The sequence below is a fragment of the Streptopelia decaocto genome, assembly GCF_964273445.1.
Source record: "Streptopelia decaocto genome assembly, chromosome: 1".
NCBI classification, from domain to species: Eukaryota; Metazoa; Chordata; class Aves; order Columbiformes; family Columbidae; genus Streptopelia; species Streptopelia decaocto.
In genome coordinates this window covers 21,751,540-21,879,244 of record NC_138663.1, presented here as the reverse complement: position 1 = coordinate 21,879,244, position 127,705 = coordinate 21,751,540, and the positions used below count along the sequence as shown (strand labels likewise).

At 42.9% G+C, this 127,705-nt stretch overlaps 3 protein-coding genes across 4 annotated transcripts; 1 reads left to right on the top strand and 2 right to left on the bottom strand.

The window, feature by feature from the left end:
- Positions 1-13,043: 13,043 nt before the first annotated feature.
- On the bottom strand, positions 13,044-48,138 carry TRABD (TraB domain containing). Of its 2 annotated transcripts, XM_082063737.1 has the most exons (10): positions 48,026-48,138; positions 36,945-37,007; positions 34,702-34,780; positions 31,918-32,084; positions 30,855-30,995; positions 25,929-26,039; positions 24,379-24,518; positions 21,915-22,087; positions 19,164-19,275; positions 13,044-16,273 (listed from the first exon to the last, which is right to left on the bottom strand). In XM_082063737.1, the coding sequence occupies exons 2-10, from the start codon at positions 36,966-36,968 to the stop codon at positions 16,096-16,098; spliced, it is 1,125 nt and encodes a 374-aa protein (XP_081919863.1). In that variant the 5' UTR covers positions 36,969-37,007; positions 48,026-48,138; the 3' UTR covers positions 13,044-16,095. The 2 variants fall into 2 exon arrangements, with proteins under 2 accessions (XP_081919863.1, XP_081919864.1); XM_082063738.1 differs by lacking the exon at positions 25,929-26,039.
- Positions 48,139-64,985: 16,847 nt separating this feature from the next.
- Positions 64,986-65,702, top strand: LOC309452895 (tetraspanin-7-like; the record flags this gene model as incomplete). The annotated part of the gene is made up of 1 exon (XM_082076043.1): positions 64,986-65,702. The coding sequence occupies one exon, from the start codon at positions 64,986-64,988 to the stop codon at positions 65,700-65,702; it is 717 nt and encodes a 238-aa protein (XP_081932169.1).
- Positions 65,703-92,612: 26,910 nt separating this feature from the next.
- On the bottom strand, positions 92,613-117,016 carry PANX2 (pannexin 2). Its single transcript, XM_082066390.1, has 4 exons — positions 116,529-117,016; positions 115,739-116,057; positions 96,222-97,673; positions 92,613-94,333 (listed from the first exon to the last, which is right to left on the bottom strand). Exons 2-4 carry the CDS (start codon positions 115,962-115,964, stop codon positions 93,972-93,974), a joined length of 2,040 nt encoding a protein of 679 aa, XP_081922516.1. The 5' UTR covers positions 115,965-116,057; positions 116,529-117,016; the 3' UTR covers positions 92,613-93,971.
- Between the last annotated feature and the right edge of the window lie 10,689 nt (positions 117,017-127,705).

Here is a 127,705-nt window from a genome sequence, read left to right as displayed (position 1 = left end):
CAACATTATTAGATTATCAGAGTCACTCCCGTATATTGGGAGTGGGAAGGGGAAAAGCAGTAGGAATGCAGTTGTGGCCAGGGGAAGATAAACTGGATGGGTGGATAATTCTGGTAAAAGGGTGGTGCAAACGTTTTGGGAATGAATTTTGCATCTCTGTTCAAGGTAGATCTGTCCAAGGGAGAACTTGTGCTGCTGCCTCAAAGTGAAGTGAGCACAGGAGTCCCCAAGTGAGTAAAGTGCTGGTCTAGAAGTAAAACAGAAACTAGGTAGTAAACTAAGAGTATGAGGTAGTTCTAGCCACAGGCCTCCTCTTCCCAGTACCCATACGCTACCAAAGCACAGAAGGGTCACAAGGAGGCTCAGGGGGTGCAACAAAAGCTTAATAGATTGGGATTTAAAATCCCTGTTTTCACAGTTTCTGTAGAAGTCCAGGGGTGTGGAGTATGTGGATGGTGGAAGCCCCTTGCAACCCTAGGGGATGGACTAGATGATCTTTAAAGGCCCCTTCCAACCCAAACCATTCTGTGAATTGTAAATTCATGTTGGGTTATGCCTTTGACCCCTGGGAGTGGGCACTGCTTGAGCAGTGGCAAATTGATTATGTGGGACCCTTCAAGAGGTTGAACAAGGTTTGTAGGTGCTTGTATTAACTGACTTCACCTGTAAGAGAACATGAACTAGACAAAAAGATGGAACTAATAAAATGGATATTCAGCTTGTATGCCAATATGGGTCAGCCACAGAAGTTGCATGGGGTACAAATGGTATCTTTGCAACCAGTGCAATAATAGGGGGACACAGCTCTATTGCCTGATGTGCTTTTATTTGTCGGGATGGTGCAGATTTAGCTTTGGCCATGGAGAATATCCAAAACTGAAATCACACCATCCACAAACCCTGTAGAACTATATCCATGTTAATCCTGTAAAATGGGAAGTTTCTATACGAGGCATCAACTATTCTAGAATACGTCCAGAGTGCGACCAGTATGTATGTGGGTTGTGCCTCTCTAATGACTGGAAGGTCTCTATCCTTGGAGATACTCAAAAGCTGTCTGGAGACAGCCCTGGACAACTGTGTCTAGGTGACCCTGCTTGAGCAGGGGTTGGACCAGGTGATTTCACTCTAGAGGTCACTTCCAACCTCAACAATTCTGTGATTCACTGTGTGAAAATTGCATCAATTTTTAATTGTATACAAGGTAAATGGGTAACAAACTTCAGGCTGTTGTTTGCAACAGCAATGGTAACTACCTGGGATAACCAAATGTGGTAGCATGTGGTAAAAGCAACTGCCAAGTTAAAAAACACAAATATAAGGGAATAAATTCAATAGCATCTTGAGCTCAATTGTTAGCTCTTAAAACAGTTTTTTCAGTTGGATTGGCTCTGTTCTCATGGATGGTACAACAAAAAGATCCCAAGGGAAGTTTCACCAACTGCTGTTGCAAATGGACAACTGAATGGAACTGGTTCTGTACAGTCAATTGTGGACCCCAGGAGGATATTGTCACACATTGGTGGAGCAAGTCACTGTGGGAACATGGGTGGTGTTTGGTAACAGTGCAGGCTTTGTATATGTCACCTCACCTGGAATGGGAGAGTGGGAGGACAACGTGACCTCTGTGACTCCAGGAGAAGACTCAAGATGTGGCATTATGTGGCTGGTGGTGAACGTTCATTTGCCTGTTCTCAAAAGCAGAATTTGTTCCAGACTGAGTGACTAATGATGTCTGTCTGGGAGCTGAGAGGCCTCGCTGGGATGAGGTGTCTGGGCAGTGTGACAGCACACAGAGGGGAGATGAGAAACCAGGGAGCAGACAAGTTGCAAGCCTGAGGACAGCCTTGGCAAGTAAGGAGCTGTCAGAACTGGGGACACAATCTATGACCTGTACATCATTGGTATGACATATCCATGGGTTGTTTTCCAAAAGCTACTGCAATGCAGCACTTAATCCTGCACTTGTTATTAGTTATGACAGAAGTTGTTGTTCTTTACCCTTCTATATAAGCTTCGCTTGTTTAAAAAGGAAAGAACGTGCTCATGTGCCCAGATGGACATCTTAGATATATTGTTAGCCTCACAGTTGTGGTGGTTTCCAGCTGGAAGGGATTGAGTTTACAAGCACCCAGGGAGGTCCTGCTGGAGCACACAGCCCCACAGAGCTGAGGCCCCAGCAGTGCTGGCGGATGGTGACAAACAAGTGCGTCTGCTGCTGCTCTGCAGTATGTAAACTGCCAGATAAGGTGCAGGGATCAAGGCTGATGTGGAACAGCTGTGCCTAAGTAATTGCAGGAGGTAAACTGAACCTGACAGGACAACCATGGGGGGGGGTCATGGGGAGCCAGGCTGCCAGTAACAGTGTGAGGCTGTGACTGCCTGGATAATGGCATCAGAAGTACCACAGCTGGGTAGGGCTGTAACAAAACCAGGACCAATGCAGGGGAAGTAATCAGGGACAGGCTATTTATTTGTGAGGAACTGGGGTGGAGAGGAGATGGCAAAAAGGTGGGCCCTGATGCTGAAGAATGAAGGGTGAGGTGTGAAGCCCACCAAAGAAGACCAGAGAGGTCCTGCTGATGGTAGGAATGTGGATGCCTGCAGCTGGTAGTAACACTGACCTGTGGATTCAGGCCCTGGGAGGCTGGAAGGCATCGCCTGGGATAACCCCTGGACTTGCTCCACCATGTCTCTGGCTGTATGGTGTGGTGTGCAGGGATGAACCTGCATCTTGGGACTTACAAAACTGTCACTGCGGGTTGGCCATGTGTGAGACTCATTAGGTCTGAGATGGAGAGCTCATAACTTCATAGCTGTGCCTTACAGTTTGCATAAATGTAACTCGATCACTGGTGTGGTACTTAGTTTATTGATTATTTTCCTGTTTTGCTAGTTTCCTCATAGCATGTTGACCAGTCAATAAACACTGTCCCTCAGTTATGTCGTGGGTAACTGGTCTGGGTCACACCTCAGCACAGTCACAGAGCTGTGCTCCACGCTGTGGGAGTGCTGCCTGTCACAAGCCTTCTCCTAAAGGGCCTGGGCATCCCAGAGAGCACATGCAGGACAAGGTCTGTCCGCCACATGCTCAGGATGCTGTTCCTGGTCTGCCCGTACACAGAGAGGCTCTCAGTGTACAAACCATCATGAAAGTCATCCTATAGATTTGGTCAGCCTGGAGAAGAGAAGGCTGACAGAGGATATTATTTATGTTGATAAATATCTCAATGGTGGTTGTCAAAAGGAGAGACCAGACTCTTTTCAGTGATGCCCTGCTACAGGGTGAGGGGCAACAGGCACAGCCTGAAACACAGGAGGTTCCATCTGAATGATGATTAAGAGAGTGGAGCATCTCGTGTGAGGAAAGGCTGAGGGAGCTAGGTCTCTTTAGCTTGGAGGAGACTGAGGGGTGACCTCATTAATGTTTACAGATATATAAAGGGTGAGTGTCAGGAGGATGGAGCCAGGCTCTTCTCGGCGACAACCAGTGATAGGACAAGGGGTAATGGGTACAAACTGGAACACAAGAGGTTCCACTTAAAATTGAGAAGAAACTTCTTCTCAGTGAGGGTGGCAGAGCCTGGACCAGGCTGGCCAGGGAAGTTGTGGAGTCTCCTTCTTTGCAGACATTCAAACCCACCTGGACACCTTCCTGTGTAACCTCATCTGGGTGTTCCTGCTCCGGCAGGGGGATTGGACCAGATGATCTTTCAAGGTCCTTTCCAGTCCCTGACATTCTGTGAAGTCCATGCAGAAATTGCTGATAACCACTGTGAACTATCAAGGCTACTGCAGGTTCCCCAAGTCTTCCCACTCTGCCCCATGTTGAAGAGCAGCACCAAGAGCCTGCCAGGGCTGGCATGGCAGATATGGTTTGGGGTGAGAAGCCCACAGAGTCTTCAGCTGCCTTAGAAGAGCAGCAGCCCCTTGATGCAACAAACAAAACTATGTTAAACTTTTAGAAGAATGAAAGATCTGCTGAGGTTGGGTCTTACATGATGGGCAAATTAAGTCTATCCTTGAAATGTTACAAGTGAAGAAATCCATACTAATTTCAATTGTTTTAAAGCCACAGTTCTTACAAAAGAGTAAAATTAAGGTGTGATATAGACATTCTTCACTAGTAATGTAATCCTGTATTTTCCATAAAGTACTCTAGAAGAAACACACTCATGCTTTTTGGCAGATACTGAATTTTTGTAAGTGAAGGTTAATACATTATTGCTAGTTCATAAAGAATCTGCCTCTCAAGCACCAATACAATCACAAGAAGAAAGAGAACTGGGTGTATAGTACAAGTCAGTAATTATTTGGGATATTCCTGTTTTGTGTCATTTCAGTCAACACCAAGTACCACACTGGTGAGTGAAACCGAACCTTTCTGAGGTATGCAGTTACCTTCTCTGAAGAATAGCCTCAGGATCTGGTAGACACCTCCACTTAAAACCAGACATGGCAGGTAAACTATCTGCAGGCAGTAGATGGCACTAAACTATTGCTATTACTTGTATTTTAGAGCTAAATCAGAAGGCAAAATAAAACTACAAACACTGGGAATCATCTCTGTAGCCAAAAGCACAGACATTTTAGCACAGAAAGAATGTCACTGAGCTGGGAGGAAACACAGCATTCTGAAACTGAAAGAAGTGTGTAACTTTTTTTCATTTTTTTAATTTTTTTTTTTTTAAGTATTATTAAGTCTGATTCTTTCCACTTTCCCTCATGCATCAGTCTTGGTGCATTGGCACCAAGCACCTTGGATGAGGCAAGTGTGAAGGTAGTAGCGTGCACCTTTTCCCACCCTCAAACTAACACTAGAGCTTCCCTGTACAGTAATAAAGGAACCAACAGTGAGAACATCCAACAAGCAACAGCAAGTGTTTCCTCACCTGGCACTGCAGCTGCCCCCAGCACAGAGCTAGCCAAGGAGTTGCCACCCTTTTCCCTCTGGGGGTGAGGACAAAGCTAGCCCCATCTCTGCCACTGTTGCCTCTTCAGAGTGTAGAAATCTCCTTTTGATCCCTGTTGGTAAGCCTGCAGCAGCTGGAAGGCAAGCAGCAAGGGGGGGCATAATTAGACACCCCCTAGCTGGGACCTACTGGACAGGACTCTGCTGTTCCCCATCCCTTTCCATGCTGTTGTGGGAATATGCACAGCAGTTCCATTTTTTCACCTGAAGGGTTGTGAGCGGCGGAGCCAATTGTACATGGACCACCAGTGGGCCGAAAGGGAATCCCAGGCCATGCTCTATTGCTGCAAATAAAAAACAGACCGGCTGGTAGTTTCCTTGGCCAGGTAGTACCTGGGACTGGCTTAGTTTCGTTGAAGCTCGTCTGATTACACCAGTTACTCCACTCTGTTTTATTGCCTTGGGGGGTAGACATAAGTTTCAACTGTGGTGTTACATGGATATCGGGATCCTTCATTGCAGGGGTATAGTGAAGCATTAATAAAGACACAATAAGAAGCATTTAGGGAATCCACAAGCTCAGTCTCCTGAGGTTCTGGGCCAATAGGGAGATGGTCATCCCAATTGTCATATTTGTCAAACCAATCACTCATATTTCATGCAAACACAACATATTTGTTTTCACTTCCAGTCGTATTCCCCCATTCTCTGAGTGTCGGTTCTAACCTGTCCCAATCTGCATCATTCAGTGGCACCCCGATAAGACATGTGACAAAGGGCACACTTGGGGTGGACAAACTAGCACAAAAGGTAGTTGTATTTGCAGCTCTCCCAAGGGTTACCCAAACATTTTCCCGAGGGTCGAACAATGACTTACTTACAAACCCAGAACCTAGATAAATATTTAGTATTACAATCAGAAGCTGCTTAATTTTAAGAAAATTCTGATATCAGTCTCTGGTGAATATACTACACAGATTCTTCACCCTCAGATGTTCTCGGCGGTCGACTGTCCAGAACTGCCTTAGTCCATCTAGCCAGAATCCACTGTGGGCCTGAGGGTGTAAGAACACACATATAACCTTTGCCAATAAATTGTACTTCAGCAGGCCCTTCCCATTTCCCTGTCGACAAATCTCGATAATAAATTTTCATGCCCTGTGGTTTACTGGTGTCAGGGACCCCAGAGTGACGTTTCGCAGGCACCACCTCAGAGTCCCCAAATATACAAAGATAGTTCATCACAAATAAAGTTTTAGAGACCTTTTCCTGTATGTCTTTAATGTCCCAAAATTTTTGCAAATATCTTTTTATAGTGTGATTAGACCTCTCTACAATAGCTTGACCAGTTGGGGAGTAAGGAATACCAGTGGTATGTGAAACTCCCCACATTTGACAGAATTTCCTCATTTTTTTGCTGGTATATGCTGGACCATTGTCTGTTTTCAATTTTTGAGGAGCTCCCATCACTGCAAAGCAGCTCGTCAAGTGTTGAATTATGTGTATTGCTTTTTCTCCGGTTTGAGGAGTTGCCCATACAAAATGACGATATGTATCTACAGTGACGTGCAGGTACTTAACCAAACTCCGGCACGTGAGTGACGTCCATTTGCCAAAGATCACATGGGCCTAGACCCCAAGGATTCACTCCAATGCCTAGCCCTGGTCCATGATGACTACATTCAGGACATGCTCTCACGATCCCTTTTGCTTCTTCTATAGTAATGTTAAACTGTTTTCTCAGTCCCTTAGCATTCTGGTGAAAGGCATTGTGGGCCTCTCGAGCTTTGACAAAGTCACTTATAGGTACGGTGAGCGCTACTAATTGGTCTGCTCTCTGGTTTCCTTCACCCAGGCCTTGGGACCACATGTGACTTCTTATGTGGACAACTGCATATGGCTTCTGACACTGTTGAAGCGCAGATTGGAGCTGACGAAAAAGCTCGTTCAAGCGAGGGTTCTTGGAATCTTTAACTCTAGCATCTTCTATCCTTTGTAGCACTCCTGCAACATACAATGAGTCTGTTACCATGTTGAGACTCTGATCATGCCATCGAAGGACAGCCCAGATGACGGCAGCTAATTCCAGCATTTGCAATGAGTCTCCTGGCACGGCTGATAAAATATGGTGGTGCCATACTCCATCCTCCATCCAGGTAACTGCTGCACGCCTTGATTTCTTCCCGGCGTCTGTGAAGGCCGTAACTGCATTAGGTAGAGGTGTTTCACTCCTTTTTGGCGGCATGATCCAATCATTTTGACTGATCCACTGTAGCACTGGTGATTTCACTGAGTCTACTGTAATCTCTTGCACAGTAGAGAGCAGGCTAATTTGTAATTCTTCAGATTTCTGAATGCACCAGTCTAGCGTGTCCTTTTTTATAGGTAACCTGATAATTCCCGTTTCAGCTCCTGTAATTTGTAAAATGCGCATCCTGCCTTTTGTAATCAGTTCCGCTAAATTTTCTAGCTTCTGCTGGATTGACTTCTGCGGCTGCAGTTTTGTGTACAGCCATTCTAGGACACAGACCCTTTCCCCCTTTTTCTTTTTGCATTGTGTTAATGCACCAATGAGCTGAGAAGGTCCATTGAGGATAGTTAGGTCTACTGGTAACTTAGGGTCTTGGCGACCCTACGCTGAGTAACTTGATTAGCAATTTGCTGCAGCGTCAGCTGCTGTTCAGTTGATAAGTGCACAGGTCTAGCTGGATCTACGCCATGGAGCAGAGGTCGCAGGACTTCGAGATCATCATTCGGAATCCCCACCACTGGGCGTAGCCATTGTAGATTGCTCATAAGTTTTTGAGCATCATGTAATGTCCGGATATCAGTTTTTATTTCTAATTTCTGTGGTCGCACTGGAGATTCAGATATTCGCCATCCAAGATATGTCCATGGGGCTGATGACTGGATCTTTTCGGGCGCAATGACTAGTCCTTCCTTTTGCAACGTTTGAGATAAGAACAGTTGTTGCTGATCTGTGAAAGGATGCTCTTGGGCTATTAATATGTTATCTATGTAATGGTAAATGACTGCTTTCGGCCAGGCAGACTGCACAGGGCGCAGAGCATTATCAACAAAGAGCTGACATAGCGTCGGACTGTTTTTCATTCCTTGTGGGAGAACCACCCATTCAAATCGTTGTGCAGGTACTTCTCTGTTTATAGATGGCAAGGTGAACGCGAAACGCTGAGTGTCATTTGGATGCAGGCTGATAGTGAAAAAACAGTCCTTGAGGTCCACAATTAGAAGATGCCAATGTTCAGGTAGCATGGCTGGGTTGGGCAACCCAGGTTGCAATGCTCCCATGGCCCGCATGTGGGCGTTTACAGCACAGAGATCATGCAGTAGACGAAATTTTCCAGACTTTTTTCGGATAATGAATATAGGCGTGTTCCAGGGACTAGTAGACAGCTGGAGATGTCCTTGTGCTAATTGTTCTTCTACAAGTTTGTGCGCTGCTTCAAGGCTTTCCTTCTTCAACGGCCACTGCTCGACCCAAACTGGCTTATCAGTCAACCAATGAAGTGGGATCGAGAAAGCCCATGTTGCAGTGACCGTTGCTAAAAAGGTCGATTTGTGGTAAGAATAACACCTAATTGGTCTAGCACATCACGACCAATCAGTCCATTGACTCCCTGAGGCAGAGCCATCACTGTAATATAAGTAGACGCGGTCCTTCTGTCGATAATGACTCGAACGTGATCTTTGCTACGCAAAACCGAAGAATGACCGCTAACTCCTTCGACCCCCCTGGCCATAGGTAACAACGGCCAGTTATGAGGCCAGCGGTTGTTATCGACAATGGTAAGATCGGCTCCAGTGTCCAGTAATACATCCAGACTAATTTGCTCGCCTCCCACACACAGGATGGCTGTGGTCACTGGTTGGCGATTCATAGCGATGGTCAACATAACGAGACCTCCTGTAGATCCAAATCTAGCTGCTCCTCTATCTATAGTTGACAAGGCTTCCCTGTCCTCAGTCAAGTGAGGAAGAGGAACTAGCTGGGCAATCTTGCTCCCCATTGGGATATGCACCGGTGGAAATAATGTTTGAACAACTATGGATATTGTCCCTTTAAAGTCTGCATCAATAATCCCGGGCAGAATAAAAAGTCCCTTTATTCCACTGGATGAGCGTCCAATCAGCAGTGCACCTTGTGGCTTGCTATTGATTAATACCGGCCCAAGAGTGCACGTCTGGATCTTCTGTGGGTGTTGGTCTATTAATGTCACATCTACTGCTGTTGCCAAGTCCAGGCCGAGGCTCCCTCTTGTGGCTGGGCGCAAGGAGCTGGCAGGAACGGGTTGGAGCCGGAGGCGGGCGCTTGACGCTGTTGTAGAGTCAAAGACGTGGTCCCACCCAGCTGAGCAGGAGCCACCACTGTTGTCACGCGGCGGCCCGTCGCGCTCACATGTGTTTCCCGACCGTCTACAAGCTGCGGTGCTATGATTGTTCATCTTGCAGTTTTCACACCAAACTTGCCGGACACGGCACTCTTTACGGATATGTCCTTCTTGTCCGCAACGAAAACATTTGTTCCCTTGGCGCATGGGAGATCGGGGTTGCCTCTCAGTTTGACGCAAGGGGGCTACGGCTGCAAAGGCTTGCTGCTGGGCCTGTATTAGATCTTTCCCTAGTTCCCTCACTGCCTCCACTAAAATCGCTTGCGGCCCCACCGGCACTCTACTCATGCGATCTAACATCTGCTCTATTGTTGCATCTACTGGCAATGTTAATATTATGGCTTTTGTAGGCTGATTAGTGTTCTCTAAGACACACTGCCTCAATAATGCTGGCTTCATCCATTCCTGTACGTCTGCCTGTTCCATCGCTGCAGTTACGCGGTCAATAAATTGCGCAAATGACTCATCTCTGCCTTGCTTTATAGCCATATATGACGGCGAGGGGGGGGAGGTCTTTACTGCAGCTATTGCTAATCGGGCCGTGCACATGGCCTCAAGACAAACGTCTGGCCCTAACTGAAGTTGGGCATCAATGGTAACAAACCTCCCCGTTCCAGTCAATTGTTCAGCGGTTACCCCATAAAGAGGATCATTTGGATTTCTAGGGTGCTGCGCTGACATTTCACAATAACGTTGCCAATGTGCCTGCCAGAGCAGTAATTGAGATTGAGTCATGATCATTCTCATGATAACTTTGATGTCTTCCTGACACAGGAGGGTTCCTCCCCAGATATAGTTCAATAACTGTTTTGTAGGTTCCCCGTGCAACCCAGCCTCATTCACTGTACTGCGCAACTGAGACAACAGCTTCCAGTTCAACGGGCTATGAGAACCTTGAATAGTATCATCATCAACTGGTTCAAATTGAACAGGAAAAGCTTGAGCACTAGTGAGATCCCCAATTATATCATACTGTTGATTCTCGGCTGCTTGTTTCATTATTTCTCTCCAGTTAATCCTAACTACTCTGGATCGCATTTGCGACCCCGGCGACCTCCCTACAGCACTCACAGGTTTCTTTTCGCTTTCCTCCCCCACTACAGACAGTGGAGGGGCCGTGGGGGTGCAAGGTCGTGGAGGGGTTGGAGGAGAGCTTACAGACTCTGTAACTTCATCTTTTGCTTTTCTAGTCACTGTAACTGGCATACCTCCAGGGGGGAGTGGAACACGATCATTCCCAAACAACATGTCATTGGCTGGTGGTGCTCCTGCCGATACACTTCCTTCCCCCCCCAGTCGCTCCATTGCAACTGCGGCTAAATTCTTTTCTATCTGATAACGCTTGATATTGTTTACAACTTCCCGCCACGGTTTCATTAGTTTCTTTGCTGCTTTATCCTCATCTATAACTATATCCCATAACACATCTCCCAGTTTCCGCCATTCACTGACATCAAAGAGGGAATCTGGATTCTGAAAGCATCCTTTAGCTTGCCCTAAAGTTACTAAGCCCGCTAGATGCTTGATACAGTCTACTCCTCGCTTTTCTAAAAAGCGCTGCAATAAATCCAGGGCTACTTCAAGATCCATATCGCTGGCACTTATACACTATGTATGCATATATCACGAAAGATATCCTTACCCTACAATTATTGCCGATGCTTCCCTGATTCTGGCACCAGTTGCAGCCTTTTGCAGTAGCCCTTACAGATGGCAAACCCCTTTCGGATGGCTCAGGTCTTCGGAACGACACACCGTACAACCAGCGTTCAGTCGCTCTTGACCCCCCGGTCGCTGCGGTTACCGGTGCTTCTCTGCATCCGCCGCTCCATAATCGCAATATTCTCCGTCTATGTCGAGGTCCCTGTTCGGGGGACAATTGCGAGCGGCGGAGGAACAAGCCGAGGTGACCCAACGTGAGTGATAGAGCATTGTTCACTTTATTGCCTTCAACAATGCATATTTATACAGGTTACAGTAATTATGCATACTTGTCATTTACTAATTGGCTTAAGCCCTAAAGGTTGCATTTGCATGATCCCCCTACTTGCGGTTAGCTGGCTATGCAAGTTCCGTGTTTCTACAGCTCTCACTTCCTCAAAAGTTATTTACTGTACTCGTCAAGGTCAGTGTCCTTGCCGTTTCTCTTGTGATCAGCAGTTTCTGCTGAGGCCTAGTTCTGCCTAGCTCCTAAGTCATGTCAAGCCGCTAACTTATCAGAACAAGCTCTGATCGCACAACTGTTCCATAGATTCATGTCCATTATCTTTGAGCCATTCCCCAATAAAGGGTCAGCTTTATATCTCTGGAGCCACTTGTGTCCTACAGTTGCTGTCTTCTGTGCACATTTCCACAGCCAAGTGAAGGGACTCAGCACCACACTGAAGTCTGTTCATCAATCAGAGCCAGAAGAGTGACCCTTCTCCTGCAAATGCTTAAAACCCCCCAAATCTTGCAATGAAATCAATCTCAAAATACAAGTCTAAAAGTAAGGTTTATTTCAGTTTCAGAAAGAAACAGGAAAATACAAACATGAGTATCTTAGTTACACAAGTGACAGCATGTTGTTTCTTTTCCATGTGCAGCTCCTGCTACTGCCTGGCACTTTGAATACCAATTTATTTCTCAGTGCCCTTTAGATGTTTTACAATGAACACACAAAAACCAGCTTCCAGTGGAAATCCAGGAAGTATTATTAACTTAAAAAATAATTTTTTTAATTGGGTTCAGTATTTGGTAAAGAAGAGACATTATAAACATGACCTAGGCCAGCAGTACGCACGGCACTGGTGAACACAGCCCTGCGGGAGCCGGCTGCTGCCTGCGGTGTGTGCAAACCCAGGCTCTGCCGGTCCTGTGCACAGGAACACAGCATTTCAGATTTTTCTTCTTCCACTTCAGCGGCTCACCCAGCACTTTTTTGCACATGCAGCTCAACATGCAACCGGTGGAAACTTTGCCTAATCAAGGGCAACAGGACTGAACAAGCAAAACTTTGCTTCACCCGTATACAATCGAAAAGTATGGACCCCGAATGACAAAGTATACAATCAGTACACTCTTCAGCCATTACATTATCTATATGGAATACAGCATGGCATATACTTATTTCCACTATGAATGCAGAGTCTGTTAATTAATAGCTTCTTTTTTTAAAGTAATGGTCATATTGTTTTTCCTGGCTAAATTTGAAAGGTTAAAAACTCTTTTTGCCACTAATTCAACACCTTTTTCACTTAAAGGGTCTTTAATTCCCATGCAGAGGACAGCACTGTAAGCAGAAGTGACTGTGCCTGATGTTAGGCCAGTGTTTGAGCACTTTGCTGGACTGGGACTAAGGCCATCAGCTCCTTACATGACTGAGCACTGGAGAGAAGTTAAAAGAAATGCAACACCACCACCACCACCGTCCATTTGCCATGCCTAACCCTGGACTCCAAATTCAGGTACTCATGTTGAGAAGCCTGTCTCCTTGCCTGTGCAGGGCAGGGAAACTCACCCTGTCCTCTCTTAACCAATTACACATGGCAGGTAGAGAAACTAGTCCCCCTACTCCAACATTACACTCAGATGCCCCTCAGTAGGAGGTATTTACTCCAACTGCCATTCTTGCTCAGAAAAATGTGCTAGGTGGTGAAATTGTCATGTACTAGATCTAGGTAACCAGTGTTTGCTCTCAGTAAAAATCCTGCTTAATAAGGAAAATAAATGCCTTCAACAGAAACGGTGGTTAAAATATTTTATTTTTTTATATAATAGAACATACTGCTGTTTACTTTAAATCACTTTAGAGTAAAGGCACACATTGTTAAAAGTACTTCAAATTTACATCACATGTACAAATGCATAAAACAGATGTACATGTCACCAAAAATATACAATATGGCTTCATAAGGTTGAAGTGGGGCTGGGACAATTCAACATGTATTTAAATTTTACAGGAAGCTGTTAACACTGAAAGGATTGACTAGAACAGAAGAGAATTGACCTAAAACACTGATTATGCCACATAAACAGTACAACATATTGAATATACAACAGTCAGCATTCATGTAAGGATTGACAGGATCGTTAGTTCTGCAAATTCACCGGGCTCTCCAGTGCCACTGAGTGAACAGTGCACGTGTGTGATCTGCCAGTTTGCAATAGGGGGAAGATCAACTGCAAATTCTCCATCTACAAACAGGCTCCTTGAAGAATCTGCTGATATGCTTTGTCAAAAAAAGACTGAAAAAATAGACTTAAGGTATTAACTGGAGAGAATAACTGAATAATAGACAACTTACACGGCAATCACTTCTGGCTAAAAAACACAAAACATTAAGTCTGCAAGAATGCTCCATGACAATCATTTAGCATTAGTCCCACCCAAGTTTAAGGCTCATATCTAAAATTTACCTTAGATTTGTTTTCCTTTGTGTAAAATTACCTGAGCACAGATATCAAACATCTACGGAGCTTTTAAAATATCTGCAGATACCTTAAAAATCTGTAGACAACTTAAAGCAAAACTTCAATATATTGAACTCTACCAGCTAAAAATTCTCAAAAAAAGCCCAACCAACAAAACAATCTTTTGGTATGTCAGTAAAGCCAGGAGAAGAATGAGCTTAAGCTTTTGCTCTCATCCTTTAAAAATATACATAAAATGTAATAGAATTATTCAAATAGGACTGCTTAGTTGTAAACAACATGTTAAACATTTACAAAAAAATCAGGAATCAAAATTCAGGCAGTCACTCTAGTCTTCTATAAATTGCTTACAAATGCTGCTTTTCCTCTTGCTAGAGATGGCTGGTGGTTTCCTAAGCACTGATAAATGGAAAATAAAAGGACCCGCCTCCACTGTATTCTGTATTACCAGTTACACTTTGTGTCCAAGATGTGTGAATTGCTGCCACTCTCATTTGCTGAAGTTTATTCCCTGCACAACTGTAAGGCCTAGATCCGGAAAAGCACCTAGCATCATCTTAAGAGCTCTGCAGGATCAGGTTAGATTTAAAAGGTTTAAAGATAAACATGCACTTAAATGATTTGCTGCACCAGGATTCATAAAACTTTCAAAGTGCGAGGCCTTTGCACCAGGTTGCGTGGACAGACCAGCTCCCATCACCGAGAGGAGCAGTCGACCCTTAATTTTGTTAAAAAAGACTGAAAAAGACAACACCGCACAGAAGATACATGTACACACTTTCAGCACACAATAGACCGTATGGGACCATTTCCAACACAAGGTTTTGGAAATACACCCCACTAAAAGCAGTTTGTTCATTTTGTCAAACCAACTGAAAACAGAGAAACACAAAACACAGCATCACCTCTTCCTCCTCCTGCCTCACACACTGGTTCCTATCTTTCATTCTCAAAAGTAATTAATACAGATAAAAACTTCACTTTAAGGAATGAGCAATTGTGTATGAGCTTGAGGAGCAAATGGGACTCTCCCATTCAAATACATCAGGTTAAAACTTTGATATGACAATTTCCATTATTTGTATTGTTGAAGTGGGACTAGCTGATGGCAGAGGGCACTTTACAATCATTGACAATCCTGTATAAAGGGTACAAAAATTTCCTATGAAATATGAACCTAGGATTTAAAAAAAAAAAATGAATAGATCAATGATGGATGGCTGTCCTGGATAATTAAGAAAGAAAAATCACAGCAGTTTCAAGTACCCATAATCCTATGTATAAATAGCAGGTAACCCAAATAAAATGCTACAGCTAGTCTGAGAAACTAAACTGAACACCGCTTTTCTATTAAATAGATTGAACTATTCATCCACTGAGAAATTACATTGATAAATAAAATATTTTCATGTATCAAAAATGAGGGGCAGGTACTATCAATTCCAGACTTCTTGTCCCAGTAATGAAAGGTCCGAGAAACAAAATTAAGTTGTACAGTAGTTGTAGTCTCTTAAATTTACAATACTGAATCCAGCAGGATTTGGCTAAATAGTACATTTTAAATAAGCTAATCTAAAGGAACAGAGTGTCCTGTAAACATCTGAAACAAACCACATTGCATTCTGATGGTGTGGCTATACCTTCTCTACGCAGGAGAAAGACAACTCAACTGGTGGTGGTAACAAGGGATGCGATCTAAAGGCAACATTCCTGTTCTTCAGTAAGGCTTGTACAAAATTTGAGCAGTGTACGTATGACAGCCTGTACAATTCTGAAATTTTTTGAAAGCTCTTAGGTTTAAAAAAAGCCTAAATGTTTTAAGTATAAAACACACATTGAGAATATGTCCTTCTAAATTATTTGTAAAAGTGTCTGGCACCAGAAACCACCACTAGGTATTATTATACCTACGGAAAAAAAGCAAAGAATCACTCAAGACAAATGTCCCTGAACTTCGGAGCAGATGCAGCCAATTAGGTTACTTTGTGTCGTTCTGTTCCTCTGGAAAAGAAGTCATAAAGATACACTCTTCAAGCTGTCTGTACTAAATCATCAGTAATATATATTATATATATAGTATGCATATATATATAATATATGTATTTGCGTACATATTTCTTTTACCTCAATCTGGAATCGTGTGGTTTCATGCAACGCTTACCAGGAATCAAACCTATTCATTAGATCATAGCTGGTGTAACTTGAGCATCAAATCTTTTATCATACAGCAATTTGGTTTTGCTCAGCATCAACCACCTCGGACTAGAATCCTCACCTCACTCTTTGTTCAGTCCAGTTCACGTTTGTTGTCTCTCTCACCCTTTTTCAGCCACCTTCTTCACATCGTGCCTCCGCTCGATGTTAATGCTGAGACCTTATTTCTGTCAGCTTCTGAAGATAACTCTGTGCTGCTGGCATCGAGAGAATAAGCTGAACTGTCCTTTGACCTATTCGGTAGCAGCCATATCCCACCAGTCCAAAAACTGTCGCTTTTATGACAAATTTGAAAATCTTACTTGAAGCTGATGGAGGAGGCACACTGAAGCAAAAGATACAAAACAATGTTAACACTTGCATAGTTGAAAAGAGGTATTTCCCAATCAAAACAAGGATTTTTTCTCCCCTTGGCGCTCAAGAGTGCAAGAGACTCTCAGGTAATAGATGTGTCATGAACAAACAACTTATTATTTCATGTTCAAGGGCTATATCCAAATTAAATAGTAACAACAACAATAACAACAAATAATAATAAAGCCTTTTCCACTTATGTACAATGCCACTCTTACTGGCTATGGACCCTGACTTGCCCATCACCCTGTCGAAATAGCAAAGACAGCATCAAGGCTTCTTGAATAACATTACAAGTTAATACTGTTTGTCAAACTGGTTACAATATTCCTACACACATCTCTGCACAGAGACAAAAGTCAGAAGAAACACAGGACACAACCCAAGTCCAACACCTGCACGGTCAACTCGCTGTTATTCGGGGCAATGGAGGAAAACAGAACTTGAGTATTCTGGGTAATGCGTGTCAGGACCTGGCCAGGTCTGTGTGGCCAGAAGGGGTAAGTCTGGAGCCAGGCTGGCCCCTGCATGGATTCGGGGGTGTTTCTGCAGGCACACCCCTGGATGCCAGGCAGGCTCACCAGAGCCCGGCCACGGCTCCCGGCATAGGTGTGTGGAAGCCAAGCCCCTGCAGTGCTCCAGGCCTCCGGAGCTCCACTGAGGACAGAACAGACAGACCAGAGAGGCTTTGCATGAAGCTGACTCTGTTCTGGCAGGTACTGCTGGCTTTGAGATCTTCACAGAGCCACCTGGAAGCCTCTGCACTGGCCACCTGGAACCAGGAGGACAGAGGACAACAGGCACACAAGTTCTGCCCCTGCCAACAAGCAGTCTTATTAACTTGGTGTACCAAGCAAAGAATATTGGCTACAAACAAAAGCTGGCTTTGGAAGTGCAGCCACACACACACGTAACCCCTGCACCTTCACTACACGCTCACACCGCAGCTCAGTCCTCTCAAAGGGGACCAACAGGTCTCTGCAAGTCCTTTCAAAGAAGCCACAAGTTCTCATTTATTTGTATCTAGAAAATGTCTCTCATGTATTCCAAAGCAATCAGGTACAGTAGTGCAGAAACATGGTGGGCACACTCAAACCACGTGAGATGTGCTGAGATTTGGATACAACTAGACTGAGTTTAGATCCAATGTGCTCAAATTAGGGCAAAATTATTACTGTCAAGATTTTGCATATTAAGGGAATATACAGGAAGAGTGTTAAAAAAAAATATACATAGAACAAAGGAGGGGGTAAAGGCATCCTTTTACATGCTTCTATCTATTTTTTCTCAAGTCCAGTCCCTCAACACAATTTAAAAATCAATTCATAACAATCTGAAGCAAACAGTAAGGTCTGCTCAATCAGGTTCAATGGATGAACTTAAAAACTAAGTCTGAGACATGTCTCTCCAGACGATTTCCAAGATCACTTTGCAACTTGTAAAGCCTAACTAAATACCTGTAAAAGTCTTTAAAACTTTTCACTTTAGAGAGGTGACAATCACTACCACACAACTCCCCCCCATAAAGCTGCTCTGCAACTGCAGTGCAACAGCACGAGGGGTAAAAAAGTTTAATGACAAATGAGTCTCAAAAACAGTCATGTTATTAAACAACATAATTTGCTTCATATTATTTTAGAAAGTCAAGGTAATGGAGTATTAATGTCCAATGAAAAATACTGGTAACCATTCCATTCAGTTATGATACTGGCACAATAAAGACAATCAAGTCAAAGAGCCTAAACTTTGATGGAAAATATCCTCTGCGTAAACTTGAAGACACAGTCGGGCTCCTCAGGTCTGTAATCTCAATGATACAACCAACATTAACTATACAATAAGGATTTGGGCAACCTCATTTTACAGGTTATTTGCAAGGGTGGAGAGGAATATGGGCATCTAGTTTGTGACTTTGGGCGAGGCTTAGCCTTGAAAAAGACTTATAATTGCCTAGGCAGGGCTCACGTACATTGCATTCTTGGATCCAGACACCAGAAGTCTCTCTAAATCATATTTTAGACGCCTAAATATACTGTTTAGGTAAGGCACAGTCTTTTCTGTTTTTCAGAGCCTTTGAAGAGATGGTTGAAGTGCTTACACAAAACAGTACATGGATGTGATAAGCTAAAGTGCCCACATTAGAAAGGCTCTATTATCCTAAGCCACTGCAGTCCAGTACTACAATGCCTCCTAAGTTTCTAAGTCCTCAACTTTGTGGTTGTATGGGACACACACAGTCTGAACATTTTGGTTCTTCAATTCCTTCTTTTACAAAGCACATACATGTATAATACTTCAATAGATACTTTGGGGTAAGAGTTCACCAAATACATGGCTTAAATTAGCCCACATTTATTTATATACATTAAAACATGTTATTCCTTATGTATATATATGTACACAGTTAAAAATAGGCTATGAGCAACTGTGACAGTAAGCTTGCCAGAGCCAGCAGTGTCTTGACATAAGCTTTGAATCCAACAGTTTATATTTACCTAAGCTAGACTAGAAGCCTGGTTTTGTTTTCATCATCTTCCATAGCCCTTGTTTGAATTCTCATTTTAAAAGCCTTAAATGTGGATGAAAGAACTTTCTTTCTAGACAAGGGCCTCTTCTCATCTCTACTTCCCTTGATATCCAACTATTTACTTTTTTTCCTTTGATGTTTTCTTTTCCTTTGCTGCAAGCACCATCTGCAAACACTGCAGAGCAAGTCAGCGAGCTGACAGTGCAGGGATGACATGAGCAATGTTTCTTCAAGTTGTGACAAACAACCCAAAAAACCCCCAAACCAACCAATTATTGCTGTCTTTTAGCAAGAGAAGTTGTTACATGAACACATAGGACAAGATGATTGTTACCTCATTATTTCCTGGATGTTTAAATCTGAGTTCCAGTTCTTTTCAATTCCAGGTACATGACCCATCCCCACAACACCAACTACAACAGCTGGGATACATTTTCTAGGTTCAGCTGAGAAAGAGAGATGTAGAGAAAGGAACACATCAGTAAAAGAACTAATTTCAAGCTATAAAATTGAGTTTACCAAAAGTGAGTTTTCCAAAAGATAGACACTCTTACTACTAGATATTAAAACTCTGTTACATACTAACAGTTAAGACTCATCTCACTCACTACCTCTTATGCTGACAGTATGGAAAAAAAAAAAATTATCAGTGTGGTTTCTGGATTTTCAGGAAACATTTTAGTAAACACACCTGGCCAGGGCTCATATTTCAGTCTCTGGGTGAGGGGCTCAGCAGATGTATGCTACATTTATTTATTTCCTTCCCTGTGTGGGCCATGTTTCTGTACTACTTATCAGGAACAACCCTGGTCTTTGCTGTCTCCACCACTTCAGACAGTGGCAGCTGGCACACATCCAAATAGTGATGAGAGCTGGGCTAACAAGAAGAATGAACAATCGGAGAACAGCACTTGAGACCACACCTGCTCAGTCTCCTGCTACAGACCTGGCCTCAGCAAGGACCAGCAAACCCACCATTCGTGTGCAGCAGCTGGCCAGGCACCACTGGCCACTGCAACACGTGCCAGCTCTCACCCCCACCTCCCAGCTACCGTCCAAATTCCACTGTGCCCCGTGGAAGTTAAAATGTTGTTCCTGACAGTTTGGGGATTATCTCTCCCCCAATGAAAAAAGTGGCACCACAACACAGCAAAAATAATTAACACAAAACTTTCTAAGTAATAGTAAGCAGGCTGCTTTCATAAATACAATAAATAAATAAATACACAAATACATACATAAGTAAGAAATGTGAATAAATTCCACTGTTTTGCTTTAAATATTCACTCCTGATTTTTCCAGAAATAAGTAAAAAAAATGGAAAAGCACCCTCGCCCCCCAAATGAAACAAAACTGTATGGAAAACACTAGAACTATTATACACATTTTCAAAAACGTTTCTTTGGCCTTGCCTTTTCTCTCTGTTCTCTAGGGTTGCTCTAAATCAGAGCTGCAACTCCAGAGGCAGAGCACAGCGCCTCAGCAGAACAGGCTGTCCATGGCACATCACATCTGCTCCAACCTGCACCTCTATGTCCCTCTCTGCTCTGGGCAGGATTCAAATATGACACCCATAAGGTTTAAATCCCTGCCTGAAACTTAGTCCTGAAGAAACTTTTATCCCTCTCTCTGAATATTTTGTGTGGAGTAAAGATCGAATGAAAAAACTGAGCGGGATAGTCTCATTTACAAGTTCTTTGGAAGAGTTCAGCCAGGTAAAATAGTCAGATGGAGGCGAGGAACAAATCAGACCTAGTTTACGGTTATATCAGACCAGAAGTATATTTGAGTCCTGCAAAAAGTATCCAGGAATTTCCCCTTTTGTGTCCCTGCAACAGCAAATGATTTGGAGAAAGGTGATGATGCCCAATTTCTGTTCATTTGAATGGCAGGATTTTGTGTTTTGCTATAAACTTAAGTATATAATCTGCCCTTTTTTTTTTTCTTTTTGCCTTTTGCGAGCATGAATGCAGAGAACAGATTGTATGTATATAATATAAATGCACAGCTTCTAAACAAAACTGTCTCTGACATTGTCTCTTTTTAACTAAAAGACTGAGAGCCATGACTATGAGTCAGTTAGTCCTGCTCATTCTTGTCTTTTATGGTCTCATCTTCTATTTTAAGTCCTTCACAAGTTTCATAGCCCTTCCAGTTTCATAGGCATTCACTAAATCAGTGATCCAGAGAGACTGAGCTTTTAAGGAGGTAGATTTAAAGGGAAAAAAGACAAAAGAGCAGAGGCATTGCTAAACAATTCCTCTTGTGGCTCATGACCCAGCCAGGACGCACAATAAAACTAAATTTCAGCCCACTCTTTGAACCATGTAACTGAATGCATCTGTGTCTCTTTCAGCCACGTCAACTGAGTCAACAGGAAATACTGTGTGTTTGACCAAACTTTATGAAGGCAGCATTGAGGCAGTATTGGACAAGGGAGATAGAAGAACACAAGTGTAATCCCCTTGCTAATTTTTCAATCACAAGGCAGTGCCAGAGGTCTGCACAGAAGTGATTACAAACAGTATCTTCAGACAGAATATAAGAGGTAGCCCATAACCTCAGAATACTTATATATAGGAGGGACACACAGATCACATACAGCAGCAAAATACTTCCAAAGGCTAGAGAAATGCGATTATTCTGTATGCCTAAACCTTGCTAAAATGTGCAGAATAACATGTTTCAAGCAAGAAATGTGTTCCTGAGCAGCTAGTGATGACAACGAGCTTGGTGAGGTAACAAGGTGGAAGTGCAACAGGCAACGTAAGCCTGGACTGCCCCGTGCTGTGCTATAACACCAGATGCCCTCCTTTTGGAAAAGCTGTCATGCTAATTAGTATTTTCCAGTTCTAAACAGTACAATGAGAAAGGAATAATAATTTGGAGCCTGCTGCTCTATGAAAAATCTTTGCTTCTATAGGTGGTTGCAACGGAAGAGTAATATCCCTTTTTAATTTTTTAAGCACTGTAATCTTACATGACACACAAACAGAACATCGAGATTTCCTGAGAAGAACTGAAATTTGGACTAGCACACAAAGAACACCTTGTTGGTTATAATTATCTACTTTAAAACAATTACTTTCTGAAGCTCGAGGTAGTTCTATCTGCTTTGCTGCTTGCTTCAGCATGTAGGTCAAGTAAATATCCCGTTCAGAGACGATCGTTCGATGAAGATCAGGAAATTCTCCAATCATTTCTGCCATCATCTGTTCCAGTAAATCCTTCTGTTTGCATTTCTCCACATCATCTTTACTGAAAGAAAGGTTAAGTTTTCTCAGTATCTGTTGTGCTTTTAAAGCCCAATACGGACAAACCAATGAATAAAAACAATTCAGTATTATACACATTATTCACATTAACGCACGCTCTACAGTTGTTCTTCCCCAGGTCTCTTCAAAAGCAAAACAAACTCCCTAAACCTGTAGAACTGCATACCCAACAATGCCTCTGCAGGGAGGGAAAGGGAAAGAAGAAAGGTTGCTTGTCTTTAAGCAGGGCAACTCTATTTTCACCCTTCCCAGTTTGAACGCTGACAACTCGGCTGAGCAGAAGCACTGGGGCTTCAAAGGAAACAGCATGGTGCCCCACTTTCAGTCTATATTTATAAGCTTAGAAGATGCAACACAGAGCGCTCCTGAGAAAGCGGATCTGATTGCTGAACGCACAGAGGCTCTATTTAAGGAACAAAAAAGCACAATGTAAGGTGCAGTCTGAGGGGATGGAAAGAGTTCTGCAGGTTCCTAGTGTCAATCACAGGTCTTCAGCAGGGAGGGCAAAGTTATTTATCAATTCCCTCAACAGAAGAATAGGAAAAGGGCAGGAAATAAACCTGTCACAGCTTTCATATTTTTCATAAGTGCTGTTAACCTTTTGTTTGCACCCACAGCTGTGGTACAGTCATAGTTTGTGTCAACAGAATAATTTGGTTTTGCATCACTACCTACTGAAGAATTATGCCAAACATGCTTTCTTTAATTTCCACAATCAAAAGGACATTACAAATGTCAGCAAGGACAACAAGAGGGAGAAATGCATTGTTAGCTTTTGATGGATCACAGAAAAGCTATCAGACTGACGAAAATGCGATGCTGAACTATTACTACATTTTCTGTAGAATCTCATGTTGATGGATGGGTGCACAATGCCCCCCTGCTCCCAACAACTTCCCAATTATAAACACCTTTCCTTTTCTAACCCCATCTCACGTTATTAAAACAAACAAACAAAAAAAACCCAACACACAAAAAACCCAAACAAAAACACAAAACCCAATGTAACAGATCAATTGTACAACAACTGAGATGTTACGTCCAAGCTTCAGTGGGAAGCTAGCGTGCATATGCCATAATTATCTTAATATTTCAGTTGAAAACCAAAATGTTTTTAGGATGGATAAAAGAATGAGAAGTTGCAAAGCAATATATCTTCCAGTGCTCCTCAAAAGCCTGCAAACAGCTTCATGCTGGTATTAGACTAGTAAGTAAGAAATCTTAGTTTGTGCATGAACTGTACTTAATGGATTCAAAGAGGGTCAAACTCATTTTACAGATGAACGTAACAGCAAGTATTCACAGGAAAGGACAACTAAGTAAATACTAAAACTGGAAACTGGAAGGTTTAATTGACCATACCACAGGTTGAGCCTTGGCCCAATTTTAAAAGCCTGGAAAAACACACCACAGATCACCTAATGAGCTGTGCAGAGCTCTGGTCACAGGGTTTGAGAGGAACTGAGATTCAAGGATCACGTGCACAGGGAACGCATTTCTGGGAAGCTCCCACCACTGTGAGCTGGGTAGGAGCAGGCAGAACTTAGGAGGACAGCAGTGCACGTGTTCTCACCCAGTTCAACCAAGTTACCACACACCTGCTTCTGGGAAGAGAAAGCAAATTCAGCAGAGGGATGTCTCTGAAGGCCAGGGGAAACCAAACTGAGCAAGAGAATAGCTGGCTGAGAAATATTGCTGTAAGGCAAAAGTTCCTAACAATGACCCTTTATAAAGGGAATAATCATTAAGAGTCCACATGTTGCTCACAGACTTCAGACATTTTCCCTTGTTTCAAAAATCTGCTCCAACAGCAGATTCAGTTCTCAAGCTCCCCTGATCCAGATGTGACAGTGCAGCAGGCCCAAGTCCTTTGGAAATCTTAAGGAGGTATAAATTAGCTTACTGAGGCCCTACTTTCTTCTACTTACAATATCCACACACAGTAGCAGGAAAGATTTTATTTTCAGCATAAAAATAAAAATAGTTTTAAAGAAGTCTTTGCTTAGGAATTCTAGGAATTCTGCAGCACCAAATCTTTCACTTCACCTGGAAGTAATGTATGAAATGACAAAGAAAGAGCTGGAACAAGATCAGAAAGCCAGCTGTCTTTTCAAAAATATGGATTATGGCTAGATAGTTTGTATTTTAATCCTTCTCACTAACTTGAAGTTTCACTGCATCAGGCTGCATACTGAGGGCTTCCAGCTCATACTAAAATCAAACTGAAGAACTGAACAATTCTCCCCAATAGACATATGGGATACTCATTCATACCTGATTGGGTCAGATAAGAAGCAAAGGCCCCAGGCAAGCTTGACTTTTTGCCAGAAAGAAAGTGCAGCAATTGCCCTCTTAAATGTAACAGGGATGGGTCGGTCTCCAAGATGGAATTTACAGAAAGGTACTTTACTGGCCTGAAAGAGAAGACACAAATCAGTAGTCAGCATTTCACATTGCACACAGTACATCCTTATTAAGAGAATGTTTGAGTTATTGTGTTATACAAGGTGTCTTAAAGAGTGCCATACTTCAATATGGAAAAAGTATTTTGGCTTTACAGTAAATAAAATTTCTAAAATACTGCTGCATAAAGGAATACATCAGCTACAGGATGCAATAGGTATTATAGTAAAGACATTAAGTTGCAATGCCACCCTCTTTAGGTTACTTTTACCTAAGCAGAAACCTCTTGCTTATTATTTACAGTGAAAAGATGGAGCTCAATATCCGAGAGTGAATACATTCTAAGGTGAAACAACTGTGGTCACTTTTTTTTTTTACCTAGGATTTGTCCAGATTACTAACCTATCTATTTGTCATGGTAAAATATATTCAAGGAGGAGCTTATGAAACAAGAACCAATGCCAGATAGCACATGACAAAGCGAGGTGAGACTTTGTTGTAGCTTAGACTGACAAATTTTAGCACAGTATGGAAATTCTAGAAAATTCTTTCCTATGCACACCTATTGTATATATATGTGTGTGTGTATATATATGTATGTATGTATTTCCCACTTAGCACAGGAAACAAAACATTTCCCTCTGGTCTGGAATGCTCAGGAAAATAAGCCCTGAAACATGTGGGTTTTTGTTGTTGTTGGATTTAAATTAAGGGTAAATACACCAAATTATTCCAGATTCTTTAACAGCTATATTATCTCAGATTTCCTTACTAGTACCTTACTTTCATAAAAATAGCAAGATACATTCTATAAGGCGGATACATGCAGTGAAAATAGTGTCTCAGTATTCTCAGCCCCAAATGAGTAGCTGTGATACACAGCAGAAGTCCAGCTACTATTTACTTCCCAGTATCACAGTTGGCAGTAGTACAAAACAGAATGTTAGAAGCACAGACAGGACTAACAGACTAGTCAGATATTTCACTTTCCCAAACAATTCTTCTAGATGTATGTGTTAGATCTCATTAATGCTTTAGAGTTGTTTTTCACATTCTGAAACCTTGACACCATCAACAGCGAGGCTAGGATCCATATCCAGAATTCAAAACCAATTATTTAAAAGGACCAAAATAAATGATTAATTATATGAAAACAAACTCCATGAGAAATATCATCAGGAAAAAAACTCTTATCATTTGAAGCCTTTTTGGAGTTGCTTTCATGCCACTTAAGGCTACAAACATCTGTATATTTTGGAGTACACTTTGAAGCCAAAGATGATTCTTACTACTTAAAAGGCTTCAGCACAAATATGTCCACAGTGCTTTTTTCTAGCAACCAACAGCTGGTTTTATTTAGTTCAACTCTGGGAGCAAAAGGCCAGTAATTTGACCTCAGAAAAAACATTTCAAGTTCACACCTCTTTGAAAGCCTCCCTGAATTCTCCTCCTGGGGCCATTCCCAGCTGTTCTGTGATGTGAGCAGAAACCTTCAGAAGCAGCATTTGCATCAATCCAGACATGACTCCACTCTGGTAGAAAGGGAGAAAAACATTAAAAGAAAAGAAAATCAACAAGCTGTGTGGATTTCTCTGAAGAATGCACTGTTCACAGTCATTGAAAAACCATTAATTATCTGAGTGAAGAACCAGCACTAAAAGCTACCTTTTGGAAGTCAATTCACTGATCAATATAGCTCTTATTTCAGTTTCTATCGGTGGTAAAGTAGCTTTTCACATCAGTGTGCAGCTAAAGTATTCTCCCTTTCAACAAAAATGTATGGCAGAGTTAAGAAAAGGAGATCAGTCAGACTTTCATCAGTCTGTATTTACTGGAATAAATAAATATTGCTGGAATAAAGTGTTTGAATAACCAAATAATAAACCAGCTCACACTGTGCATTTACTTTTTCCTGATCTATCTAGTTACAAAAAAAAAGGACCACAGGAGTACATTCCATTGAACATACAGTGAATGCCATGTTATAGAGACAGTGAAAGAGAAATAGCTAGTGATCTAATCATAAACACTTTCACAATCCTGGGAAACACGAGGCTGAGCACTGATTAGGTTAACAGCCACGGAAGCACAGGGAATCCAGCGTTGTGCAAGAAATTGCTCTGCATGACTTCAGCACACAAGACCTTAGAAAAAACCTCACAGTCCTGAGTATGACTCACTCCCATAAGCATACTAAAGGCCCCTCCTCACATAGTCTGTTAGTTTTTATCAGTGGCTGTCACCTGTCCCCAGGCATAACCTGTACCTTGGTTATGCATCTCCTCCAGCTTGGTATCAGTCAATATCACCACCAGAAGAGGCATTTCCCCTTCCCTTGCCAAAAGTTAATTTCCTGCTGTATCACCAGTTTCACACAAGTGAAGATGAGGTTACACAGGATAGCTCAATTCAATATAACTGCCTGAAGTTACCAGAGGAAGGTCCTTGTCTCCATTCTTTGCTCCCAGGGCCATGCTCAAATGACCCACCCTGTGCCAGCTCTTAGGTTGTGTGACCTCTCCAAAGGCTGTAGGCAGTTTCTGCAGGTAAGTGGATTCAAGAGTCACTGAGGACCATAAGTGGCAAGAGAGAGGGGCTGTTTTCAAAGGCAATTGATTATCTGCTTCATCATGCTACAAACTAGCAAGCACAGCACGTTGTAGAAATGACTGACTGACATACAGTAGTCATCAAATGAATATGCTAAGCAGAAAGACAGGGCACTGGGCTCCTGAGGAGAGACAAGGAAGAAAAAAGTCAGTGAGAAAAAGGGTTTTCAGCATCCTTGAAATCCAGTTCAAAAGCCTGGGGGACAAGGGTTTTCTGAAGTTCAGAAAAGATGTCCACAAAGAAAAATAGGATAATGCAGCCTGAGCTCACTTGTTAGCTGATCTCTCCTTCAGGACTGAGGTATTTTAAGTTGCAATTTTACACAGATTCATCCTGCTACCTAACAGAGGGACACATCTCTGAAACATGTCTGAGTTATCTGTGCTCTTAACCCACATGAAAGTCAGTCCCTGCCATATTTGCTCAGCATCAAGGAGATAAAAGGTCACAAGCAGCCATGTGTAGCAGCAACCAGCAACAACTGGCGAGCCAGAAACTGTCTGGATATACAGAGCAAAATGTGGGAAAAAATGCAGGGAGCAAAACACTGGAAGAGGTTATTATCAATATCAATTATTCAATGTGAGAAAGGAAAGCTGACTACAAAAGAACATAGAATCCTGAGTGGCTGGCAGTAATTTCACAGGTTAGATGCAACAGCCATAAACACAAAGCAATGCACACATAGAAAGAAATTTAATGGCACGGGCAGAGAGATGCAGAGCTATTAGCACTCTCTATTAGAGAGAAAGTGAAATATCAATTTTATCAGCCTGTGGTTCAATAACAGTCACGAAGCAAGAAGCACGAGAGGGATTACCAGGGAAAGAACAAAATAGAAACACAATTGTGCTGCTGCACAATCTTTAGCTGACTCCTGTCTTGAAAACAAGATACTTGAACTAAGAAAAAATGCCAAGAAATTCCAAACATATGAGAAGAGATTAAACACATAAATATTCAGGAGGTTTGGGAAAGGGTGGCTGAGGAAGATACATTCTATCACAACTAGCATGGAGGCAGTGAGAAGCACAGGAAAAGAGAGGAATACCCAGGCAAAGCATGACTGCAGGTTCTAATGCCTTTTCCCGGGAGTCTGTTATCAGCAGCTGTCAGAGGGCTTCTGGAACAGATAAATCTTCCACCAGACTCAGCAGAGCTACGCTTACACTGCATATGGGAAGACAGCCTGAGGAGGGGGCCTCATGGTTACGCTTTGACAGTATAACAAGTCACAGACCCAGCAGAAACTGCAGAACCATGGGCAGAAGCAACCCTTTGTACTTTAGCCCTCCGTGCAAACACAGCCTGGCCACCTGAAGCTACTGCAACCACACTGGGGGTTGGACTTGAAAGTGCAAGTGAAGGTAGCAAGTGACATCGGCCCGCTCCTGTCCATGTGGATGCACCGTTCATCTACCAATTCACATTATATCCATTTTATTTAACAGGACAATCCTGCAGGTTACCTAACGTCAAGGGCTGTACTACACTGTGCAAAACAAGTACTCTTTCATGGGTTAGAAGCGTAAAAAAAAAAAATCATTACAATATATTCTGGCAAAAGTAGCTTCATGTTAAAGCAGTAGGTTAAAAAAAAAAATGAGGTTGAGGTAAGATTTTGCACCACCAGCCCACTTTGTCTGACAACAAGATTTCTCAACTGCTCCTGTGTGTCAGGACCAGTAATCACAGCCACACGGGGACATGACAGCTAAAAATCAAGCCCTGTTCAGACTGCCACAGGGCTGTTGCACTGTCACTTCTGTGTCTGTGCTAAGATGAACCCAGGGAGAAGATAAAACAAAAAACTGTCTTTCCTGCTTGGTTTAAGCCAACTGTTACTGTGCACCTTCAGGGAATCAGCATTTGAGCCAGATACCAGTGTGCTCTGTGCTTAATGGCAAACAGGCAGTTCTCTGCACACAACCAACAGTTTCCAAACCCCAGCAGGGTCCCAAGGAAGGCTGCTGGTAACCTGCAGCAGTTGCTTCATACGCTGCGAATGCCAGTGACACGCTGCAAGTGTTTCACATTAACACCATGCTCAGCTTCCAACTTCAGCTAAGAGCAATGAAATACAACTTTACAGCTTAAGATTTATACAGTTATAAAAAGACAGTTTTCTTTTCCTAATTTGGTACTCAAGAATGAAAGTTACAAGCAGTTTTGACTTCTAGTGTAACTTTTGGGCCCAAATGCACATTTCAATAAGACAGGACAACTGAAGCATGACTAAACAACTTACCAACTGGTTTGATTCTCAGAAAAACAAAGACACTAATTTAGAATGAGACAGCTGGAATGGTTTTCCCTATATAACCTGTGCTGCTACTGAATCAAAGTGGGAAGGCTAAGGTGTGTTTTTTTGTTGTTGTTGAGACCATAGAAATATAGTATATAGAAATATACTATTTAAAAGGCACATCGTCAAAATTTTGTTATTATTACTATCATCATCATCCCTGGTGACAAAGTCAACTAAGACTGAACAGTAATAATAGGAAGTATCTCTGTATTATTCTCTGGTTTTGAAGCAAATACGTGTGTTTCCTACTGTGCACACAAGATCACTTCATGACCTGGTAGTAAGTGCCGATTGCAACACAAGTTCGCATCACAGAGGAAAAAAAGCCCGCTATTTTATTTCCATTGTCCTTTTCCTCTTCATGGAAGCACAGCAAAAACTGTTCCATTTAGCTTTGATAGCAAAAGAAGGTCAGAAGACCCCCAGCTACACTGCGCTGGTTGTTGTGAACATGCATTCTTTTGGCTACATGCATCAGAAAAATCCACCTTACCTAAAATAAACAGATGGATGCAGTAATTCATGTAATACGCAAGTATTTTGCAATGTTCTTTCCTTTGACAGGACAGAAATAAAGAAAACAGGAAAGATGCGTTATTGCCTAACCATATAAGTCAGAAAGCCTGCCCTGAGACAGCCGCACACACACACGAGTTGAGCAGCTGCTGCCAGCGCTTCTGCAGGGGACACTGGTTATGTTCTTATGAGGGGTGCAATCCCATTACATCAAATAAAACAATCCTAATATATAACTGCCACACAACCAAAATAACAATGTATGAATCTGTTCATTCAACTGGGCACTGGAAACTCTTTTTACTACAGTCCACATGCTGTCATTCTAACCAAGTATCCTGTAATTTTTAAGTCAACTTTGTACTGTTTTACCATGCCTACCTTAAAAATACTTAAATACAAACTAAATGGGTGAAACAGAAAAAATACACCACAACACCTGTTTTGCACACACATTCCACACACTATTCAAATTATAACTACCTGGCAGTTTGACAGAGTCTTACACTCTTCAGCCCATTTTTTTTTTTCCCCCCAAAACCTCCCTCAAGGTCTACTGCCAATTAGAAACTACTCCAGACAAACAGATGATAATTAAAAAGAAAGAGCAACACACAACGATGAAGGAATGCAACTAAACAGATCACAACAGACTAACAAAATTAAGTGTTCCCTAAATAGGTGTGACACAGATTGCAGGAATAATAATAATATTTAAATATTATTACAACTACATAGTTAGACTTGTGTCCTGCAAAGGAAGCAACTGTCAAACCCAGGAGGATTCCTGCTGAATGTACTCGCACCTTGGTAAGCAGTATTAGTTTCCCAGCTGGTGGGAACACTGGTTTCGGTTCTAACTTGGCAAATTGCTCCTGACACAAACCTTCAGTTCTCACTGTGGGAATCATACCTGCTTTATAGCTTGTTGAAGTTTTTCCAGATTTATTTCTTTGGCTTCTTTTAGTAATGTCTTTTCATCCATCTTTAACATAGAAACTCTGTACTGGCAGAGTTCTACCACAACTACATCGGGCTGCACTTCTTGTATTGTCTGAAAAAGATGAATTTATTTACAGCAGTTTAGGAAGGATTAAACAGAAATGCATCAAATAATCAATACTTTAGTTAAAAAAGGGACATAAAAATAGCTATGTATTGAGGAAAACATCAGGGAAGATGACAGCAAAGTGATGCTTTGGAACAAGAAGATGGAGAACACATTGTGCTGGGGAGCTGGGGGAAAGAAAAACTTGATGTGAAATATTTCACGTTCACAAAGTTCTTTTGACCATACTCTGCAATCATGTGCAATTTGAGTTAGAATAAGCTCTGTAAGAACCAGAGTTGATGATTCTGGCATAAGATTCCTCTCCTCGAGCTCCTGGAGAATAAAGTCAGTCTAAACTGCAGCCTTTGCGTGAAGTACAGTATGAAATAGTTCCTAGTTGACTAGAGCTTCAGACCTCTTTGCATCTTGAGAACAGAATCCAAGTTTGGGGCAACACAGTTTTACAGCTCAGTATTATACACCCCAGGTTATACACAGAGAAGCTGTAAACTGCAATTTCTGTACCAGGCTTCATGTCTTTTCAGCACATCCCCATCACAGTGCATATGCAACAACCGCAATACACTGTCAGAGTGACGTGATGCTGTACAGTGACAGGCAATGTAAGCTTTACTAGCGAGGCTTTTACTTTTTAACACTGGCACTGTATCTTAAGGACAAGTAAAAATGACTGACTTGGAAGAGTGATGTATTGCATTTAAAAAAAAAAGAAAAAAAAAGAGAGAATAAGTCCACCTCTTAGTTCATCCCACAGCGCTGTCAGCCCTCCAATAGCTAATGAGGGAAAACAGTCTGGAGGTAACAGCACAGAATCAAGTCAGAGGGCTGGACTCATTCTATGTACTTAATGCTTAGTTGACAACATTACAAACATGCTGCTGAAGGGCTCCCACTCAGTGTTTACCTTCACTACATCCTTTTTGCTGCTGTCGCTGAAGTGGGCTGTGCCAACCACATACACTTTAGAACCATCCTCGGTGTCAAGCTCAGTCACAGTGCTTGGTAAAGTAGGCTTTTTCTGCCTCTTCTTCATCTTCATCTCCAGGATAATTTTAAATGCATCTGCATCAGCTATAAAGAAAAACAGAAAAACACACATGACTACAAAGTGCATGTAAGTAAAATGGAAAATAAAAATGTCACCAGTAAACAGCAGAGCAGAGCTAAAAGGCCATTGATTTACCACTGTAATCTTACATTCAGTTCTGAGGCTACATCATTGAGAGTGCCACCACTGGAGAGGATGCCTCCAAGCATAGGTCTCAGTCCAGGTTTCCTACCCTGTGGACACTGGGACAGGTTGTCCACGAAGTTCAGTAAGGGAAAGAGAGAAGCTGTGTGGCAGGTGCAGTGGACAGAAAAGCAAAGAATACTTAGAAAATGTATACACCAAATTGGGAAAAAAAACCAAACCACATTTTAAAAATTCTAGAACAAAAGTGTTCTCTTTTGGGATTTTGTCTGTATAAATGATAGCAACACATGTACACTGGTGTGAGTATGCTAGTAAAGTCACTACTGTAGTTATCCTGTGTCTGCCCATCTTAGCCTTTTCTGGGATTAACACACCAGAGATCAGTATACAATTGAAAACCTTAAGAGGTATTCAGGTCAGGAAACAAATAATTCTTTCCTAGTTTCAACAACAAACTATTTAAGACCAAAATGGTACAACATTAGTTTAGCCCATCTATCTCACGCTTGCCATAGAAGATGAGAAGATCTATCAGTTCCATCACAGCTGCTTGTTAAATGCCAGAAAGTCTCATTAACTGAGATACAGAATCTTCAGTTTTACATAAATGGGAAATATAGTAATTTTGAATTAGTCGTCTTTAAGCTTTACTATATCTTAGGAAAAAAAAAAAACAAAAACGCATCAAGTAGGAAAGCAGAGTTTTGTTTCCAACCAACTCTCTTTCTCTGGGAAGCTGCTGTACAAGTTAACAGAGGTCTCAAGTGATCCAGAAGCCTGGAATAGGATCATAACCCCAGGAAAAAAACAAACAAAAAAAAAGGTTAGTGAACAGTTTCCAGGCAGGATGTCAAAGATGCAGATAAATTACAGCCTCCTACCATACATTAATTAGTTTTATGAATCTGGTTTAACTGTGTGGCTCTGTCTCCAGATCTGTTCCACAAATACTTATCTCACAAGATTTTATGTAAAAAAACAAAACACAAAAGCACAACCAAAAAAAACCAACACACAAAACCCAAACCAAAAGCCACCCTCCAACATCCTTCTTAGCATTTTAGCAGCCTACTGCTTCATGGCGAATACCCAAGAACATGCTGTGTTGCAATCAGTACGGTCTGATCTAAGACCACATTGCTGCCAAAACAGGTGGTGATGCTAAGAATGGGGTTGGGAAAACATGACTGTAAAAGGAAGAAGAGGTAAGGCTGGTGCATTTGTAGCACTCTCAGTCACAGAACCATAAAAGCAGCCACAGTAGAGAAAACAAAAGCTACCTAAGCAAATATCCTGCCTCTCACAATGGTCAGAAGTGGATATCCAAGGAAGAACATAAGAAACAGGAAAAGTATGCACAATTCCTTCCACAATTACTCTCCTAGCCTAAAGCCATCTATGGCTCAGATTCCCCTAGTTGAAAGCGGTTTCTACATGTTCAGTAACCCTTAAAACACTTAATTTCTATTAATTTTTCAAGCCTTCATCTCATACATATATTCAGAACTGGACTGAGTAATGTTTCATGTCAAGAAAAACACGTGGTGCTGTGCTGTTACAGCAGTTATCATTTAAGGATATAATTAAGGAAAACATTCTCAGGAGCAGCTATGATTTTATTAAATCAGCTTCCACATATGAAGAAAAAAGCAACATAAAAATTAATCTGCTTCTTTAGGTCTGAATGCTTTTCCCATATCTTTAGTCAAGGCTCTGTTTGATCCTTTGATTGCTATTTCTGAAGGCTGCAGTCCCTATGGATTATTCAGCAACTTCAGCATTATAGTAATGTTTCTGCTACCTGCTAACGTGCCCTAAGGTGGTTCATTGCCTGTTATTTGCCAGAAGGCACAATCTGAATGTTCCTGTTGTTCTAAATGAGCATCATATACATTAACATCACAATGGTTTATCAATAAACACAAAGCAAATCCTAATCTCCTCCTGAGAAAGAAATGCTGTCATTATCTGATCCTTACCACTAAAAGGTAAGGACTGATCCTCTTCCTGGATGTCACAAGACAGTTTTGGCTGAAATACTGCTATTCCCACGTGCTGCAGGCTTGGCCTTAATATCAAAACATTATCACGCTAGCATGGGCAAAGGCATTCCACCGGGGACAACTGATCCAGCATCATACCACTAGATGCCAGAATGCCAAAGCCAATATGTACTTAACCATCTCTGGCTTAGAGAGCAATGGCCCAGCTTAAAACAATAGCTGAGTATATCTATTAAATCAAAAACCATTTACTTTCTTTTGAAAGCATGGGAGTGGCAAACTGACAATTGATGTTATTGCTCTTTCCAAATTTGGTTTATGCAACTGGGCCTTTTTACAAATCATGAATAGATTAAGTCAGATATGACCTCACTTGCATCTCCCTGTTGCCCTAACAGCCACATCCTTATTAGGTAGGAAAAAGGCTTGGACATTTAACTTGATATACTGCCAATATGATACACCCTCCCCAGTCAAACCAGAAACATACAGATATTGTGCGACACACTTGACGTTTCCTTTGGGCCATCTTCTGGTGCATCGCAGGACGACACTGGATCTGCAGCAGCCTGTATGAAACAAATTCAAAAGGAGGCTGGGAATTATAATGAAATGTTTTAATACATCTTGCCCCTTGTGAGTTTGCTCAGTTTGAACCTACATACAACATTCAAGCAAGTAAATAATTTAAGCAGTGTCAACAGTTCAAAGCATCTGCGGTTTTACAACTGATTTTCTCCTAGCTGGATAAGTATGAGAAAGAATATAAAAAACACTAACGATTTAACGTCTATTTTGAAAGATATTTATAGCTGACATGGAGTTAAAAAAAAAATAAAAATCTTACTCCAGAATAAAAAACTCCAGCTTTATCTAACACTACTATAGCATTTTCTCTGTTGGAAACTAAAACGTGCACTGATTATCACAATACCGCTGCCATTTATAAGTTGGTGTGTTTTACTCAACTACCAGCCAGCCTGTCAGGAATCTGACAGTTAATCAGCACTCCCAACTATACACATATCCATTCAAGAAGAGTCAAGTATTTTATTCTGTTTGAATACATGTAAGGTAATTACACAATATGCAATCCCAATCTTATAAAGTTTGTGTATTTTGATTTTACATATATCAGAAATCAAATTCAAAAGGATACAAAGCATCTGCATAGTTTTGTTCTCTGAAGGATCAGGAGGTAATTGTAAAGATTCCCAAAGAGTGACTTTAAATATTATCACTAGAAGTATGTGAGGCAGGTCTTTGGGTAACAAAATCTTTCTTATTTTTAACTAACAGGTGAGTTTTAAAACCCATGCATAGAATTCATACAATCCCAGTCATCCAAGCCAGAGATGCAGAGCTAGTGCAAAAAATAGTTTATAGTTGATGTTTCCTGATTCATAAGTCTCTATCTCTAGGAAACTACATTAAGTTGAATCAGTATGATTACTGGGAGAATATGGGAATCTTGAACAACATTAAGTCAAAAAAGATACAAGACAGGATATTAATCCATCATCACGCAGGTACCTTCCAAATGAATGGCAGTATTAATGAGTCAGCAAGCAGGCAGCCAAGCTCTCCTGAAGGACGTCAGCTTTTTGGCTAGAATGACTGGTTTATTTACTTTGTACTTAACCTGGTAAGATTTAAAACAGGACTGTACAAAGCACATCCAATTGTTAAGAGCTTTCAACAAGAGTAATTAATTTCTTCTTGTATTCCATTATGCCATACAGTAATTTCAGATAATAAATCCTGCGTGTCTTGGCCCCATTGAAGGTAAGGTAAAATTTATCATACCTTTCATGGAGTAAGACCAAAAAGTACAACAGCTTTACAGTGCAAAGTTTAGAACGTTCACAGCAACATATCATAATTTCACTACAAAGCAGAAGTCTGTTCATGGACAACTGCAAACTGCAATTACACTGCAAATTGCAATTATATTCACAAATCTAATTTAACACCAGCTCAGCTTTTGATCATAACATATGGCTTGACTCTACTGCTTGCATACGTAACTCTAGTCGCAAAAATATTTTGGAAAAACACATCCATCTGTAGCATATGGAATTAATCCTGTCACTTACGCTAGTTTTGTCATCATAACAACATTACAACATTGCAGTGGGAACAGCACTAAGCACCACATTAAGAGTCTGCTGTTCCTTTTTTTTTTTTTTAAATAACTGACAGGACACAGTACCCAACATTCTTATATCTCATAAGAAAAAATATCTTTCCTGATCTTCACCTATTACACCAGAAAAAGGTTTTGACATACATGGATATGAAAAGAGAAGAAAAGGAATAGAGTGTGTAGAAAAAAACACCTCAGTTTAATCTGGCAAGGTACTTAACCTATGCACACTGAGATCATTCTCACACAATCCATTTGTGTAATTTACTCACAAAACATTTTTTTCCCCTCTAAAGGTGTAAGCTCATAGGTTAGGCTATTTTCTCACTTTAAAGTAAATTACTACAAAGGACTCTTTTTAGCTTTTGCAATTGGATGGAAAAGGATCCTGAAAAGAAGAACCTACATGTGGCAAGAAAGTAGCATTCAGCTCCCCACCCTTCTGTTTTATAAAGGGTCTCGCACAGGCAGTGCTGACCCCCTGACTTCGCAGACATTCCCTGAGGACAGGTAGAAGAACCCGGCTTATGCAGTCTTGACCTTCCCTGCAATTCTACTGAGGAACAAACCGCAGCTCCAAGCCCTACCTCAGGCTGTTGCTCCGCTTGCATCCCTGCAGCGTAGGCTTATTTTCATCAACCACACAAGAACTGCAAGAAGTAAACGGAATGGAAGAGAATTAAAAATTAATGGCATAACCCAGAATATTTTTTTAAGAACTCTAAGGGAAAAAGAAAAAAAAAGCTGAGGTGTCTCTACAGTGTTTGATAAAAGTTCAAGTAATAAAAAGCAACAAACTTATGATGCACAAATGCCATCCTTTCAACTCTGCTGCTGTTAAAAACAAAACACAAAACCCACCAACCAAAACAAAAACACACCAGACATCAGTATGGTAAAACTAGCTTGTCTCAATCCAGTTTTTGAGTTGGCTCTAAATCCAAAGCAAAGTCCTGTTCTAACACACACCGAGAAAACCTTAATAAACAAGGGTAGATTTCATGATTTCATGGGAACCCGGAATTTGCTTTTTTTTGGCTGTCCTAGATTCTGGAGGAAAAAAAAAAAAAAAAAAAAAAAAGAAAGAAAGAAGCCATTTTCCTCCAGATCACTCCTAAGTAATTGTAATTGAAGACACAGGATGGCTGTCAAAAAGGTTTCAGCAATAGCAAAAATCTTGCTCAACTAGATCAGGAGGTTCTGTCTTGTAAAAACCAACCATGTCAGGACAAGTTTTTAGGCAAACTTTAGGCATCCTCTGTACTTGTGGGACTTCAAGGTTACAGGAGAGTAGTCTCAGTCTTAATATTGAACTAGAGACCATACACATTATTGGCTGATCTGCATCATGTTATCATGCATATATTTACAAATATGCCAGGGTAAAGAACATCGGTAAAATCATGCCTGTGCTAAAACCCCTGGGAATCGAGTTTTCGAGCCCTTAGTGAATAGTTTCCATGTCTTAGTTTCAAATTCCTTCTTCCACCCATATTATTCAAGTTCTAAAGTTCTTCCTGAAGCTGGCAGAGTGCTGTGATTTGACTTTGACAGTAAGTACTCTAAGGGGACTGCGCAAGCTGCTGAACGCACGTCTAGTCCTCATTCTGCTTATTGTCACTGCTATCCCGCTAAAATTGAAGCACTCGAGGAAAGCGCTGCTTCTTCACTACAGCATTTTGGGCTAACTCCCTCTGACCTGTTTGACAGTACATGCGAACAAGTGTTTTATTTGATCAGACTGGAGAGCAGTAAAGCTGCCTCCCCCCTCCCCAAATGCCAGAGTCTCCTTGAGTCTGATCAGCACTCTGCATCCTGGTTTCTAGCCTGTGCTTTCGAGCAAGTTGTTTTGCTTTCTAGCTTTGCTTAAAATATGTTTCTATTTAAAAAAAAGCATTTGCCTGGGCAGCATGAAGGATGCAATGTAATTCTGACAGCTGGCACACATCCCTCCACTACCAGTGGTCAGCCAGTGAACAGCAGATCACAGCTGCGGGCTGGGCAAGAGAAACATGGGGTGGCCAAGAGCCGGGCTCCTGCACGCTTCCTGGGGCAAAAACCCCATGAAACCCAACAGAGCTCCAAGCTCTGGGCAGGCAACAGCTACAGACCTACAGCTCCCCAGCTGCCAGGAAAATACCTTGTTAGAACAAAAAACACACACTACAAGCAATCCAAGAGGTTCAGGAACAGACTATTTATTAAAAACGTGTGAGAAGTCTGCACAGGCAATGCAAGATACAATTGCCCAAGCAATCCACTGTTTCTGCTACAGTACATAATATACTTTAAAACCATGACCATGCCTTCCCTCTTTCGAAAGAGTCAAGTGAAGGAAACTTGGATGTCAGAGTAAGCTGAAATGGCAGGTGAAGCTGAACTGATCTTTTCTGCCTCAGTGTTTCCACAATTTACACACACTGTGGATGGCTCTAAATAAGCACAGCAGAAGGAAAGCCCTGCCTTGAGACCCACAGCCTGAATGGGACACACCAGCCCACGGACACCCAACACCAGAAAGCCTGGCCAGAGCTGGGCTTAAGTCAACCCAGTGCCTGTTTTTGCACTGTCCTGTCTGTTAGATCGGTTTAATTGTTTGTCAACTTGTGCAGTAAACCAGACTGGAGAGCAGATCCAGATCAAAAAACAACCAATTTCCCCCCCCGCCCTACCACAGCATTTTAAGCTCAAATGACTGAACAGCTGCAGGAACAATCATGGCAGCAAAACTTAAGGGACAGTGTGAAGCAGATGCTGAAACAAACACTGTCCACTGGGAAAATATCTGTCCAACTACACATCAGCCAGAGGTGTTCCAATACTCTGCTGCTCAGCTCCGGGCTTGGTTCTCAATCGGTTTATGTGTAAAACACCACAGTGGTTTTCTGCCAGTGAACACAAACTAAAATTGCAAGCTTGTTTGAAGGTCTGTTGGGGTTTGAAAACATCTCTCATCTATGGGAGTGCTCTTAAAAACAGTGAACTGCAACTTTCAGGTAAAGAATAGACTTCTATAGAGAAACACAGAGGGATTTTTTGCCACCAAGTGACATTTTAGAAAACCTCATCCCATTCTCACCACTGAGTAAATGATGTATCTGGTACTGGAGAGAGATAGAGATGACTGAAGTTTACTTGTGCTAACTAGCACTGCTTTTTAATCTGACCTGTACAAACTTTGGGGAAAGCAAAGCTGCTCAGTATGATTCCCAGATCCACCATAGTGGGGTTCCAGTCTCTGAGGGAACCCACCACACAATACTGCGATGGTCAGATGAGAGGCTGGGCAGCCACATCGACAGGCACATCTGCCACCACTTTTTCTAGAAGATCTTGTTCTCAGGTGCTTAGATCTGCTCAAGGTCCACTGGAGGTAAAATATTCCACACAGAAGATCTGTTTCTAGATTATTTTTCCTTAAAACGTGCTCAGGAATTCAGTTTATTCTGTCAGCATTAAGAAAACTCTTACAACTTGCTTTTCAACAGCAAACTAAACCTCAGCTGGACAACTGCCATGAAACACATCTGCATGTGTGCAAATTCTTCCTTGATGTGAGGGACAACAGGCACAAAACATGTCAACACCACACAAGGCTGGCTACTCAGCTAGCCAGCATCCTTATCAACAACATAGGAAAAAGTATGTTTATTCCAGGAACCAGTCAAATACCATGGACTCCAGGCTGACCCAGCTCATCCACGTGGAAAAGTTACCATTCCTGTACACCTACGTATTCACAGAAGGTATACACATCCCATGGTACTTGAACTATTAATCCTGAAACCTCAGAGAGGACTGGACATACCTTGCTATTACACAGATAAGGAACTGAAGGACATGAATCTGCACACACTTCCTCCCACTGCATTCAACAGTGAGAAAAACGGTGCTGATTCAGATCAAATCCTGGCAAGCATCTGGGCAACTTAAATCCAGGCATTCCCAAATTTCTTAGATGTTGATTTTTCAACCTTGAAGGTTTTTTTAATTGAAGTTCATCTTCGTAAATAAATTAGACTAGGAAACACAGCAGAGCATATTTGTCTGTGCTTTCTAACCCACAGGTGAATTTTAAACAAACTTGGCAGGGAGGTAAGAGTCCCACAATCATTCAGAGGCACAGTGCACAGCAGTGCTCCTCCACGAAAAAAAAAAGATTACTGAAGATTAAAGGGAGTGATGCATGTGAAAAAGAGGAGGTTGACAGAACCTGCCAGGGAGCAGGAAGAAATTCAACCCCAAGTCGTTAAGCCACAGGCAAAAGCAACTGTTCAGACAATTATTTGTTGTGTCCCATAAAACATATACCACAATGTCTCATAACCTCAAGTCTTTCTAATTATCATAGGATTTGGCACAAACATATGAAACCAATCAAATCCCTCTCCTCCAGCTACTTCAAAGGCCTATAAGAGACCCTTATGAGATAAATCATACTGAAAATCTCAGATATGACAGTGCATTTCTTTTAGACGAACTGGGAGATGCAGCTTCTAGGCACTCAGAAATCACAGAGCAGAAAGTATTTCTGTTCTCTTATCTGCTGGGAGACTGTCTTGGTCTGGGATTCATTCCTCCTGCTCAAAGTGCCACCACAAAAATTCCTGGAGCCAGAAGAAACAAGAAGGAGCCTGACCTGGCTCCTTATGATCCCACAAGACTGGGTTCTTTCCCAAATCCAATCACCTTTTTCCACCAGCAAGTGGAATTCTTGTGTTTGTTTCACCTTTGCTAGTCCTAGAGGGCTTGCCATTCACTGGATGATTAAATATTTTTCTTCATGGATACACATACGAACAAATGAAGCCCTTTTCTAACTCTTAAGATACCTAGGCAACCAAACTGGAATTTGAGGCTGCCTAAAGAACTGCAAGCCTGGAATCTAGCCATTACTCATCTTACTTATAGGCAACTACTTTCTTTTAAGGTCTTATTTTCCTGACAGCACACAGAGGACAGCCATTCACACTGACAATAGTGCTGTGGAAAAGAGCCTATGTTCTTCCCCTACAGTTTGGGGGTCATTTTCTTCCTCCCAACACAAGTTTAGAAAGGAGCACACAGGTAAGTGCAACATCTTCTAGCAATGCTTATCCTGCACAGTGGCTGACAAAAGCAGGCTGAGAAAGACCTCTCTGCCATGCTATTTCACATCAGTCCTCCAGCTTTCCTAACATAAAACAGCTTCAGCAGAGCTTCTTCTTCACCTGAAGTCTGCTCATGAACCACCAGCTCATTTTTCATACTGGGTAGTCTCAGCTGACCAAAGTGCTTCAATTCTAGCTGCATATTTAGGCACCTGAAACTCTCTTAGCTCTCTCAGTCTCAAGAAGAGAACAGGTATGCTCACAAGTCAGGGATTCTAGCAAGGCTAGTTACAGACACCAAAATATGGTCCAGTGAGAAAATTCAAGCACAACACAGATGATTGACAGGCAGTTCATTAAGGTATCCTCCTATAGTAGGACTGAATTTCTTCCTTTATTGTCTCATCTAAATTTGCTTCCTTCAAGACAGTGATTCAACTGAAAACAATAAGAAAGCTTTTTAAAAATCTCTCATGCTCCTTCCTATAAAAACAACCTACTCAGCTACTCTTTAAAAAGAAAATTTTTATTATTGAATGTTTTCTTCCTTCTGAGCTCTACAGAAATTCAGAAGGAGCATTTGCTTTCCTCAACATGTTGACATTGCAAGAGGGAAATAAATTTATTTGTAGTCTTATAATTGCTCTGTATTTTCTATGAGCTGCACGCACATCAAGATAACTAATAAGAAAACTAGGAGCCACAAAACTGCCACAACTTGTTTCACCCTTTATTGAAAGTGCAAGTCAACATTTTTTATGTTGATCTCCCTCGCTAATGTTAAATTAATGTATTACTGCTTTAGGTAGTTACAGTATTCACTAGCCTTGCAGAAAGTATCCACATCTCTCAGTACTCCAAGTACTAATCCTGCAGCCTCTCATTATATGTACTTCCCTGTTTTACAAATAGGGAACTGACGCATAAGAATCATTAAATACATCTACAAATCTGACCTCTGGTATCTAAACAAGTAGTTCGGAGGCTGCTGGAGCTTTCAAAGCACTGCAGTTTTGCAATGTGAATTTTCCTTTGTGTTCAATCATTGGCTTTTCACAAGAAGATCCCCCAAACACCTTGAGACAGCACTTCCTCACAGTGACATGCCAACAACATCCTTGTTCCTCTGGTCACTGTGGGAAATACAAGAAGCAGGCTAAGGTCAGAATTTGATTCAGGAGCAACCTATCAAACAAAGGGGGTGTTCTCCAAGTGAGAATATAGTGCACATCACACAGGTCACGCTGTAACCAAGCCAGAACTAACCTGCGCTGGGCGTTAAACCACGGGGCACAAGCAAACGACTATTTCATGGACAGTCTCCTGATCCAGCCCTCCAGCAACAGTATCCCTGGACAGAACACAGCCCCCATCCGCTCGGCATGAGACACAGCAATAAAAATTTACTTATATCCACATGCATTAAGTGTGCTGTGTTCCTTTAATCCCCTCTAAATCTGCAGTTTCACTAGCAATGGATATTTGGTTCAGCTGTTACAGCCTGCGTGCTTCAGATTCACATTATACACTGCATAAGCACATCTCACTTAAATGCTGCTATCCATTAACACGGCCACTTATTTTATGCAGAGGCATATTAGTACTTCAGAAGACACAGACACAGCTTTTCTCCCACTGACAAGCTCTGCACTTATCATTTGCTGTCTAGAATACCTAACCAAGTACCCTCCATACCTAATATTTAACCTACTAAGGCAGGGAAACCACTTATGGCACCATCCACTGCAAAGGAAGCAGAGTATTTAAGACTGATGGGGCTTTTTCTGTGCTTATGCACAGAAACATTAGAAATGCTTACAAACAATCATCAGCTGCAAATAGCGCCTCTTCTCTGTTGACAGACTCGTACTCAGAAGGATGCATCAGCTGAAACCTGACTGCCAATTAATGCAACAGACACAAATTCAGAAATTGGAACACATTTCAAAGCCATCACCAAGGTGACCTACTCTACATATTGCATGTATCTCTTTGACACAACCCACGCCTTTGAAACTTAAATGAGCAACTGGTTCTGTGATCACAGATGGTTGTAGATTGTGGCTCTGGTTTCTCATGACTCAGAAGTTCATAAATTTCAAAACACAAATTTTTACCCTGATCATCAATGAGATGTTCCTGCAACATGAACTTTGCTCATGTATGCAGCCTAAACCTGCACACTGGAGCCAACATGCATTTGCATACTTTGGAACCTAAAAGTCACAGACAACTAAATTAATTTTGTTTGAAACGAGGTGTTGGAACATGAGAGTATCTGGCCTGGGACACTGATGCACTGAAAATCTTTACCAGCAAAAGACAAGAAAGCATTCCCATACATGTTTTGTGCTTTTAGAAATTATTGCTATTACATTGACTGGGGCTACTAGGCCAATGAATGAGGATGCTAATGCAGAGTAGAACTGAGAACAGGCCAAAATCCTTTATGTTTTAAGAGGCTGTAAAGAGGTTACTAAATTTAGAAATAAAATCAATAAAATAAATTTAGAAATATGGAACAGACAGACCAAAGTGATATAGCCCAAGTCTAGTCAGTCACTCAGAAACTCAAAACGTCTTAGAACCTACACACCTACCAAAGTCACTTTTCTATTTTATTCCAATATGAATAATCTGATTTCAGGAAAGATCTGGAACCAAAAGAATGTTATTAGAGTCTCCTGTGATCAGCAGATTGGGGTAAGATATCCACTGAGCACATCTCCTTTCCTCCAGGTCATTCAAAACTATGAACCAAGTGATACTTCTGATTCTGGGAAACCCTCTACAAAACACTCCCAAGCAAAGCAACAGGAAAAGAGCACATCAGCTGCATGCACAGTTTCTCTGGAGTTCTACAAGAAGCATATTTTCCATTCTCTCTTTATTACCTACAAGCAGCCAGCAAAGGAGATAGGTGGAGAAGTTCTGCCATGGACAACTAGCTAGTGGCTTGGAAGATACCTGACTGTGGTCCACAAAACTGCTGGAGAAGTCTTCTTAAACTGCATAGACACATTTATTCCACATGTCAATGGCTGTCTGCTGGGCTACGCAGAAGCTGGGTCCTGAGAGTATGGGCAGACACATTCATTCATTTTGTTATGAACACTTCTAAATGTAAACCTTACAACAGTAAACTGCCATTTTGTACGACAAAATAATTTTCCCCAACTGCCAAATACGTTATTTGTCAATGCTCTTCTGCCTGCCCCTTCCACCCTTGTCTCCAAGCAGTAACCAGGAACAAGGTCATCTATTCTTTTTCACAATTATTAAGTGATCACACCACTGTTATGTGACACAGGCCCACATGCTGGTAACAACCAAAGACACACAGCCGTACTGTGGCAGGGAACTGGACAAAAAGGGTCAGGTTTCAAGACAGACAAATGCCCCAGAAAGCAAGTTAATTCCAGCCTGCTGGCCTGCAGACAAGAGGAGCCCACCCCACATTAGCACTAACCAGGAAAGTCATCCTTCCAGCTGTTACACCACTCATTTAATGTGTGAAGCATCTTGCACCTGACAAGCTCAGTAGTTAAAAAAAAAAGATTTTCCCTCAAAAAGTTATTGCCATTCCTATCTGCTACCCTCCAAAGAAATGAGGAAACCCGCCTCAGCAATTGTTGATCCTGGTTCCTTGCACACACACCTTTGCTACTCGTTATCCTCTCTGACCATCCCTCTGAAGGACGGCTCCCACTGTGCAACATGAGATGCATGTCCTACCAAGGTAAGATCAGGATCTCCGGATGCACTGCACAGGTGACTGGAAACCTTTTTTTCAACTTCAGCAGCGTTCCTGTTGCTGTTCAGCTGTGGTGCAGGCTCTTATTCCCTCTCACAAGCATGCACACCCTTCCCGCGGAGACACAGACCTCTGAATACATGTGTGCAATGCTGCACTACCCAGACAGACAAGGTTATTCTGCAGACAGCCTGCAAGGCTTAGCCACTGGAAAACAGCAACCCCTGGAGCTCCAGTCTCTCCTGCAGCTTGACATGTGGTGACATCAGGACATTTAAATTCTTCTATGTGGAGCTGCTAAGTCCCTGCATCCTTCCATGTTTTCAATCAAACCGCAGAGCATGTCAACTAAGGAGGAGGAAAGCAGCAGCAAAAAACAGCCCCTGTAACTTTTTTTTTTAGGAGAAAAAAAAAATGTTGAAAGGAAGAGAACCTGTCACTGGGTACATGCATGTTTTCATACACATCTATAAATTGTAGTTAATATTAAAGTTTTATGCCCCCAAGTCATCTTGCACAGGGAGGGTGTGGTGGGGAAATCACTCCTACTTATACAGTCTTTAAATTCAAATGCAGAACCACATACTTACATCTTCACGGCATCTCAAATTTGAGTGGCCATTTACAAAAATCTTCAATAACTGAAGGTCTGACCTCAGAAACAATTCACACTGGAAACCTATTTGCAAATACCTATCTAGTAACAACCATTACCAAAAGAATTTATTCTCAAGATCTAGTGTAACGCTAAATTGTCTATGACAGACAGCTGGTGCTGCTAACCAGTGTGGACTTTCCCCCGCAGGAAAAGGAGAGCTGCAGAATCCCTCCTTTCTAGGAGCACTGGCTGGCAAAGCACGTGCCATGATATCCTTCAGACAGCTGTAGTTACACACCCCTCCCGTTATACTGGAAAACACTTATCTCTGGCCTGCTCTCATTTTTGCATTATCTAAGACTGCCCCAAATCTCTCTCTCCACTTTTCCTGAGTAGCAAATAAGGAAAAAGATCATTTCTGAAAAGTACTATTTCAAAAGTAATTGGATGACTCTCACACAAATAAGATGCCAATACCACTGTGCTTTATTCACAGCTGTGGTGGCAGCAGCTTCAACATTTCCTCATATTTACCATATGGAAGAAAGAATGCACTGAAAAAATACATACAAGTCTGCTAGCACTGAATTAAACAATACCTGAGTCTACAGTTAAGACACGAAAAATGCCAGACACTGCAATGGCTCGCAAATTTACAGTCAGCAATTCAAGTTACTACAACTTGAAAGTCTACTGAAAGCCACAAAGAGCAGGGCACAAACCAATGACACAGCTATAACCCAGTATTTTCAATTAATAAATTCATTTAGCTTAGGATAATTACATGTACATGTGTTTTTTTCCCTACTGTGTAAAGTCTATTTCCTGCTAAAATACAGCAGGAAAACCCCTGAAATGTGTTTTGGGTTAATTATATATTTTTTTTTTTGCTTTACTGTTAGCTTTCCAAGAAGTATGTGCATTAACGAGCTGAGCAGAGTAGGTGCACTGACACGCATCCCTACAAAATGGAGAAGTGAGGCCATTCCAGGCACCACTGATATTTCTGAGGATTACTACTGACATCATCACGCATGCAAAGTAGCACTTAACTTTTAAAAACCATCCTCTCAGTTTTCCAACTCAGCAGCAAGCGCTCAACAGTTGCACCTTTCTGCAAAGTTAAACCAAACAAAAATTTTCTCTTTTTTCCTGAAAGCTACCAAAAGTAAATGCCTTTGTTGCACAGATACCAGTGTACAGGATCAACAGTATGTGTATTTTCCTCAAGAGAAAAGCATGTGCTATGCCTGGGACATGAGACCCAGGTTAATTAGTACTGCTTACAAAGGTGAATTCAAACTCCCGATTTCAAAATTCACCGTATGTGATGCACAATGGTGACGACCTGAAAAAGTCACAGCAGTTTAGAAACAAAACAAAAAAGAAACAGAGTCTTAGCTTCTCTCCAGCTCACCATCACGACCAAACCAAACCCTCAGGCAAATCCCAGTTCCTATCACGAAACACCGAGAAAATATATGATAGCCCAGAACGCTCTGCCCAAACCACGCTGCCATCTCCATGAACGCCCAAGCCAGGATCAGCCAGAAACCAAGCGAACAGAAATGTGCAGCCGCTGGTGCTGCCACGCACGGCCCCGGGACCTAAAAAATGGCCCCAAAAGGACCCCCAAGTTTCGTGCTTTCTTCTAGTTCGCTGGCCCGCAGGACAAGCCGCCTCGCAGGATTCCGATGGGGAGGGGACGGGCAGCGGCCTCCCTACCCCTCCCCTTACCCTCCGGAGCGGCGATTTACGCTTCAGCCCCCGCATTGGGAGGCCGAGGAGGAGCCCGCCCCCGCCCGGAGAGGGCCCCTCGGCCCCCGCGGGGTCACCGGCGGGGCAGCGCCGAACCGGCCCCGACAGCCCCTCCCCGGGGCTGAGGCGCCGTCCGCAGCGCTCTCGGCCCGCCCGCCGCGGGCGCAGGGCCCGGGGAGCGCTTCCAGGGCGGGAGCGGGCCGCCCAGCCCCGCGCCCCGGCCGCCCCCCCGCCCAAGGGGACCTCCGCGCCTGTCACCTGGAAGGGCAGGGCCGGGGGTCTGTGAGGGAGCAGGAGCGAGCGCCGCTCTCAGCCAGCCTCCCACCCGCGGGGCACCGGGAGAAACGCGGCGCCCCCCGCTGCGCTCCCCGTCACACACACCCGCGCCGGGGCTTGGCCCCAACACGGCGACACCACCGCGGCCGGCCCGGCACGAAGCGGCCACCCCCCGTGGCCTGGCTCACTTACCGTGCTCGGCGGCGGGTCCCACCGCTGTCCGGAGAGCCGCGGGAGGAGGCGGCAGAGCCGAGGCGCCAGGACACGCTAGCCGGACAACATGCTGTATTAGTCATTCATACCGGGGGCGGGGCCGGCGCCGCTGGGCAGCCTGGGCCTTGTAGTTCCCCGCCGCTCCGGGCCCTGCGGCGGCGAGGGGCAGCGGCCGGCAGCGGACTACAGATCCCAGGGGCTCGGGAAGGCGCATGGGCCGCGGGGCCCGGCAGCCGCGGCTGTCCGCCCGCTTCCCGCCCCGGCGCGGCTGCCTTCCGCCCGCGGCTGCTCCGCGTCCCGGGCTGGGAGCTGTGCGGCCCGGTTTCCGTGCCGGCTCGTAGAGGCCGTTTCAGTCTGCGCCAGGGACGGGGCCTCCCGGGGCACAGTGGTGTCTCTGTGGGAACCCCGGGGCAGGGAGCGGCTCGGCGGGGCGGGGAGCGTGCGGGGATGCCGGCGGGAGCGGGGGCCATCTAGCAGGGGAGCGAGTCGCATCCTCTGTGCGGCTGCTTCTCCCCAGGCAGCTGGAGCAGCGCTCGGGCCGCTGCCACCTCCCTCCCACCCGAGCCAGCCCCGCCGAGCTCGGCGCAGGGAGGCGCGGGAGGTCTGGGTTGGTCTGGACTTTACCGGACTGGACTTTAACCCAGCAGCGCTTTCCAGGTGGCCGTGCCTGTGGTGACTGCTGAGGGGAAGGCTTTTGCTCTGGCATGGTGGCCATCGCCTGGGTGCCGTTGCAAGTGGTTTGGAAATGCGTGTAGGCTTAAGGGGAAATACAGCACCCTAACACGTGGGACTGCGCGGGGTCTCCGTGTGAAAACCCGTCGTGGTCGTGGGTCTAATGGAGATGGAAGACGCAGTGAAATCAAACTCCAAACTACGTCGATCTCTGAACCTACCTGTGACTTCCCCTCCATGCAGTCCTGCTTCTTACCGCTGCTTTTCCTCCATTTGCTTCCTCTCTTCCAGTGGGCCTTTCCTCTTCTGCTGGAGAACGATTAATGTTTCACCCAAAAAACCTGAAAAATACATGTTGCACCACCCATTTAAGCACAAGCAGCATTTGATGATATTTCAAATTATTAGGCTGACATAGAAATATTTTATTACTTGAGAAAACTTATTTTCAAGAAAGGTGTCAAGTTGATTATAGTTAGTGACTATATTCTGAAATTATGTCTATCCCTTTTCCTGCTCCTCTGTTCTGTTTCTGATAGGTCTTAGTTCAGTGACAATATGGCTAAAACACCCGCTTAGTCTGGGCATGTATTTATTATTTAAATACAGTTTCACTAGAACAGATTTGAGGGTACATTTTCTGATATTTTATTAAATATTTTACTTCATGGACATATTCTAGCCAGGGTTATTTTAGGATTGGGCTGAGCTTTCAAAGTACATGGTGTGTAGAAATCAAGTACAGACGTTGAGACAGTTGGGAATTTCACTTCCCATTTGGTGTAACAATAGTTTCAACTTGCTGTAAAAGCACACAGCAGGCATTTCTTGCATGGATCTTCAAAATACGCATAATCATGTAAAGGTATAAGCTACGCAGACCTGCACTTCTGGAAAAGAAAGCCATCCAGTGTCTGACACATTAGGATGAAATGTTAACTTTGGGCATTTTAATCTAGTGCTGTACACTGATTTCAAATACCTTTATTTTGGTCACAACTGGTGGGTGAAGGACACTGAGAAAGATGGGACACTGTACTGGACAAGAGCAAGTTGGTTGCTGCTTTTGGGTACTGGCTTTTTTCGCATCCGAGGTCACCCCTGTACAAGTATCACTTTTTTCTGATGCAGCTGCTGCCTGCTGACCACAGCTGCCTGCTTCTGAGCCTGTTTTTGATCCCATCTTCTGGGTGGCATTGGCCTTGCCAAGCTGCAGGCTTTCCATGGCACTGGATCCACCCCAGGCTGTAGCATAGCAGGTATAACATTGTGTAGCGTTTGCTAAGCAGCATGTGACAGAGGAGCCGTTGCTCGGCAGCCTGGATCTTATATCACATTAGTGTCCCTTATGCAGCAAATAATTCATTTTATCCTCTATTATTCTGATTTGCTCAACTGTCAGTGTGCGCCAGGCCTACACTCGAGCCCCGGTTATTTGCAGTGTAATGTGTTTGATTCAAGCGGTACATCTCAAGTCACAGATCAGCATTTTTTTGAGCTGTAGCTCCTCCTGCTACATGACTGTTGGAGCCTTCTGCAAACTCAAAAGCCCCTTAATAGACTACAAGCCTGTTCCCAAGCTTCCAGCTGCAAAGGCTCAATGAGTTTTGGTCAGAGCTGGGAAGCACTGCCTTAGTCTGCAGGAAAGAGCTCACCTGATCTGATCTGTTTGGCAAGGCCTCTGCTTGTGGGAATACTGTGCAGCTTGCTCACCTGTTTTTCCTTTAGTTCATGCTGCTGCACCCTGATTATGTCAACACTGTTGGTGCTTTTGCATATGGTTTCTTCAGGTAGTGTTTGCTAGCTCAGCGAGAGCTGAGGTGGTTGAACATGCCTTTACAAGGACCAAGGTAAGATGCAGGTCTCTCCTGACGTGAGACAGCACAGCTGGAGATTCTGCCTGTGCTGTTTCAGCCTGGTCTGTGGCACACAACATTTCTGAAAGTGGAGAGGGAGCTCTGAAACAGGAGGAAGTTTATCAAGCCACCGGCATTGCTGTGGCCAGTGGTGCCAAAGGGGCCAGGCTGACAGCTCTGGCAGCAGCAGACGTGCTGGTATCGTTGCAGGCACCCCCTTGCCAGGACTGTGCCAGTGGTCCCACTGACAGCCGTGGTGTTACTGTGGGAGGGTGCACGACTGCAAATTGTGCTCTGATATCTGCAGAGGGTTGCAGTAATTGAATGCCCTGCTAATTAGCAATTGCAAGATGGGTCACTGGTGTCTGCTAAGTGGCCTAATGCAACATAAATCCAGTTCTTAACAGATTTTTTAAAATACTTTGTATGTTTTCTTTAAATGTCACCATTGATGTGGGATTGTTTTGAGGTCAATGGAAGACACTGATAGTGAAGAGAGGGCTTGGCAGCTGATTCATGGATTTCTTCAGTGTTTCAACTAGATTTAAAATGCATTACATTTCTTTTAATGAAACTGAGCCTCAATGAATAGTGGCCAGCCACTGCACAGAATATCTGAGGTAATTTTATTGTGTAGAGAGTTAGAAATGTTCCTTATGCACACAGCACTGCTCTTAGGTATAGGTGTTTCCAGGATGGGGTAGGAGCAAGGAAGAGAGCTAAGTGTACTTCTGCCTGCTCTTCTTCCTTCTTTTCTTCCATCTCTTCTGCCCTCCTCTTTTTATCCCTTCTTCTATTTTCTTTATCTTTTTCTTGACAAGTTATTTTTTACATAACACTTTTTAGGAACTGATAGTAATGATAGTGACATTAGATAGAGTCACACAATTGTCTTCAGTGTTCATAGAAAATAGAGACTTAGTGCAACATTTGAATCAGCCCCTGAACAAATTGCCGGGGAAGTCACCAAGCTGCTGCTTGGATGGGCATTTGCCTGTCCCTGTCACAATAGGTTCTTAAGAACTTGCAGTAACAAAGGATTCACCAATGCCACCCAAAACAACCCTACCATTAAAAACTTTGAGTTTTAGGAAAGTTGTTCGAGCGTCCAACCTAAACTGGTGTTCACTTGCATTCAAGCCCAGTAGCTCTTGCCTTCCTCACTGTGGGTCTGGAGGACAAGTTTCTCTTCATCTCTTTGTAGCAACCTTCAGCTGTCGAAACATTGTCACGTCTCCTTTTGCCTTCTCTAGCCTACTAAGTTTTAAGATTTCCTCCCTGAGTCCCAGCCTCTGGGCCACGGAGGCGGGGGCCAGGCCCCGGGCTGGAGCCAGTACTGCAAATTGCCTGGAAAACGTGCTTGTACAGGGTGGAGGCCTCCCTGGTTCCACGGGATCCCTCAGCACACGTCTGGTTGAGGCCTCCCCGGTTCCACAGGATCCCTCAGCACACGTCTGGTTGAGGCCTCCCCGGTTCCACGGGATCCCTCAGCACACGTCTGGTTGAGGCCTCCCCGGTTCCACAAGATCCCTCAGCACACGTCTGGTTGAGGCCTCCCTGGTTCCACGGGATCCCTCAGCACACGTCTGGTTGAGGCCTCCCCGGTTCCATGGGATCCCTCAGCACACGTCTGGTTGAGGCCTCCCCGGTTCCACGGGATCCCTCAGCACACGTCTGGTGTCGCTGTGACCGCTGCTGCCCGCGCTGCCGGAGCTCACAGACCGCGGGGACAGACCGGAGCGTTTCAGGGGCGAGCTGGGCCGGGAGGGGAAAACTCAGGCCGGGAAACAAACCTGGCAGCCTTCGGTCATGGTTACTGACTGATCCTGACCTACGTGCCACATCTGTGTTCCCACCGCCAGGCTCATTTTAGATATTTCTCTGTGAATTATTAAGAACAAGAACTTAAAAATGCTTCTTTGATAATGAAAGTGATTCTGTCGCTCCCTCGCCGCTGCTGTCGCCTCTGGTGACTGAAGGGTTTCCCTGGCAGCCACCCTGCCAGTCACACTGACACAGCCGAGGTTCTGGAGGGAGCGTCCCACAGGAGAGCGGCTCTGGGTGCCGCCGGGCTGGGGCAGCCGGCGCGGAAAGCACCGGCACCGCTGCAAGCCGGGCAGAGGCCGCGCAGGCCGGGGCCCGCCGGTGTGCGGGGCGGCGGGAGCGGCGCCGGAACCGCCCGCGGAGGAGCCGCCTCAGCGGCGGAAGGGAGCGCTGCCGCGGAGCTCTGGCGCCCCCTGGCGGCCTCTCGCCGCCAGCGCCGCCGGGTTCCTGCGCTCAGCACCGGGGAACACTCCCCTCCCCCAGCACCCTCCGCAGCGCTTCATCGCTCTTTTCCTAACGTGGTTTTCGGGGACACCAGCTATTTCAGGCTGCGGATGAGAAGAAGAAAGACAGAGGGAATGAGTCCTTAGCCCCGCAGAGTTTATTTGACCGACTTCCCTGGAAAAGAGACAGATTTATGGCATTGCAATCTCACTGCATTTTTGTTGTCAGTCAGGAAAAGCATCTGCAGGCCAGCTCCAATATACTTCATTCCCTAAGGTTAAGGTTATGGACTATATTTACATTGCTCCAAAACAGCATCATCTAAACTGCAGGCAATGTGGCGCAGTTGTGCTGCGACCAGAAGCTAAGCGATATGGACTTATTCACACAGAGACGGCCAAGGCAGGGCAGAGATTGGACGTGTCCATCTCAAAAGGTTGCCAGCCAGACCCAATGCCCTGCGTGACATCAGTGTTTCTACTCCTGAAGGCTACAACCCACAGCAGTGCCGAGAAGATTTCGGAGTTGTTCCTTCAGCACTCCTTTGATGGCTGCGAGCTGCTGTACGTAGCTAGAACTGGCTCCAGCAATGCTGATTTGGTAAATCGGAAGAACCAAACCACACACTAGACTGACCTGGCTGCCTCTGAATTTTGCAATTTACCCTTAATATTTGCATGATGCTTCCAGTCAGTCCATCACAAATGGCTGAAGGGAAGCTCTGTGGGAAGCTGATTGCCATGAGCGATGTGTTGGTGGCCACCCCAGGTCCAGCCCCAGCTGCTGTGCTGGCCATGGCATGGGTCCAGGCACGCATGCAGCCTGTAGCGTGTGTGTGGAAGGGGATGATGCTGATGGCAGAGGGGGTCGAAGAGCCACAGCCCCCTTTTTCTTCCTTTGTATCTTCCTTTTCATCTCCCCCCTCCCATGGAGATTGCAGCTGACCTGCACAGCACAATGCTCTGCGATGTTCAGGCACTCCAACACTGTGAGTAACACAGCTGGGGTAGCAGAAGCTGTTAGCTCTCTCAGCCCAGGGCTGGTTTGGGGATTGTTTGCACAGGAGACGCGCAGAGTGAGCAACATGGCATTGCTGCGACAGTGAGACAGATGTAAGAGGCACACTCCGGGCTTTCCTCATCCAGGGAGAAGGATCACCCAGGAGGCAAATCAGAGCTTGTGCTTCTCTACAGGGAAGGCTGGAAAAGAAGGCAAACCAGGGATGTGCCCCTGTGAGGGAGCCTAGGATTGCACAAATTAATCTTTCTTTTCACTGGAGGAAACTAGAAGTCCTGCAACAGAACCTAATGCTAGTAGACTTTGGAAGACAAAGGAGAGAAAATAGAGCTATTATATATGGTCTTGTTCCTACACAGGAGCAATTAAATCACACAGTGCTGTCTTCAACTAATAACAATCTGGATTAGCGCTACAGAGCAGAAAAGTCGAGGCTAAAGCCAATTTGCAATCCTTAATGCACATTAGTCTGCCTTGGATTTGAAAGCTGTATGGCTTTATGGGAGACTTTGGGTGTAATCCCTGTAAACAAATAAACAAATGAGCTGAAGATAAAGGCTGGATTATGAAGTACTGAAAATCACTCTGATGTCAATGTGAGATGTGGACACAAGGAACAAAAGGATGGGTCCAGAACTTTGGTTTAAAATTGTATTGAAAAGCCTGGTTTAGCAATGACACTTTTCTGTTAAATTCCTTCCTTCTCACAAGCCTTGGGGCATATATAAAGTCTATCAGCTTGTCCTACAAGAAATTGAGCTGGATATTGAAAGACAGGGGTGCTGCCTGCTCTCCACAGAATCTCCAGGGGATTGTTCAAAGCAAAGAGCAGATTAATCTGGAGTAGGTGGTGCAGTGGCTTCCCCACATACAGTGTCCATATGGGGAATTAATCAAAGTGCTGTAATCAACTTGCCTGTTCATCAACTCCCCGATTTGCATGAGCTCTAAGACTCCTTATGTGTACATACATTCACCTAAGGACAGGGCTTGCACAACCAGAGTCTGGCAAATTCTTGTCACACTTCAGTGTTTATAGGACCTGGCTCCAGGACCTTGCTGCAAGTGGGCTAAGGCTGGAGAGCATAAATATTGTTAACATCATATTTCCTTTGATAGTGTCATTTGATGTAAAAAAATCAAGCCTGACACATATTACAAAACCTTTATTACTAATATCTGGAAATACTGTGATTCACAAATTCCAGCTGCTTTTGCCTTCATAGATTAGATGGAAAAAGTTCTTGACCTAATAGGTCCCTTCACAATGCCTTTCTCCTGAAAAAAAAATGTTGCTAATAAAACCAGTAGCCTGCCTTAATGTTACCTTGTGTTTGTGTTTCAATAGCAGGGAATAGCTGTACAAAGCAGAATCGGAACCTAAAATCCAGAGTTACACCTATTGCATATCAGAGTATTCGATTATCTCCCATGGATTTGAGTCAGAATGTCAGTTTGCATGCCTGTGTCCTCTAATAGACCTTGACATGAGGAGGTGTCTGTTCTTCAAATTTTCTGCAGAAAATCCTGGGGCATACACCTACGGGTAAGAGTGACGAGAAGGAGGGAGACATCAATGAGAAAGGGAAATGGTCCTTGTTTGTTTTGTTGAGCTTAAGCTGGAAGTGTGGAACATGGTAGTCTTAAACATGCTTATGATCTGGACACAGCAATTTCACCATAAGCCAAATGTTTTCTGAGAAAGTGGAGAATTTACTAGGGAGACAAGGGCAGCAAGTTTGAAAAGGACTCTGTTAGGAAAAAAAAAAGAGGTGGAAACTACCATATGACCACGATGGACAGCTTCCTTCCACCTGCACCAGGGCTTGTGGTCCTGGTAGAGTGGTTTAAAGAGTTATCACCCCTCAATCAGAATTTAGTGCCCCTAATGAACTTATGAGGATTTATGCAAATCCATCCTACCTGGCGTGACAGTGGCCTAGATGCACTCTTGTAATCTGCCCCTCCATCTCTGATGAGAATCTTTGAACTAACAGCAATAGCTTCCTAAACCACTTGCTTAAGGGCTACCTGTGCCCTACAACAAAATTATTCCATCTGAAAAACTGAACTGCCCCCAGCCAGGTTACTGCCTAATTTTGCTGCTCTTTTCAGGATAACAAAACAAAGCTACAACAGTATAAAAGTGTATGATCCCTATGTCTTGGGCATCATACAAAAGAACCTGTTTTAAAGCAATGTTCACAGATGGTACAGCAGAGTGAACAACCATGTCTTCCAAGTGTTCTGATAAACACATTGACCTTGGCCTCCTTTTCTTTTGTAGTAAACCTTGCAATCAGCAGAAGACTGTGAAATAATACTAGTTAGCTGTGAAAGAAGTAGACGAGACACACAAGGTAGAGGATTTTGCAGGCCCATAGATAGTAAATATTGGTGCCAAGAGCATGATAAACATCCTGCTGACATATCTCATTACAAATCAGAACTGTTTGTGGCACAATAGTTACAAAGAATGGTAAATGTAACTTAACCCTATTTAAACTGTGAGTTTATTTTCATGCATGTGGAGATTCCACATCAAAAGTCAAGTTCTTCACAAGCAAATTACCTTGGGGATGGTGACGATGACCAGATTTGTGTTAGAGCGCTGTGATCTGCTAGCTAAATCTGGATGTTTTCCTAAGTATTTTAAATAATTGAGCAAGAAGATGTGGCGTGTGGGTTCCCTGACTGTCTTTTTCTCTTAATGAGGTATTAATAGTTGTCTACAGAGCTGTCAGAGAACAGGTGAAGGGGGCAAATTAGAGATGTTGCAAGTGACTATAGCATCTAGATATTTTGAAAGATTATGAAAGGTAACATAAAGTTCCCATCAAAGTTCACAAGCCTTGATTGCTGTGTTTACTCTGGCTTTGCATCAGCCCAACCCTGCTGTACTCAAATTCGGGCTTGCTTTTAATAGGTGACCTTTCCACACAGTAAAGAATCAAGTGTTATATGCCTAGGGGTGTGTTCTACTGTATCTGCTTGCTTAGGAAGAATTCAAATATTGTTCTGTAGCAGAAATCCTTCTTTAGCTCAAAGATAAAAAGTGTCTTTTGATTCTGTAAGATTCTGTGAGGATAGATTACTGTATTCTTTACTTTACAGAAGAATTAGTCATCCCTGAGTTGGCTGCAACAGTCCTTGTCCCTCATCAAGGGTAAAGGAAAAATTGAGTTAAGATTCACCGCAAATTTTGAATTAATTTCTTATGCAAACCAAGAACTCTCCTTTTCTCCAGTGTTAAATGTTAGAATTTTTGTATGACTTTTATTAGTTTTGTTTTGTTTTACAGATCTGGATTAATCTATCTACATTATACCCTGTTGAAGTAGGTGACACAAAATTTTACAATGAGGAACTGTGCACTGATTTGGGGTAATCCAACTGAGACATTGAAGGTTTTATTGGTTTTTTTTGGTCAGAGTATTTAAAATTGACACTATAAATTAAAAATAAACTTATTCACAACTGAGTTTCTACTCACCGTCTCCTGAAGAAGACAGGCTATTCTGAACACAGAGGCTGTGGCTGTCTCCACATCTAATTTCTCTTCCTCTCTGATTTCCAAATCTCCTCTGATTTCCTGCCCCTACCCAATTTATTTTGATTAGTATGTTCAAATGGCTTGTAATTCCATTTTCCAGGTCTTTCTCTTGACTCACTGCCATGTCATCCCTTTTACCAAGCCAAACTTTGTCCTATGGACAAACTTCTGTCATTGCATTTGCACCCATTTCTTCTTCTTGCCTGCTTGGGTACCATCAGCAGGAACATGGAGAGCACAGGAAAATTAGAGTTCCAGTACTTGATCAAAGGGAATGAGAGTAACTGAGAGCACAGGTTTCAGGGAAAAAACTGAAAACCTGGCCTGGACCATACTCAGCAGTTCGAGACAGACTCTTGACTGAGGAGGTGTGAAATAAGGTTGCAGAGATTTATAGTTTACCAAATTTAACCAGTTTCATGTGAAAATTAGATGAAAAAATAATTCCTAGTCCTTTGCCAGCTTTCAAGTCTGTAGTCCAAAGCCTAGACGTGCTATAGGATGATTGAAATGCCATTTTTTAAAGGACAAAAATAGTGTCTTTTACCCTAAACTGTTTTTGAACAGTTTTTATGGAACCATTGTTGCTGGAAGTTAAAAAAAAAAAAAAAAAGTATTTCAGGCTCAGATAAATATCTGCCCTGCAAAATTTCAGCTCAGCTGAAGACCAGTAACCTTAAAGTACATGAAGTCTGCGGATCTGGACCCCAAGGCTTGGAAAATCCTCAGGTGCTCTAATAATGTTGTTGTATTGTAGAAATGCCCTAACCATTCACCTCAGCAAGGACACAGGCTTCTGTGACCCCAGGATAACAGTCTGTGCCCCATGGTGTTCTTTGACCAGTCCACAGAGTGTGCATGGTCACCTTGTCCTCAACCTGTGATGGCAATATCTGTCAAAATCTGGAAACATGGCAGAGATAAAGAAGATTCATGTGCAGGTGTGAATCAGATGGTGCATGTGGAATATGTACCTTTTAATTGAACCTCATTTTTCTCCCAGATGCTTCAGCTGTGGCAATTATCCATGACATTTCCCAATTCCTGACCTAGGCACCCAGAAAGCACAAAGCTGGCTTGTAACCAAATATTCCTTCTTCCTACTAACCTAGTGCCAAGCACCATTTGGAAGCAAGGGACAAGTGCTGGTAGATATATGTTGATATTTACATGTTACGGCCAACATATTGATCACCTTTATGTATCAGGCTATGTACATAATAATTTTAACATAATCAGCGATGATAGATGTTCATTCTATAAAGCCATGCTTACAATATTGCTAAATAGTCTACTAATTATTGGTTAATATATCAAAATAATATTACGTGGTGTATTCTGGGCTATTGTATGCATCTACAGAGGAATAGTCTTCTCCCACCACTATCCTGCATTAGCATCCATGAACTGGAAGCCTCCAGTGTTTTGATAAAAGGAGACACAGGGGTGGTTGTGCTATGTTGCACGACTCTCTAGCATACCCTAATTTATTTTGTTTTGGATCAACTAATACCTAATTAGTATAATGATATCTGCTTCAGATAAAATGGGAGGGGGAAAGATTTTAAAGAAACAAGGTCTTTAATTTTCAAAACCAGCAAAGATTATACAAAATTATACCAATCAAGTGAAAAACAGAATAGATTTTTTCAACTGCAGATCTTGGAAATGCCCCTCATATATGGAAATTCATATTGATAAGTATAGGCAAATATTATATGAATTATGATCTGCCAAGTACACTTAACTGCTGTCAGCATACACATTCCATAGGTTCCAATATGTGAAATACATACAGCTCCTCAGCTCCTAATACACGTGGAAATTGAGAATTAGTAATAATATACTCAGATTTTTATAAGATAAAACATAAAATTTGGTGATGTTTAACCTTGTCTTGTCTTCCCATTTGTCCCTAAAATGAAAAGCCTAAACACCTGCTTCTTTTTTAATTCCTCTGACATAGGATTTTGGCAATCTTTACCACCCATCTAGCCTGCCTGCTATTTGGATATACTAGTGTTGAAACATATCTGATGTTCAGCACACAGTATTTTTCTGCAGGGTTACTGGAAAGTGCCTTGAATTTTCATTGAGAAATTTGCTTAAGGCATGAATCATATTATCCTCAGTAGCTATGGGGAAGCTACAGCTAAAATTAAACTCTGTGCTTATTTTAAGGTTAAAAAACACATTAGAAGTAAATCGTTAATCCAAAGGAGCCCTGATTGTTGCTATTAATAGTAAAGTGGCTGATCTATGTGAGAGATTGTATACCTGAGTTCCTAAAATAAACTCAGTGTGAAAAAATAGCACTCGTGCTGTTAGTGCTGGTGGAATACGTTCCAAGGAGCAGGGGCTGGGTCCTGCAGGAATCCCTTGGCCTCACTGGTGGAGCAGCAGCAGCTTATCCGACGTTTCCTCTTGGATCAAGGGTTTGTGAAGGGCCAAGGGTACGTGGTATTTCATAATCTATTCATCTTTCCTGAAGGAACTTACAGCTGGGAGGGAGTTGTGTTATGAAACATTAACATATTCCCTTTCCAGAGTCAATGGGAAGATCAAAAGGAAATTCTCTGTTCCTCCATGTCCGTCTTCTTTTCCCATCCAGTCTGGAGTTGCATCAGATTCATGCTCCACAGCACTGGGAGACTGTTAAACTATGACTTCTGTTCCATTTGATTCAATTTAGAATAAAAATATCATTCAGCTTTACATAAAAATAATTTCAATTGGATTTTGATAAATGTCCTCACACTGAGTAACTGCTTTTCCTATTAACAGTTCTATTGAATTCAGTGGAATTGAATTTATGGTCACTCAACATGACAAAGCATCACAAAATCAGACTTCAACATAAGAAATGTTTCTGTTTTGTATTAACAAGAATCCCACCCAGTAGGCATCTTGTCCATGGGAAGAACTCTTAAGTATATCAGAAAAGCATAAATTCTTAAGTATATCACTAGAAAAGAAAATACCAATAGTAAATAGTTACAACACCAAAAATACACTGATGTAACACCAGTAGGATGCTATGGTGGCATCACAGGAGTTCTAGTTTTCCCCAGGGTAAATAAATGCAGGTACTTTGGCAGCTATAGTAACTCTGTGAGTCATGACATGAGAATCTCATTCAGGTGTCTAAGGAAAGCAGACTTGTGAACCCTAAATGAATACTGCTTTTTTGAAGCTATTCTTGCTACCCATATTTTTACAGTAAAGCTCCTAAGTACCCGATCTTGCTCTCTGTGCCAGTGCTGCCACTTGTTCTTGTAGGCAGAGCTACCTTAAATAGCCACAGCCTGGGGACCACAAAAGGATTTGGTGTCCCTGAGAAGCCGTGAAGAATCCCTGCATTGTTTTTCTCTCTGTTATAGACTGATTGCAAACAGTCTCTTCAGAATTGCATGTGTAAATTCAGGTGAAAAAAATGACAGAAAAGAGAGAGGGAAAACTGTATTAAAATCATCCTGACTCTACCAGGGAAGAGATGTAACACTGAAGACATGTCCCTACCAAAACAGTAAGGAAAGAGGAAAATTCATGCTTCAAACAGATTGCTTTTCTTTGCCAAATAGTACTGCAGAGTGCTGCCTAATTAGGTATTTGCTATCACCCATATATCCTTCAGATGCATTGTTTGGCAGATTTCTTCCTGGCACTACATACCAGTTTTGTCTGAGATATATTAGTTTGCATTTTCCAAGGTCAATCTCACTGTATTTGCTGCCCGTGTTTGTAACCACTCTTTGATAATGGGTATTGCTGCTCTCACTACTGGGTTAGGCACTTCTGAACCCTCATTTCTTATGGTCTTTCCATGACATGTTGTAAAGGAATATCACTTCTCTTTCATCAAACTGTTGGTCCACATATCACATACAGGATCGTGAACATTCGTTCACTAGTAGGATTTCAGGAGATTCTGTGACAGTTTTCTTACTAAGATGTAGATGTATTTTATGGTTCTGCTAATGTCTGAAAAATCTATAAAGTCTAAGCTATTCTAGGAAGATTCAGACGCTGAAGCTGTTTCATCCTTTATGGCTTCAAGTACACCCAAGGGACCCAATCCTACCTCCTTTACTTACCCAAACTGTTCCAGTGACACAGCTTATGAGAATGGGCAGAATTTGGCCCTGCATACTCATTTCACCCTAGCTAAAAAAAGCACAAATGTTGAAATCATCTGACATCTCCTAACACTGAATGCTTAGCATGATTTTTGGAGGAAGTTCAGCACCTAACTGCCAGTGAAATGAATAGTTACTATGTACCAAATACTTCACAACAGCACTGATAGATCATAAAACATCTTTATGAAGATACTTTTAGATTTCTCTACACTTTGCACCATCCTTCATCTTTGACACATGCTAGAGGAACCTGGGTGGCCACAGATCTGCCCATATACCCTATATTTTGACCACTCCTACCTGGCATAGTGCATCCCAAGACACATGTACAAGCCTGTTCTAAAGCTATTTTGCCTGCTTTCTCTGTAAGGAAGGGCAAGGGCAGCAGAAAACACCGCTTATTAATGTTCTTTATTGGTGTTGAAGCCAAATGTGGCTTCAGATCTCAGACAGTATCCAGATGGAGTATCCACAGGTTTGTCCCTTGATGAGGGGCTGTAGCCTCCCATTATCACTGCCCAATGAAGCCGACCTAGTCCTTCTGCAGGTTCCAGCTGTCTGCCATCCAACACCTAGTTCTGATAGCACCAGCTCTGAGAAACCTCTGCAAAAATTGCTCTGTCCTGAGAAAGTACAGGGAGTCATGCGAGATAAGAAGGGCAAAACAGCAGCGGATAGTTTTGAGATGTGGGTGGTTAGCAGTTCAAGGATTCAAAATGAAAAAAAAAAAAAACACTTCTAGGAAAAGGTGTAAAATCCTTAGAGAAGAAACAGGTGGTTGGAAGCTGGTGACACAGCAATGATCAGCCCATTACAGGGACCACAGGGACTTTCCCCTGCATGACTGACAGCTGCCTGGCCAGCAGAGACTTGCAAATTCAGAGGAGACACAGCTTCAGGAACAGCCCCTTCAGAGCCTCCCAACACTGTGTCCACTTAGGTGTCAGCTGTGAAAACCGTCACCTTTTAGCCATTGGTTAGGAAGCTCCATGCCTGCAGACCTCTAGTTTGTCTTTGCCAGGAGCTTTTTAAATTCTTCACTGTAGATATCAGTCATACAATTTAGTGCTAAAATGGGTAATATGATGCAGTATGCTGTACTAGAGCAAGGAAATCATAATTCCTAAATCATCTTGACATGAAGAGCTGGGAATCTTCTGAGAAGATCAGAGAATCAAAGGAAGTAGCTCAGACTTCATCTGTTAAGTAACTAATGAAGAGCTTAAACTTGTAAAAAGCGAAGAGAATGTAAAATGTGTAAACTGTAAAATATGGGAATGATGATAGTCTCCAGCTAATGAAATTATTAAGGCCTCTAATAAAGAACAGATGATGTTTCAATGATGATTGTGCTATATTCATGCTTTTACAACTATGCTAAAATGTGATAAGTGAAGCACCTCCTTTCTATGTTTCTGTAACAGAAAGAAACCAAGAAAATATTATTCTCAAACTTCCACACAAAAGTTAGCATTGGAACATAGTTAAACCTTAGAATTCAGTCCCAAAGGAGTTTAATAAAGATGTGAACAACAGGGGACCCTGACCTGATTTTTTGGTGTGACTGTTGCACATACAAACTAAACCCCCAAATTTCACTCCAAGTTATATCAGGGGAAATTCGAATGAGACTACCACTGTTCCAGGATGTGGAATTACGGAGAGGGGGGCGGGGAAAGATTGACAGTTTGAAGTGCACAGTGATCCATTAAACTGCACATGTTAAAGATCTCCCACCAACTAAAGAAACTGTAATAATTAATATTTTATTTAAACATTTTAAAAATGCAACACTGACATTTTATAGAAGTCTGATAGTATGCTAATATATAACAAAATTTATTTCTTGAGCACCTGAAGACATATGAAAGTCAACTCTGTCTTGCAATGCCTTTGAGTAGTTTCTGTATTCAGTGCAAAGACTCATAGTAATGAGGATGCTATAAAATCTTGAACTGAAGAGTACTAAGTGCCTCTTGTAGTGTTGTCAAGAAATGGCGAAGACTCTGTGAGGCAGGGATGTCAAACTCATTTTCACTGGCGGCCACAACAGTCTCGTGGTTGCCTTCACTGTAATTTTAGGACTGTGTAAATGTAACAACTCCTACATTTATACAGTCCTAAGATTACATTCAACCCTTTGAAGGCAATGGCGACACTGCTGTGGCCTCCGGTGAAAATGAGTTTGACACTCCTGCTCTAAGCAATGAATTAGCACTGGGGGATGCTAATTCTACTGCTGTCTGAGATCCTGCCTCACAGTTGCCTTTTCATCTTTTACTTACCTGGTCTGTAGGAGCAGCTTATCTTTTGCAGTGAGAGTCTACTGCTCGTGGTAGTGTACATGCTCATATCAGACCTTCCTGTGCCATTTATATAACAGTATCTATTTGTGCACATGCTTGCACAGCCATTTAATGCCTTCTCTATGTCCCAGTGTTATCATGGGCTAAATCGAGCAAATATTTAACAGAGTCAGAGCACCCGGAAAATAGTTTCCAGTTGGGAAAATCGAGATTGACTGACTGACTGACCATGTAGTTAATTAATATTCGGGCAGGGATTTATGCTTGTTTCTACAAAGTGCCCAAATAGCACAGCTTGATGCAGTATAAGAAATATTAAAAGCAAACCCAAATCCACAAAGCAAGCAAACGAACAAAAAGCAGCAACAACAACCACCAACCAAAAAACCCCAAACCCTGTCATTTAATAGTTTTTTATGCTTTCTGTGGATTATTTGTGGGATTTTTAGGTGCTACTCCTGTCGCTTACAGGGAAAAGTTTAGTCTCTTGCCCATGGTAAGTCCGGGCTGCAGCGTATTCCAGCAAATGCTAATTTCGAGCTTTCAGCACCTTTTCAGCTGAGCGCCCACAGCGCTGCGGACGGCGGGACCTGCCGGTCGACGTACACTCGAGCATTTACTGCACCCCGAGCCTCGGAGGGGAGCCCTAAGGAGCCGATGTGTGTGCTCGCTAAGGAGCGTATGTACGTGCTTCTCCTCCCGGTTTCGCTGTTTGCTGGACGTGCGTTAACCTGAGGCGGCCGCTCGTTTAAAAGAGGACGGCACGGGGAGAAGGGAGGAACCTCCGGCCCGTCCCGTCCCGCCCCGCCGGGCCCTGCAGCGGGGACAAGCGCCGCCGCCGCCTCCCCGGTCGGGCGCTCAAAAAGGGGACGGGGCGGAACAGCGGCGGGACTCGCAGCGGTTGCGGGGGAAGCGGCTGTCGGGCTCCGCACCCAGAGCTGCCCGGCAGGAGCGACGGAACCAGACAGCACCCCGAGCACCGCCAAGGCGCCCTCTCCTCCCCGCGGAGCAGCAGACCAGCACTCCTGGGGAGCGGCGGCACCGACGGCCGCGGGACCCACCTCACCGCGACCGCCACAGCCTGCCCGGCGCAGACACAGGCCCCCGGCACCAGGGTCTGAAGGCACCATGACCATGCTCAAGCTGTCCCTCATGGCCTTCAGCTTCATCTTCTGGGCAGCAGGGCTGACCATGCTCATCATTGGCATCTGGGCCAAGGTGTCTCTGGGGAGCTACCTGGCACTGTCAGCCAACGACTACCCCAGCGCTCCTGCCATCCTCGTGGCCACCGGTGTCACAGTCATCATCTGGGGCTTCCTGGGCTGCTTCAGTGCTGCCACAGAGCACCGCGGCCTCCTGCGCACCTACAGTGCCTTCCTGACCGCCGTGCTGGTGGCTGGGGTGACGGCGGGGCTCTCAGCGCTGCTCTACCGCCAGAACGTTGCGCAGGGTTTCCAGGAAGGGCTACACCAGGCTCTGCTTGCCTATGGGGAGGACGAGGGGATGGCAGATGCCTTGGACGCTTTGCAGCATGCCTTGTCCTGCTGTGGTGTGGAGAGCTATCGCGACTGGCTCACCTTGCCCTGGGGGCTGGGGCACAATGGCTCGGTGCCCCTCAGCTGCTGCCGGGCCCGCCGGGGTTGCCAGCACAGCCCACCCAATGCACACTGGCTGCACCATGACGGTTGCTTCAGCAAGGTGTCAGCCTTCGTCAGTAGCAACATGTTTTATATTGCCACGGCTGCCCTGGGGCTGGCACTGCTGCAGCTCATCGGCATTGTGCTGGCCTGCCTGCTGGCTGCCCGCATCCCTGCCCACCGGCTGGGTATCTCCACCCCTTGCTGAGATCTCCCTGGTCCTGTCCCTTATCAGTTCCAACTAATTTCTTTCCCTAAACCTGGGTGTACCCCATTGGGAAAAGCCTCCCTTCATATTCCTCACTTCCACTTGAGCTTCCCTCTCCAGACTCTGTTCCTTCTCTGGAGCCTGTGTCAGGTGCATCAATGACACAGGCATCTCCATGGTCCCTCAGAGCTGGGAAGGTGTGTCCTGGCCTGGCTGTGTATTCTGCAGGGCAGTGGGTCCCCACAGCCTCCCTGGAGCCTCTGGACTGCTTCTGCGGAGAGTGGTGGCAGCATGGACAGACATCACCCTCTGGGGCAGTGGGAAGACAGACGTGTCAAGGCTGACAGATTTTCTGGGTGATGTAAACATCCTGAGGCACTGAAATGGGGCCCAGGAAAGCAGAGAGGGTCTGGGAGAGCAAGATGAGTGTCTGTCAGCATTACACCTGGTGAGTGTTCTTCTGAGACTGGAAAATTATGTTACTGGAAAACTGCGAGAGTGCACAAGGGCCAGGTTTGGTCCAAGACAGCCGTGCCAGCAGCTGCCATCGAGGGCTGCTTGAGGGACTGCCCAGCAGTGTGCACCCCACCACTGCAAAGCTGTCCTGCCTTTGCTGTGTGCAGACTCAAGCTGTCCGGCTGCCATGGGTGCTTTTCCCGCTGTGGTGTTTCCGATGCTGATCTCCATCTAAAGGTGGAGCTGCAGCTCCAAGTGCTGCTCCCTCCTTCAGGATGTGCCTGTCTGCTTTAGTCAGTGCTTTACCAGTTATGCCATTGCAGGGCTGAGAAAACCTTAAACTGAGTCCCTGTCGTACAAGAGGATGGCAAAAGCTGGAGGATCAGACCTGACTAGGGGTGGCTAGAGGAGGGAAGGGCACATTGCCCTTCAGAAGTTTCTTTTGGACTTTCGTTGCTAACTTCAGGGTGAGCGGAACAGACCTTCTGTTTTATAGAAGGGGTTCTTAAAAATCAGCCTTCAGACACTTTTATCTTTTTCAGAGGATCTGTCTCTGAAGTCTGCCCCCACCTATGTTTTTGAAGCCAGCTCTATACAAACTGAAAGTTGACAGAGAGCCCCAAGACTTGCTGTGTAGCCCTGGGTGTGTGCAGAACAGAGAGCAGTGTAAATCAACTGGATTTTGTTTTCCTCAGCAGTTCTGGGCTTGCATTTGGAGCTTTAGGAAAAGGAAGCCCTGCACTTTAGGAGGTCCTGAACTTCCAGAGCTTCATCCCTGCTTCTTCCCACTTCCTTAAACCCTGCAAACTGGACTTTTACACCTCTCTCTGCCTCACGGCACAAAGACATGCTGAATGCCCCCCTTACCCAGCAAGCTGGGGGAGGGAGGTTTTCAGAAAAGAACCAAGAACCACAAAGGAACTCCAGGATGCAGCATCTTTTAGGAACGTGACTAGCGAAGCTGTGGAGAATGGTCAAATGCCAACAAACACCAGCAGGACAGGAAATCTGCAGTGAAGAAGGTGACTGATAACTTCATAGGAGGAGAGGAAAGGGGTTTAGCAGTGAAGCTCTGGTGCTTGCAATGAATGCATGGTGTGAGGGGCTTGGCTCATTTTCTTCCTTGCCTCTTCTATTTTTGACTACATTTCTGGCTTTCTCTTTTCCTCCCACTGAAGAGTGACTCATGTCTGCAAAGACGAGCCAGACAGAGCCTCTGTCCCAGTGGCACGGGAGGCAAGAGCTTCTCCTCCCGCTGGCTTTGGGAGATGGAGCTGGCCCTGCCCGCTCACCCTGCGGAGTGAGAGCAAACCCACTGCAGCCATCGCAGCCTCTCCCTCAGGAAAACCAGATCAGATACAGAGCTACCTCTCCTCCCACTGTTTAAATCCTCCCAGCTTCTCTACCTAAACTAACCCTGCCTCGGTATTTCTGTGCTTTCCTCCTGCTGAAAATAAGCTTCTAGGATTTTGTTTGACAACGCTCCTGGGGGTGAAACCAGAGCAAAACGTGTATTGGAAAGATTCTGATTTCAGGTATCTTTACTGCTTTTAATGCTTTAAAATGGTTACAAATACCTCGAAATGCTACCACTTCCCAATCTTTTGTGATAGTGAAGCTGCACCCCCCCCCTTTTTTTAAAAAAAAAAAAAAATTTCCCTCCCACCAGTCTTCTTTTGTTTGGGAGGGGGATTGCACAATTCTGTGGTAAATTTGTTCCACCTGCAGGATTGTAAGTATTTCTGACATGGGGATAGTGCTGCAATTCGGCCTGCTAGTAACAGTCCCAGGCTCGCTGGGCTGCCTTCATAAAGGTGCAGTATTTCTGTGAAGCCGGCTTGCCCAGGAAACAAAAAGGGAATTCTTTCAGCTTATATTAAAAATTGCACAAACTTGATGGTAGTTGAGAATGTACAAAGCTCAAACCAAACCAATGTCAATAGGTGTTTCCGTGTAAAAGTGATATTTTACTCTCCAGATATGCAAAATAGTCTAAAGTTTAAATGAAGTTTCAGCTGAGGACTGCTGAATCCAGAAGGGTATTTCAAAGCAAAAAATCTACAAGGATCAGCAGGTAGTATCCAGCACTCACTGCAGTTTGGGCACACAAACTGATTTTGCCACTGTATTTATAAAAATTATGTTTGTTCATGGAAGTAATTCCCCTGGGTTTAGTTCTCTCAACCATAGTTCACAAGAACAAAACCATAAAAAGAGAAACTGGGTTTTCCTTTTTGGAGAGTGATTCAAGTCTGCATGGGTGGAGTTTAGGATTCTGGATTGACGTTTGTGTTGTGCGTGGCTGTTAGCTGGGGCTTTATCTTAACTGACCCTTTTTTCAGATAGTAGGTGGCTATGTAACTGTGATAATGACACTGTAGGTGAAGAGTGCAATGTAAACAGGCTTATCAGTCATTTGACTTTTCATCTGCATAGATGAACTCTGGAAATGTGCTCGGAATCTCTCTTTATAGAGAAAACAATGCTTCATTTTTAGTGCTGATGTTTATCGTTTTACATAATAATTTTTGTTTGTTTGTTTATAAATGTCCCTGTATTAGCACCACTTTTTTTTTGAGTTATGCACTTGTGGAACTCTTGTTATTTTCTGGAAATCAAGGTCATGTTGTACAGTCTCAATGATGGGCAAAAAGTATAGTTTGTATAGGAAATGATACTTGAGAAATAAAGTTTAGTAAGTGCTATGAGCAAAACAAATCACTGTTCTGAATCCAATTTAGTGTTTGTGTGTGTCTCCACGTGGTTCAACTAAGTGCAAGTGAAATGAAGTGTACACTAAAATGCAAAGATAGAAGCATATTGTGTTTTTTTTTTTTTTTTTTTAAATTCAGAAGAACCATTAAGAAAGCAATTAAACAGGTGCTGTGGAATGTGTGGGACATGGAGTTGCACTGGGTTTATTATAATGGTCTTTATTGGAATCAACAAGCTTTGAAAATTTACAAAAATATGGCATTGCTCTTTTTTTCCTCCATTCATTCATAAAATTATTTTTGATCCTGACCTTGATTACTTTGTATGACACATAGCAGGCAGTTGAAATGAAGGTTGCTGTTAAAACACATTAAACCAAAACGCCTGTGTAGATATTATTATAACTTCAGTGGATTTGCTGTATTTTTAAGTTGCTAAGAATATCAAAATAGGAATGACAGGACCAAGTTTTAAGCATGGCAGTGCATTTTTGTATGGCAACCAGGTCTGAATCTCAGGACATCAACTTAATGAATAATTAAAAATGCAAAGCATCCCTATGCACTCTTGGCCTACACTCACTGCGATAGGATAAACCTTGGCAATAGCCATGTAAGTATACTTATATCACCGAAGATTTCATGTGAGTTTTATCTGGATGTTTATTTCCAGTTCTTAGAATAATAATTAACGTTAATTTTTGTAGATGTATGGAAGAAATGTCATTCTTCTCTAATTAATACCCAAATTAGCAGATTTCCGGTATCTGTTTCAGTTGTCTTGAATTCTTTGTGCTCTGTGAACAATTTTTAATTGAATTTTTAAAATTACCTAGAAACAATGTTATTTTTTTAATGGACAGTCAGAAGGGATGTAAATGGTAAATGTTACCCCAGACAGCACCATCTAACCCTTGCTGGACTACAGATTTGTTTTCCATCACCCTCTTCAGTGTAAAGACACTTGTCAATAAAAAATGATCCCATATTTTACAAAAAGCTAATCTCAATTTTAACATCCCTGGTTATTTAATCAATTAAAATCATACCAAATTAAGTATAGGAGCAAGCTATGTTGCAGTTATAGAAACAATAGCTCTGTTGTTTGGGCAAACTGAGATTTAGGATTAACAGGGTATTAAGATTAGACCCTTGTTATGAAACAAGGACTATTTTGTAACATTGATCTAGAATGCCAAGAATATAACTCCTTCAATCTTCAGAAGTGTTTTGATATTTTGTCCAAGATCAATTATTTACCGCACTTGTGTGTAGCTGAACATTATCAATAATATTAACTAAAAATGGCCTTTATAACAGATTGTGAATTTTCAGAGAAGAGATGGCTTTGCTGGGGTCAGAAAACTTAAACAATAGCAGTAATACTGAGTAAATCAGAGAAGAAAGAAGATTCATTTTGTTAAAAAGAAGTTTTTGTGTTTATTTATATATTTATCTTATTATAAAATTATCTTATTTCTTCTGGAGAAAATACAGTCACTGCCTTGGTGACTTCCACTGATAGCAGCTGATATTGTATAAAGCCCTTGACAATAAGAGCACTCATCAGTTATTTCCACTGATAAATTACAGTAAAGATGCCCTTTTTCATAAATCCAGCAACCTAGAGGACCTTTTGATAAATCAGATAGAATTGGAACAAATCTAGAAATTCAATGTTTTCCCAATCAAATACTTCATATTCCAACAAAAAAGGCATCTTCATGGGAAGTTTGGACAGTCAAGTTAGGAAGTCTTACTATAGTCTTGTTCTGAAGGCCACAAAATATTGATCAGCAACCTAAAACATGAGTCACATAACCAACAGAGTCTGAGACTTTCTTTCCATCTGAAATCTCTCCAGCCCAGAGGACAGCAGATCTCATCAGGAAGGTAGCATTGCTTTTGATATTAGATTTGTTTGAGCTGTACTAGCATCAGCATTGAACAGAGCAAGTCAAAAGATATTCGTAACTTGAAAAGATCTCCATAGTTTCTAAAGGTTCAGGGGTACATCTGTAAAGGTATCACATGTCCAGCCCTTCCCTGCACCCAGCCACACATCTCTACCTCAGGGAGCTTATCAAAGCCATAGTCACTTCCCCATAACATCCCAAATCCCGTCTCAAACAATTAAATGAAGTATTTATGTGTGGGAAGAGATTTCTGTTTTTCACTAGGAAAGCCGACAGTTCATATTGGTTTACTTTGCTCCTATATTGTTCCTCTGGGATCCAGTGCCAGGGCATGGAGGAATAGCTCCAGATAGAAGTGCAGCTAAAAGAATTTAGATCTCACTAGAGGCCTGAAGGAGGGGAAAAAAAATGCCCAAAGGTGAAGTCAGATGTGGTAACAGTGAGACTGCAAAGGAGGAGAAAACAGTGCCATAAAGATACTATTTTCTGAGAAGAATTTAAGCATGAACTGCGGAAAGGGTTTAACTGTGGGTGAATCCCTTTTGTCATGAGCCTTCTGATCCGTGTACTGTTTACTTTTCAATGCCACTGTTTACTTTGTGCAACTTGAAAAGTTAATGGGAGTCACGTAATATCCTTGAATTTTGAGCTTTTCAGGATGATGTTATGGAAAGACATGCAAAGCAAACTAGAGTGCAAAACAACCTAGTGGTAGGATCTCCTTTGGTTCTTTGTTCCCTTCTGTTTCAGGGACTGACCATCTTTGTCAGGTAAGATTTTTTACACTGCTGTATTCATTGGTTAAACAAATCTATCTGCAATTTTCCTCCAGTTTATACTTCCTTGGTCATCCACCCATTATGATTCAAAGTGGTAAAAATACATGCTCCTACCCAAATTTATATGATTAAAAACCATAAATTTCAATCTGTTCAATATGCCATTGTAATTTGCTGAGAAAGCTATTAAAGTATCACAATTTAACCTTGTTTTCTTGTGCCCTCTACTGTCCTGATCTACTTTCTGGGTCAGAAAAAATCAAATATCAAAGCATATAGTGTTCCCATGTTATCAAAGAGAACACAAAACACACACACACACATTTTTCAGAAGCTTTATATTTATTAATCAGGTGTATGGATTTGCTTGTGGATGAGACAGTGACAGAAAAATAAAAGGAACTATCTAAACAATCGTTCTGTCCTTGATATCAGCTTCCATTTGCAATGGACACTCAGTACTGTCTAATATAGAGAGAAAATCTTAATCCATGTAATAGAATTTAGTAAAGAAACTTATCTGAGTTACAGGTTTAAAACTATCAAATTAAACATTATTTCAAATGCTCTAATTCTGCAAAGAGTTCTGTAATCTGCTTGAAGCGATTTCTGCGAAGCCTTGTGTGTGTTCTCTTTCTGCTGATGTCTAGAGTCACTCTTAGGCTGGCTTCACAGAAGCAAAGCTTTGAGTTAAGAAGTGTTTGAAGCTTGAATTTTAGACTATTCCTATTTTGTAAATATTACTCTTGTTTTATCATGTTAGGGTACTCAGACTGATACATCATGAATATAACAATGCTCGTCTTGACCAAGACGGGCAACTCCTTGGAACTGGAGATTCTTCAAGGAGTACCATATTACATCCTAACATTGTAACAAATAGGTCAAATACTGCTTGGTGATTCACGTTATTAATTTGCCCAGAGTAACAGTTCTACAGCTATACTCTGTCTGCATGAGATACATGCATCTTAAGGTATCAGCACTTTGAAGCAGTGCTATGGCCTCATAGTAAAACCTAAGAAAAGGGATCTTTCATGCTTAATGTCAATCATTTCTGATAGCTCTACTTATTTCAGGTCACAAAGATGGGGTGGTGGGAGTCTCCCTGGTCAGTTCTAGGACTGACTGGTGAGTTGGGATTGATAATATCTTGGTTAAAATGCCAGCATTAGAGTAGTCATACTGCTTTATTACTGCCCTGAGTGCATCTTCCAGGGCTGTTTCTGTGCCGTTTGGTTTCCTGACCTTGCAGACAGCACTATGTAGGGTGCCTGCTGCCTCCTGGTAATTAGAGGCAAAGTTACTAGAGCGGGAGTGTTGGGAAAATGATCTGTGCAATACAGTGCTCTGCTTTCTGAGCCTTCACCATCCCTGGATGATATAAAGGAAACCTCTCAAAGCGGATGTCTTTTACAGTGTATTTGAAATTTGTTGTTTATTGAAAAGGTAATAAATACGTCTTTTTACTTGAAAGTTTATTCACATGATAAAGCTTTCCTTGGAGGGCTGGAGCGATGGTGCCCCTTCTGCTCATGCCAGCCTCTGCTGTGCTGATGTTTGCAGCAGGAATCTCTTCTCACAGAGCAGCTCGCTGCTGAGATGGGATTGCCTTGAGCAGACTTCAGAGTTCGTCAGCACTTCAGTTGCCTGAAAGGATCTTTTTAACAAGACACTCTTCTCAGTAGTTGTGCTGAAGGATTATGTCGTGTTCCTTGACATAGTCTACTTGTCTCCCAGTAATCCCAGGTACTGTCATTCTTGCCGAGGAACCCTCAGAAGAGATGGAAGTGGAGGCCTGCCATCTGCAGCAGCACCTTGAGTTTCCATGCAGAGTTCAGCCAAAATAATCATGAAAGAAAAGCACAAATCCAACAGCTAAATATACCTATCTCATGATTTGGAATAGATCTGTTTACCGAAACTGGTAAAGAAAACACCAAGATGGTTAAGTAATAAGCAGACTTGGAAACTCATAAATATTGCAAAATTTCCTACCAGCATAGCATGTTCAGACTTTCTTGTCCATTTTGCCTTTCCAAGACCTGCCTCTGTAACTCCACTTCTTATTCACAGAGTGTTATTCTCTCTAATGCTCATCTCAGTTGTTGGTTTTCTACTGCATGCTGGCTCCCTTGAACCAACTCTTCTTTCTTTTCTAGTTTTCCACCCCAGGAGTCAGGCAGTCCTTCCAGGTCTGAGCTCCTGGTTGGAGAGGTTTTTGAAAAGAGGCCTCTTGATCTGCCTGGCTTTATTAACAGCAGCTTCCTAGCACTAGTAGTCACCTTTATGTTTGTATTTATATGAAAAATTTGGCTGAAAGTCATAATTAACCAATAATTTCATGTAACTATTTTTCTATTAGATAACAGGTTTTTGTTTCCAAAGGCAACACCACCACCACCCACCTCTCATTTATCTTCTTTGTTGGCTTAATGGTATTGCTTGTCGTTGATGTTTTTTTTTTATTAGAGTGATAATACACTGGGAAACTTAGGTAGAACCTAAACTAATTATTTTACAAGGAAAATAAGTTGTATTGGACCAACTCTGGTGATTATGTTAATAATTTAATTAATGAAGTTTCAAAGGTAGCATTGAGCAAACTCATCAGGAAATAAACGTGTCATCGGATACTTCTTCGAGAAAGCAGAGATAGAATTAAGGTCTGTTTTCCAGAAAGAGTCCCAGGAAATGAACTTCATGGCTTGAGAGCAGAATAGAGCTTAATTTTAAGTCTCCTGATAGAGGGCATTGAGACATATACCTGGTTAATACAGTTCTCTCTAACAAGTAGAAATGAAGATGTGAGTGCTGTTTTGAAGCCAACCTTTTAGCATATGTTGTATATGTCATGCTTTCATTGTGTCAGGGATGTCACCCTTTATTTCCGTTCTGTACGATGTTCCTTGTGTGCACATGACATTCACATTTATTTATTTATTACTCAATCTTTGTCTCAAGACAGTTTTCATCATGTTCTTTTCCTTTTGCAGGAGGCTTAGCAGCAGTATTGAAACACCATTCTGTCCCTGCAAATGGATCCTATAAGATTTCTCCAGTGCTTCCTACATATTTCACCTTTCTTTTTTTAAAAAAAAAAAGTTTTTTTTTTTTCCTGAGTTTACACTGTGCAATATCTTGTTTGCTTCTAATTTATAATGTGAAACACAGATTAATTGTCTTGCCCACAGAGCCTTCTGTCATATGAAAAGCATTGCTTGCCATAAGCCATTTTTTTTCTGAGTTTGCTCAGTGGTACTATCTAAGCTTTATTAATGTAATTCCCCTGGTGCTGCTTCCTCTTCAGCTTTTAATTATGACATTACAGTAAAATTGGCAGATGGCTGGTCAGCTCCTTAGTTGTTACATTTTTGGGAACTGCATTTCCTTTGTTCTTCACCCTGGCTTTTATCACATTGATTATTACTGTCTGGTACTTACATGTTTTCAGGACATACTGTTCTGCTTCAAATGAGATTTAAAAAGCATTTGGCACTCAAAATGTCAGATCAGTTATTTCACATTTAACTTGATCCAAATTATTACAGTACTGAGTCCTGGAACTCCTTTCCTTGAGGAGAAACTTCATGAGGAGAAACTTTACTTTGAGGGTGCCAGAGCACTGGAACAGGCTGCCCAGAGAGGTTGTGGAGGAGAGGTTGTGTCTCCTTCTCTGGAGACATTCAAAACTCACCTGGACACATGCCTGTGTGATCTGCTCTGGTGAACATGCTCCAGCAGGTGGGTTGGACTAGATGATCTCCAGAGGTCCCTTCCAAGCCCAACCATTCTGTGATGCTGTGATTCTGTGGTTCCGGAGCTGGTTGGCACAAAGCTGGAAGCCATTGGCAACTTAAAATAAAATTCCATTCTGCAAAAACAGGGCCCTTAGGTTCTTTTTTTTATAGCACTATTGATGGAGACCTACATACATGAGCACAGAAAGCACGATTGCACAATCCATACAGTAGTGTGTGCACATATCCATATATCATTTGCTGCTGGCCCAGCCATTAGATGTTATGATTGGGCTGGCAGAAACAGAGATATCACCTTCCAAGGTTTCAACTAGATCTGCCCTTTTTCCACAGTAGAGCCAGGACAACTACTGGAAACTGAACAATGTCCAAGGGTGGTGCTAATTCAGATTAAAATACAAGGAATCAGCTACTGCTGCTGTTTTCTTTGAGGGCACTCCTTCTCCCAGAGCCTGGAAGGGCCAGGTGGACCAGCCCAATGTGGTGAAGGGTGCATGGTCTGGGCAGCTGGCACTAACCCATCAGATACCAGCCCATAGAAAGTTGGAGGTGCACCCTGTTATTGGTGGATTGTGCAGAGCTGATGGCAGAAAGGTCATCCATGGCTTAATGAAACTATGAAGCCCAAAGCTCACGTGAATCTGTAAACTTGGTTGTGGGAAGGGAGAAGATGGCAGCACTGCTGACACGTGTGCTTGCAAAACGTGCTGTGGAAATCTCCCTGTGAGCTCTGTGCCCTCCTTGTTCAGACAGAAGCCTTGTTATGGAAAGCAGTGTCTTTCTGTGGCATTTGCTGCCTGGCTCCATCAAGGTGCCCACTTCTGAACAGGGCCTAGACTGGGACTGGTTACAGACAAGGTGTTTATCAGAGGCTGGTTTCATTCAGCACAGTTTAGAACAAACCCCTGTGCAACATAAGCAGCTGAAACAAATTCTTGCTGTGTTCTGATCCAAAAGGGAAGAAAAGCCTTAACATTTAAAACAGAATTTGAAATATATATGTATTCCATCTCTTAACGGCACTATTTCCTGCAGTTTATGAGATGACTTGCAAGTCTCATCTTTAGCTAGAGTACATCTCCCATCTCTGGTTGTGACACGTGGCATTTCCTGGGATGTTGACTCCAAGCAAGCCACTTATGAGAGCAGATGTCAATCTAATTGACTGGATTAAACTGCTCTGTTCTTCTTCTCAGGGCAAATTTTCTACAATTAAAAGTGGAGGGAGTTTTCCTGCATGCTTTTTGACACCTTCTCATTCAATAAAGCTGCTCTGACAAAACAGCTGGCCTCTCTAAAAGCAGCCAGCTGTGACACAAGGTGGTAGTAGAAGAAGAAAAAGTAGGGAGAAACACTCTCCCTTATTCTATCACTGCCAGTGCTGGTCAAAAGCAAGTGCTCCTCTTCAGTCATTTTTCCTAATTCAATCAGTGCAGTGCAGCTCTACTGAGCTGTACATAGGTGACAAACAGGGAAAATGAAGTGTTTGCATTTGTGTTGCTGTGGAGCAATTGCCTTGGACAGACACTTTCTGCGAAGAACATATCCTCATCTGCGGGGCAGCAAGGAGAAAGCAGACCTCACTGTCCATCCCACCCAGTCTGCCCAAATCCATGCTGATTTATGCAGGGCTTGTGGGAGAAGTATCATCCTGGTGATTTTACAGCTTTTGGTGCTGTATTTTTACAGTCTGTATAAACAAAAAATTCCATGTGGAATGAATGGGCCAATGCAACGTTATCTGTGCTGCCCTGGTACCGTGAGCCATCTCAGCTGATGTAGGTAGGGGCTGTTTGCTGACATGGGTGAGCATACGTTCAGAAATAAGGAGCTAATGTGAAATGGGAAAGTTAACTGAGGATATCAGTTCACCAAAGTGTAGACACTGGAGATGAGAAGAAAATATTAAATCATTCTCCTTGGGATTACTTTTGAAGTCCACTGCTCTAGAAGTCTGTTCCATTTTCAGCTTTGCAGAAAAGGACCTGGCAGCTGTGGAGGATGAGTCAAACAAGGGTCAGCAGGATGCTCTTGTGTTAAAGGTGGTCAACCACATTCTGGGCTGTATTGGCAAAACTGTAGCTAGTGGGACCAGAGAAAAGATTAACTCTCTGCACTCATGAGATTGCACCTGGAGTATTGTGTCCAGTTCTAGACAAGAAAGAGCTGACCAGCTGGAACTCACCTGGCCAAGGGCTGCCAAGCCTGTTTGGGAGCTGGTGAGTATGATATATGAGGATGGGCTGAGGGAGCTGGGTTTGTTCAGGCTCGAGAAGAATAGGCTTGGTGGGGCATCAAATTGCCATCTGCACGTGTCTCGTGGCAGGATTTTAGTATGCCCAATATGCAGTTCTCTGGATATCAGAGCTGTGTACATTTACAGATCCTGCACTCCTGTGTTTAAACACACTGTGGTCCCTTGTAGGAAGTGAGACACATGATAGTCACACTTAAGGTTTGAGGCAAAACTGAGGGTGAAAGAACAACTGTTACATGAGCAAACACAGTGTATGTAGCATATTGAAACTGGGCAATCACTGCGCTACACCTCCAGGTAGATCCTGGCAATTTGTCTTTACTTGCAATGAAGAACGATGCTATGCTTAGTTTCAGTCCCACTGTGTCAGAGACAAGAAGCAGTGATTTTTTTTCACTACCTTATCCAGCCATTTCAGGACAACTCAGTTAATATTTATGTCTAGAGATTGTGTACATCATTTATAATCTCCTACTCCCATTCTCAGGCCGGGCTGACTGATTTGAAACTATGCTGAGTGAAGGCACTTGGGATGAAGTGGTACATGATCCCATTGTGCAGTTGTCCTTCCCTCACACATTCTTGAGGAAGTTTTCCACCTAGAAGGGACTGAAGAACCATGGCATAGCCAGGAGTGGAAACGCAGAGGAACCCAGGACAGACTTGCCAGCTGGTGAGTCCCTACGTAAATCTGCCAGCCCGGTCGTGAAGCTTGCTGGCGGGTCTGTCCGGCCGGGGCAGAGCACACGCTAGCGTAGCTGACCCTGCTGCTGGCTGCAGTGGTGGCTCCCACAGAACGAACTGAAGCATCTCTGCATGCCACTTCTGGGGTTTACTCACTGTGGTTACCAGCTTGGATGAGTTTGTACTCATTGTGTACACCAGTCAAACCACTGGTTCGTGAAAGGATTGGACGAAACCTCATGAAAAGTATAACCAAATGTTAAACAATAGTCACTGAGTAGTAACAGATGTGACTAGACCAGTCAAGTGCTCTTGAGGCCTTGCCTGGCATGCAGCAGCTCTTGGACTAACATATGGCTAAACACAGTCCTACATTTTTATTTTCTGTATTGTGGAAATGCATTACACACTCTGAGGAGGCCAGGATAAATGCCATTTACAAATGTGTTATAAATTTTAACCTCATAAGAGAAACTTGATCTTAAAAATATGCTACGCTGCTTTTTGGCCCATTTCAGCTACATGTTGTTTACAATAAGCTTCAGTAGAACAGTTGGATGCTCACATCATGGTACTGTACTTACTAAACAGTATATCTTGAGGTTATGGTCGGGTACTTTTATTCGAATGGGCACATTTTAGAAGGCAGGAGACCAAAGGTATCATCTCAGGAGGTACCCTTAGGAACTCTGCAGAAGCACACCCACCGGCTGCTGGGACAATGCTTTTTTTGTAAATAGGAATTTTACAGACGCAGTGGGAAAGTTTCCTTCTGGTGAAGTCCTTTGTGCAGCAATAGGCTTCAGGGAATAACATTATTGTTTAACACTGATGTGAAGCTTGGCCCTGTGAGGGCAAATATTGCTCTGAAGAGAGTCATACCTTTTAAACATATGTTTGTGTACACGTGCTAAATAGGAGGCAGTGATACACTTACATTTTCTCACGTGTTCAGTGCTGGGCACTTTAGATGACTGTCAAATGCTCAGTGAAGCTTACTGACTTCGCAGTGGCAGTACATTTAAGAAAATATCGCTGATGTTCAGAATTAATCAGTCATTTCCAAACCAGTTTTCATCAGGCAGAAGAATGTGCAATGTGAGAACAGCAGCCTGCACTCTCCTAATCTTGCTGTTTATCTAGTGATGCAAGTGGCAGAGCAGTATCTCTAACACAAATAAAATGGGATTATTATCTAAAGGGCTTTTTGAATTGACAAATACTTGGAACGACAACAAGTACTAAGTTACTGGTACATTGTTGGCTGGTAATGTCTCAAGTACCTATTAGGAAAAGGGATTGGTGACATGGGTGTTTTCTACCTCAGTCATGAGTCTATGCCAGAGGCATGAAGAACAGAGGAAGAGCAATTAGAGACATTTTCTGTGTCAGAAATAGAAAAAAAACAGGCACATGCCCATGTCTCATGCAGACTTCAACTGTTGTGGACTATTATACAAAGAAGATGCTGAGAATGGAAGATGGAATAGTTTGGCTGTTCTGGGCCACAGATCTCACTGGAAGTGCTGAAGAGGTTGCTGAAAATCAGAGGCATTCTGGTGACATGTCATGCTACACAGTGCTTGAAAATCTGGGATGCTCAAAAATGAAGCCAGCTCGAAGTAAAAAGCACCATATTCCCCATTTCTTTGCTGTCTGACAGTGCCCTGCTGCATTCATTAAACATGAGTAAAGCTACATCTTGAAATCCAGTTAGCACTTTTTTGGTGGGAAATAAGAAGCAGGAGAAGATAAATACTTTAGCTCACTATTTAAAATTTGGAATGGATATAGTTATTCAATAGGTTAGAGGAACATCTTGCTGAAAACACTAGAAAAAGCATAAATATTGTGTAACTTACATTTATCTTATTAATACCAGAAACCTTAATGCCCTTTTGTAATGATTTCCTGGTTTCTTGCTTGTATTTTAAACAAACTTCTTCATTTATCACATGCAATTACTAGCTTCAAGATCCATATTTTTTTAATAGGTAGGACACATAATGCCTCTTATATAAAGAACAGATAAGAAGCCAGTTGTTCATCTTACTCCCAGGCATCTCATTTCTGAGCAGATTATTTAGTGTGTTTTATAAAGTTCACTGTAAGATAATGTTTGTACTTTGACAGGGAAGGTTTGTCACTACTATTAATGCCATTTCTGGTAACAAGACCTATGTACTATACAGTTTCAGGCTAATCTGTTTTTCCCTTCTCCTGCAAATCTTCTCCTTGTACCCTGTGGTGATACAATGAATATAACTGAAGGCTCTGAATACCAAGCAGGTGTGGTAGGTTGGAGAAATCATTGCAATGCTTGGCAACGCTCCTTTCATTCAGATTAAAATGGTGCATGAGCATGTTTTCATAGAGGGCCCTTTTCACACACAAAAACCTGAAGTGTTTTACACAACTGTATTAGATATTAGAAAACTGACATGATTTTTTTTTTGCTTGATGCAAATGTCGGCCACTTCTGCAGATTTAGTGTTTGAAAACGAATTCTTGTCTCCCTTTCTAGCGATCATCAGGCTGAGCAAATTTTAGTCACCCAGTGACGGCACAACTTTTGGTATTTATCTAATAACCAAGACTGGACTGTTACAGCTTGATGCATTATACTGATTTTCTGAAAATGTATTTATTAGTGTTATTAAATAGGCAGAAATGCCTATATAGCTGTAGGTACTCCAGCAAGTTTTTAACAATGCAATGGGCATAGTGAAATCCAAAAGGTAGTGAATACCAAGCCAGCAATTTAGTTTTCAAGGGACAGATCAGGTGGCTGGATACCATATTGTGTCCTTTGGAAGTTGTAGGAAGCCCCTCCAAAGCCCTGAAGAAGAAAGAAAGGAAGACCTGAGCTGGTTTATGTAGACCCTTGCTCAGGGCATCATCAAATCTAGACAGTGTTAGATTTGGAGCGCAGCAGACTTGTATGTCTCTGAGACTTCACAGTGAACAGTCTTGGATTCTATAGTGAGGGGAAGTATCAGAAGAGCTTCTCTGTGGCCACAGCTGTGGAAAGAGGCGATTCCTCACAGGCTGGTCCCTCCTCACAGCGACTCGGGTGGCTGCAATTCCTGCCCAAGCCCAGGCAGCAGCCAGATCTTCGCAGACCCCGCGGTGCTGTTTTCTGACGTTTCCTGTAAGCTGGCCTGATCACTGATGTTACATGGTATCAGTTCCATAACGATTTTAAGATATGACACTTCCATAGAATTGTTTTTCTTTCCCTGTTTTGTGTTTTGTTCTCTGATGTAAAGAAAACACACTTTTCTGTTTCATTGGACTCAAGTTAGGCTCTTCCACTGTGTGTGTTTTTACTTTGAGTATTTCTCCCACCTAGAGGTGAATATCTTTTATATCTTTTCTTTGTTGCTAGGACTTTCCAGGCTGACGTGCCTTCAGGAAACTTGAGCTGTCCTGAGCGAATGACAGAAAATGTCCTTTAATTTCATGCATCACTTACACTTGTGTTCAGGCGTAACATGATCCAGTATCCATCATTTCAGAGAATGACCTTGCCCATCAGAAAATATACAAATAAAAAATGTCTAACCCTTCTTGTATCCAAAAACACAGAGACCTGAGGGAAAGGCTGTTGCTGGCAGTGCCGTGTTTGCCACATGCTGCAGATGGATCCTGCGTGGGGGCTGAGCTGCTGCCGCCCCCAGTTACGTTGCCTGGAGCCCCGTCTGCCAGCTGTGAAACTGCTATCCCAGCACATTGGTATAAACTCGGTTTATGCAAAGTCAATATTTTCCAAACAGGAGTTTAACTTTAGACTGATTCAACAAAGCCTGCCTAGAAAAAGCTACTTAATTTCTCTGGGAACTGTTGGGCTCCCTGGGAATCTATAAATGTACTTATTTGGAGCACAAGAATGTGGCAGCCTGCACGGAGATGCTGAAACTCCTGAGTAAGCACTGGCTGGGGCTGATGCGGGCAAGCAGGGACCCATGGGGACACACAGACATGGCCCACCACTGCAGTATCACGCCTCTGTGAGCAGTTACCCTGCTCGGCATTTGGGAGGTAGCTCACACAGAGCCAGCCTCGGTGGCTGCTCAAATCCCTCACATCATCTCTGGCCCTTCAGCAGATCTGCTGTGCTTTCTCCTGTCCCCAGCAGGAATTGTCTGCTGCCTTCAGTCACTTAAGCATTCCCCTGGGACTTAAAGAAGAGATGCTCTATTAGCTTTCAATCGTGGGTAATTTTCACCAGGTGTAATTACAGCCTGACTTCTCTCAATTCCCCCAGAAATTTCGCTTCGCAATTGTCTGTCACCACCTCCTACTAGAAAAACCATTTCACTTCACTCGTGGTGATTGCACTTCAGGAGTGAGTAAAGTGATCTCGAAATGCAGCTTGAAAATGCTTTCAGCTGAGGGTTACTCTGGCTTTTTTCTTTTTTCCAGGGAGAATGCAGTCAAAGTGTTAGTCAACAAAGGAGATAGAAATTGAAGCTTTATGTGTACACATTGGAGAGGAGTCCGCCTGACACTTTGAACGCTGACCTTTCCTCCAGCGAGGTAAATCCAATTACAAGAACTGCACTGATTTCATTGCAGAACCACTGGGAGCACTCTAAATCCATAAAATAAATTAGCATAAACACAAAGCATACGTGATAGGTATATTTCAAGTTCTCTCTGTGCAATATTAATATGTTGTTTATCCAAGCTGTGAGTGAAGGCTCACAAATCAGGGATAAATGTTTTTATCTACACATGACTTGTGATAGTAGAAGAATAAGCATTGCTGCTTACTCCTAGGAGGGTGCCTCTTTGCAGAAGACTTAGTAAAAGAAGAAATTCTACACCCTGTCCATCATTGACATTAATTCAGATCCTATTACATAAGCTTCATGGAAACATATTTTCTCTATTTCTATCATCTGCAGTTGCAATAGTTTTGGATTTAATGTTACAAATAATGGGTATGAATAAAAAAAAAATCAAACAAATGACAATGTCTGCAAGTAACTTGGTAGTCCACTGTTATAATTATCTCTTAATAAGAAATTGCATAAAAGAGGATTTTAGCTTTAAGCTGTTAAAATGTATTTGTTGATTCTTAAGTCTACTTTCAGGCAAGGCTTGCATTTTAATTGCTGTCACCAGGTGAAAGTCTAATTAATGCAATATGTAACTAAGTTATTGTGTGCTTAATTTTTCTTATAATTCATTTAGGAAGCCTGTTATTGATACTAGTTACCAGGATAATGGCTGAGATTGTTATAAATACTTGTACTAATCATTAAATAATTCATAATCAAGTTAATAAATTATAGTATTTTATCTCTTCTAGTGACATTAGTAATGGATTCTGTGGGAATATTAACCAACAAAACTGGACATTTAGTAGTTCTATTCAGGACTGGTTAAATCAAATATGAGATGTCAGCTTTTGGATTAATTTCTCAGAGGGAACAGAAAGTGTCTCCTTCCTGAACTTCAGCCCATGATTGTGATCAATGGCAATTTTGGAGTTAATGGAGAAATTTCCATGTGTGTACTGCAGGTAACTCCTGTCCACACTATTAAAGCCTTCTGGGGAGAGGGGGAGCATGAGGAGCTGGTGTCAGCTAATAATTAATAGCAATGCTTGTGATGTTCTGCATGTGACCTGTACTGGCAGGCACAGAACACTGGCCAGTCAGCCTTGGGCTGAGCAGACCTGTCAGGCTCCCATCAGACAGCAGGTGAATATTGAACCGCACCTTTTAGCTCAGCACAGTTCACACTGCAGATCCTCAGCTGCCCTCTGGCTTGGTGAGGTACCGGACCTGCTGGATAGAAAATCTTCCTTATTGCAAGTTTCTTAATGATCGGACAAGTTTTAACAGTAAAGCAGAGCTGATGCTGACGGAAAGAAGTCCACCCTGCTTCAAATACTGGACTCTAAGAAGAGGGGAGAAAATCCCTCTACTTCAATGCTTTTACCCACTGATCCAAAATTGCCAAGTTCATTTAATTGTATGTTTTTTCCTAGGAAATGAAAGAACTGAGCTGAAGTCCTCACTTCATACCAGCTGTGGGAAGGGAGTGGAATTTTTGCCACCACTGAATAAATCAGTGTACTTGCCTATAGTGATACAGTCCACCCTAAAAGTCTCAGAGGTGGAGAACTGTCTTTTTTTTTAAATTATTTTTTTTAATTTTTTTTTTATGCAGCCTGGGATAGTAGCCAGAACATTGCTGGAGTGGCTCCTGCAGGTGAGACAGGTGTCCAACCCTTGTTTGAGAACCCCATGGCAGCCTGGCAGGAGCCTGATCGCGGCAGGCTTGCATGTACCATTGGCTGGATGAGATGCTCCAAGGACAGGGATGTAGAACGTAGGTCTGCATCAGCCTGTGTTGTTACCTTTGAATTAAAAAATGTTAAACCCCTCAGAGAAGGAGTGGTTATGCTTGCCCAGGTGAGCTCTTTGTGTGTGGTAACTCAGCTGGCAACAGACATGTTAATGATAAAACCAGACAGGCGACAATCCTAATATCCCAACAAAACCCACTGAGGATTCCACTCCCCACAGCCCTTTCCCAAAAGCAGCATCAGTTCTCCCTGCTGTTCAGCACTGTGTTGAAAGGGGGAAGGAAGAGAGGAGTGATGTAGGAAGGTCAATAAAAACTTATTTCATAGAGGAGTGTTGCAGCCTGGCATTTGATTTTGACATTAAGTTTAGGTATAGAACATAGCATTTCTTTATTTTACCTGTACGATCTAATAGAATAGGTAAACACAGTTTTGCACAGGCTGCTTTTATGACAGGGAAATGCAAGCTAGTTTTGTTATGTCATAACTGAGTTTTCATTATAGTAATTTAATGCGTGTACCTGCTGTCCTCTCTCTTTCAGTCTTGTACACCCCTTTTTTTGTATATGTGTCAGGTGTTTTCATCCCAGTGTTTTTGGAGGAGTCAGAGTGCAACTCGGGAAAATATTTCACAACTGTGTTTTTATTTACCTTCTTTTTCTCCTGACATGTACTAAAGTAATGAGCTCTCAGATTTCTCAGGCTAACCTTAATTAAAAAGTTGTGAAAATTATTTAGATTATGCAAAATGTCCCATGCCCGTTGTGTCTTGAATAAATCAGTTTATACTAAATTACATCTGAATGTATCTGGCCTGAAATCAGTGTTTCAGTTACGCTGCTGAAGTCCAGGCTTCAGCTGACCAAGTCTGCTGTGGTGAAGGGCACTCAACAGGTAGGTGGCCTTTCAGTCACAGCCTTTCTGAGGACAAAGACCAAGACATTTGCTGCCTTTTTCTTGCTGAAGATGAGCAAGCCCATCCTGACTGCCCAGCAGGACTCACGCTTGGCAAGACAGCGGGAACAGCTCTTGGTCCAACGCAAGTGATTGCAAGTGGTCCAGGCTAATGTAGAGGAGAGTTGATTCCATTTCATTTATAAAGCTTTTGTCTTTGAACTCTCTAATTAAAAGGATTGAATCTATCCACACAAGGGCAGACACACGTTAACATTTCAGAAGGCAATTAAGGGAGCTATCAAGAGGAAGGTATTTAAACAGTAACATTTGGAGGTAAGGTATCATTGGAACAATGGTTCTGCTAAATATTAAGACTTATTTCTCCAGGAGTAAGAGATAATTAGACCCACACATACACACTACCTAGTGCACAGAGAAAGCTGATTAGCTGATTGCCAGCCTGTTAAGAGAATCAATGTTATCTTACTCATACATTTGCTGTTTGATTAACATTCGGGGGAAGAAAATGGAAACGATATCATAAAATCCTCAGTTTGCATTCAGGTATAGCAACTTCTAAGCCATAAAATCTGTATGTATCAGCCATCCATGCTAAACAAGTCTTGTCAGTGCTCCTCAGGAGCCAAATGCTTTGGGTTTTTCTCACTGCTATAAATCTTCAGAGAAAACATCATTACATCTAGCCATTTGTGTAGTCATTTATTACGCTGAACCTGATGGATTGTTCAGCACAGTCATAGCTTGTTTGGACACATTTGGTGTCACTTGTCACATGGTCTTTGGCTTCCTAAGCAAAACCAACAAATTAGCATTTAAAATTTCAACATTGCAATAGAGACAGTAGTGTTTCTATCTCTAAGGAGTTTCCTAATGGAGTCAGCTCCACAGAACACAAGAAGCTGGTGGGGAAGGCTAGGACATGGATTTAGGCGGTGTTAGGTAACAAGTCTTGCATATGTATCCATTCTATGGTAAAGCAAAGCTTGCTCTTCAGTGAGAATGGGGGTTTTATTTAACATTTAGCATGGGGCAAGAGTACGTGTGTGCGTAGTTGCCACAGAGAAGTAGTTAATACGCTATAAACCCACAGCCTAATTTCACTTCACGGTAGCTGACAGATACCACATTCAATGGGCAAAACTGAACATCATGATGGCTCATATGCATAAACTTACCCTCTGGGCAGAATTCACCTTGCACAGGAACCAGTGAATTCCACTGAGTTTGGCTCTTCACATCTGATGAGCAGTGTTAGCACCTGCTGGACCTCCTTATTTTCTTCATTGCTGGTAGGGGAACCAATTCCACAGGCTCTGCTGTGCCCGCTGGGGTGATGCGCTGCAGCCGGGTGGGTGCTCAGGGCAGCAGAGCTGGAGCAAGGTGCTGCAGAGCCCATACAGGAGCTGTAGCTCTATGAGCAACATGTTGTGAGGATGACGGGGCAGGGACAATGTGGGACAAGACAGTGTAACAGCATCAGATTTGGCATTTTGGCTGGGAGAAGTAGCAGCGTGGTTTTGGAGAATTTTCCCTGATGAACCTGCCAGCTGTGCACTGGTTCATTTTACAAAGTGGATCTGTTGTGAATGCAGCTCACCCAGGAGAAAACAGCCCTGGAGGCTCCACTTGAGGTATAAACCAGCCCCTGACAGAGAAATAAGGGTCCAGACACATGACAAGTATCACATGCAAGCCTGTCAGGAATGTTTGGTCCGGCGCTCCTATGGCTCTGCGACACTGGCTAATGAAGAAATGAAGACACGGCCAGTGAAAGCCAGGCACAGTGTCTGTAGCAATTGGCTTTAGAACAATTTTTATGTGTGGAGAGTGAAATGGTAGAGAAAGAGGGCAGAATTTCAGAGGAGGGCTCAGCCGGCAGGGACATTGCAGAGTGAGGACCTTGGGTGAAGGGGAGTGGAGCAGAAATAAGTGACCAACCTGCCTGAGAAAGGACAAGCACTGGCTGCATGGCCTTGGGCTGCGACTGCCTTCCCAGAGGATGACCATCACCTTTGGCAGCTCTGGGCCCTGACTGACTTTCTGCTCATCACCTGTGCTCTTGAAGAAGCCAAAAGGTCAAGCGATCTCTGCCGTGCATCATATAAACAAGGCAGCAGATCCGTGTGCTTTCATTTCTTGCCAGGTAACGTTTTGGACAGCAGAAACAAAGAAGCGAGCGACCCTGCTGAAGAGAAGATGTGTTGTGATGACTAAAGAGTCGAGGCTGCTCGGTGCTCGCCCAGGAGGCCCCCAAGGAGGGGCAGCTCCCAGCCCAGGCCGGCAATGCTGCTGCGCAGGAGCAGCACAAAGGCTGTGGGCTGCCCGGCTTCTTGGCCAGAGCTGCCCTTGTGTTACTGAGCTCTGACAGCAGCTCCCAAGTGTTCCTGCTGCCCAAGCACTAGGCAGTGGCATATAATAAATTAGCAAGTCAACCCATCAGAAGTCTCCTGCCTTGATTTTGCACATGAAAACTGTCATCAAGTATCTTGCAATTTACTGTTAGCCCAAACAAGAAACATTTAAAAAAACCCCTAGTGATTTACAGATCTTAATTCACTACACTAGTTACAAAACTTAATTATACAACTTAAAACTTGCAGAAATTAGATAATCTCTTATGGATTTTGGTTTCAATGCTTAGGGTAAAAATCAAAAAGCAAATTTCTACTTGCAGTGAAAATGACATTTCTATTTTAATATGTATTTGGTGAGGAAGTCAGTAGAATATAAAATCATAAAGTTTTAATTATAACTGTGTAATGCCCAGGGCCAGAACCTCCAGAGGAGATATTTGGTCTGCTGGGAAAAAGAAGAGGATGCCTGCAGAGGACATTTGATTTGCCAGCACACATCTCCTCCAGTGTTTCCCAGAGATTCAGCGTAACATAAGCCTGAATTTAGATGGTAAATGGGAAAACAAGGAAAATAAATAGCTTATGCTTTATAGACAAATGTCTCTTTCCAAGACTTTGCTCTTGGATCTGCCCTTGGTTTCTGTCCTGTGGTTACTTTAATAAGTCCTTTTTGCTGAAACAAAAGGACTTATGGCAGGAGACCAGGCCTCCCCAGCCCTTGAGTAGAAACTGATGATTTAAAGCAAATTAGGTAGTTGCAGGCCAAGTCAGCAACTCCTATAAGTAAAGACAGGCGTGCAGAGAAATACTTTGCTGCTGTGGGACATTCTGACAAATCTGTGGGAAAAAGACTTATGCAGACTTTTGCAAAGATCCTAGAATATAGAGGGAAAAAATACATATCTGCATATATATTTTATTGTTGTTTTTTCCCAGGTTGATGCTCTCCTTCCACAAATCTTTTCCTTGTTTTCATGTGGTCTGAAGGGAGGTTCCAGGGGAGCAGCCAGGCTGCTGGGGCACCTGGAGTCAAGGGTCTGCGCGACAGCAGAGACCTCAGGTGTGCTGAGAGCCATCCCTTTTACAGCCATATACGCTGTCCCAGCTCTCTCAGCTTTCCCTCATAGGAGAGATGCTTCAGTCCCTCCATCATCTCTATGGCCCTTCACTCAATGCCCCTTTTCCAGGTGTTAACAATATTCTCTGCCACTGCCTTGGAGTCATTCTTATTATATTTAAAGCCTCTCATAGAAGCTCCTTTGACTCTTCTGCCGCTCTTGTTGTCATCTGAAGCATGTCTTTGCTGTGCTGGGATACCTGGTTCCTCAGGCTCTCAGCTCTGTTGTTTTGGACTATTTCTTCCTTATGTTTAATATTTACCTACTCTCTTTTAGTTTAAAGACATTACCCCATGCCCTGTCACTACAGGGCCTATTAAAAATTCTGTTTCCATCTTTCTTATAAGCCTCCTTTAAGTGCTGAAAGGCCACAATAAGGTCTCCCTGGAGCCTTCTCTTCTCCAGGCTATTCATTTCTTCAATACTTCTAGTCACTCCTTTACATTGTTTAGGTCCTTCCAGTAACAGGATAAATCTGTCAATCTGAAGTCCACAGGGCTGTACACAGAGGACAAATAGTACAGGGTTTTCTTAGCCCCCATTGTGGCACCTCCTTTTTCCAAGTCTGCACTGACAAACACATCCATCACTTCGCAATAGAAGTTCCTGAACTGCTCTCAGAAGCTCTTTTTCTCAGCAACAAAATGCACCCAACTGTCTCCTCTGCTGTGCGCCCCAGGGTGTGGGCACAGGCTTGTTGTCCCAGAGCAACAACTGCAGTAAACTGCCATGGCTTGATTGACACAGGATAAAAGCTCTGAGAGCAAACCCGGTATAATCTTTTTATTTACAGGCAGGCACCTGGGATGGCATGGGGTGGTTTTCTGTCTCATTTCATGCAAGACATCAGATTTTGCTTGTGAATCATGTATTCCTCTTCCAGGGATTTATTGTATTGCCTGCACTCCCTGGCTGTGCGTTTGGAAAGCTAGACTGGTGAATGCTATGAGCCCTGAGATTATAAAGCAAAATTATTTCTAGTCAACCGAAAGAGTTAGTAAACTTCTTTGCTCTCAAGCCCAGCAGGAGGATAAACAAGTTCTTTCAGCTGAAGCTGGCTCTGACTCTGGGCAAGTTCATTCTGTGAACAAATAGCAAGTCAATAAAGCATTAAGTCAGAAGCATCAATAACCACTGAGGACAACAGGACTGCTGAACAAGCATTTCCATGAATGTGACCTGCAGAGCCCTGAGGTCCTCACTGGTGTGGCAGAGTAATTCATAATTTTTAATGTTTGTACAATATTGCAAAACAGCTAAGAAATGCTTTAAAACTGTTCAGAGAATAGCAAAAGCTGAAAAATTGTTGCATGTAAACAATGCACACAGAATGTTTTCCCATTAGTTAGTCTGTTTACAGACAGAATGGAATATTCCTCATTGAAAGCCAGAAAATATTGGAAGGTGTCTGAAAAATAATTGTCCTGTTTAAAACTCCTGGTGTACTCTGTGGCTTATATTTTAGCAGAATTATTTTAATGGAAAAAAACACCATTGTTTCTTTAAAGCAAAGCATCAAAGCATTCCTTGATCAACATTCCACAATGTTACTTGTAGAATTAAAAAAAAAAAAAAAAAAAGTGTTTTCAGCTAGAAGAAGAATTCAGAGAGCTTTCTTGCAGCACCCAAATCCATCCTCACTTGCTTACACTGTCAGGTAGGGCAGTGTCCTACCTGTGGCATATTGTCAGCTCTAGATTAGATAGTTTAGACACAGCCTAAGTAGCTTTAGAACAAACTGTTCCGCTCTCCTGTGTTTCAGTGTCTGCATCCATAAGCTGGGGAGAACAATTATGAGCTCTTATAGAGCTTCCTGAACCCTCTGACTGAAAGGTTAAAGCTGGGGTTTCACTACTTCTATTAATACGCTTCTATGACTGATATGAGGGGAAGAATTTTCCCCTAGGCAGCCCTAGGTCAAGTGTGTTTCAGGCTGCCCTCAGTATTCCAGTGCAGAGATAAATTCTATCTTGTGTTTTGGTGCCAAAGAGTCATAGGAAGCACTGTGCAGAAAAGGGATCCCAAGATCAGGGCCTCACTCACTGTCAATATAAAAATATAAATTACCCAGCACACCTAACTCTGCAAGGGACAGAGCATCCCCACCAGCATCAGAAAATCCCAGTGGAGTCAGAGAGATGCATAACATGTTGCTGGGTTGGGTCTAATGCATGATAATGGGAAATGAAGAGAAAATAAATGACTTAGTATAACTTATTTACAAAGCAAAGTAGAGAAGATTAAGATTTCTATGCAACAGAGATATGTTTACATGTATATATAGAATTTGTAGGTATACAGTTGGTATCTATATAAATCTGTGTGTGTATGTGTAGTCAGTACAGCTAAATGTTAGTAACATCAATACTAAAAAGCATTATTGCACTAAAAAAGTCCCAAGAGAAGCACTTATCCAGCTGGCTGTGAGAGAGAAATGGCTGATCTCCTGCTGGGTTTGGACAGTCTAAATACAGCTCGAAAGATGATTTTGACACACTTGTCTCTCCTGTTTTGTTGTCAAATTCACTCTGAATAAGAGTACCCTGAAGAAAGAGGTTTCTGTGCTCACAATATGTGGTCCTTGTCCTGGTGAAGTAAATGGGAAAGCAGCCTTGGAGAATGTGAGTCATCTGATCTGCCAAGCTGAAAACATTAGGCAAAGACTAGACAGATGGAGATGCTAATGTGAGTCAGACTAAAGAGACATTTAAAAATGAGGCTGTGTCTCATCTTACTTATCTCTGGTCTTTCAGTTTAGGCAAGTTTCTCTCAGTGAGTAGGGCACTAACATTTTTCTTTCAGTTCAGCAAGGCAGCGTTTGTAGTGGGGCACGTGGCTCACCTCTGAAGTCCTGATGCCTTCAGGTGACTCTGGATGGATGGCAGTTACCATCAGGCTGGGCAGGAACCTTGCTTGCAGTCCTGTCACGAGTGAAGCTCCACTCCATGGCTGCAGAGGGCTTCCTCCTGCACCTGGGGGGAATGAGGCCCTGACTACACAGGCGCAGATTTGTTATTTAGAAAGTCGCACCAGTTTATCAGTCACACAGCCAGTGGTACTGAACACCTTGCAGCTTGTCTTTGAGTGGGTTAAAAGAGGGGTGACCAACCTATGGTCCCGGAGCCACGGGATGGGTATGAACGGCTCCAACTCCTGCCCGTGGCACGGCTGCCCCACGCCTGCTGTGCTGGTTTGGGCTGTGGGGAATGCTGACAACCCAGGGCTGGCAGGGGATGAGGCAGCAGGAGCTGTTGCAGCCAGTGTCTCACAGCTGTCCCGGGCCCAGCTCTGTGTGCCACATCAGCTCCATAATGCCCGGGGACTCTGGGGTGTAAGCCAGGTCCTCCTCCCACCTGCGGCTCATGTCCCGTGGCTTGCTGCCTTTTTGGTATTTGGCTGTTCAGGCCATAAAGTTTGGGCATAACTGAAGTAATGTAGGAGGGAATGGCGGTTTTACATGTCCCGCCCACTTGCACATAACTAAGCTGGGAAGTAGTACACATTAAACTATTCAGAATAATAGGTATTTATTTTCAGTGCTATTTTCATTAAATATTGGTATCATATATCCATGTCTGAGGTAATAAATTAAAAATAAATTCAAGATTTCAGTCCCATATTTGTGCTGCGTATTTTTTCTACCATTACACATAATTTCGATGCAAACACATAGTCCATAATTCTGAACGCAGCTAGGAATATTATTTTAACACTTCACTATAATTTTGCTGAGAATGGTTATTGCATGATACACTTTTAATAGATGTTTTAGTTTAGTTATACTAGAGTTTTCTATTAAATCACACATACCGTAGTTATAGGAAGATGGGCATGAAGATGTGCTTTGAGCGAAGGAAGGCAAATATTGAATCGGAGTGACAGCACATACTGCAGGATTATTGTCTGCCCGCGCTAGAGCCCAGATCCAGCAAAGGCATTTCAGTGTGTGCTTAGCTTTAGACATACGAGTCGTTTCAGTGACAGCCATGGCCTTAAGTGTTTGCTGAATCAAGGACTAGCCAAGCCTGCAGACATAAATTCATATTCTTATTTAACTGTGTGTTATATGAAAACAGTTTTGCTGGTCTCATATTTTGTAAGTTATTTTGTGATGACCTTCGTAAGATTTTTCGTATCAGTGAAGCACCCATGAAAGTTTCTAACCTGGTTTATAAATACACTATGAAAAAATAAGCAGCTACAATGACTCTCTTCTACACATTTTGTTAAAAGCAACACCTGGTTTGAAAAGTTATTAAAGTAATTTTTTCCATGGTAAAATATATTTAAAAAAATAAACTCTTCATTTCATCATCTTCCATCAAACACAAAAGCCTGTTGAAGGGCGGGACATACCTCAGGTATTTTCATTTATAAATGCAAGAGACTGAGGGCATCAATCTTTTTGCACTTAAATGCTGGTGGTAGTAAGGCCCTTTCAGCTAAGTCTCCACCAAGCCCAACATTAGTGAGCTAAAGAAACAAATAAACAAAAATTTTGCTTGCATATAACTTTTTCATAATCCTGAATTGAAAAAAATCCTCTCTGCTTAGAAAAAAACTCTTATTTAACTGCTGCCATTAAAAAAGTATACCTCACCTCCACGTTGTTTTAACTTTGATCAGTGATTCTGAATGCAAAGGATTTAAACACTCACTAAAATTACTGTGGCATGCCATCAGACTCTTAAAGTTCATAAATTGTGCTAATCCTAATTTAAATCAGGAAGCTATAGTTTAGAGCTAGAGCTAATGGTTGTCTTCGCGTGAAAGGTCTATTCCCACCAGATTTTCTTTACTCTATTTTGCACACGACTGACAGTGCTCACGATGTCATCCTGAAAGACCGTTTGGTGTTATTACCAGAAGCTACAGTTTGTGTGAAAACTCTCCATGCTCATGCGGTGAATTGCATCGTTGTGGGGACCACGGCCCGCACTGCAGTGGTCTGGGCCTGGCCACGATGGCGCAGCTCTGCAGCCCGGGGTCTTCAGTACTCCACCGAGCTCACGATTGCCATTGGTTCATCAAATGTGGCCAACCTTATCTGCTTTGGGGTAGGGATGGAGAGAATTTCCCCCGTGTCAGGTGGTGAGTGGATACCATTGTCTATTGCGTTTGAAACTTCCTCCTCATGATCCTCGTACAGTGTGTTGATGTGCAGCAAAGGGTGGGCTGGGTTGCAGTTCAGTGCAGGTGTCGGCTCGGGCTTGACCTGGTTCAGAGTCATACTGGTGGCAGCAGCAGTGGTGGCTATGTGGTTGTGGTTACATGTGACAAAAGCCCCGGCAGCAGGCACAGTTCTGCATGTCTCGGATGAGTACAGGATCTCGTTTGCAGGATGAGGGGTGTCTAGAAGAAAACCAAAGAGCCAGTTAAAACAAACACAAGTCATCTCTCACCCTTCCAGTCCATCACTCAGCAGTGTCCTGAACCAATAAAAGTCACTGGCAGTTTTGCCACTGATTTCAGTGGGAGCAGGAGTGGACCCAAAAATGAATTTTCTTGGGACGCTTTGAGAAATCCAACAGGACTGTTTCAAAACAACAGGGTGGTAAGCTCAGGGAAACAGGACAAACAACAAATGGGTTTTGTAAATCTCGCTTTTTTACGCATGCTCATGCTTCCTTATGTGAATGGCACTTTCATAAAATGAACAAAAAAACAACAGAAAAGAACCTTTTATTCTCCTCTACAGTCTGGCAGGTGTTTTATATATGTTATGACTTAATGTTTTGACAAACATTATGAATGCTGAAATCCAAAGGATGGAATACAAAAAGCACTGATATTTTCAATGGGAAAAAACAGTGGTTACACATTGTAAGCCACTTGTCTTTAGAAAGAACTCAGCAATTTGACATTAACTGATGTCTCTTTCCAGAAATTATAAGTGTACCTTACCTGATGGACTGCAATGTAGGTCTAACTCAAAAGCAAAGCTGAAAATTTTTAATGGGAATGGGGAATAACAAAGCCCCAAAACTACATTAATTATTTTTTGCCCTTAAAATATTCAAGCACTAATTTAGATGAAAGTAATTGAGACCAGAAAACCCCAGTAGTTTTGAGGAGTTGAAATCAGAGCAGGTGACTGGATAAGGAATGCTGTAGAATAGCTCACATGCACAGTGGGGAGTTGGAGGGCTCTAAGGAGCATAAGGATTTGGAAGTGACAGAAACTTTTATACCTCAAATCACTTCTTTGCTGGGCAGTGGGGTGACGGTAGCTGTCAGTCTGTCGAAGCCCAGAGGGAGGTCTTAGCTTGTAATGAGATGAGAGCCGTTGCTTTAAGTATGTACAAATCTTTCTGTAACTTCAACTGCATTGTGCTTCTTTCTTATGTCAGTAGCTTACAAAAATAAACAAGAAGATACCTATCTGTCTATCAGTTTATCTACTGACCTATCATCACTTTTCTCTGTGCTCACATGGCTTTCCCCATCTTTCCAGTACCTAACAACTATTGATACAATTGAAACACTCCTTTGAGGTAAGATAGGGACGGGATTTCCAAGACACACACTGGGAACTGAGGCACAGAAAGACCATCTCCTGCAAGGCCACACAGGAGGGGAATGGCAGAAATCCTGAATCCCCAGCCAGCACCTACACCTCAGACCATCCATCTTCTGGTCCACATGAGACAAAGGGCAATTTAAAACATGTCTTGCATAAGGAACAGTATCAATGATCCCAGTTGTGATTTCCCAGGTCACAAACACATGCCAACCCCTAAGAACTGGTAGTTAATGAGAATTTTTTCTACATGGAGCTTTAACTGCCATTAGAGCAGTTTTTCACACACTCCTAAGAAGTGGCTGTTACTGGTCAGAATCATGGCTCGGGAATTTCCATATGACTTGAAAATTAGGCAGGTTTAAGAAGTGCCTGGTGCTGGTAGAGCACAAAGGGTATTGTGAAGGCCAAACCCTTCTCATTTTCTTGGCAAGGCATGACCACATTTGGAATTGTGAAAATCTGCTTACATTTGAAAAACTACCTGCACCAACAGCCTGCGGGCTGTTTCATACCGCTCTACCTGTAATAATGCTTATCTTCCATATGACCGATAAAGAGAGACAACCCCTGTTTCTGAGGCCTGCAAACCCTAAGATTATTAGCTATCCCAAAAGCTAGTAAGGTAAGTCAAACAGTTCAGATAAGCTTTTAGTTTTTGAATATCGCTATGCAAATGATGGTCTGTGGACCTGGTATGGGCATTATGGCATACTGTACCTTTGAGAGAGGAGGTAACGTGTACTACGACATTCTCTTCCTGGTTTAAAAATCCACCCTCTTGGCTTTTCGACGTAGGCATCGAGGGGAGGGCTTGAATCTCTGGCTTCGTTTTTTTGCTACTAAGTATATATGGATGAACATCCAAGGAAAAGTGCCTCGTGTGTTTTTTTTCACTGCTTGTGCTTGGGATGGCGTTTGGCTCAGGTTTATGAGTGGCCGATTGCTGTGAGGTTTTTGCAGCAGACTCTAACAAAGGAGCGATAAGGCTGTCTGTTGCTGTTTTTCTCCGCACAGGCTTCGGTTTTTCAGGTTTATGGTTTTCAACCTTCATAATGGCTAACTGTTCCTTGAAGGGCTGAGGAAGGGGATTGGTAGTCGGGATCCATTTCATCTTCTTCCTTGGCCTCTTAATGATGAGCTGCTCATTAGCATCGATGTCTGCTGGATCAACACTTGGGTCTATCGTTTGGATCCCTGAGTCACGCATGGTTGGAGTGGCATCGTGATTGGACTGGGCCAACGCCGCAAGCAGCTGGCGTACCACATTGTCGTACATCAGATCGCTTTCATTTGTGATAAAATCCAGGCGGTTCAAAGATTTTATGTGGTCCCGATTCTCATTACAAAACATGGCCAAAATATTGATGTCACAAAACTGGGACTTCTGCCACTGTTTCTTGGTCTTTATTCCAACTTTGTTCAGTTTATCAAATATGAAGTTGGACTTACGAAATATGAAGAGGTGAATTAAGTTGATGAGGATTATCAAGTTCATAAAGCAGAGAAGAACGATATCCACACCAGCAATAATTCGCTGGAGCTGGACAGATGGCAGTTTGCAGTTCACTCTGATGTGCAATTTGGAGCTGCTCGTTTTGTCTGGAGGCTCTCCTAATGCACACGTGAACTCATTTTGCTTCTGTGTCGCATAGTAGGTAGATAGGTATGTAATTGGTATGATGCTTAAAAAGATGATGAACAAATGTCTCGCAAGATAAAGCTTAGCTAAAAAGTTACTTCGTCCTCTTCTTTCCAGGTATTTCTCAAACAAGTTCTGTTCAGGGCTTTTTTCCTTCTCTGCATTCTCAATGATTTCTCTCTTTTCTCTCTCGGTGATCCCTGGGCCTTTGGACTGAATCTGTTTCTCTATTTTTGGTGCCCGCCCTTCAGCTGCACGGTGGTAGCAGTTATCAATCTCCTGAAGCAAAAAATTAAGCTCTGAAGTCAGTCGGGTGGAGGCCAGAAATTCCCAGCCCAGAGCTGGAATGTACATTATCCCAGCAAAAGCCAGCAGTGCATAAGGTAGGAACTTATGCTCAAACAAGGAGGGCCAGTGGCTGGCATCAACTCCTGGCAAGGCATCTTTTAATTCTGTCCAACAATATCCTCTGGCATACAGGGCTTGATCGCGGGTGAAGTTGTGTGGTGTGTAACAGTATATTGGCTCCTCTGTATAACAGAGAGAAAAGTCACTGCTGTGCATTTAACCTACAAAAGGAGCTCTGGAAAATAAACATTTCAAATGATATCAATTTTATTTTACTGTATCTTTACATAACCATTAAGCTCTCCACGTCTCATAGACCGCCCAGCCTGAACACATCTTCACAAGCCTCCAGGCAAAACTATTTTCCTGGAAGTTTTAGAATGAACCTGAGCTAGAAATGTCAGCAAGAAATATGTATTTTGGTTTAATTATCTCTCTGAGAACAATATGCTAAGCAACTGTGACCTGAACTCTCTAAAGCTAAAAGACCAAATAACCACTATACAGTAGTTGAGGATATTAAGGGCAAATGCTGAAAGGCTTATTTAGGTGAAATTTAAGGTTCAACCCAGCTAAATAATCTTCTAAATAGAAAAAAAAAGTTACATGTAGCTGAAGGCGATGTTTTTAATCCTTATTAACAAAGTCTACTCGTTGGGATATGGTAGAAAAAATTGAAACTTAAGCCACAGAAGCATTCAGTCAGCTGTATCCCACCCAGCTAACACTCTTGAATTTCAGTGTGACCGCCCAGGACAGAATCTGGTGTGCTAACTGTATTTATCGCTGTGAAAATTTAATTCTACATTTGAAACTGTAACATTGTTTTTTATACAATGTGCAACTAAATGCCATACAGTATTGTGGAAGAAACAAATACTGTGAATCAAGCAAGCAAACAGACAAAGTAATGGAAGAAAAAGTGTAGCAAGGATTACTAAATAGACAGACAGCGATGCAGATTTTCTTTCAGGACATGTTTAAGCCCCAGGCTGCTGGAGGGTGGAAGGGTTTATCAAAAGAAGTAGCACCATACACTTGTCTATTTTAACTGTCCTTCCTAAGCATTTGCTTTTTGCCACCATCAGAGACAGGATATTGGGCTAAAAGGACTTCTGTCTTCACCCAGTAAAGTTATGTTCTTATACAATTATATTTTTCTAGCAATACATTAAAGTAAGATAGAAAAACTTGTGAAAGCTGGAATGATATTAACTGTGCAAAGAACAACAACCAGTAGCAAAACACCCTCTTCAAAGAGGAAGCCCATAGTTTCATGTTTTGGCATGTAGAACAAAGGGAATATATTTTACAGGGTTCTGGTAAAACTTTAAAAAACTTCCTAAAATGAGACCCATAGGAAGAAGGCATGTTTTCTTGAACTGAGAATCGCTCAAGAACACCAAGCTTGCAGTCTACAATTCAGATCGAGAACAGCTCACTGGAAGAGAGTGGTGGTACTGTTCTCTTAATCATACAAATAATGAAGAGAAAAACCAAAATATTATGTCATTTGATAACAATACAATATTAAAAATTAATAGGCAGGCAAAACTCCCTAACCCTTTTCGTTTAACAGAGGACTCTTTACTTGACCATCTATTTCTCATGTGCAAGCAAGTCAAAAGCAGTTACTAGTTCTCTGGTAAAATGGTGAGGTGTAAACCTCCCCTGTGACCCACAGAGATCTACTTGCTGAGGACTGCACTAAAATTGTTTGGACTGTTTTCTAAAATACAACCAATTTAAAGAGAGCTACTAAAATAAATGATGTTACCCAAGACAGCATGTAAAGTGAGTAAGCCCTGCAAATTCTTTAAAATCACTTTTGAAGACAATTTAAAAAGATCTAACTTACTTCAGAGGAGATCTTAAAGCACTCAGATGTTACACAGCCTCCCATTTAGGCTATTTCTGTGTATTTACAGCCCTGTGTTACATGAAAAATGCTCAGACTCTCTTGTTTTCAGTAATCACATGCCCTCCCAACTCTACCCATGAAGGGATGCATATAAAAAATTACAGCTCTTACTATCAAAGTTTTACTGTATGATTTCCAAGGAGACAAAGTAGATTCCTATGTGAAAATGTTCCCATGGGAAAAAAAAAAAAAAGGCAAAGAAACATGGTGTGTTTCTCATAAGCAGAAATATTTTGAATTAAGTGTCCCTAAGCTCAGTAAAGCCTGCCAATATGAAACCTGGTTTCCTGTGACACACATGGGTTCCTTTCTCCTAGGTACCAACACCATGAATATTTGGGAAGACAGCAACAACTACTCATATGAATAATCTGTAAGGATTATTTTTGGATTCATGTATCAGTTACTATGACCAAATAAACTGTGAACAGGTCTCTTCAGTTCTTTTCACTGAGACCTGAAAGCTAAGGTAACTTCTGCCAAAATTGTATATACACAATAACAATCAAATGTATGTTTATTTTATAAAATAAAAAAAAAAAAAAGGAAACAAATAAAAATGTCTTAACATTTACATTTATGTTGGGCAGATCATTTAGAGACTAACTCTGCATGCTGTTCATTGCCACTGCTTCAGTGAAAAAAACCTGAAGAGCTTCACAACTCCAGTTTCAATAGAGGCTACTTCAAAAATGGGGCTGCCTAGGCTGGTAAAGAAAGCGAGTATCAGTTTACATTTTTTAAACTGCTCCCATTACCTGGTAATTCATGAGACATCTCTGATTTATTGGGATAGCTGAGCATGGTGTCCCATTCTTATTTAACATTTTGTTAATTTATTGATGCTAGTCTAATATTTTCTTCGCATCTTTGTTATATGTTATACTTTGTTATATGTTATACTTTCATTATATGTCATGTAAATTCTAAGACCCTTCAGATAAAACCCAACTCTCAGTGAAGCCAGTGGAGTTTCTTATAACTGACTGAAGTGGGGGCAGTGGAGTTACAATGCAATTTTATTCAAACTGTATCTTCCAATATGATTGAGCCATACTCATCATAAGTGAATGCTACTAATTTTGGTAAAGTTACTTCACGGGGGAATTCAGCTTAACCTTCTCAGCACAGGAAAATGATTCAAAGCAAAAGGCTATTCTAGTTGTCGCCTGGAGGAACTTCTTTCTCTTCATTCACAAGCGGCTGCCAAGCAAGACGGCCACGGATTTGAGTTGGCTTTTGTCAATGCTCCTTCTAAGACAATGGCAACACTTCACCTTGCATTCAGCCTGGCATTTAACACCACGAACGTGTTTGATCCCATCATAGTAGAGTAACCCCCTGTTTCTCCTCACTGCAATCCCTTTCAATCAGGAATAAATGAAAAAGAAAAGCACCATGTCAATAATTGATCATTTGTTATGAAATATGGCATTAGCTGGGTCTTAACATGCAGATCTGATGAGGATGGGGGAGTAACAAGTTGTTCGCACACACACAGCTCACTGTAGCCGTGAGAGCCCTACTTAATGCAGTTTCAAGAAGGCACAACAGATTTCTGTTTTTATTTTATAGTATCCTCCTGATAGGTAAGTAGCACTAAAAACAAGGCTGTAAGGGTGTTAAAATCATAGCTCTGACACTAGATCATGTAATATAAAAACATGTACTTGCTTTTAACTTTATATTCATAAATACACAAAGTTTCTACTCTTATTCTTATTTCACCCTGAAAAGCCTCAAGCAATTTAGCAAGCACTCCAGCCACCACGAAATGCAGCTTTTTCCCAAGACTCTGCAGTTTACTTGCGTATGGTGTAACTGCTCAATTGTGTGGGAAAAGACAATAGAGTATGATGCTGTAAGGAAATTTTTTTAAAAGCTTAGGGGCCATTATTATGGCTGAATGGGTTGGTTGTGTTCTCAATACTGTGTAGGCGTAAGCCCATAAATATAATCCATCCCTCCACTCTCCTGGACAGCTACATTCTTGTATGCCCAGAAGACAGAAACTCTTACCAAAAGTCAAGAGCAAGGTCTTCATCTCCAAAAGAATGCTTTGCCGATTCCAAACAATAATGAAAATATGGGTCAGGGTGGACATGCACACATATGCGTTCGTATCAAAGGCAAGAAAAATAGTAAGATAACTAACCTGCCAATGTTATTGTTGGTTGGAATACTGAACTCAACTTTTTTGCATTAAATGTGATGTGCTTACTGCAAGATTTTTAGTTCTGATGCTCAGAGAAAAATCTCAGTAAGTTTGAAATCTGAATGTCTGACCTGAGTTCCACCTGCACGAATGTGTTAACCGCATACCAGACTACGAAGTTCAACACAGTTTCAGATTAAAAAAACACTAGGAATGTCTAAGAAAAAGTCCTGCCTTCAGTAATACTTACCCACATTCCTGGGAAATGTGCCTTTTGAGTAGTTTTTAAGAGACTAAATAACCCTGTGCCAACGCTGTGCAGAAAGAATTACTACATTGGGAAAAAGTCCTTTATGTTAATATGTCATAAAGTATATTACGTTACACCAGCTTGAGTATAAAGATGCATACTGGGAAGCTTAGCTTCCTTTTTTTTGATGCTATTAGATGACCATAGGAGCACTACATCAGATGTTTTCAACAGTCATACATAAACACATTTTATTCTGCTCACTGTGCATGTAAGCAGCTTATAGAAGTCCACAAATCCAGTCTTGTGGATAAGGTATGAGAGACATCTCACTATATTTTTTGGGCATGCAAAGAAGATTTAATAATCAATGCAGAATTGTAATATAATTGATTATGTTATGCCATTTGAAAAATTTTAATACTTGACATCTAAGTTTTTTCACATGCTTCATTCTGTACCATCTCACCCCATCAGTTTAAGTACTACTTAAATGGAGAAATATAACTTGCAGGAAGTATTGTGGTACAAAGGTCACACTTCAGGGGAATGAAAGAGTGAACATGGTTGTGAGAAAATGGCCAGGGTAGAGAGAGGGATGAAGGGCTCTGCCCAAAAAACTCTTTACAAAGAACCTAAACAGTATGGAAAGGAGCGAAGGCAAAAGGAGCCACCAAGTCTGCTGCCTGTTGGTAAAGGCTCCAAGGAATGCCTGTGGGCTTCCTGCAGGCACAGGCTTCCATTCCTGCTCCTCCCAGTTCAAGGTCAGACACCTCCTTTCAGTGGTTCCCCAACCTCCACAAACTTCAGCATACATTCAACCGCCCTCTTCAAGAGGCCCTGAATTAAACACTGTCTGTCAGGCTGTAAGTGGTAGGGATGAAAATATGTTAGGTAAAAAAATCCTGCTTAATTTCACACAGGAAACATAATACTGTAAGTTCTGAAATTCCTCAAGCAAGAAGCTGGAGTGCTGAGGTTTGGGGCTAGAACCTCTGTGAAACTCCCCCCTGCAAAAATGAATCTCAGATCTGGAAACGGTGTTACCAGTAGAAAAGCCGGAAGGAACCTCAAAAGTTAGCAAGTCCCATGCCCCACTCAAAGTAGGGTCAAGGTTGATTAGGCCTTTGACATTCTGAAAACCTCTAAAGACAAGGACTACATAAGCTGTCTGTGCAACCTGCTCCCATGGTTGATTGCCCTCAAGGTAATCTGGTGTTTTTGTAGGTCACGTCCAGCAAGAACGGCAGATTCATGCACAAGTAATTTTTTTCACTTTTGAGAAACGGCCATTTCCAATAATGAATGCAATGGCCAGTTGCCCTAGGAACGCATCAGGTAAAACATGGCTAGATGGCTACCATTGCAATGCCAGCGGCTAGAGCTCAGGCCCCAGCCCTGCACCTCAACTGAAGGAAGAGGTATCAACAGCACAGTTCACCAGGGAGAGTGTGTGTGTGTGTGTCTGTGTGTGTGTGCGTGTGTGTGTGCAAGCATATGGGTGCATATTTGCCTATCTATAAAATACAAACCTTGCAAAGAAAAAAGTGAGCTAGCATACAGGACGCCCAAATGACACTGTCAGGAAGACGCGGTGAGGCTGGCAGATACATCTCACTCTGCACTACCTTTGCAAATTTTTTATGTGTCTTCCTGGGAGATCGAATTGCATCTAACCCAAACACTCATTTGCCCCTTCAAAATAAAGATAACAATGCCAATCTCTCTGTCTTCAACACTGTAAAAAATTAAGAGCTACTCCTAAAAAGACTTAAGTGACTTCGTGCATTGGGCTGTTCCTTTGAATCCAACAGGATTGCTCACAGTGCATAACATTTGGCATGTGCATCGCTCTTTGAAGAACTGATACTGTAGAGGAGTCAATTTCAAGCTTTTAAAATATTATTATGACCAAAAGTTATTTAAATAAATATGGATGACACATGTCTAATGCTTTTGGTTATTAAAAAGAAAGGAAAATACTAGTAATGTACAATATATGCCCCTATATAAAGGGGCAAATGACTTCACACCTACTGTATTCCCACTGAAAAAATGTATATTCACCCAACAAAGCAAAATATAAATCATAATAAATTGTGTATGTCTCCTGTGACCTCTAGCTTTTAGAATTTACTCTGCAAAAAGAAAACACACCTAATTAATCTTCCAACTGAATTGTATGATTTTAGCATTCTAGTGCAATAATTCAGTAATACAGAAGGAATAGCACAATTTTTTAACAGCAGACAGAAAAAAAAAAAAAGACATATCCCAGTTTTTAGAAGATAGAATTCAAAAAGCAAAGGAGATGAACATTCTTGTGCTTGCTACGCAAAGGTAAATATGTTTCTTGTGCAAAAAATTCTCTGAGGATCAAGAAGTAAACATCAGCCTGACCACCATGGCCCTACAGTGGGCACAGGCAGCAGAAGTGGTGCTCAGGTGCTGTTGGATCTCCCAGCTCCTGGACAAGCACCTAAACCCTCAGGCTGGAGACCTGAGTTAACCATCAGGTAAGTATGCTGGCAAGTATACTTACTGAGTTACATATACTACAGACTCACCCTGGGCCTAGTGCTTCCTGGCAAGTGGCTTTCTGCCCTCTGAAGAGGGCTGCTAAATCATCCTCATGCTGATGCCCAACCTGCTTATGAAGAAAATCTGGCATTCCAGTCAAGTTCTCTGAAGCACTCCTTGTACAGTCCTCTCCACTTGACTCTAAGGAGGAATTCAGTGTTTAGGTAGAACCTCTGTATCTCCCTGCCCATCAGTTGCCAGAACACAAGTTTCTAACAGCCACGATAAATGAGAACTCCCTGAATTCAGCAATAAATGCCAGTATTTGACAAGGGTAGCCCTTATCATACTGCTGTCCTTGCAACTGTGTCACATACGTGCAAGCAGACACACATGCATCATTAATCTTGTGTTCTAAAAGGATTGCACAAGAAAGCAGGTAGCAAACTGTTTATTTTGAGAAACAGAAATAATTTATTTAGTAGTTTTTCAGCATTTTTTTAATGGAAAAGAAGAAATCTCCTGGATCCTCTTCTCTCTGGAAAAAAAGAACAAAAAACATTCATGTTACTGAAGCTGAAAATGTAGTCTAATGAAGTATAACATTATCTAAACTGTATGTGTGTTTTCCATCTCGGTCACACAGTCCACTAGGATTATGTAACTCTCTACTTAAATGTGATTTTAACAAATGGTGGCTAATACTCAAATCAATTCACAGCCGAAGAAACAATTCCCTTAATTTAACAGGTTTATTTAAACTACTTTATTTAAAGGGTATTTAAAAGTTAGAAATTCATACATGAAGATGGATTCCTGAAATTACTTTGGTGCATCAACTGTAGACATACATTCCTATTTAACTCACTGAGTTTACTCATATTAATAAGAAAACATTAATCAAACTAAGCCTTAACTTAGCAAGCTAATTATTAAGAATTATTACTTTTATCAAAACAAAAGGACAATACCTTTACCTTTCTTAGGGAATATTCTTTCCAAATCTGAATATAGGTTCCATGCCCATGAAGTCTTCCTAAGGTACAAATTTCTCCATGCTCAACAAGGTAAGGTATAGCCTTTTTTGCCCACTCTCTGAAACCACTTGTCCTGTTTAAGAAAAAAATCTTGAAAAGAAAGTCCCTAAAGAAATGAGACAGGAAACCACTGCTGCTATTAAGTTTTATGGGCCTATACTCTACAACAATTAGTCATAATGGGTGAGATGTTGATAAGCAGTTTCAAAGACTGACAGGTAAGGGTTCCCTACAGCAGTAACTGCAATGTAAGGGCAGCAGCAGGTGTCCCTGTATTTACAATTAAGAGTTTTTTTCCTTGCAAGACTGCTGCTTGAACTGCATATATTTTGGATCTGCAGAATCAGTAAATTAGTAATGCATTTTCCTACTGTATAGATAAATTTAGAGAACTATATTCTCTGTATGTAATAAACACTGGCTCTTCTAAAATTAGCTGGTATGCTGAAGTTCACTTACCAGCAATCTGAGGCTTAAAGATTTGTAATGCCTGCCCAGGTTATTCAGGAGACAAGGATATAACACCTACTCCTGCTTGGATGATATGTTGGAAGTCTGTTGGAGGTTATTCCAGAAATGGCAACAGTTACGTAGTAGGTGCAGAAACACCTAAATGAAATCCCTTAAACTGCTCATACAGAGGAATGTTTCCTCAATAGTGAGTTACCACCACTGTGTGATGGCCATGTGGTGTGGTGCCATTGGAAAGAGCTTATTCATAGTGACCGCACTGTTTGACATCACCAGAAGCATTTCTTCCTGTGCTCAAGAGAGGTCTGTGAGAACACAGAAAACACCTGGAAGGAAATTACAATGCTTGTATTTGTACATAGAGGTGTGTTTCTGTATTATAATGTTTCTTTGTATTATGTTAAGATTTGAGGGAAGGTTAGATCTGAATTTAAAATGATGTATTAATCAAAATACAGTTAATGAAATTTGGCCATACAGACAGTCCTAAAAAAGAGATCTGAATAACATTTACTTCAAAATGTAGTGCTTACATGAGGAGGTGAGTTGGATTTTGGTGATGTACAGATCTTCTGCATAGAAGTAATGTGTGAAAATAAGTGTTTTAATGTTTTCCAAAGATAAAAAAAAAAATTTTGGCAGTTAAAAAATTCCCCTCTAGAGATGGAACCCCAAAGCAACTGCACAAGCACCCAGACACTATGATAATGTGGACTAGAGTAACACCTAAAGTAAACTGCAAGAACATGTAAATGCCAAAGTGAAATGAATTATGAAAATTCAGTGAAACTGATGAAACATAGATAAGGGTGGCCCCTTAAGTCCAGAGTCAAGTGCAAAATACGAACACAAGAAGCAACAGGAACCAGCAGGTCTGTTCTACTGCTTTATTGTTATTTAATGACTAGAAATTAAAAAGATGCCTTGTATTAAGTACTTTTTGGCATTAACATAGCATCCAGAAAATTTCATATTGAAAAGAGAAGAAAAATGCCAATAGTTAGCTCATTAGGTAATTATGTTATTCTAATAACATAGTATTTAGAAGGCAGAGATGGCTGGTCTACTGCTTTTTGGAAAACTGATTCCTCCATGAAGTTTGGTAAAGTGTCAGAACTGTTCTGATCTATCACAACAGAGACAGGAGAATCAGCCTCCCAAGGTTCCCAGGGGCTCTGCCAGCTCCTGAACAGGTCATGGATCCCACAGAAGATAAGGCACCTCACCCTCGAAATGCTGAAATAATTACTTCAGCATTATTATCAAAATGCTACAAAAATAGTCACTGAGTGAGCTCTAAGCTGCAAAAAACACACCACACATCTTAGCACTGGCTGCATTGCCGCTCCGGTAACTGCATGACAGGTATGGTGCCAGTGAAGAAAAGCAAACAAATCCCCAAAGCTTGCTCTTGTAATGAACTGCTGTGTTTCCCAGTTCAAATGCAAGACTATAATATAGGCCTGGGACAAAACCCTGGTGATGGAAATATCTGCACTGATTTCAGTGTTTTTCTAAGAATAAATCCTGTATCATGGGAAACAAATGGAACCTTCTACAAGAATCATGCCAGTCTACTGCAAAATTATTCAGCTTTTGTAATTACACACGTACACCTACTGAAGGTGCCCACCGCAGTAATTTTTAATGCTGACAGAACCCAAGGAGCTCAGTGATGATCTGGATTCTTTTTGAAGAGTTTTGCAGTTCTAAGAAACAGTAAAAACTTAAGATTTCTTCTAGATCATGGATGCATAATTTCTATCCCATTTATGGAGAAATAAAGCTTAAAAATACTTCAGGGTAGCTTTGAAAAAGAGTCTTGACCTTACTATTATTTATTCACAAGGTTTCCTCTTGACTAAGATCAATGAGTTAAGTAGCTCAAACAAAGATATTTTTGACCATCTGATCAAGTTGTTGTTATCTGAAAACATGTACTAAGCTAAATCTCATCCACGTTTTAGACCTCTTCACACACATGACACTTGGGAAGATGAAGGATTTAATAGTGCAAACAGGGTCATTAAATTTCATATGAAAAAGGATGATGTGTATGTGTCAACGAAGTTTGAGAAATGGAATTCATGACAGAAAAATATCTGTAGCCGCTAGGAACTGCAGTGGAATGATTACATGCAAGGCTCATGCACCGCCTCAAGATTACCTTTCTATTTAACATTCAACTGTGTAACTGCAAATGTTTACATGACCAAAACTCATGGAAAGCCAGCTCACATATCTTGGGTGCACCTTGTGTGTGTGAACTGCCCTTACCCACTGGGAAAAATTCCATCAAGAAGTACAAACAGCCAGTGGCTGAACTGCAGCCAGCCTGTGGTTGCTTGTACTATTTCAGTTCTTTTTGGAAAGACATGACTGGAAAGCACTTAAACACAAGTGGTACTGAGACACTCCTTAAATTCTTTTATCACAGCTAATACCACCTCAGAACAAATTTCCGCACTGGTGTTGTCATGTACATAAAGCAACCTGGCCCTGTACTCTTAGCAGCAACAATAATCACTTGGAAAACCATCATCTTCACTTTCTTACTGTATGTAGCTTTAAGTGAAGTTAAAAAGAAAAAATGGAAAAGAAGCTCAAAAGCCATCTAATAGATAAATCATGTAAGTGAGCATGTGTAAAGATGCTGCCCACAACTTGAAACAGAAATATAAAATAGAAAAGCTGACCAGAAATACAAAATAAAACTCTATCTTATTATAAAGAAATCTTCAACATATATTGTTTCAAACATACTGTAGGGTGAAATGCATAAAAAGACATTGAATTCACGCATATAACCGTACTACACAGTGAAGTAAGCACTGCTTATGCAAAATGATTACAGATCAGAAAACATAAAAACTTGAACTGACCCTTCAGTCATTTCACTTACTGTCTCCTCCCATTACTTCCTCATGAGAATTTTCTAGCTGAAGAGTGGTAGAGGTCTGAGCTACGTAACTGCTAAGAGACATAGAAATACAGTATTTATGAGCAACTCTTTGGTATTTTGTAGGTACTGCTTTACAAACCTAGCAAAAAAAAAAAAAGAAGAATGTCAAAGCTTGGCTTTTGACTGAAGTATAAAAATCAGCTGGATGACTGTTTTGCTTTATTTTAATGAAGTATTGGTATTTAACAGCTTCGGAGGGAAAAGCAAACATGACTGCAATACAGACAGAATAATTCACTGTGAATAGAAAGCACGAGGCACTATACAAGAGGGATATGACTTCGTAATCCCTGTAATCTGCCACATCAGTCCTAAAGCTTTTGGAAGTTTGGAAATCAAAATATTTCAATACCCTGAAGGTAACACATAACAGAAACAGCAACATATTCTCCTTTGGGGCCCACCACCCTTTGGTCCATTACACAGAGAACCTTCCAAAGACACTACTGATAGTGCTGCTACTGAACACAGTGCAACACTGAACCACTGTACTCAAACCACTTAGTAAAAACATTAAGCAACACAAACTAAGCAGCACATCATGAAAGCCAAGTATTTCCATCTGCTGGACTGTACAACAGCGTCTTGAAAGTTCAGCAAATGCCATGAGATATTTCACTACAAAAGGCTGCCGCCCACTGCCAGCAGCATCATTGCCACTCACAGAGGTAAAATATAGCACTTGCCAGTGAGGACCAGTATTAAGTACTCAAGAGCACCCTACTTTTAGCTGAGGTCTGTGTGTACTCGTTCCATGGTAAAAACTGGGAGGGGAAAGGATGAAAAATATATGAAACACCAAACAGACTCAAACTGATAACAAATGTTGCAGTCTAATAACGTTCTGCATTCAGTGCATTTTAGAAAGGAAATGAAAATGGAAAGGTGGTGTATTAAAGGACCGATTCCTTTTTATCTGGATGCATACCTCCCCAGACTGACCACGCCTTGATAGGAGATACTGAAACATCACCACTAAAAACAGCTGCAGAAGATTAACACAGACTGTAGCTGGACCAGAACTACGTATCTTAAAGCCTTGCCTAATAACTTTTAATTAAAGTTTGGTGGTTTACCTTTTTTTTCACTAAATATTAATCTAAGGGTAGTCTGCTTCAACACGAAATCACTTTAAATACGTTATTTAAAAATAAGTAAATAAAAAATACAAAGAACACCAAACCCTTTATTATGGGAAAGGGAACAATCCGGCAGGCTCCAACACAGATAAAATGGAAGGACGAAAGTGACAACCTATACTTACAGGCTTAAAATTTGCTTTTCCACCAGCTTTTTCCTGGTATAGTCACCTACTCCTGCACTGGGACAGGGCAGTACTACCATATCTGAACTCTCTGTTTATATTGGTTGCATTTTACTTCTAGTTTTCCTAGGAATAACTAACTGTTCAAGCTGCTAGGGAATGGAAGTCAGGCTTCCGTATCTTCAGGTATGAGAAAACAAACCTTTAGCAAGTCAAATATAAGCAGAGACCTTTGCAAATCACCGCCTATACATTTGCATGAGTGCTCCAGCAGATGCCCAATAATATTTAGGGTATAATTGGGGTCATGCCCCTGTTCTGACAGAAATTCAAACACATTGGTAGTCATATTTAAATAATAATAAAAAAAATCTTATATTCAAAGCAGTATTTTCCAAACGAAAACAGAGCAAACTGAACTAAGTTCCCTTGGGAGTACCAGCTGTGTGCACTGTTATTCTCAACGAGGTTTCCTTTAGCCTGTGCCAGCTTCTGTTGGCACCTTCACCACGGCTGAGAGCTCCATGACTCCAGAAAACCAATTACACTTAAATACAGACCCATCCACTGGGCAAGAGAAACACACCTTCAAAACTTTCCCTTTTATCTTCCAGGCAAATATATGCTGGCCCTTAAATACAGGATGTCCTGGGTTTATATGAAGTCTGTTCTTGGGTGAATTTTAGAAAGAAAACCAATAATCTTTCTTCTCTTGTGGGTGCTTGTGTGGACTTTCTTTGTGTGGGGTAGCTATTGCTCCTGAATCACCTTATGATGAACTTATGCCCAGTAAAAATATGTCACATGGATTTATTTTAATTAACTTTCTAGGGCTGTCCTTTCTGAAATCCCACTGGTTTGCTTGAAAAACATTAAAGGAGAATTGGGAGACTCAGAAATGATAATGTAAGAGGTTATCTGAGTGACTTTTTTTACTCTTACGAAAGAAAGTTTGGGGAATACAAAGAAAGGCTGTATGCATTTCTCTGAAGAGGGGCCAGTGCAAGAATTGTATCTTACTTCAGAGTAAAGCCCTATCCCCACTGAAATCAATAGGCAAATTCTTACTGACTCCTTTGCAACCTGAATTGAACTCTCAGGAGCACATCCAACTGATGTGTATGTCCCATGCCTTCCCTCTGCAGAGAGCTCAATCTCACCAAAATGCACTGGCATCTAGTAGTGAAATTTAGAAAAAAAAAAATTATCTCCAAATAAATTTTGGTTATGTGACAGATTCATTTCTAGGGCAAAAGGATGACAGCTCATTTTTCCACATTGAGTCAGACTGTGAGGACATTGTAAGCATCCAGGGCTGCGTAACAAAGAACATGGCCAGCAGGTCGAGGGAGGTGATTCTACCTCTCTATCCTCATGAGACCCCACCTGGAGTACTGCATCCAGCTCTGCGGTCCCCAGTATGAGAATGATCTGCTAGCAAGAGTCTAGAGGAGGCCACAAAAATGGTCAGAAGTCTGAAGCACCTCTCCTGTGAAGACAGGCTGAGAAGGTCGGGGTTGTTCAGCCTGCAAAGAGAAGGCTCTGGGGAAACCTTACAGCTGCCTTCCAGTACCTAAAGGGGGCTTATAAGAAAGATGGAGAGATACATTTTACCAGGCCCCATAGTAAGAGGACATGGGGCAATGTCTTTAAACTGAAAGAGGGTAGCTTTAGATTGGACATAAGGAAGACATTATTTACCGTGAGGGTGGTGAGGCACTGGGACAGGCTGCCCAGAGAAATTGTAGATGTCCCATTCCTTGAAGTGTTCAAGGCCAGGCTGGATGGGGCTGTGAGCAACCTGGTCTAGTGGAAGGTGTCCCTGCTCATGGCAGGGGGGTTGGACTAGATGATTTTCAAAGGTCTCTTCCAACCCAAACCATTCTATGATACACATAATAGAAGAAAAGCCCAGTACCTCATTGAAAGCCTTTTGTAACACACTAAGTTCAACTGGATTGTGATTTATTCAGAAAATCTGCATAACACCTGCTAAACAATTATGTCTTGCCTTTTATGGTACTGAAACTCTAATTTGTAATTTAATTTCTCAGAAGTGATGTAAAGATAAGAACACTCCAATATGAGGACAAACAAATCACTTACATGAATAGCAAATGCATTAACCTAAACAATGACTTTGTCCATGGCACTAAACCAACATAATTAACTAAATAACTTTATCTCCACCCACAGGCAAAATTCAGTATGCAATATATTATACTACAGACATAATGATTTTTAAAGTGGTTAATTATAATATTTTAAATAAATAACACACACTTCTCAGTCTTGTGTTGTGGAGCTGAACTCTGCTTTCGTGTGTGCTCCAGGCTTCCTGGGATGCCGAGGTGCCTTCTGCACAGCGCGGGGCGGAACAGCCACGCTGCTCAGCCCAGCAGCTCTCGTTGCACTTGCACTGGACTGAACAGTTGCTGTTGACTAGCTTTAAGCTACGCTTGATCCCACGCAGATCAACTCAAAGGTAGATGAGAGAGTACACAGGTTTTTATCTCCTCTGTGCACTAATCATGCAGACTCATCCAATCCAGAGCAAAAAGTTTTGTGAGAAGCCACTGCGTTTTGATCGCTACACTTTCATGTCTCCAGTGCACACAGCACTGTTCCAACAGCTTTACCAACACTGATTAAATAAAATGGGATAGAGTCCAGAAAAGGGGACTGTTCTCAGTTTATGGGCATGATGGTAGCTTTCCATGGGTCGCACTAGATATCATTAACAGAATTCAGAATGATAAGCATCAGTTTTTATTTCCTATTCTCATGCAGTAACTGATGCACATAAGGGCCCAAAGCAAAGGTTGAGAAGCTACTATGATATTCACAGCCAAGGAGGTTGCAGGAACCTTATTCAATTTTGTCAGCAAAGTTTGCACTTTCATACATATTATTTAAATTGCACACAAGGAGCAGTATCCAAAGGAAGCAAACAGATTTTTTTAAAGATCAGTGGCAGTGTATGGGTGAAACATCACTGCAGAACCAGTAATAAGTGTGTACCCAGCTGGACTATTGTTATTACTATTGTCAGTGTCTCTGTGTATGGGAATATAGTGGAAGATTTGGCGAGGAGATTAGTCAAATGTAAATACCCTGAAGTGACTTGCACCTGTCTGTAGAAAAAGCACATACATCACACTAATTGTTTTACTGACCTTGTGTGCTTGATGAGTAGAACCTCTGTGTTAGATAACATAGGCCTGTGAGAAACTCTAGACACCTTATCACTATGTCTGAGATTCCTGCTTTGTTGTGAGAAGGAGCAGGAGGCTGCGCCTGCCTGAAGCCTTGAAATACAGGTGAGCTCAGCAGGCCCAGTGATCTTCCAGCTGGGCTGAACTGACCAGCGCCTGCATCCCTGCCTGTGTCACCTCTGCCTGGGAGCTTAGGTGCAACTTCGGAGATCCCTCAGTAGAGAGGTAACTAAAATAAAACCTGCAATGCATTCGTGGCCTCTGGCTCTTCTTGCGACGTGCCTGCGTATGTGTACACACTCTGGACAAGCTTGACGTAGTAAAGAAGTCTGAGCACATGCTGTTTTGGTAACAGAGTAACACCTGATTCATGTCACATTAAAATTAATAGGAGTTTTGCTCTTGAACTTTAGAAGCAGAATTGAATCCACTAATCCTGAGCTCTTCAACTCCACTCCAAAGCCAAAACTATTTAGTTTCATCAGATCCTTACAATGTTTCTATACAATCTCCTGTATCTTCACTTTTTTTTTCCTTCTCATTTTTCTAACTGCAGACCATATGAACAAACACATGACATCACATGACAGGAAAGTGGTGTCTCACATTTTTCTGAGTTGCCTTGTAAGCTTTGTCCTGACAGGACACAATAGGTTACTGTCCTGTATTTTACTGGGTCAAAGGAGCATACATGATCTGTCAGCAGTCACAAAGGATACTACTTTGGGTCCTTCTCAAAAACAAATTTGGAACACAACCATCAGCCTAGAGAATAGTCTTCCACAGCCATAAACTCAAATGCAGAAATTCAGTAGATTCCCTCTCTTACACATATCTGTGTGGACCACAGTTCACACTTGCAGAGGGACATCCACTGTACTAATCTGAGTGTCTTAGTCTTGAGGCTTCCTCCACAACCTGCAGTCTCAGAGGATTTGTTCGTATAGAACAAATCACTGCTGTCTGCACAAGCAGTGAGTCAAAGGACTTTTGCTGGGAAGCTCGCACCATGTAAAGGAACACATGTGAAGGGGCACAACCTTTCCTGCAACCAAGGTTATCTTTAGGCCTGCTGAGGTTCAAACCTGTACATCCCAAACAGTATGAAGGTACACATATAAGTATGCACTCTTGTGAGCTTCTGTAGGACTGTCTTTTCATTAGTTTGCTTCTCTTCAAACCAAATAGAGGAAAGGATGCCCAAACGTTTGCATTCTACAGAGGATCACCAAAGGTGACCTTGAATCCTGCCTTTCAGTCGCAATGAAGAGATGCCCTGAAACATGGTCTCTTTGAGAAACCTCCAGATGACCACACAAAAAATGAGGCTCTTCTCATTAACTGGGGCTGTCTTGCTCTATATAATGGTATTTTTCAAAAACTAAGGTAGTTTGAAAAAGTTTAGACTATAATTCAGAAATATCTCAATACTCCATTTGCAAGCAGCTATTATTCTATGTAATTTAACTTTACCTCATAAAAATCCCAAGTTTTATGGGTACGCAAGTGCTAGAAGTCAATCCCAAAGCAGTGTGCAAAGCAAGAGCCTGATTCTGGTGTGTTTAGACTGACTGAATACAGCCAGTTCCCACCAGCCTCACAAGCTACAGACCGCCAGGTCAGTCCTGTATATTAAAGCGCTAATAATTTCATGTGGATCTTCAGTGTGGAGCTTCAAGTGACCTTAAAAGCAGACATGCACTAGCAGCTACACTCATCAAGCTTATACTTCAGAAAGTAAAACAATGGTTGCACATGTGCTAATGGCCTGGAAGGTGTCCTAACAGTTTACTGAGTCAGTAATTTTCAAGGCTCATTAACACTTGACCTTCCTAGACTGGAAGGACACTGCCCTGCTGGTGATGGGCAATCAAGCCAGGCTTTTAAAACTGTTACTGGTTGTATACGTAGGCCCCTCACTGAAACCCAGACCAGTGATTTCCACTATCACAATATGGCAAAGCACAGTGTGCCTGTGTCCCCATACATTGTCTCAGTCTCCATGAAGGCACCTGTCTCTCCCTAGCTGGAGACACCTGAATTAACATCAGGACAAACGCCTGGAAGTCAGTCAGGGTCCAGCTCAGGACGTGTCCAGGATGCACGTCAAGGAGCAGAAAGCCGCACCCTGTGTCACTCACGGTACCTCTCAGCTGCTGCGGGGCAGCGCAGCCTTCCCGCTCCAGCGCTGCCTGCCGGCCAGCGCCCCGGGGCTGCGCGACGAGCGGGGGCAGCAGGGTTCGCTCCCCACCGCCGGGAAAGGCGCTTCCCCGCCCGCCAGGCGAGCGGCAGCGGCCGCCCCTCAGCGCTGGTGGCCGTTGGGGAGCGGCCGCTGCGCGACGCGGCTGCCCCAGCCCGCCCAGGCGGGAAGGTGAGGGGCGGCGGCCGCCCCGTCAGCGCCAGCGGCCCCGCCCGCCCGCCCCGCCCGCTGCGGGCATCCCGCCGCCCTTACCGGCGAAGTTCTTGGTGAAGACGAGGGTGACGAGGAGGATGGGGATGAGGACAGTGCCGATGGTGACCACGCGGTCGAAGGGCAGCTCCAGCTTCAGCTGGAGGAGCAGAGCCGCCAGCGCGCCCGCCTTGTCATCCTGCTGCCCCGGCAGGATGAGCTCCTTCAGCTTCTCGCCCGCCAGCAGCGCGGTGGCCATGTCGGGGTGGTTATCGATGATGTGTTGCATAAGCGGCGGCGGCGGGCGGCCTCACGCCGCCGGGCCTCCCCGGGGACGGGCGGCGCGCTGCGGCGGGCTGGCTGCGGGCAGCGCCCGCCGGGCCTGCGGGGACAACACCGACAGTGGTCACGGCGGGGCCGCGGTCGCGCTCCTCCGCCGCAGCTGCACCATGTCTGGGCCGGCGGGACGCTGACCCTGCGGGCCCTGCGCTACCCCCGGCCTCCTGCCGGGCCTTGCGCGCAGCTCCCCCGCCGATCGCCCCGCAGGGGCATCTCCCGCCCGCCACCCGCAGCCCTGGGGAGAGCGGGGCAAACGCGCCGGAATAACGATGCAGCCGGGCAACCGCAACCCCAGCGGCAGCTGTGCGGCGGCAGGCAGCCTCCCCCTCCCAGAGCCGTGCAGAGAAATGTCATGAGAGGCGGGCGACGAGAACTGCCCGGTGACAGCTCTGCAATTAGACGCTGCCCCCGCTTTGCAGTTCATGCGGTACAATAGCGGTGAAGCAGCCATGCAACGAGACAGAGCGGGAGCTGCCTCTCTGACAGCGCTGCAGACAAGGAACAGGGCATTTACCTGGCAGCTTCGGTTCCCTCCGTTCCCAGGGGATGGTGAGCAAAACCGATGAATTGTAAATAACAGCGGGAGCCGCAAATAAACTTACACTGGACCTTTCTGCCGGAAAAAGGTCCCTGCACCTCCACACGTAATAAAATCGCTCCGGAGTCGGAGCGGGAGGCGAATGATGTGTCGATGCTTGTTATTGCAGCGGGTAGTTGGCGCTTGCATGGAAACGCCCGCCTGCACCGAGCAGCAGTAACCTGCAAAGCAATTCAAGAGGGGGCTTGCAGCAGCCGTGCGGAGGAGGCGAGAGCAGCGCCGGGACGCACGGCCAGCGCGCAGCTGCCCGTTCGGGCTTTGGGGCGCACAGCCGGAGCCGCCGAGCCGGCAGCAGCAGCCGCAGCGGGCGGCCGGGGCGGGCACGAGACATGCGGGGCTGCCGCGTGCAACACGTTGCGGCGCCGGCCCCGGGCGGCGGCGGCGGCCGCGTCCCTGCAGGAGCCGCCGCGCGGCGACAGCGCGCATGCGCCGAGCGGCTCTGGGGGCGCGCGGGGCCGCTCGCTGAGGGGCGGGCGGGGGCCAGAGGAGGCCCCGGAGCGACCGGGGGTAGCGGGGTCGGGGGGGACCGGCAGGGGGAGGCCCGAGCTCCACTCCACTTCGCCCCGGCCGCTCCGCAGCGCGCACAGGGGAGCTCAGGCCCGGGTGCGATGGCGCTTCCCGCAGCCCAGTGGTTTGTGAGGGTGGGTAGCGGCGGGGAAGGGGCGACTCACACCCTGCTCTGAGGGTCTCGACCTGCGGGCATGTCAGGCTTTAGGTGCTCCCGTTGGAAACCCTTCCAGCTGGTTTGTTTTTAAAGCTTATGTGGGGTTAGTCACGCCTGATAAAACAGCCCAAGGGTAGAGAGCTTGCCAGAATACAGAGGGCAGCTTTCAGCTTGGCTCAGGCCTCTGTCTTCACAGAGGTGACCAGGCCGTGCTGTCCATCTCTGGAATGCAGAACACACTATCACTCTCCGGGCATAAGCGGGACCACACAGCGTCAGAGGAGGACATACGTGCTGCATCACAGCCAGCATCTGCGGCATTCAGACAAAAACTCCAGGTTGTGGTTCCTCCTTCTCAAGTTGTTTATGGATTTTATATTTAGCAGTACTTAGATGAAAACCAGAGATAGGCTTAAACAAATATCGCTGACATTTCCTTCTCTCAAACATTTTGCAGTTGTCATCTGCAACACAGCATGAGTAAAGCAGGGATTTTAATCTTTGCCTTGAAACTTCCCTTTCTCCAGTCACTGTGAACAATGTGATGGTCCTGCTTGTTATTCAAGTGCAATATTGAGTGCAAGCTTTAAATAATACTTCTTGGCAGGGGTCCTTCCATCCAGGGAGGGATGTAATGAGCAAGGCAAGAGGGATGTCCTGATGGCGACAGCCCTGATGGGACTCCATTCAGCAGGCACAAAGCTGTCAGTGCCGCATGTTCCTGAAGAGCACTGAGGATGAGAAGGCAAGAGAGCCTGTACCTGAAGCTGTCACCATCATTTGTGTCATTTTCCCTGCTCCTCGCCCTCAATAGGCTCTGTGGCTCTATTGGTGCTCTGGAAGGACTAACACGCAGTATCTGCCTCACGGGCAGAGGACAGGGAGAAAAGGTACCAACTTCTCACCTCCTTCTCCTGTTACAGTGGGCAGTTGTGATGCAGCACAGCAGAGAGTTTGTGGTCACCAGCTGATCCCAGGCAGGAGAGTCCGCAGGGCAAGGCAGGAGGCAGAGCAGTGTGGAGCCTGGTGTGGTGAACTGGGGAACGGAGCACAGCCTGTGTCATTCCCACATGCAAGGAGAGGGGGGACGGTTGCTTGTTTAGGCCTCAAGCCTCCTGAGAAACTCTCCAAATCCCTGTGGAGCTCCTGCACGACAGCTTTTACTGCCTGCAGTGAGGGATGGATGCACTGGGTTCTCTTGCCATAGCTATATTTGGGCTATACATGTATTTTATCAGCCCCTAACATACAGACTTTCCATTCTAACAACAAACAACTGGAACTCCTTATGCCAGAGGGATGATATTAAGCAAGGTGGACTGAGAACCTGAGGCAGTACAGCTAATCTTCTGCAAAACTTTTGCTCAGACTCTCAACACCCTGATCGTTTCACCATGCTTTTCTCTGCTGTTGAGAATCTTGACCTGCTCATTGAGAATCTTGCTGAAAGACCATTTTCCTAATGGTCTCACTGTCATCTCCTTTTTGAATCTGATTTTGCTTGTTCAGTTAACTTAATTCAAAACAAACTGCTTGCTTTTTGCTTTTAGAGTCTTCTATGTTTTTTTTTCCTCCTATCTTCCCCTGCCTAAGCCCTTACCACTTGTTTGCTATTTAGATGCTGACTCTAGGTGCTTCCTCATGTTTTCCCACGAGGAAATAATGCCAGCTTCTAGTAACCATTTCTGAGGAAGCTCAGTGTAAACATCTGCAAACTTTAAGAGCATAGGAGCAGCCACAGCATCTTTTGTTAAGGAATTCCACAGGCTTACAACCTGTTGTATCAAATCCACCTTGTTCTGTTTGTTTCAAACATAGTTTAATTTGATAGGCCCTAGTTATGGGAAGGTATTTGGATCAATGCCTATCTATCTTTTCCATGATACATATGCTTTTGTAAATATGTATTCTATCTTCTCCTTAAATTATATCTAGTTCCACATTTAATATGCAAGGAGTCCTGCTGGCACAGAAAAATAACCATAAATCAGTCACTCAATTTTTAAAATAAATATGGCATCCATGAATAATTTAAGTTTATCTTTTGAAGGTTACTTCATTATGATACCATTATTCAGTTTAATCATATTGATTTTGTAATCTTACTTGGCAAGATTATGTCTGTATAGCAAGCTGAAGAGACAGTAAAGATAGAACAGTGCTGTCAAACTAAAATGTGGGCAAACAGAAACCTGTAGTAGGGCCTTGGCACATGGAAAATTACTGTCATAATTTATAGACAAACACCATAGCCAAGTTTCTCAACAATAACATGCTGGCATGTTAATCTAGACAATAATCAGGCTGTGATAATAATCATGTGCTCATAAATATTTCACAGCTTGCTGGTAAGGTCAGAAATTGATTTACAGATCAAAGTGGAAAGTCATGTGAATGAATTCTAATTAATACTAACAAAAGATCAAAACAGGAGTACTATTTTTAGACAGTGTGAATAAATCATTTTGTATTATATATAACATATTGATTCCTCAAGGTCAAGTGTGGCTTTTAAAAATCTTGTTTTCTGAACTTCTGAAATGTAAAAATAAATGAGTAAAAGTGAGAAAATGATTGCAAATTCTGGTAGGAAGACCCATAGCCTCTATAATTTGCCTTATAAGCAGAGGGTACACTACCTCTAGATGCAGGGTGAGATTTATCTATTCAAACATAAAGGCATCTGAGCTGGATATTGCAGAGTGCTATTCCTGAATTGTGTAGGAGGAGAAATAACGAAATGTAATGGTGCAGTTCATGTGACCAAATGCAGATGTCTTCTTCAAAATGAGATGAATCATTTCCACGTTGTAGGTGTCCGGAGTTTACACATGAATCCCACTCACTGTCTTTTCTATTACAGCTTGTCCAAGCTTAGCCATTTCCCCAAGGGCAACTCTGTGCTGTCCTTGTCCTTAGTCAGTTCCCAGTCACTTGGGAGTTGCTGCCTTTTAATCTGGTGGTTTTAACATCAGTCATGCTACTGTGAATCCTCATGCAATCCCCCAGGATATCTTTATGGAAAGGATGCGGCTTCCCTGATAACATTGGCGAGGAGCAGAAGGACTGGGAAGCAGCTGGGGGGCATTTCTTGCCTTCAGCTGAGGCTGTGATCCCTGCAGCCTTTACCCCACCAGACCACCCAGAGGACCCTACTGCCCACTGAGCAGTGGCAGCAGGGCAGTGTGACCCTCAGTGCAGACCAGCTACTCCCGTGGCTGCACAGATGCTCTCGCTGGGCTGGCTTTGCAGTCAGTGCGGCCACAGCTCTGCAGGCACTGCAGTCTGTCTGTGTGAGCAGCAGTTGTTACTTTGGTGAGAACATCGTGCCTTTGCTGATGCACCCAGCAAGACGAGGCTGTATAGGGTTGGCAATGGGAACTGGCAGATGGCAGCGGGCTATGACAGTGGGTCTTAGCGTTGAGGTGAGGGTTTTGGCAGTAAAGTGAAGTGAGATGCCAGATGATAGTGGAAAGTGGCAACTGGCAATGCAGCCTGGCTGTGGTTGCTGGTATCCAGATGTGGCTTTGGCAGTAAGAGGAGGCTCTGTGCTCCCTGTCAAGGAAAAGTGACTCTTAACAGAAAGATGTGATGCTGTTGGTGACATTGGTGAAGTGTTGTTTGCAGCAATGCACATCTTCTTGCTAATGGAACTCTTCTGGGATGGTTTAGAATAGAATAGACTATTTCGGTTGGAAGGGACCTACAATGTTCATCTAGTCCAACTGCCTGACCAAATCAGGGCTGACCAAAAGTTAAAGCGTGGTATTTAAGGGCATTGTCCAAATGCCTCTTCAACAGTGTCAGGCTTGGGGCATTGACCCCCTCTCTAGGAAGCCTGTTCCAGGGCTTGACCACCTTCTTGGTAAAGAAATGCTTCCTAATGTCCAGTTTAAACGTCCCCTGACACAGTTTTGAACCATTCCCACATTTCTTGTCACTGGATACCAGGGAGAAAAGATCAGCACCTCCTTCCCCACTTTCCCTCCTCATGAAGCTGTAGAGAGCCACGAGGTGGTCCCTCAGCCTCCTTTTCTCCAAACTAGGCAAGCTCAAAGTCCTCAGCCTCAGAGAAGGGTGGGATATTTTGGTTGCAGAAGTGTGGACACGTCCAGTGTGAAGCTGACCAGTGGCCCCAAGCCCCCTGGGATGCTGGACAACACCCCTGGGACAAATCGCTGGCCTCTCCTCAGGTCTATGTCCAAAAGATGTGGCATGCAAGGTGGGGGTGAGAAGGGACAGGCTTCTGCCCTAATACTAAGTGGAGGAGGGAAGGTAATAGAATTGTAACGTGATAGAGCTTTCATGCAACTTACACGATTTCTTCATAGTAATATAATTGTGAATTTCTGCTATTAGTAACAGGCAATATGATAGTAACTGATAATTGTTTGTAGTGAACCAGTCGTGAATTAGTAGGGCTAATATTAGACATTTGTTCTTTAGCCAGTTAAGGTATTACCAGTCTGTTAGAGGTGTGTTGATTATTCAATAAACTTCATAACTGTTATCAGCTACATCTTAGGTCTCCAATCTAAAGAAATGTCAGACACACAAGATAGTATGATCATTATTTTAGAAGCTATTTTTATGCAAAAAGCTAAAACCATTTAATTTCCCAAAGACTTCACAACTAGTCATCCACAGCAACCAAGGAAATGACATGGGGAGTACTTTTTTGTCCTGTGATGTGGGACTTCTTGCAGCATTGACCTTGTGATTTTATTCTAATGTCAGTATAGCATTGATCATTGTGGAGTCAAGAGAACTTACAGTGGTGCAGGCCAGAAGGCAAGGTGGAATCCAAATGTGGATTTTTGTGGGAGCTCAATATTGTGGCTGAAGACAGTGAGACACGGTGCTGAAATGCTTCAGTAGCAGAGACTGTGGCTGCGCAGAGATTGCTCAAGGCAGGAAATGCACACATGGTTAGAAAGGCTGGGCTTCGAATACTGTGTTCAGTTTTGGGCCCCTCACTACAGGAAAGACATTGAGGTGCTGGAGAGAGTGCAGAGGAGGGCAATGAAGCTGGTGAGGGGTCTGGAGCACCAGTCTGAGGAGGAGCAGCTGAGGGAAATGAGGGTGTTTAGCCTGGAGAAAGGGAGACTGAGGGGAAACCTTATCACTCTCTACAACTACCTGAAAAGAGGTTGTAGTGAGGTGGGGTTTAGTCTGTTCTCCCAAGTAATAAGTGACAGGATGAGAGGAAATGGCCTCAAGTTGTGCCAGGAGAGGTTTAGATTGGATATTAGGAAAAAATTCTTCACGGAGATGGTTGTCAGGTGTTGGAACAGGCTGCCCGGGGAAGTGGTGGAGTCACCATCCCTGGAGGTGTTTAAAAGATGCATAGATTAGGTTCTTAGGGACATGGTTTAGAGGTGGACTTGGCAGTGCTTGGTTAACAGTTGGACTCGATGATCCTGAGGGTCTCTTCCAACCAAAATAATTCTTTGATTCTATGACAGTGTGTGGGACCTAGAGATGAAATTGCCAGTGTGAGACTGGAGACATTCAGACAGAGCCCACTGAAGTACAGAAACTCTACTAAGAGAAAAAGTAAACATTTATTTGAATGTAATTTTGGCAGTTTATGTTACTTCAGAAGAGACTTAAAACATAAATACAATGTGTATTGAATTGATGGTGTCTTTATACTTGTATCTTTCTATTGCCAGAGGACAGCCTGTTTCTTGTCTTAGGCTGTTGCTTCAAAATTTCAAATTCTGACTAAAGAAAGCAAAACACATGCTTAACTGCTTTGCTCAGTACAGATTGCAATCAGCAACATTATTTTGAATTCCACTCTGAAGCTTGCAAAGTAAAGGCTTCATCCTGCCAGGCGGCGGTATTAAGTATCACATGGAAGGCCGTCATAATTCCAGTTTAGTGTAGCAAGGAGCATTTAAAGTTCAAGTAAACTTGGAAACGGATGAGAAAGTACAGATGAGATGATGACAGCTTTTTTTTTTTTTTTTCTTTTTTTAAATTTAACCCTAAGTGAAGGGGTAAGAGCCCTGATTTCTGCTGCTAGTCCTACTTGTTTGAGCATCACAAGCTAAAATACATAAATATCACTTGGAGTAAGGAACAAAACTCTCCAGGACTCATAAACTGCTGGGAGTCCTCATCTTCTTGTGCTACAGACAGGTTCCCTATTGCTTGTCCCCTCTCCTTGGTCCCATTAAACTTGCACTCTGCTGCACATTGGCTGTGCTGCAGCAGGACGGACAGAGAACACAACTGCTGTAGCCTGTTTTGTAGCATGATTAGGCATTTTATGGAGAAGTACAGATTCAAATTCTTCAGGCTTGAATGGGCCTAAAGCTCAGATTTTTTGCTTCTCAAGGACGTGCTCTAACCCCTAGGATATCATGTCTTCTCTGCTACAGGATGTCAGAATTTCCTTTAATGAAAAATAAAGGAGAACGCTAATGTTGTAATTCTACAGTTGCTTAGAGCATTCAATTATGTTCAATTATTGTCTTGCCATTTCTGTGCATTAGCCTGCAAATAAAAGGTGTATGAAGAGGAAGAAAGGTTTTAACCTTACATCTTGACCTGTGAAAGTAGTACTGGAGGGATTCCCTCTCTTGCATGTTTGTTAAGGAATTCTAGCTGGGTGGGTTCTGCAGGGAGCTCTGAGATCTGCAAGATAAGCTGTGCTGCCAGGAGGCTGAGCATACTGCGGCTACCTTGGAAGGTGTTTAGGAAGAGAGTTGTGAAAGATAGTGCTGCAGAGGTGAAAGAGAGAAGCTGTGTTCCAGGAGGCAGAGAAATGGAAGAAGAACAGAATAGAGAACTTCACACAAGTTTGTGGAATAAGGAGGAAAGAGTCAAGGTGAGGGACAGCAATGCTGGTTCACAACACCCTAAGCAACTTGCAGCATATTTTCTTGTGGGTCTGTGATTCTATACAGGGTTACGAGTACCTAGCTCCCCTCTCCCTGCAGCATGGTCAGACATCTCTGTCTTCTTCTGGAGAGATGCACATGGCTTTCACTTCAGAGGTTCCTTTGCAGGTGCTTTGCTGGGAGTTCATCTGGCCTTTCCATTTTTGTTACCGCAGAGTGAAGATGATTCCAGGGAGCTCAGGCAAGTGAAGGGGAGATACAGCTCCTACCCAGGTGGTCTCTAGCCAGCCCTGCATCCTGTGGCCAAGTAAAGATGTGAAAGGGAAAGGAAATGAGGAGAGGCAAGGAGGTAAGTGAAACTCCTCCATTTTTCATCAGTTTTTGTTTGTGAAGGTTGTAGTCTTTTTGATAGGGACTGTTCACTGTTATTGTCAATCAGCTGTTCTAACTACACAACTGTTTTAACCCCCTTGCATACATCGGCAAAATTAATACAGGTTATCGGGTTTTTTAACACTTGGTATTGCCCATCTAATTGTAAGGAAATGAGAAGGAGCAGCAGTGCCAACAGATTATTATTAATGTATTTGAAAACAGTCAGTAATCTACATCATTCAATTATGGGGATCCCCTTGTCCCCAAATCAGCAATCACAGAGATTTATATTTTAATTGAAATTTTATTCTGTAAAGGGAAATAAAAGCCCTCAGCTACTTAAGACCTTACAATTAATTAGGCACAAAATAATCTATAAAGATTAACAGCGCCCTCATCCCAGAAGTGCTCAAAACAAACAAACAAACAAAACAAACAAAACCAGAAGGCAAAAGAAGCACTTTAAAATCTGTAAGTTATCAATACATGTCTAACAACAGTTCACAATCCTCAAAACAGCACATGCATTTGCAGTGAGTAATCACTCATTAGAATTATCAGGCATAGCATGAATTTGAGCACAGATGGCATCCCTAATTACCATTGCCTGCTTTAACCTTAAGTCTATAGTGCTTATGAGGGCACATTGTTTGGTTAAGGGATCCATCAGCATGTAGGTTCTGCTCCACAAAAAAAAAAATCACCTCTAGTTTTCCAGTTACAGACTGTGACAAAAGCAAGTCATGGCTGTATGTACATGCTTTGGCAATCTTGACATCCAGGTGATTTTCAAGCCAGTGCCATTTTGCTTTTGTGTTCCATGTGCACAGTCTAACCCTACCCTGAATCTTCTAAATGTACTGTACTGCAAAGTAAAATTGCTGAACCCTATTTCAGTACTTGAATGGATTTCTTCAGTCTTGTACCATGGCTCCGAAAGACTGGTGTACCTCCCCCCTTCCAGCCATGGCATTGTCCAGATATTGTGGAGCCCTTACTGGTCATCCCATGTCAGCAAGGCAGTATAATCCCACCTACCATGCTGTGTCTTGTTCTGCTGCTCCTTAAGTGTTGATGGATGAGAACACAGCATTCATCTCGTTTGCCAGATTTATCATATGCTCTGTGTTCAGTCTCCATACTCAATGCCTTCACATAATGATGAGCTATCACTCTGATCAAATGTCCCAAACCACAGCTGCCAGCAAACACAAAACTAAACAGTGTGCAGGCCCTGCAGAGCCGTATGCCTTGGCAGACTGACACAACTTCTGCCCTTGAGCTTGCAGAGGAAAACCAAGTCTCAGGGAAGCTTTCTCCTGGGAACAGCTCTGCATTCCCATGGAGAGGGCGGGTTTGCTGCTAAGACCATTAGGCACAGCATGAGCACTGATCACCCTTGGTCGGAGCCTGTTAGGCAAGACAGCATGCGTGGAAATGAAGGGAGTTTACCTGCCTCAGACTTGGCATCCACATGTGCAGATCTGTGGACACTTCTGTTAAGGAAGTAATATGTACTTGCCTCATAAGGTCAATTATTTTTTGTATATTGAGTTATGTCACATCTTCTGGCAGATGCTGCTGCGAATGAGTTTGGGCATCAGCATACCCTCAAGAGATGTTCCATTGTATAATAAACTGAACCAGATACTGGAAGGACATAGTGTCCAGAAGACTTCAGCTGGTGACATTCTTCATTGTTAGAAGAAAATATCACAGGAAAGGTAATACAAAACCAGAATACAATCTTCTGGCTTTTGCTGTCTAATGTTTGCAAATGGGCACGTGCCAATGGAGATTTCCTGGCATTTATTTCCAGACGTGGGCAAACTTTCTCATGAATGCCAAAACATATATTTCTGGAACAAGATTGGACAAAAATTCCTAATAAAAACAGGCCTAGTTAGTAATGAAGCTGTTTTAAATAATAATATAGCAACAAAGACAGTGAGATAAAACAGAAAATAATCTGTTTTCACTATTCAAGAACTCATTGTCATAATTGAATGAGCTTTGACTATAGCCTATACATTAATATTTTGGCTTAGTTTCAGCTCAGAGTTATAGAAGTGACTGAAGTAAAGAGCTGAGAAAAACTCTTGCAGCATTTATTAAAAAAAATAGAATCCAAATATATGTGAGAAATGGAGTCAGTTCTCAACAGCAATGATCAGTATCACTGTCACAGATACTACCTTATGTAGCACAGTGAAAACATGTTTTTGCCCCTGTCAGAACCAGCTAGAGACCAGCAGCAGTCGGTACCATCTGCGGTGCACCCTGCTGCGTTCCAGCAATTGCCCTGAGAGAGGTGCATGAAATCTGGCACAGGTGAGACTTTTCACAACTTCTACCTGCCCATCACACATACGACCTGCCCAGTCCTGCGTGTCCCAAACAGGTCAGGTTTGGTCTGTGCGAGCAGGCTGGCTGTGCACTGCAGCACAGTGTTTGCACCTGCAAACTCCTCGTGTCCCCAGTGGCAGATCTGATCTGTACATGTCCAATGGTCCTTTCTTCAGGACGTCCAGCAGCTGACATTGCTCTCAGCAATTTTACTTTGCAGCCAACTACATTTTGAAGATTAGGGTTAGACCGTCCATTACTTCAACCAAACTGCCAAATGCTTGGAAGTGACAAACAGTGAAGTCCTCCTAGTTCATCCAGTAGCCTTGTCCCATCTTTCCACGGGGTTTAGTAGCTCAGGTGCAGTGCAGGACAAAGGCAAGAAACCTGCCTGGCCTGGGGAGGGACAGAAACCAGTTCCCCAGGGATCTGGAGTGCTGGGCAATGCCATGCAGGGTCACTAGTGGGACGCTGTTGTTTGTGCTCTCTGCATGTGTGTTATCTAGATTTTATGGCTATCTGGATTATCCTACCCTCTTGTGCCCTGGAACTAAGTTCAAAATCTGAATAATAAATATACTTCCTGTATTTACATTCTCTGAGTAGTTCAGTTGACTTAATGTTAAAATAATGTGCAAGGAAAATGTCTAAAATTATCACAAGGCAAACTAAGCTGATAAATTTTCAAGTAATATTAATTCTTTCTTGTTCCAGAGATAGTTAGTAATTATCAGTCCTCTGGTAAAGGACAAAATTGCAAACAGAGCCTCCCAGCTATATTGTAAGGAATTTCTGCTTGTGTCAGGCAGCTTAGTATTTATTTTTTTTTAAGTTGGCTTTATTTTATTTCTCATATT

Coding starts and splice junctions, on each gene's coding strand:
- TRABD (XM_082063737.1), bottom strand. CDS start 36,968: ATGCAAGCGGAGCAACAGCCTGAG. Junction 19,276..21,914: donor ACTACCTCGAGCTTCAGAAA/GTAATTGTTTTA, acceptor TCTCTTTCTCAG/CTGAACCTAGAAAATGTATC. Junction 16,274..19,163: donor AACATCCAGGAAATAATGAG/GTAACAATCATC, acceptor CTTTTGCTTCAG/TGTGCCTCCTCCATCAGCTT.
- PANX2 (XM_082066390.1), bottom strand. CDS start 115,964: ATGCAACACATCATCGATAACCACCCCGACATGGCCACCGCGCTGCTG. Junction 97,674..115,738: donor CTTCACCAAGAACTTCGCCG/GTAAGGGCGGCG, acceptor TCTGTTATACAG/AGGAGCCAATATACTGTTAC. Junction 94,334..96,221: donor CGTTACCTCCTCTCTCAAAG/GTACAGTATGCC, acceptor GTTTTCTTCTAG/ACACCCCTCATCCTGCAAAC.